At 41.0% G+C, this 117,928-nt stretch overlaps 1 protein-coding gene and 1 pseudogene across 10 annotated transcripts; both read left to right on the top strand.

The window, feature by feature from the left end:
* The first annotated feature begins 17,926 nt into the window (after window positions 1–17,926).
* Window positions 17,927–117,610, top strand: C2CD5 (C2 calcium dependent domain containing 5). 10 transcript variants are annotated; one of them, XM_066633299.1, is made up of 27 exons: window positions 17,927–18,110; window positions 26,216–26,302; window positions 29,374–29,545; window positions 32,478–32,573; window positions 32,696–32,851; window positions 39,474–39,672; window positions 43,397–43,548; window positions 46,434–46,625; window positions 48,694–48,779; window positions 58,105–58,213; window positions 79,208–79,322; window positions 80,093–80,188; window positions 81,805–81,996; window positions 84,015–84,201; window positions 85,022–85,186; window positions 89,651–89,791; window positions 91,454–91,517; window positions 92,460–92,521; window positions 93,460–93,558; window positions 94,474–94,563; window positions 96,008–96,095; window positions 98,193–98,279; window positions 108,976–109,026; window positions 110,661–110,762; window positions 111,674–111,864; window positions 114,484–114,630; window positions 116,183–117,610. In XM_066633299.1, the coding sequence occupies exons 1-27, from the start codon at window positions 18,021–18,023 to the stop codon at window positions 116,312–116,314; spliced, it is 3,348 nt and encodes a 1,115-aa protein (XP_066489396.1). In that variant the 5' UTR covers window positions 17,927–18,020; the 3' UTR covers window positions 116,315–117,610. The 10 variants fall into 10 exon arrangements, with proteins under 10 accessions (XP_066489396.1, XP_066489395.1, XP_066489402.1 ...); XM_066633298.1 differs by having other exon boundaries at window positions 80,093–80,281; XM_066633305.1 differs by lacking the exon at window positions 46,434–46,625.
* Window positions 112,020–112,136, top strand: LOC136657897 (5S ribosomal RNA; annotated as a pseudogene).
* Window positions 117,611–117,928: the final 318 nt, after the last annotated feature.

Here is a 117,928-nt window from a genome sequence, read left to right as displayed (position 1 = left end):
GCAGCTCAGGGCCGAATCCTATACAGCTTTCCAGCATGGTGCAGCTGCAATGCAGGCCGGAGGTAAGGGAATAAATGTTCCCATACTTTGAGGAGGCCTCTGTGCCTGCCTCCCCAACACAGGAAGCAGTACATACCAAATAGGCATAGCAGCACCGGAAAATCGGATAGGATTGGGCCCTCAGGCTCCAATGGATTTTGGAGGGTGCTGCTTCTAACAGTACAAAAAAGCTCTGAAGGCGCTTTCTACGCCACTAGCAACAGCATGAAAGGCTCCACTGGGGCTACCTGACCATTCTGAGGGCTGCCCTCTTTTCCTCCCCTTTCTTTAAAGGGGAGGAGACAAAGGTGACTCTCAGATCAATGGGGAACAGTGTCAACAAAACCAGTGGTGTGGGGAGCAGAACATGGTGCCACCCCCAAAGCCTGGCACCTGGGAATTTGCTCCTATTGCCCCCCTAGGTATGCCACTGCTGTAGCCACTAATGTACATGTTAAACAGTTGATAAATTGCATTTGATTGACAGGTGGCTGTTTGCCTTCTGCGCCTCTGTAATAGTACTGTGGTTTGACTGCTTCCCTAGACTAATTGTTCCCTCCCTCCTGCACATAGTTCGATGATCTGTGTTACAGTTTGCTTTGTGTTAATTTTTTTTAATGTTTTAGGGCCCAGTCCTATCCAACTTTCCAGCACTGGTGCAGCCACAATGCAGCCCTGAGGTAAAGGAACAAATGTTCCCTTAACTTGAGGCCTCTGTGACAGCTTTCCCAACACAGGAAGCAGTGTACCCCATTAGCACAGCAGCACCAGCACTTGAAAATTGGATAGGATTGGGCCCTTAGTGTTTAACTGTTACTGGGAATACCGGGTGCTGTAGGCTTATACCATAGTCTTTCGAGACTGAAGGTTGCCAACCACCGTTTAACTGTTAAAATTAATGTTTTAATGCCTAGTTTTGATGTTCCCCCTTTTTATTATGTCATATTGTACATTTATTATGGAGCTTTGTAAGCTACCTTGGGCATTTGCTTTGGTATGGAAAACATGGAATACAAATTTTTCAGTAAATAAATAGGTGGAAAATAAATAGTGAAGTACAATTTCTGTTTTTTTAGTATATCTAGCCATCACCTTCTTGGTTTTCAAAAAACCAGTGAGGAACAGTTGCAGACTAATTAAGGGTGCAATCCTAACTTGTGCTGGAATAGGCAGGCCAATACGCCTGCACTGTATCCAGCATGATGTAGGTGCAGGCTGGGGCACAATTCGGAGTAAGGGGATTTTATTCTCCTTACCCTGAGAAATGCCCCAGGTTGCCCTATGGCCCCAGCCTGACCAGCAGCCTGTGTAACACCGGTCAGACCTGTGACAGGGGTTAGGAGCCAGCCTGTGCTGCTGCAGCCAGTTTAGTGCAACATTTAGGCTGCAATCCTAACCACACTTTCCTGAGAGTAAGCCCCATTGAACAAAATAGGACTTACTTCTGAGTAGACCTGGTTAGGATTGTGCCCTTAGTGGTGTAGAAGTATGAGTGTTTTCAAGTGAACACTGAACTCTTCATCAAGCAGAACTGCAAAGTTGTTATTTGACCATCATTTGAAGAAAAGTGTCCTGTGCACATTTATTCCGTTTGAAGAGCCATTGCTGCTAATGGATGGGTATAAAATTGCAAGACAAGTGATTGGCTCAGGGATGCCCATGGAAAAGGCTTACTCTCTTTTTCATTCAACTAAGAACTAATTTGATACGTTTATCAAGTACAATCCAATTCACTTAGAATATGTACCCCCATATCTTTTAAATGAACACAAATGAAGGAAAAACAATACTGTTGCAAGAGCTCTGGAGGAATCACCACATTATTCACATAGGCAGGAAGTAATGCATACTACAATGTTTAAAAAAAACTTTGGGAAAGACAAATTCAAGGTGGATGGTACAATACTCAGTGGAATTGCTAGGAGGGTGTGGACCACACTGGTGACACCACTAATAATGGTGACACGGTGTCACAAGGAGGGGTGACACCACTAATAATACAGGTATTTATATACCACCTTTCTTGGTCTTTATTCAAGACTTTATTCAAGGTGGTTTACATAGGCAGGCTTATTTAAATCCCCGTAGGGATTTTTACAAATGAAAGAAGGTTCTTTCTTTCAAGAACCACAACATTCAGGTGTTTCTCTCTGATCTGGTTTCACATTCTGGCCTCCATCCTCCCATGCTCAGAGCAGATGGAATAGCTCGGCTTCAGCTTGTCAGCTGCTTCAAGGTCGCATGGTGCCGGTGGCCTCGAACTGGCGACCTTGTGGATGTTATCTTCAGGCAAATGGAGGTTCTACCCTCTAGACCAAATTCTAGACTACTAGCCAAAATTCTTAAAATCTTGGTATTTTCAAATAATACTCTCGTGTTATGCATAATTTCATGTGGAATGCAAAGAAACAAACCACGTCAAAATATCATATCAAAAGTTATAGTAAAAAAACCAACAGAGTGGGACAATGGTGCATCAGCATGCCCACCGCCTGGGGCGTTGCCCCACCCACTGCATGGGAGGAGGTCCATCATAGGAGTGATGTGCTTGCCTCTCACACTGAGTAATGCAAACCCTAGTGGCGCCACCACATTCCTTTCAAATATGGGGGTGGGAGGGTCTGTTGTTTCTGAAAATGTGTACAACCCATTATAGTTATGAACCAAATGTTTTGGGACCTTTCTTCCTGACTGCACACTCTGTTCTTTCAGAAGTCTGTAAGCGCTTTTCAGTGTCCAGCAAATCTACTTGGAAGTTAGCTCAATTTATTTCAATACAACTTACTTCCACGTAGACAGGCTCAGGAGTGAAAGCTTTGGTTGCCATTGTTTGTATCATATTATGGAAACAATCTGTTACAGTTTGCACACTATAACAGTTTGGGCCTAAGTAAATTCAACAGTATTTACTCCTGAGTAACAATGTGTGAGATTGGGCTGCATGTTCCTTTTTTCGTCAACTCCTACTAATGCCTCCTATCTCAGCATTTTCTACATTGCTATTCTGTTCTTCATCCACTTCATATTATTTTTACTTATAGCTGAGCCCAAGCAAAAAAAAAAAAAAGAGGTTCCTGAAGAAATGATTAATGAAAGCAGATCATTATCTCATGGAAAACTATGCTATTCAAATGCAAAAGAGTAACCCCAAGGCATAACTGAAGTAGACAGGTATCAACTCTGGGTTCAGCTATTACTGGCTTCAAAGTAATTTACTACCTTTGACACACCTTCCTTTTTTGCCCTACTCCATGCATGGCTTAAGTGAGCGGTCATGTAATTTTGGGGCCCTTTTTGTCATTTCTGTGATACATTCTGTGCTGTATGGTTGTCTACTTATGTAATATTTTTCAGTCTGGTACTTTTTATTACGCTTGTGGTATATCTACACCAGCACACTTCTTTTGTAGTTCTTAATGTTTCCTTTTGCTTTCATTGCTATGCTTTTTATTTTGCTTTTCAGCTTAGTGAGCTGTTATTTGCTTTGCAAGAGTCTCCCTACCCTCAGAAGTGTAGTGAGTGAGCATGAGGAACATAACCTTCTCTATTATAAAGTCAAGCTTATAGAATACCCTCCCAAGCATGGTCCATCTGGATCCAGTTCTGCTCACCTTCCAGCTCTGCTCACCTTCCAGCAGCCTTTTTGGGATGGTACCAGCAGCCTTTTTGGGATGCTGCATTTCATAGTACTGTACAGTACTGCACTGATACTATGATCAGTTTTAAATTTGTTATTACTAGTGTTTTTCAATTGCTTGTGGTGTTTATACAATTTTTTTTAACTATTGCAATCTTGATTTATGTTTTGTTAACTCTGAGTATTTCTCTGAAATGGAAAATCAGGACAAAATACTTTAAAACAACTGTTCCCCTAAACCGAGGAGACTCTGGGGGCTGCCCCAGCCCCACTGGATGCAGTGGTGGCCATTTTGGCGCCGCTGTTCTTTCACGTGCTGTGGTCCCATAGGATTGGGCTGCCCAAGGAATCTTCTGTGTGGTGGTCCTCTTATATTAAACATAAGACAGCAACTGTCCCTTCTCAGTCGAGCACAAGATAAGAACATAAGAACAGCCCCACTGGATCAGGCCATAGGCCCATCTAGTCCAGCTTCCTGTATCTCACAGCGCCCCACCAAATGCCCCAGGGAGCACACCAGATAACAAGAGACCTCATCCTGGTGCCCTCCCTTGCATCTGGCATTCTGACATAACCCATTTCTAAAATCAGGAGGTTGCGCATACACATCATGGCTTGTACCCCGTAATGGATTTTTCCTCCAGAAACTTGTCCAATCCCCTTTTAAAGGCGTCTAGGGTAGACGCCAGCACCACATCCTGTGGCAAGGAGTTCCACAGACCAACCACACGCTGAGTAAAGAAATATTTTCTTTTGTCTGTCCTAACCCGCCCAACACTCAATTTTAGTGGATGTCCCCTGGTTCTGGTATTATGTGAGAGTGTAAAGAGCATCTCCCTATCCACTCTGTCCATCCCCTGCATAATTTTGTATGTCTCAATCATGTCCCCCCTCAGGCGTCTCTTTTCTAGGCTGAAGAGGCCCAAACGCCGTAGCCTTTCCTCATAAGGAAGGTGCCCCAGCCCCATAATCATCTTAGTCGCTCTCTTTTGCACCTTTTCCATTTCCACTATGTCTTTTTTGAGATGCGCGACCAGAACTGGACACAAAGAACTTTTCCAATGGCTGTTGGCTTGTGCTGATTTGCTTGTTAGATTAAGGACAGGAACAGGGAATCATCATCTTTTCAGTTCTGTGTTAACAATTTAATGAACTTTTTGTTGAAGAGTTCTATAGACTATTATTATTAATTGATAGCTCTGTGCTTTTATAACATACTGTAAATTACTTTGCAGCAAGGGTGGGCAAGAAAGAGAACACGCTCCTCTTTCTTGGTGTAGCCAAGCCTTGTGCAGTCTCTCTCTCTCTCTCTCTCTCTCTCTCTCTCTCTCACACACACACACACACACACACACACACACACGGAAAACAGAACAGCTCCTTTAAGCCACATTCTCCACTTTGAAGGATGAGGCTTGAAAGAGTATTCAGGGTCTGCATCAAGATGAAAGGGCCTAATGCTCTTCAGTAGACCACCTTCTTAATGCCATGGTATGGCAGAGAACTCTTCTGATTTACAGTACTCTTCCTTTATAACCTGTTCCTGCCTTGCAATCTGCTTTCCAGAAATCCATTACCTACTCCCGAGTTCCAGTTACTGCTTTCACCACCCACTGCCTCCTGCTTTCCTTCTTTGTGTTTCTTCCAGTCTGTTCTCAGAGGCGTTTGGTCAGCATTGATAGGTTCTAAGCAACTACAAGAGAACACATTATGGGGGCGGAGCTAACTCTCAACGAAGTTGCAGTGAACTTTGGGGGCTCCCGAAGAGACTGCGAAATAGATGTGTTTTCATGTGCCTAAACAACTAAGCCACGCTTCGGTGCCAGGAAGACGGTACGAAGAGCTGAGAGCTTGAACGGGGGGGGGGGGGGGTCCTTAGGCAATTTCAAGGATTTCTCTCTGTTTTGCTCTGTGCTGAATCATATCTATCCCGGGCGCCATCTTGGAGAAGCTCGGAAAGTTGAGAACCCGTCCTCCCACGGCCTAGATACAACAACATCGCAGCGAAAAAAGCTATTAAGAGTAAGTGAACTTGGCTCGTTAAAAAGTTTTACCGAGAACTGTAAGTAAGAAGTCTGGAGGAGGAGGAGATAATACAAGATTATTCACGCTGGCCGTTAGCCACCCAGGGGGGGAATAGGTGAGTTGGTATTTCCCCTGCTGGAGTAAGTACAAGATTATTTTTTTCGATGGTATGTACTGAAGGAAATAAATAAGTAATCTTCAACGAAGGAAATAAAGTCTACTTTCATTTTCCCAGCAAAAAGCCTTGATTTAAGTCTGGTTACGGCTACTTTCGGTTTCTCAGCAAGAGGCTTGAATTTTTTTTTGGTCATTTAAAGGCATACTAACCTAATTTGAGTGTGTTGATTTGACTGATTTTTTTTTTGGATATTAAAATTGGAAAGTAACCCTGGATACAAAATTGGAAAGTAGCCCTGCAGGAAGTGGTTCCAGTTGGTGTTGATAAAAATGGCTTTTGAAAATTTAAAAGATGGTTGTGAAAGCCAGGCCTGGTTGATGGACTTTGTGATGGATTTTAGAAGAGAAATGGAGCAACAGGTCAGAGAACTGTCTGAACAAATTGGGCAAATAAGTTCCTCCCTTGTAAACTCGCAGGAACAGATTATAAACAATAGAGAAGAAAAAAGAATGGATCACATGTCCAGCGAAGTTAAAGAAGTGGAGTATTTTGAGATGGGACACGAGGCGGAAGAAGCAATTGTTATAATAACTAAGAACCTTAAGGAAGAAAAAAGAGGAAATGTTCAGAGAGCAAGCTGTCTCAAGAAGAGGAAGAATTTATGGACTGAATTCAAGAATAACAGAATGAAGAAGAAGAAAGAAAAATACAGGGGGGCCAAGAAATTCAATAGACTTAAGATGAAAAAGAAGAAAAAGAAGAAGTGGAAGAACCAGCTGGAAGACTAAGAGGGAACACCAATAAGATAGAGCACAAAGCAAGCAATAAGAAGAAGGTCAAAATGGTTGAATAATAAGTAGAATTTTTTTTTAATTATATTAAAATAGATTTAAATGAAAATTTGAAATATAAATATTGCGGAAATTAAGTGGTATTAAGATAAATATTTTATTAATTATATTAAATTAAAGTGGATGAAAAGGGAATTTGGAATATAAGTATTGTGAAAATTAAAGTGGTAATCATATGAAATAAATTAGATGGAACTGTAAATTTGGAATATAAGTATTGTGTAAACTAAAGTGGTATTAAGATAAATAAAAGAGTTATTTTTTAAAAGAGAAGGTAAATAAAATAAATTATAGATGTTTATTTTGGAAAAATATTAAATTTGTATTTTGGGTTAATAAATATGTGGTGGATAAGCGAAGTATAATATTATTGTAAATGGAGATATTTGTTTTTAGATGTGATATTAGAAATTAAGAATTAGATAGATTTTATTTTAGAGGTTAGTTTAGTGGTAAGAAGAGTCTATAAGCAAAAATTTGAAGTTTTTTTTTTGATTGGATAGTTATGGAAAATGAAATATAATCTGTTAGAAGAGATTGAAGGGGGTAATACCATTGTAATCAGAGACTTCTTTTTTAGATGTGATATTAGAAATTAAGAATTAGATAAGAAAGATTTTATTTTAGAGATTATTTTAGTGGTAAGAAGAGTAAAAGTAAAGTAAAATTTGAATATGATGGGATAGATAAGATTAGAGGAAAAGTATGGAATGTTAAAGTATTAATCAGTTGGGTTAATGAATATGATAATTTTTGTATTGATTAGTAATTTCGTTTGGATTAATGTTTGTTGTAATCGATGGCCACCAGCCTTGTGTGTAACCTATGTAGTCCTAACCCTAAGTCTATCCAATTTTCCTTACCTGTATCTGTAATAAATAAATAAAGCATTCTTAAAAAAAAAAAAAGAGAGAGAGAACACATTACAACACAATCATTTGACTATCTATTACATTTTCTGGTTACATTTTGTTCCTCATGAGACCTGTGTGTTCTGATTTTTGCTGGAGACAGAACTGAATAACAGTTATTTTTAAAAATGTATTTTCAAAACATGGGGGAACAACATTTATTGTTTCTTATTGTCTCAATAGTTCTGGGCGCATCTTGCCTAGCATCATGTGAAGTCTGCATAACTGTGCCTGAACTGTTGCAAACCTCAAATGCCAAGGCTTCGACACTAAGCCCAACTTTCTCTCTCCTGTTTCCCTACCGCTTTTGCTTTACTTCCAGCCTGATGAAGAGTTCCGAAGAACTCAAAACCTTGCTCACTATTTTATATTTTGATTGTTCGAAATAAAGATATTGCCCTTCTTTGGCTTTTTTTCCCCTAACTGATCCACACTGCCAGGGATGGTGTCAGTCAGCCAAGTCAGGCCCTGACCATGTGCCCATGCCCACCAAAGGAATTACCTGGAAGAACTGAGCCCTAAACCCTCAGTGCCAGTGGCACTGGTAATGCCCAATGCACCCTCAGGGAATGAATGGGGGAGGCACTATTAGAGGTCCAATGCAGGGCTTTGTCCCAGGGCCCCCAGCAACCTGGAGTCAGCACCATACATGGCTACCTATGATTTTTGTGTATGTTGGGAGTATCTAATCACACAATCACTACATATTAATTTGAACATTAAAATATTTATATTGTACCTATTTTCCATCATGGAACTCAAAGCACTATAAACAGAGTTCCTAGGCAGTCTCCAGAACTGCTGCTGAGCATCAGCAAAGTATCAACATGTGCCTTTAGCCTACACCCTGGAAGCAAATTTTGGTTATGTGTGACTTGTATTTGCCATAGTGGGAATTAAATGACAGCTGTTCTTTGGTTTTTCTCAGTCATAAAGGCTGCCTTTGAAGAAAATTCAGAAACTATAACTTATCTTAAATGCAGCAGCCAGAATTTCAATGGGAGAAGGTAAATCAGAACAGGCAATGCCCATATTTGACTACATACCCTGAATATTGATTTGTTTCTGGGTTCAGGATTCTGACACCTGCTGTTTGATCCCATTTTCACCTATATTGCTTTAAACTTTGTTTCCCACCTTGAAAACTTTTTGGAATAAAAATACAGGAAAAAATGCAGAGAATGAACAAATGAATGAATGAACAGGTGGCAGACTATAGCAAGGAAAAAAAGCTGCAAGTGTCTGAATGTTTTCTTTTACATCACAAGATGCTCCATTGTGATGTGAAACTCACTGACACTGCAAACAACCACAGCAAACAACAGTCACTTACTTTTGGGTCTTCTAGCACTACCTTTGTATGAAACAACAGCTGAGCGAGTGTAGTTCTTACAATGCTATAACCATGTCTAATAGGAGTTCAGGCAGTTAAAACAATGGTAAATCATTAGAGATAAACACACCTTTATATTCTAAGAATCTTGTCTAGAAGATACATATTAAACATTCACACAGTTCCCAGAGGACTCAAAAACAGGTTAAATGGCTGTAGCTTATTAAGCAGGAACAGGGCCCCTCTACCTAGTTTCTCTCTGCAACATTCCTAAGCGTGCATGTGATTGTATAGACTTAAAGTATGTTCACTGAAGAGTTGCCAGATATCCAGGATCAACCTGGACTCTTCTGGAAATTACCACCGTGTGCAGTGCATAGTTCAACTCAGACGTAAAATACCTGGGGCTAAAACGACATGTAAACGTGTGGTGTACAAAATTCCCATCATCTCCTCCCTAAAACAATTGCTTTCAGCCCACAAGAGCCACCTAAAAGCCTTCCCTTTTCTAGCTGTTCCTTGCCCACTCTGTTGGGATCTCAAGCACCGGAGTGAAGTGTTTGTGGCTAAGTTGTTTGCAGGTCACAACCATTTGTGACACACTTTGCTGTGTTGGAAAAAAATATGCCCCTGAAGTACCTATAGGTGGAAACTGTTATTGTAATTTAAATGAATGAGAATGTTTGTGATTACCATCTGGAACGTCCAGGAAAATTTTCTTCCTGTAGCCTCCTGTGTTTGAAAATTACCTGAGTTTCATATCTGTTTAATTAAGAGCCCACAGAGCTGGCCCTGAACTCAGCATAGGCTTAAACTCTCCCTCCACTGCTTCTTTGGGGGGCTGGTAGTTAGAGAGAATTATGGATTTGGAATTATGTGCACTCACTGAGGGAGGAGCAACATTGCCTGGATGTGATGCCACAAAGTATCTGAGTAGCACATTCCTCTCCCTGCAAGGTCATGTTGTTCATGTCATTTTCATTCCAGCATAATAGTTAATCTGCCTCCCTTTAGTAGCTCTAGTGCATGCAATGCCCAGGAAAAATGGAGTAATGATTGTACAAATGAGCAAGGCACGTAAATTCATTGGGAAAGGGCAAGGCTTTTAGTCATGGAGGTCCCTAACAGTCTGGAGCTAGCAATGTCCTGGCACATAGCCAAGTGTTGCTAAAGGCTCACTTCTATCCTTGAGCAATGCCAGTGCATGTTCACATAGGCTGGTGCAGAAATGTAGAAACTCGCCAACTGTTGGACGCACCATGGATGCCAGTACAACACTGGAAAAATGATGCGCCAATGTAGCTCAGATGTCACTCAGACAGCAGTGCAACTCAGCTGCAAGAGAGGCCAAAACAGGGAGGCAATTGGGAGGGATGTGGGATGGATGAGGAGGACTCAATGTACACTATCTCCTCTTCAGACATGCCCACAGACATGCCCACAACGCCAGAAAAATGCTACACCTACAACAGAGCAGGAATAGGTAGGAGTAATCTTATATGGAATAATGAGAAAGAGAAAAACAATAAAACATTTCACCTCTGCTACCCTCCTATCCTATCCACTTTCCTACAATGGATCATAGGATATGGACTACATTTAGCAGCCAATCACACCCACTCCAGTACTAAAGCTCCTGCCAAGGAGACTACATCTTACATAAGAACATAAGAACAGCCCCACTGGATCAGGCCATAGGCCCATCTAGTCCAGCTTCCTGTATCTCACAGCGGCCCACCAAATGCCCCAGGGAGCACACCAGATAACAAGAGACCTCATCCTGGTGCCCTCCCCTACATCTGGCATTCTGACTTAACCCATTTCTAAAATCAGGAGGTTGCGCATACACATCATGGCTTGTACCCCATAATGGATTTTTCCTCCAGAAACTCGTCCAATCCCCTTTTAAAGGCATCTAGGCTAGACGCCAGCACCACATCCTGTGGCAAGGAGTTCCACAGACCGACCACGCGCTGAGTAAAGAAATATTTTCTTTTGTCTGTCCTAACCCGCCCAACACTCAATTTTAGTGGATGTCCCCTGGTTCTGGTATTATGTGAGAGTGTAAAGAGCATCTCCCTATCCACTCTGTCCATCCCCTGCATAATTTTGTATGTCTCAATCATGTCCCCCCTCAAGCGTCTCTTTTCTAGGCTGAAGAGGCCCAAACGCCGTAGCCTTTCCTCATAAGGAAGGTGCCCCAGCCCCGTAATCATCTTAGTCGCTCTCTTTTGCACCTTTTCCATTTCCACTATGTCTTTCTTGAGATGCGGCGACCAGAACTGGACACAATACTCCAGGTGTGGCCTTACCATAGATTTGTACAACGGCATTATAATACTAACCGTTTTGTTCTCAATACCCTTCCTAATGATCCCAAGCATAGAATTGGCCTTCTTCACTGCCGCTGCACATTGGGTCGACACTTTCATCGACCTGTCCACCACCACCCCAAGATCTCTCTCCTGATCTGTCACAGACAGCTCAGAACCCATCAGCCTATATCTAAAGTTTTGATTTTTTGCCCCAATGTGCATGACTTTACACTTACTGACATTGAAGCGCATCTGCCATTTTGCTGCCCATTCTGCCAGTCTGGAGAGATCCTTCTGGAGCTCCTCACAATCACTTCTGGTCTTTACCACTCGGAAAAGTTTGGTGTCGTCTGCAAACTTAGCCACTTCACTGCTCAACCCTGTCTCCAGGTCATTTATGAAGAGGTTGAAAAGCACCGGTCCCAGGACAGATCCTTGGGGCACACCGCTTTTCACCTCTCTCCATTGTGAAAATTGCCCATTGACACCCACTCTCTGCTTCCTGGCCTCCAACCAGTTCTCAATCCACGAGAGGACCTGTCCTCTAATTCCCTGACTGTGGAGTTTTTTCAGTAGCCTTTGGTGAGGGACCGTGTCAAACGCCTTCTGAAAGTCCAGATATATAATGTCCACGGGTTCTCCCGCATCCACATGCCTGTTGACCTTTTCAAAGAATTCTATAAGGTTTGTGAGGCAAGACTTACCCTTACAGAAGCCATGCTGACTCTCCCTCAGCAAGGCCTGATGAGAAGGCCTACATGAGAAGATGCTACTCTCGAAGAGGAATTAGGCACTGTGCACAACCTTTTGTTCCTCACAACATGTATGGCAAGACATTTTGTTAACTCTTGTCTTCTAAGAATTCTTATTGCAGGTGTTCTAACTGGATGATACAGCACAGAAACACCAAGCTGAATCTGTACCACACCACTCCATAGTACAAAGGAATATGCACCAAACACAGGTAAAGGAGTGGAGGAGGAAGTCCCATGCTGCAATGAATTGATGCTGCATCTCCCTCTCATATCTCTATCTCCACATTCCCACCCTCCAGGATTATCATTATCAAATGTGTCTCTGCTATTTACTGTGTTGCCTAACCCTTTCTTTTGCAACAGCTAAGAGCTGGGAGTGTCTGCTCTCCTTCAGGAAATGCCAGGGACTCCAGCCTTTCGTTTTTCATGACTGCACCATTGCCATAGGGACCTGAACTGTGGTCCTCTGCAGAGTTCCTGGAAAGTGCCCCATCAGATTCCACCTGTGGAACCATTCTTGCTTAGAAGACCTCTCTTCTTCACTATTCTACATATAGACAATTGCCTGTGTAGCAGATTGGTTGGCATTCCTCATTCATAGTTCCTATTGTTTTGAATTTTATTAAGAGGCATTCCAAAGATATTCAGTCCCAACTTTCAGGCTGGTACACAACAATATTGTTACAAGTACAAGTCAGACCTGCAAAACTTGTGGCCAAGCCAAAAGGAGCCCACCAGCCACTATCAAAGAGTTCAAGTTCATAAATTTTCTGTCTGCAGAAGAGGGAGATGTCATGACTGATGAAGATATCACTTTCCATAACTGCCAAACCTTTTAAGGATGCTCATCTTATGTTTCAAAGGCTCCCCATAAATTATTGTTAGAAGGTCATGTGCACCACCAAAGAGATAAATGAATTAAAGTTCAAACAAAACTAAACAAGAAAAAAACAGGATTACTTGGAGGAGAACGCCAGAAAATTGGAAGAAATTGGTGCCAAAAGCGACCACAACATTATCAACTTCATCACATTAATATTTCAGTGAATATAAATAATACTGATAACATGCACCATACACCCTGCTTCATGATGCTGAATTTATTTATTTTCACATTTTTAGACAGCCATTCCTTCAATGAGTTAACAGTGATGTACATAGTTCTTTCCCTCCTTTTGTCCTCACAACTCTGTATTGCAGTTTCTCAAACTGTGGGTCGGGACCTGCTAGGTGGGCTACGAGCCAATTTCAGGTGGGACCCCATTCCTTTAAATATTTTATTTTTAATATATTAGATTTGATGCTACCATGGTATGTGACTGGGGAAATGTCATAGATCTGTACTTTTAACAGGCTACTATGAAGATACTTTTAACTATTATAGCAAATAAGACTTACTCCTGGGCAAGTGTGGGTAGGATTGCAGCCTAGGATTGCTAAAAATTTTCCTGCTTGATAATGTCACTTCCAGTCATGACATCACTTCCTGTGGACCTGACAGATTCTCACTCTAAAAAGTGGGTCCCGGTTTTAAAGGAGTGAGAACCACTGCTGTATTGTTATTGGTGAGATGAGAGATAGTGACTGGCCCAAGATCACCCAGGAAGCTTCATGGCTGAGCAGGGATTTGAACCTGGATCATCCAGCTCTAGTTCCACTTCTGAACCACTACACCAGTGGTTCCTAAAGCGGTGGATTGTGACCCACCACTGGGAACCAAAACAGGACCATTCCCCCTTAAGGGGAGTGGCCCAGTAATGGGTGTCCTTGGGGGGTCTTGCTGGCTTTGTGGAGGGTCTGGGAGGCCCACAGCCTCCTCTGCAGGCCTCTCCAATGCTGAAAATCACTCGGTTTGGGGATCAGAGCACGCTTCTGGTTTTCACGTGAAGACCATGCAGATCGCTCAAACAGAGGTGGCTTGTTAATGAAGTGTGGTGAGGTGGCAGTTTGAGGTGGTAGGTTTGTGGGGCTGTTGCCCTGCAGTGCCAGTCCTGGGGGGCAGTCAGGGGACAAAAGCTCTGAGGCACTACACCTGTGGGGGCGGCACCACTGTGCAGCCGCTGCTGCGTCCACCTGCCCTCTGGAGCTGATCTGCAGACTGGGGAGGACCTGCACTGAATCCACGGGTGCTATGAAAGCCTGAGGCTTCTGGAACACCATTAAATAGTACTTCCGGTTTCTAGAAAACTGGAAGTACTGTTCAATGGCACTCTGGAGACCTCAGAAGGTTTTTGGAGCACGTGCGGACGTCACACAAGGTTCTATATGGCTGGTAAGTCTCCTCTGGGGGTGGGGGTGGAGTGGCAGGTTGTGATCTTGTGCCCCAGAGCAGCACAGGGGCCAGGTCCGCAACTGCTGCCGTGTGCCTACCCATCACCTCTGTTTCACTGTGCCTCTGACAACTCCCTCCTGTTACCTAGCAGCAGCACCCCCCCCACTCCCACTGCCACACTTACTGTGTAAAATATTTAATTATAAAATGTTAATGCATGGAAGATATTAATGCATTATAGATGCGCAGAGAGCTCTCACACATACCTGTCCGTGGGAAGGATGCAGGAGTTACTGCTTTGGTTATTACAGAGAAAGTGCAACAAAAGTGAGAAATATTTAGCTCCTCCTGGATCTGGTTTGCTTTCAGTGTCTCTGAAGCCTCCTTTCGGCTCTAAACAGGAGACAAAATTATTTATTTTAAAATTTTTTTATCCCGCCTTTCTTCTGCCGGAGCCGATTCCCAAGCTAGCTTACAATTTATAGAAAAATAAATAAATACAATTTATAAAGACAATGAATAAACTCAAAAATAAATAAATAAAATAAACCAATTGGTGGAGGGCAAAACTATTAACATTCAAGGAACAGCTATAGAGGCGCAGGAATGCAGACAACCCAAATGCCAAATGAAATAAGGTTTTGAGCCCTCACCAAAACATCATGAGGGGGTAGATCTTAATTCCCCTGGTAGGGAGTTCCATAATTCCATAAATTCATTCAAGAGAAAACATTATGGGACTTCGACAAGGCTGAATGTCATCTAGTAGTAGGTCATTGAAGGATGTGAGCCTCCAGCTAGAACTGCAGAGCATCTTGTCAAATATTTTTTTTAAAAACCCTTGATAATTTTAGCACCTTCTCAGTGAGATGAAAAAGGTTGAAAAGTCATGGGGTACAGTGTCTGTCATATTCACCTTAAAAGGAACCTAAAGGTGCATGGCCTGTGTGCCTTGCCTCTCCTCCCCAATCCCCACATAGTGGGTCATGGTGGCCCCAGCAAATCACTACAGGTACTCATGCTAACTGAATTCCGTTTTTGAATCTGATGGTGCGACACTTGAGGCAGCTATATACTGAGCAGATTCCTGGCCGCTTGCCCTCACTCCCTCCACCTTCCTACTCGCTCTTCCAGGCTTCTCTAGCTGCCTGGCTGCCTGCCCAATCAGCACACAGGGCAGGCACCAGCAGCAGCAGCAGGAGCATCCAAGTCCCTGCAGGGCTGCTCCTTTTTCTCCTGCTGTCATGCACGGCTCCGAGCAACCGCTTCTCCCGCACGGATAGCTGCTGCTGCTGCTGCTGCCTGACTCCTTGGCCCCGCAGCACACCTGAGGCAGCCTCACGGCACACCAGTGTGCCATGTCACAGCGATTGAAAACTGCTGATCTAGATTGTGCCCTGACAGCTCCTGCAAGACAGCTGCAATTCCCAGCTAAACAGCAAGTTGCCAGCCACTCTGGAGTTGCCAGCCACTCTGGGAAAATGTGCTTTCTCTTGAACAAATGTGAAACATCTATACAAAGTTGTGGGAATGTCCTTGACTGACCTCTAAATGGGTGAGCAGTTTTAGGTGGTTAAACACACACACACACAGGCGCACACCCAGCATTTTGGAACCAGCAGCACAAAGTGTCATCCCATATGATTTAAGAGTTTCACTTGCTCTAAGTTTCAGGAATACAGGGGCTTATTGTTCTATTTCTTTGGTAGCCTAATCTCTTTAAAGCACTAAGAAATACCTGGCACAATTTTGCAAAGTGTCACGAAGATTATACTATAAATACATACTATACATCCCATTGCTCCACTGAAAATATCCTCTTTAAAAACTAGGCTGGGGATGTGCAATAGCAACTTTGATCTCTACTGCTTATACTGCACTCTCCGACAACTAGAAACCTGAGTTTTTTTCCAGGTCCTACACAAAATTCAGACACATTAAAACCTAGTGAAAAGAATAGGCTTAGGTATGCTTGACTGTATAGGACTGCAGTCCCTAAATCAATCTTCACTTTATCATGTTTTTAAAGTACTGCATTAACATGACAACACAGTCTGTAGCAAAAACTTAATGCATATACTCTGTGCGAACATATACCCTCTCTTTATCAGGAATGCAGGATACAATCCTAACCAGGTCTGCTCAGAAGTAAGTCCTATTTTGTTCAATGGGGCTTACTCTCAGGAAAGTGTGATCAGGATTGCAGCCTAGGTCTGTTGCCTTTCAGCCTCTTTTCTTTCTCCCCTATTGTGTGCCTCCATCTCTTCCTTTCCACAGTTGCTTTTCAAGAAACCTTCCCCTGGAAAACACCCTGGGGGGGCCCTTACCTTGCTACTGACCCTGAAACTAGCTAAGGCTACTGCCTAGCTCTCACTGAGTTTGCTTATCAAACCCTCCATCATTATTGCACCTTTAAAACTGTTTTTTTTTTCTAACTGGGAAATTGCTGTGCCTTGGTTAACTAGTCCCATGACTCCTGTTTGCACCTAAGTCTCAACAAAATTACTTTGAAAGAATGGAGAAATTGTGAGGTAACCTTGGTTACTGGCCTTACTGGCCATTGGCTTGGCTTTTAGGTGCATCTTCTGTGTTTAGAGCAAGATGTGCACAGGACTCTTTGAGCTGCAAGTGGTGGAGAGTGTGAACTTGCAAGACCTGGAAAGAGGAAAGTGACAGCCAGATGCTTCACACTTTCTGTTCCTTACTTGGTGGCAAGATCTTGATGAGAGGGAGAGAGCCTTGCCTCAGCTCCTCTAGGACCCAGTGCTGGCTGACCCCCCCACCAGGGCCCAGTGCTGGCTAAGGAACTAAGAGGGGAGTTCCAAGAGATGGTGCACGACTGTGAAAGAGAAGTGATTGGCCACATCACTTCCCTCTGGTTCTGCACTCTTCCTCCTGTCAGCTTTTTTTCTTATCAGGGATGTGCAGTAGGTGGGGAGGCAGGTGAGGCAGAGCCTCCCCACCTGAGTCCTTTGAAAAGCACGGCTGCCGTGGGAGGCACCCAAGCATTGCACGTGGGTTGTGGGTGCTTGGGTGCCTTCCACTGCAGCAGCACTTTTTGAAGGACTCCGGTGGGGAGGCTCTGCCTCACGTGCCTCCCAACCTACCGCACATCCCTGTTTCTTATCCAGCCCAGCAACCACCATCAGTATTCATTGAAAGGTTGCCTAGCCTGCCTTTCCCTGGTGGCCTCCAGGGGCTCAGCTCTGAGTGCCTTTTGTGCAGCATATGCTGACCCCCCTCCCTCTTATTCTATATTTATCTCTCCAGTAAACGAGGCCAGGGAGGGCTCCTGACGCAGCGCTCCAGCCCCAGTCTTTCCATGCAGGAGCTGTGCCAACCCACACAGCCCTGTGGGCATGGAAAGGCTCCGATCGAAGACATCGGCGGTCGTTCTACCCTTTAATCGATGAGTCAGCATTCGACTCCCTCGGCCTTGGCCAACGCCCTGCGTTGATGAGCCCTCTTCTTGGCACGAGGCAGAGAATCGAGACGGCTAACAGTCACGTCCGCGCGCATGTGCAGAAGACCGTTGCGCGGGGAAGCACGCGCAGGCGCACTGAGGGAATTGAAGCGGTGCTGCATGTGAGGGACGAAAGGACCGTTGTGGTGCTCTGGCTCCGTTGCGCATGCGCACGATCGGCTCTCTCGCTCACAGCCCCCCCCAGTGCTTGCCTCCCTTCATGGGTCATGCACCTGGGTTGCTCCCTTAGAGGGACGGGAGGGGGGGACGAGGAGGAGGAAGGAGCAGCGGCTGCAGGAAGATGCCTGGCAAGCTAAAGGTCAAGATTGTGGCCGGGCGGCACCTGCCTGTCATGGACCGAGCCAGTGACCTGACTGACGCCTTCGTGGAGGTTGGGTCGGGGAGGGTCGCCCGCGGCCTCAGGCTGGGAGGGAGGCGGGAGTGGGTGGGAGCAGCGGGAGTGGGCACGCTGACTAGGATGCAGGTCCTGTGGTGGTGAGGCAGAGCCTCCCCGCCATAGTCCTTCGAAAAGCTCTGCCACTGCCCTGTGAGGTGTGCAAGCACTCACAACCCATGCACAGGTGGGGAGGCAGAACCTCCCCTGCCTCCCCACTTGTGCATGTGCGGTGAGTGCTTGCAGATCTCACACAGCGGTGGTGCTTTTCAAAGGACTATGGTGGGGAGGCTCTGCCTCACCTGTCTCCTATGTGGGTTGTGAATGCTTACATACCTCACAGGACAGTGGCTGTACTTTTCAAAGGACTGCAGTGGGCAGGCTCTGCCTCACCTGCCTCCTCTCTCACTGCTCATCCTTGGTAGGAAGTGGCCCTGTGAGTCTACGAAATGGGCTTGCAGGCCTTGTGCATCTTCATTTCTTGGGGAGCTTTTCAGGGCATGGGGTTGCTCTGAGCTCTGTGAGTGCGAAGTTGGAACTGAGTGTGTGTGTTTGTGTGTGAATTACTCTGTAGGCATTTTATTTTGTTTTTGTTAATTTGCCCCCAGTCTTTGCAAGTGGGATATAAATTGAAATAAATAACATGAGGCTCAATTGTAAACCAACAGAGGTGCAACTAGAGGAGAGCCTGAGGGGCACCTGCTATGCCTGCTCTGGGTGCTTTGGTGCTGTGCCAAAGGGGCACATGATTTGCTCTTCAGGCTCTGCCCCGTTAGTAAAGAGGCGCTAGTGGCTTCACACCCCTGTTTCTTTCTTCTTTGTAGAGGAGCCTCCAAAGTGGAAGGAACACTGCAGCAGCTTTGTGTCCCCACCACCAAAGAGAACCCAGAAGTGACATCACTATATCACATGATGTCATGACATCACTGCCCCCCTGCCAGGGCAATGCGTTACACCTTGTAAACCAGGCCTGTCCAATTTGTGTGACCTTACAAAGCTGGGCCATTCAGTGTATAGCCTCAGTTGCATGTGGCTATTGATGAGCTCCTGCACTTCAAAATGTGGCACTACACCACTGGTTACACATCTTGTTCTGTGTGCAGATTTTTACTTGTTGTGCAGGTGTAATAGGTACAGAGCCACTTGGCAAGCCTGTTGTAAAAATGACTTTGTATGTACTGTATTGTATATGGCATTTCTGAGAGGAATTTACTTCCTTACTTTACTATGCCCACTTTCTAAAATGAGAGGTGCCAGTGTTGTGTGTAGAATACTGTTTGCCCTTTCTTGGCATACTCTATGTTATTTCTGTATGCTAGACCTCCTTGCTCTGGATGTGCCCTGGTGTTAGATGTGTTTCTTCTGTACCAACAGGCAGGCAATTAGCATGTGCTTGGGGGCCTGTTTCCATTATTTCACTATTCCTGAATTCCCACATGTGATTTCTAGCACTGAAAATGGTTTCTGTGTCACTGATGACCTAAATGTGAACTTTGTGGCTGAACAAGGTTCTGAATCTACATATCTTACATGCAATTATCTCCTATACCAGACTGTCAGCAGACATGCTTTTATTGTGTCTTCCTGACTGAAAGAGCATTTCTTGTGCGTTTTATAAGTACTTGCAAGCTGTGATGTCAAGTATGCTTCTCTTTCTATTGCACACCCTTAAAGACTGTTCTAGAATTATTGCTGCCCCATTCCTCACAGAACCTCAGTGCCTTAAACATCTGTATGCTATGCAGAAATGTTAACATCTGCAGTTTTGCCCATCAAGGTCTTGATAATGGAGAAACACTGTTTGTTGAAATTGGTGCAGCTGCTAAAGACAGAGTGTTAGAATTGTGACAGTTAGACTTTAGTCTCATGGTTTATCCACTGTTTAAGGAGACTTTAAACACAGTAAGTAAAAATGAACAAGGAAAGGATCACATATGTATTAGAGTGGTTGTACAGGTGTAAATAAAACAGAGGAACTAAAAGGTGTAGGTATGACTGCCAAAACAATTTACAGCTGCACTGTAATGAGTTAAGAATCTGGTTGTAGCAGTGATGAAGACTCTGGAACCACTGGCTAAGCTGCTGGAACGTAATGAATTTTTATGAGCATTCTGTCTCCTGTGGGAACAAAGCTGCTAGTATTAGAATGTTTAGAAAGGCGGTGGACATTAAAGGTCAGTTTGGCTCTAGGACCTTTTGTAGAGGCTCTCAAAATAAGACGAGTTGTATAGGCAAGTCAGGAAGACAGACAACTTGAAGTACCATGGTCCAAAAGCATCTTCTTCCCTTCATGGTGGTTTGTGCAGGGAGTTCCAATATGGGAAACCTATTGCTTGTTATCTCAGCCAGACTATACATTTGCTTTGCATTTGTCAGTTCTGGCCAGCTCCATAAACAAGCAGCACTCAAATGTTGTTATAGTGAGTTTCTTGATTTGATAATGATTTGGCCCTTCCAACATTTTCAGATATGTTAAAGTTGAATTCAGGAACTAAATTAAAGAGGTGCAGTACTGTACTTTGTCTTTGAACTTCCTATGAATACACACCCCACCTCCCAGATCAGTTTACCTGTGCATCAGTGGGATTGTGAATAGGATAGAAAATAAGTGTTCTAAACATTCCTGTGCATGTCAGAGGACATCTTCATTTTCTTTCTGCCCTATTTGTCCTTTGTTTCTGTATAATGAAAAACATCTACAAGTAAATATATTCTTCATTTGTTAACATCTTGGTAAGCATGCATTTATTTGACAGTTTTCAAGCATGCACGCCCACAAGTATTACACAGTGAGCATTCTTTTAGCTGTCTATCCCACTTTTGTGCCCCACAAAGACAGTCATTTTTTAACGCATGGTCTTTTCTTTCATTCTTGTTCCTGCCATATACAGCCATGCAGTTCTTCTGTTTGTCATATGCACTCATTTTATGTTTCTCTTTTCCTTCATATGTATGTTCTCCTGTTACCCAGCTGCTTTTGTGCTTGGCCAAGTGTCTTCCTCCTGTGAGGTGGAGGGGGCAAAAGGTCTTTTGTTTGAAGAATTTGTGGCACATTGCTGAGTGCTTCAGGTCTGTTTTATGGAATTGGTCATTGGCAGGTCTTTTGTTGGCAGGTCTTTTGTTCACTCCAGTGCTGGTGGAGTGAAGACATGTAGCAATGTGCTCCAGATTCTTCTTAAACGTTGAGCATTCCTTTCTCTTGTGGGAAGTGACACAGAGTGTTGGAGGACAGAGGAACTAGTTGGTCACTGCTTGGGAATTGTGAGCCACTTTAGATATTAACAGGAGTTAGGGGTATCGGGTTTACACTGGAATATTATCGTCTACCTTTATATTACTTGGAATAGCTCACTGTAAGTTGGTACTACTTCCTTATGAGTGTTATGCTGCACACACCTCTCCCCCCCCCCCCCCCCGTTATGAGCAAGGACAGATAAATCCATAATTTGGTAGTTCTGATGCAATACTGTGTGGAGCTTTAAATGATACAATGGGACATGGTAACCTTGCCATCTGGATGCTGATCCCTGTAGCATGGCCAAGCTAGACTTGTTAGCACATCACTGTACTTTCGAACTGGTGTGTGTGGGGGGGTGGAGCTCTATGAGTAAGAGAGGATTTATATTTCCCCTAGTAATTGCTGAGCTAAGGATACTCAGGCGCATTGCACAGTTTGTAAACAATAGCTGGAGGTAATGATCCTGATATTGTTTTACATGGTCACAGATCTCATCACGAAAGCCAATATGCTGCAAGAGTTCCTGGTTATCAAGGTGCTGTTCTTTGTTCTCCTAGTTTGTTCAGATTCAGTTTAATCTCTTGTTTAAGGAAACAAAGTGAAAATGAGCTAGCGTTACACCAAAATAAGAATGTGTATCTTAGCTCTGCAGGGCCCAGCCAGATTTGTTTCCATGATGAACAATGAAGATCTTAAGATGAGGATCAAGACATATTGGTTTGATAACAGGATTATGCTCTAAAATACTGAAGAGGAAAACATTTTATCTCTCTCTTTTTTTTAAAGCATAGTACAGTGTTATTGTGCATATTTGGAGCAACTGTGTTTCAAGGAGGCAGCTTGAGGTATATGCTTCAGTGTGATGTGATGTGATTTGAATTATTTGAAACAGTGGGTTCCTGGAACAAAAAAGCACACATCCGCCCTTCAAACAAATCTTTGAACAGTGTTGTATTGCACAACTGATGATTATACAAATCTCAGGCACAGAATAATTGTGTTTTTGGCCATTGAGTGAATCAGTGGCAAGGTCACCTTGTCTTGTGAATTGCTGTTGACTAAGGTCAGACTTGAGAGGCTATTATGCAGCATTGTGGAGTTTTTAACCTAAGTGCTACTTTATTTATAAGTTTTATACCCCACTTTTGACCACTTGCTCCTTAAGGCCGCTTGCAGTGCATTACAGTTGTTGCAATAATAACTACCTCTCCCATATCTATAAATCAACAGCTCATGACCCCCTGGCTCATGATAGACATCAGAGACGGCTTACCTTTGGTGCTGCAGTCCCTGGGCAGCTGGAAGTTAAAGCAGTGTGCAAATCCAAATACCTTATGACAATGGTTCTCACACGTTTAGCACCGGGACCCACCAGGACAGAATGAGAATCTGTCGGGATCCACCAGAAGTGATGTCATAACCAGAAGTGACATCAAGCAGGAAAATTTTTAACTATCCTAGGTTGCAATCCTACCCGCACTTACCCAGGAGTAAGTTTCCTTTATTAGAATTGTTAAAAGAATATACATAGTAGTTTGTTAAAAGTACAGGTCTATAACATTTCCCCAAATGCAGTCACATATCACGGTAGCATCAAGTCTAATATATTAAAAATAAAATATTAAAATGAATGGGGACCCACCTGAAATTGTCTCGCGACTCACCTAGTGGATGCCTACCCACAGTTTGAGTAACACTGCCCTATGAGTACTGAGTTTCCCACGTGCCCAGAGCTGCCACTTGAAGTAGCCAACAAGGCTTTCTTAAAACTAGGGGAAGCTTCAGAAAAAGCTCTGAACATAAGGAGATGCTGTGAAGGGTATGAAAAGTTTGACTATGCAAGCCCTTGCACACATCTAAAAGACCTCTCTTAGCTGTAGTCAGACTATATTTATCTGATGCTAGCGTGTAGCCTTTGAGCCTGTACAGTACCTGAAATGAAAAGCAAACAGTTACTCCCAGAGACTTTGTGTCATGCATGTGTTGAGAATGAGACAGAATGGCTTGATTGCTTTGTCTCAAGAGGATACCACAGGAATTGTATATGATATGTTCCTGGTCCAGATGTTTTTCACTATTGTGTTGCTATAGAGAGGCACTATAGCAGATAATGTCAGAATTCTAGCTTAGTTAGAATGTTGTCATTGAATTTTATGGCATAGAAGTCAAATTCCCCTTTTCTTCTTTGGCAGTCCTTTCTCCCTAAATTTCTCAACCACATTAACCTTGAAAACATCACTGCATATTATGGATAAGGGGTGTGGCAGGGAGGTGGGTAAAAAATTAGGTAGTTAGGTCTACTGGGTGTGATTCTGACAATAGTAATGGCAAAATTGTGCTAACCTGCATAGATGAAATGACCTTAAAACAGGAGACGTTTGCATATTCTGAGTTTTACCATCTTATTGGACCAAACTATATGACAGTAGCAGAACTATGTCTTAAAACACTTATCTGCTTCAACCACATGTGAAATCAGGACACAACGGCAGTGGTTTTGAAGTGTAAAAGGGTGCATCGATCAAGGTGTGCATGCTGAATCTTTCCCCTACCCCTGATCCCTTTTTTCCCAGCTGGGTTCAATTATGATATTTGGACCTTGTCTGGGAGAAGGGAGAGTAATCTTGGAATACTGTTTGTGTCTGTTCGGGCTATGTGCCCTTTTTGAAATTTAAGGAACACCATATCTCTTGTTTTACTCATCGTTGGGGCAGACCCATGTTTAAAGATGTGTAGTTATACAGCAGAACAAGGAGTAAGAAACTTACCATATTTTTCGCTCCATAAGACGCACCTGACCATAAGACGCACCTAGTTTTTAGAGGAAAACAAGGAAAAAATATTCTGAACCAAATAGTGTAATAAAATATTTAATAAACTATAACAGAATAACATTTGAACCATGTAAAGTGAACAGCAGTCAACAGTGGCATTAAGAACCATTATCACTGTCATTAACAAATGGAGAGACTTAAAGGTTTGAGTACTCTAGTTTTCTGGAAACTCCAAGAACTCATCATCGCTAGAGTCAGAATTTATGAAGCTCACAAAAGCAGGTGCACACAAATAGGGGATCACATTATCTTTCTGCTACAATGATGTTCTGCCAAATTCCAAACCACTGGGCCTCATGCCCGCTTAAGGCTGATCAGTCCCCCTTGTGCAACTCACCAGTGCAGCAAGCAAAAGTGAGTCCAGTTCCAGTCCACAGATGCCAAGTAAATCAGTCCCATCAATCAGAGTTACCAAATCAGAGTCCAGAGCCAATAAGCCAAATTACAGTCCAAGGTCAGGTTCCAGGTAGGTCAGTCAAATCCATCAGGGTATCCAAGTCCAGTCACAATCCACAGTCAGATTCCAAATTCAATAAACCCAGTCAGTCTCCTCTCCTACCTCCAACCTGCACTCCTTCAAAACCCACAAACCCTTTCTGCCTCTGGAACTCCTTATATCCCTGAGGGCCCTATAGCCTTCCAGTGGCTGCAGCTGTGCAGCACACTCTGCTGGATGCCCAGGCCTTACCCTTAAAGGGGCCACTGCTGACACCACATCTACCTCCTCACCAGATCTTCCTGGATTCCAATACAAGAGGGGGGGGGGGAAGCAGATCTCCATACATACCAGTGCAAAAGCAGGGGAAAGGTGTGGGGAAGGGAAGATCTCTGTATAGACATCACAGCAAGACCAGTGCAAAACCCCTTGCACACAGAACCAACAGATGGAAGTGGGGGGGGCGAAGATCTCCATACATACCAGTGCAAAAGCAGGGGAAAGGTGTGGGGGAGGGAAGATCTCTGTATAGACATCACAGCAAGACCAGTGCAAAACCTATGTTCTTATGTATAGACATCACAGCAAGACCAGTGCAAAACCCCTTGCACACAGAACCGTCAGGTGCTCACTCCCTGGGCTCGCTGGACTCACTCCCTAGGCTCCCTCCCTGGGCTCACAAGCCTGCCAGGGGCTCACTCCTAGGGATGCTTGGACGGGAGAGAAGCCTGCGATTGACTCATTTCGCCTGGAGATCGACTGGTAGCTCTCAAGCAACATAATGAGCACCCCTGCTCTAGGGGCTTGCTCAGCAAGACTGCCACCCCACCCATGCTTTCCTGGGAGTGAGCCCCAGTGACTCTGAGACTTACTTCTGAGTAGACAGGAGGGCTTGCTCAGCAAGACTGCCATCCCACCCACACTTTCCTGGGAAGGCGAGCAGAGTGGGCCGGGGCCGGGGGCGGAGTTTTTTTTTTTTTTTTTGCAGTATTCGCTCCATAAGACGCACACACTTTTCCCCCCACTTTTTTGGGGGGAAAAAGTGCGTCTTATGGAGCGAAAAATACGGTAGTATCTGTTATAGTTAACTTAAAACAAAATGCAACAAATTTATGCTAATGTTGGTGAGTAGGTCATGCCAAAGGCAAACTGCCATGGTCCACCAGCCACTTTTTGAGTGTAGCCTCCTGCCATGACACTGGCCACACCTCCACTGTTCCAAGGGAGAGATGAATGGTGGCACATCATATGTGCCAGACCTCTTTCCCTGCCCCTTTTTCACCTCCTGTTTCAGCATGGACAAGATGGGCAGGATTCACTTCCTAGTTTTCTCTCTGCTGCCCCCTTTCCCCCTTCCTTGGAAGGACACCATAACTAACAAATCAAAGATTTTCCTTACAGGTATTTAATGTTGGTTAACCCCATTCAAGTGAATGGGTAAGTAGCATGCAGAAAATCAAATTACATGTTTGTAATCACACAGAGTTAGTTTGAATAAATATTGGAAAATAACTTTGGCTTTAGTTTGGAACTAACCTTGGCATAAGATGGTGAATAAGATTCTGCTTCAATTTGTAATGTTTGCTACTTTCAGGTCAAGTTTGGAAACACAACATTTAAGACTGACGTGTATCCCAAATCTCTCAATCCTCAGTGGAACTCAGAATGGTTTAAATTTGAGGTAAGTGTTCCAAAAACAGCACCAGATGCATTGTAGTCAAGGACATGATTACTGACTGCCCAAGCCTATGCATGTCTATTCAGAAGTAAGTCCCTTTATACTCAATGGGGGTTACTCCTAGGTAAGTGTGGATAGGATTGTAGCCTAAGCCCAAAGAATTGAGTTGTGCTTTTTTATATGTAATGTTATGTGTTTAAGCATTAATTAAACACGTAGTTTAATTAGGTAGTATTAGGTAGTAATTTCCTAATTGTATGTTCTGTTAAGTAATCAGCGGTACTCAAACTTGTACCTGCTGTGCATCCCGAATGCGGTCCCCAACTGGACTGCATCTGAGCGTTCCACTTGGGCACTGTGCAAAGTCCTCTTTGCAGGGACTCTCTGGGCATCGTGTTGTCTGCCTGGCGTCCCAGAAGGCCATGTGACAGAACGTCTGGACAGATGCGACTGCCCACAGTCTGTCTGTCCTCTGAAAGAGGAGGACTTTGTGTAGTGCCCAAGCTGAACCAAAAGGTGTGCTCACCGGGTGGATGGATCTGTGCAAATGCTGGATTTGGCCCCCGAGGTGTAGTTTGTATGGCTCTGGCTTAGATGAAAATGGTATTTGTAAAAATTTGATTGTTTCGTTTAAAAACCTGTTATGAAAATGGAAGAGTGGTGGGAGCTCTTGAAAATACTGTTTCCTTTTTTCTAACTCTTAACTCTAATGAGAGCCCTGTGAATTCAGTTTCAGAAATAATAAAATATTCTGGAATAACTTTGCTTAAGTGATGTCTCTAATGCAAATTTCCCAATAAAGTGCTATCTGTTTTTTTCTCAAATGACATAGAGGCATTTATAATACGAGGATAACTTAAATTTGATTTTTATCTGCTGTGTATATTATATCATCATGACACTTCATAAGAGATTCATTATTATTATTATTATTATTATTATTATTATTATTATTATTAACAGTATTTATATACCGCTTTTCAACTAAAAGTTCACAAAGTGGTTTACAGAGAAAAATCAAATAACTAAATGGCTCATTTCATTCATGTGGAATGAAATAACTATATGGCGTTCTCTGGACACACAATCTAAATTTTATGATAAAAATTATGAAAAATAGACATCTGCTAAAATATTTCATATTTTATTTTGATTGCAGCATCTTGGGAATGTTGCAGAATTGACGTGGGCAGTGGTCTGTACTTTTGTAATTATCATAGTGGTAAGGGGGTTTTCCACTGCCCTGTGGTGGAAATAAGAGAAGCAACATCCTCTTTCTCCATCTTGGTACTAGAAGTTGGGTGGGATTATCCCTGAAGTTCTGCTGGCCTTTGGAGGACATAGCACACTATAGGGAAGATTTTTGCCTACTTCTTTAACTCCAGGCTGGAGAAGGAGAAGGGATTCATCTTTCTGAAGCTGGACAGCCAAGGTGACTCAGTGCCATAAATATGCTCCCCCTCCCAAATTTGGAGTTGGGGAATGGGACTGGTGGGCAGGAACAGGTGGTAGCTGCAGTTGTGGTGGGCTTCACCCATTCAACCATTGGGGACATCTCTCCCTCCCTCCACAGATCCTAACTTGGAATTGTAGCAGGTAATTGTCCTTGACCCCATGCAGAGACATAGCATGAGATTAGGAACCAAGGCTGCAATCTTATGCATACTTATCTGAGAGTAAACCCTATCAGTCATAGTAAGGCTTGCTTCTGAGTAATTAAGTGTAGAATTGTGCTGAAGAGAATAGACAGCATCCTAATGACCTCACATTTTGGCCAGCTATTTGTGCAGATTTGTGAAATGCATTATTTTATTGTAGGGAATGTATAAATGCATAGGGAAACAAGTTTGTAAAGACTAGGGAAGAAGAGAGATTAGTATCTATTGATGAAGTTGCACTAATTTCATGTATGTGTTCTGGTAATATGGTGTAGATACCACTTAACAACGTGGGACTGGTCACCGCAGACACTTGAGCATGAGTCGAACTCGCAGATAAGTTGAGGGCAGGTTGTGAGGAAAAATCATGCAATTTTCTATACTCTTAGATAAGTCAGGGGGATTTAAAACTTAGGGGGGTGTCTGACTATAGTTTGTCTGGTTTTTATCCGAGGCCAGATCCTGAAAAATAACCTACCAGTAATTGTTACCTATGAGCTGTGCAGTTTCTAATTTATTAAAAAATATAGTAAAAGATCATAAAATACATTTTTATTCATTAACTTTTAAAATTTTAATCTTCACAAGCTTTTTGTAAACACTGTCAGAGTAAGTGCACTGTAAACATAGTGGTAGAACCATTAATCAGCTCCTTCTTTAAGGTGCCTGTCGTATGATATATGTAGAGTATAGGGCTTAACACAACATATAACACATAACTGGGAGTGTGCAATTCAGTTCACAGCAGAGAGACAATCAACAAGAAAGGAGTGTGTGCACAGCTACACAGTTGCAACCTGATTTACTCAGAAGTAGACCCATTGCTTTCCATTGGTGTTATTCTTAAGTAATGGTGTACTGAAGTGTACCCTGGAACTTTTGTCTCAGATGGAAATGCGGATTACATCCTGGTGTATTAAAAACCAGACCAAACATTTGCAAAATAGTGCAAAAGGGTGGGGTGTGATCCTGCCAAAGAGAACAAGGCTTGCTTGATGTAAATGGAAGCCTTGAACCTTGGCTTACCTTTGTCTCAGGAGAACTGAAATGGTTAACTTTGGCTGCAGCTTTCAGCCTTGTTGCCCTGGAAACAAATAGCCCTCTAATTATCTCTTCATTGTTCTCTGCTCTCCCCAACTAACAGGCAGTGTGCCTGAACAGCCCTGACCTGAGTGACCTGTAATTAGGGTGATTTACACTTGATTTATTGGCAGAAATTTCTCATCTTCATCTTCTCATCTCATCTTAATAGAAGAGTATCTATGGTAGTTTTGGGGAAACAACTGATTCCATAGTGATCCTTTGCAATTTTACTATGTAGCGCACAAACTTGAGTTTTGAATGAAAGAAAGTTTTGTTAATGCAAATTCTGCCTTGTTAAATGTTGAGATGTCATACTGTTATTTAATTTTCTAGGTAGATGATGAAGATCTACAAGATGAACCCCTACAGATTACTGTTCTTGATCATGATACCTACAGTGCTAATGATGCTATTGGCAAAGTGTACATTGATATTGATCCTCTTCTTTACAGTGAAGCAGCTCCAGGGATCTCTGGATGGTTTCCAATTTATGACACAATACATGGTGAGATCTTTGGTTTCTTTTAAAACACATGTTTCTTAGACAATTTTTTTAGAGAAATTGAAGTAGATCAGCTTCACTGCTGAAATATACAGTATAAATAATTTTGACATAGCCTGAGACTCAGCTGTTCTTAAGTTTTTTTTGAGTCTGATTTCTAACTACAGCTACCTCTGATTTTACCAAGTTTTTGATTTAGATGTTTTTGGAATAACAGGCTCATTTAACTAATTAACCAAATTTACACTTGAAAATTTTTGAAATAATGTATGCTTCCAACACACTCCTGCATGTTAGACGGGAAGTGTGTCTTAGAGTAGAGCAGTGTTTCTCAAACTGTGGGTTGGAACTCACTAGGTGGGTCGCAAGACAATTTCAGGCGGGTCCCCATTCATTTCAATATTTTATTTTTAATGTATTAGACTTGATGCTACCGTAATATGTGACTGCATTTGGGGAAATGTTATAGACCTGTACTTTTAACAAACTACTATATATATTCTTTTAACAATGCTAGTAAAGGAAACTTACTCCTGGGTAAGTGTGGGTAGGATTGCAGCCTAGGATAGTTAAAAATTTTCCTGCTTGATGATGTCACTTCTGGTCATGACATTACTTCTGGTGGGTCCCGACAGATTCTCAATCTGTCCCGGTGGGTCCTGGTGCCAAATATGTAAGAACCATTGGAGTAGAGGGAAGACTGGGAAAGGGGCCGCTTCTAGGCAGCCGGCCTGCCTTGCTTCCCTTTGTTGAACTCTTGAGACAGTTGTGCATGCTCCATTTGCAACTGTTCAGGCAATGGTGGGAGGGGATAGTGGGGCCAAAAATGAGGATTAAGCCCTGCTTTTGATGCTGTGGGTTGTAGTTTGTTGCCTGACTGAGCCTTGTAGCTCTTTCTTGTTCAAGGCTTTGTGCACAGAGTCTGCATCCTGTGCAAGACTTTTTTGTGGGACTATCTGGCCAGTGCAAGCTTTTGTGTGTATGGATGCCTATAATGCCTTGTCCAAGGCTATGTTCAGTTTGCTGGTCTTGTGCACTGCATTTCTGCACAAATAGGAATGTGCCCCACGTGTGAGGTGCTGTCTGTTGGCTGGTGTGCAGGTGTGCTCCTTTCCCCCTCTATTGATTCAATGCACAAATAGCATTGATGTTCCCTAATCTGTGTACCTTTTACATTTTTATGGTAGAACTATTCTTAGTTTACATGTCTTTGTGTTACATTCAGCTTTTCAAAAGCTTCACCCCCTGCATAAAGCAAAGGTGTCTGTATGTGATTCCAAAATTGGTGTTTTCAGGAAAGTTCTGTTTGTATTTGTGCAGTTAATTTTCTTTCCATAAAATTATGGTCCTGAACTATAACATATTGGGGTGGAAAATATCATAAATGAAACTTCAGGCACAGCCCTAAAGAATTCTACTAAACATGCTTTGTGTGGTCACTCTCAAAAATATTCTTAAAATGATCTGGAAAAAATGTAGTCTTATGTTGGACTTTTCCAAGTACTTGCTTTCAAAAAAATTATTTTTGGAAGTCACTTTTTTCATATCATAAGACAGACCTAAGTTATAGGATGAATGAGTACAGCATGTATTCTTCCAATGAATACAGCAAAGGACTCAGGGTCATTAAGGGTGTTGTCCCACAGCCAGCTTCCTGATGAACCTACTAACATTCTCATGTTTCAAGGGACAGTTCATAGACTCATGATGGATGTACTGGAACAGTAGGTTCTACGTGACACTAGGTCTTAATGCTGCTCTTGCAGATGGGGAATGACTATGGAGGTTGTCTTACAACTAGATAATTTTAGCTATATTCAGGGTATACTTTCCAGCTTCTCTGTTTCAGATTGATGGTGGTTCATCTTTCCAGGATAGTGCTTTCCAAATGATTTAAATTTACTAACTTTTTATCTTGCTAGTAATGCAATATAAACACTATCCATGACACAGGCTTTAATGTGGTGTGCAACATGATGGTGTCCATTAGCACAGATTTTTTTTAAAAAGAGAAGATCAAGCTATCAACATTATGAACTAGGAGACATAAATGTAGCCTCCATGTTCAGAGTCATTACGTTTCTAAATGCCAGATGCTGAGAGGAAAACCAGTGGTTGTAATCTTCTACAATGTCCAGAAATTGGAAAGACATGCAGTTCTTAAGATAAAAAACCTACTTCCTCCTTTTTTCACAGTAGCCCCTGTGCTAGTAGGACCAACTTTTTTCCTGTGCTACAGTCACAAAGCAGTACTGTACTGTACCTCTCTTTAGCTGCTGCCACTACTGCCTCCTGTTTTTCTTTTGCGGTTCCTGATGGAAGATAGAGGCTCTGGAATTTATTTAATTTATTTATTTTATTTAATAACATCTCCTTGGCTCTCAGAACAATAAGTCTCATAGGTCAGTTCTGAGTTTTAAAAAATCCACTTTTTGTTCCATAAGGCAGTTGTTTTCATTTTCTGGTTAATTGGCAATAATGTTTGATAGAATACAGATATTCCAATGCAGTTTGTTTCATTGCATTCTGCATTAAATAACCTTTCCAATGATATATAACATAATGGTATTATTTGTACATACCAAGGTTTTCACAATTTTGACCACTAGTGTTAAGCTCAGCTTGTTGCCTCCCTAAAGCTTGTTGCCCAGTGCAGTTGCTACCCGCTGAACCTCCTTAGCTACGCCACTGCTATGGATCCAGTTATGCAAGGAGCTATTGGCTGTATCATGCTTTTAATATAATCTTTGTTCTGTGCTTGTGTTTGCAGAAATGGATAAAATTAACTTTTTAGTGTATTTTTACTGCTAGAAGCTCAGCAACATTGAATATTAGCGTTCTGGTTGGCAAATTCTAGAAGAGCAAATAATTAAATATTTGGTTTACGTTTCTGTTCTGATGCACATTCTCACCTTCTTACTTTTTTTACACACAGGTATACGTGGAGAGATCAATGTAGTGGTGAAAGTAGACCTCTTCAATGACTTGAATCGTTTTAGACAGTCATCTTGTGGAGTAAAATTTTTTTGCAGTGAGTTTAAAAATATTTTGAGAAGTCCTCTTAAATGTGGAAACTGGTGTTGTACACCTAAATAGTTTAAAATTACTTGCAGCTGTAGAATTCTATTTAACATTGTTCTTGTGTTTTAACAGCTACGTCTATTCCAAAGTGCTATAAGGCTGTAATAATTCATGGGTTTGTTGAAGAGCTGGTGGTTAATGAAGATCCAGAATATCAGTGGATAGACAGAATCCGTACACCAAGGGCATCAAATGAAGCCAGGCAGAGGCTTATTTCATTAATGTCAGGTACTTATAATATCAGTTAACTACTTCTTCTTCTTTATCTTTTTTTTTTTTTTAAAAAGGGCATGTACATACATGGATCTTAATTTTTGGCGTGTCATGGTGAGGTTTCTTTAATAGAGGCATTTTATTTTTAAATATATTATTTCTCTTACTTGACTTTACAGGCTTGCAAAATGTGTATGGCTACTGTAGGCAAATTGAATATATTCTAGGATACCACTACATGAAAACATTTGAAAATATAGTCAGAAAAAAACAGTATTTTGTGGTGTTTGGGTTATGGTAGATGCAGTAGAAGCAGTGTGACCTATGGAATGATAATTTCATGGAGAACTAACAGTTTTCCAAAAGAGAGAAAAAAGGAAACTGGTAAGCATTTCATCTGTTAACTTATAACTTGATCTAACAATAATTTACAAATGGATGTAATTATTATAACTTGGTGTGGCAATTTCTGGTCTGTTCTGAACTGTAGCTTACATAAAAAAAGCATCCACGTATTCTTTGGCAGGTTGGAATTTCAAAGGTCATCTTGAATTGCTGAACTCGCAGAAAGAATTTAGCAGAATGATACATTTAGACACTGAATATATGAAGAACTGATCTCAATTACTTGCTTAGTGATAAACTATATGAAAAAATACATATTCTTATTTTTATGTATAATTGTAATGTCAATAGTGGCAGCAGCTCCAGCACTTAAAAATATACAGTTAATGTACTCTGCATTTTGATTAGACTTGGTAAGTGGAATGGTCTTATTTTCAGGAATTCCTGGCACTCTACTTTGTCTGTGAAAACCTTGCTATGATGCAGTCATGCAAGGGCAATAATATCCAGTCCTCCATAGAAAGTAGCAACAAATATAATTTACAAACCTGCAGGAAAACTCTTGTGATTTCTTGCTCAGTGACTTTATGGTCCCAGTGGCCTTCTATTAACACTGATCCCTAGAGATTTCTTGTTTCGTTTTTTACATACGCTATTTTTATTTCTAAACTATATGTTGAGGTGTTTTTGGCAATGACTATTAGCACAATCTAATGCGTGTTTGTTCAGAAGTCCCAATTTATTTTGGGGGGCATACTCTCAAGTAAATATAGGACTGTAGCTAGTATCATTGTGATATCTATTTTTATAATGTTTTTCATAGCCTAGTACTGTTTTAATCTTAAATGCATGTTCAGTGTCATAAAAGTTGTGTTGTCTGCCATGCATGTGGAGAGAGGTTGCTGGTAACTTAATCATGCTAGTTAACACAGCTTTTACAAGCCCTTCCCCAACAAGGCTCCCTCTGTTTCCTCATTTTCCTGACAGGGGTCCCTTTGTGGTGGCCCTCCACCTTCCTTCCTTCCTGAGGGCTCTCTAGGAATAGAGAGGTCCAGTTCCTATTGAGGCCTATCTATGTACAGTGGGCCTGTGTTGTCAGCGGCGGTTTGGTTCCTGGAACCCCTAAGAATAAGGAAAAACATGGGTATTTAAACCTGTGGTTTGTGACCCCCCCCCCCACCGTCCAAATCTGACTGGCGCTGAGCTTCAGTCTGGTTTGGAGAGTCTTCTGAGGCCTGCAGAGGCAATGTGTGACTACCGGCTGCCTCTGTGTGCTTCAGAATGGCATTTCGGAGGGGGAGAGCTACTTCCAGTTTCTGTCGGAAAACTGGAACTGACGTTTTTATGCCTTATAAGGCATCCTGAGGCCCAAGGAAGCCCTCCAGGGGAATAGAGGAATCTGCGGGTTCCGAATCAGCGCATAATGTAGGTGGACCTGTATTTGCAAACCTGTGCACCGCACAGTATTAGATTTACACACATATACAGTACTTGCTCAGTGGGCCTTTATGAGGAAGGTAGGTGAAGTGATGGAAGGCAGAGGAGATTTGTCATGTTGCCCTCGTTTTGAGCCACATAGCACCACCAGCCCTATGGAGACAAGAGGCTTTAGTGAAAGAATACAGAAAAATCACCAACAACCCACTTTTACCAGTGCATGCCAATCTTCCTCATCTATCAATTGGCAGGCTCAAATTCAGGAAGGCTTCTCTGCCGCTCACACAATATCTGCACAACAGTTTTAACATCAATTCCCAATGGAAAGCTAAATGGGTAGTCGAATGCCCAGAAATGGGTAGATATATTATTATTATTATTAACAACTTTATTTTTACCCCACCTTTCTCCCTGAAGGGACTCAAGGCGGCTTACAACAGGTTAAAACAGATTAAAAACATAATTTAAAAACAAATAAAAGCATATTAACACATATCATAAAAACAGTAAGATAAAAAGTAGTCAGGTAAAAAGAGCATAGAGCAGCAAATCATAAAAGAATCAGGCCTGTAACCAAGTATTTAAAAAATATTAAAAAATGTTGAAAAGATGTTAAAAAGGCCAAAAACTCAGAAGGCTTGTTTAAACAGAAGGGCCTTCAGGCCTCACTGAAAAGTCTGAAGAGAGGGAGCCTGTAATGTCCATGGCGGGTGGAGACCCCGCCCCTTGGTGTGTGACCGAGCGCGGGGAGCTTACCCTGTCGAGGCAAGTTGGTCGTCAGAGGAAAGAAGGACGGGAGGCAGACACAGCTGTTTTACACAGAAGGTTTACTCGCGTCAAACTCTTTACATTCATGGTGCCTTTTATGTTATAGGCCCCATTGCCTTAGACTAGTGGTGTCGATGCACGATAGGCTCGTTCCCTGCTCCTTCCCGACCCCTTGAGGTTTCAGGCAGAGCTCTCTGGCTGGTACCTGTCGGCCAGGGGTATGGGTTCCCGAGGGCTGCAGTGCTATTGTCTGGGGTCAGCTTAGCTGTCCTCAGGAGGGCCCCCGGTACCTCCGGGCTTGCCCCTCGATCAGCTGGTCTCCAATGGAGGTAGTTGGTACCGGGTTCTTGGTTCTGCAACCTTACCTCTCCTGCTGTCACCCCCGGGGCCCAGGCGGGCCTAGGTTCAGGGAGTTCCCAGCCCCCGGCCCCTCTCTCCAGGGCCGAGGTAAGCAAAGTTCCCTTCAGGGCCTGGATCGCCTGCATAAGGCCAGGGTGGCTACCCCCTCTGGCCTTCCCTTCGACCCTGCTCCCAGCTGGAGAGAAGTGACCTCTCTCTAGGCTGTCCAGCCTCCTTATGAAGCCAGCCTTGGGCTGGGCCAGCCCCACCCCTTCTGCCTGCTGGCTGCTCCCAGGAGGCACTAGGTCCTACTCCCAGGGAGGTGTCTTGCCTGGGACCGCAGTCCTGACAGTGCTTAGGTCTTACTCTCGAGGTGGTCCCTACCCCTGAGGAGACCCCTGTTCCTGAGGAATTCCAGGCCACCCGGGCTGGGCCTAGGTGACAGAGCCATTCTTAAGTCAAGGGGAAGGGAATTCCATAGCGTTGGTGCCACTACTGAGAAGGCCCTATTTCTTGCCGCCGCCCCACGTACCTCCCTAGGTGGCGGCACTTGTAAAAAGGCCTTCTCTGATGACCTAAGAGGACAAGCCGGATTGTATGGGAGTAGGCGATCTCTAAGATACCCTGGCCCAGAGCAGTATAGGGCTTTAAAGGTCAAAATCAGCACCTTGAATTGGGCCCAGAAACGAAAGGGCAACCAGTGCAACCACTGGAGAAGCGGACTGACAGAGTCAAACCGCCTACCTCCAGTAAATACACGGGCCGCCGCATTCTGCACTAGTTGCAGTTTCCAAACCGTCTTCAAGGGCTGCCCCACATAGAGCGCGTTACAATAATCTAACCTCGATGTCACTGTGGCATGGATCACCATGGCCAGGTCTGCACGATCCAAGTACGTGCACGATCCAAGTAGATATATAGACGATCCTACACTTAAGGTGCCAGGTTTCGACTTGCCTTGCCAGCGTAGGATCTGTACCCTACATGGTGTTTGTCAGGACACAATGTTTAAATGGGGGCTAGTATCTACCCCTCAGTGTGATTGCAGGTTCTCCCACCAAACCATGTACCACATTGTGTCTGGCTGCAAACTGAGGGCATATACTGGCCCATGGTCTGACTTTTTCTTTGAAGGTTACTCTGTCCTTGAATGGCTGCATAAACTGGACATTAACATTTGATCTAGTCTAACTGATATATAAGTCCATGTCTTATATGCCATACGCTAAATAAATAAATAAATGTGGGGAGAGGGCTGGAGGGCTTGCTTAACCAATGCTTCTGTAAGTAGCACTCATTTAACTGGAATCTCTGTCCACTGTGGTGGCTCTGGCTGGAAGGGTTTTGCCCAGCTTTTGTTTCTGTGCCTATTGCGCCTGTTCCTGCGTTAGTCTGATCAGACCATAGTCATCCGCAAGTTGGTGACACCCTGGTTGGATTACTGCAACACAATCTACATGGGGCTGACCTTGAAGATTGTCTGGAACCTGCAATTAGTGCAGAATCCAACAGTATGTGTGCATTCTACCTATTTTTCTGCTATTTTGTTGTTTAGTGTTTATTATTTTTCTTGCACTATAAAATGGCAGCAAAAATGTTACTTTACAATTTTTATTCTTTTTACTGATAATGCTAGTATTATGATTCTGTGTTATTTATTCCTGCTGTTTTTAACTGTTTAATTTTGTTGCTCTTTTTCTTGTTTATGTATACAAGGTGAGTCATAATAATCTCTGGGATTTTAGTGTACCACTACATTGTAATGGGAAGGGATAGGGTAAAATAGTTAATGATAATAGAAAGAGAAATGTTCATAGTTTTTTACAGACCTTACAAATGCTGGATCTGTCCTGTCCTTCATGATACAACACATCTCTATCCTGTAATCCAACTTGGCCCATATTCACTCCAGCGTTGCTTGGTCCACCTGAGTGAAAGCTGTGGTAATCCATTTTTTCAGTTCCATTAAATCTCGGGGCAGGGGTAGCACAAACACCTTGTCCTTAACGTAGTCCCCATTGGCAAACCTGAGGAGGTGTCGTCAGCAGGTGCAAGTGCTTCCAGGTGGCATGACTGAGAGGTGCCGCTGCCATTCACTGCCCCCCATGATGTGGCAGTTTCTCCATTTCCCCTTTGCAGTTAAGCAATGGCTCAGAATGAAACTGCTTTTCTGCTGTTTTTACTTCCATTTTGGCTTGCGCCCACCCCTGCCCAATGGTTTTTTTTAAAAAAGGGTGAGAAAAGTGGGTGGCTCTGAGTGTGCTACTTGTTTGTTTGTTTTTTGCTTTTTCTTTTAAAGAAATGAAATAAACGTGTGGCCACTCGGAGTGACTGCTGGTTTCCTTTGCTTTATTTTTAAAAAAGCAAAAAAAAAAAAAAAAGTGGGCAGTGCAGTACCACTGGCATTCCTGGCCCTTCTGCCACCCTGGGGCCAGAAACACTTCTTAGAGCAGTGCAGACCACTCTGAGCATGCTGGAAGTAATTGGGGTGATGTAATCAAATCACCACAGTTACTTCCAGGTCTGGGTGGGCATTTGTGTTTCTGGCCCCAGGGTGGCAGAAGGGCCAGGAATGCCAGTGGTATCCCAGGAGGACGTGGAGCATGAAAGTGCCATTGAACTGCAGTAATACTCAGTTTTCACTTACTCCAAAATGCAGCAAGCCTACTCTGCACCTGAACTCTCCCTACCAGCCAAGGATGCACCGATTCTCTGGTGTGCGCACACACAGAACTTGGAGATTTTCTCTTTCTGTCACCATATGCTGTGTCTCTGTATTCCTTACTGTTACGGTGATATGGCTTGGCAAAATCCCAGAGACCATTATGACTCATTCTGTGTTTTGTGTGAGCTGCCTTGGGCGCCCACTGAGAAAGGTGGGGTATAAATGTTCCATTAAATCTCGGGGCAGGGGTGGCACAAACACCTTGTCCTTAACGTAGTCCCCATTGGCGAACCTGAGGAGGTGTTGTTGTAAAATAGGTTTTACTGTACGTGATAGTTTAAAACAGTTATTTTCAACCTTTTCATCTCATGGCACCCTGACAAGGTGCTCAAATTGTCAAGATATACCATCGGTTTTTTGACAATTGACAAGGAACACCATGCTGAATATCATAGGGGGTTCACATTTTCCCATGGCCCTACTAATAAGTGATCCTCATTCAAACTCCCATGGCACACCTGCGAACCATTAATAGGACACAAATGTGCCGCAGCACAGCAGTTGAAAACTGCTGGTTTGAAAAGAAAGTATACATTTGGTAGAGTTAAAAACATATTGTATTTTAAAGCATTGCTTTTGTTTTCTGTACTGTTTCAAGTATGTCACAAATGGAAAAATAGCTGCTATTTAGTCATCTTTATAATGTATTAGAAAAGAGCATGTAGAGGAATGTGGTTTCTCATTTTGTGGGTGTAAAAGCAGCATAGGTGCTGAGGCAACATGGCATTGTAGATTCATTGACAAGAAGTGTATATGAGTAACTGTGTAGTGCACAGGTTTGCAAATACACATATCTTGAACTTCCTGAAAAATTTTATATATGTCTATAAAATTCTAAGGGATGAAGCAGACCTGAAGGTTGCAATTCTGCAAGGTAGAGGAACAAGTTAAAAAACGAATGAATACTTGCTAAATATATTTTGACAGATAAATGTTTTCAAGCCCTGAAATCTGACACACTAGCAGCTTTGAAAGCAGTTTAAGACTGATCTGTATGTATCCCCTTCTCCTCGTTGTTTGTAGGGGAACTGCAAAGGAAGATTGGCTTGAAGGTACTTGAAATGAGAGGGAATGCAGTTGTTGGATACCTGCAGTGTTTTGATCTGGAAGGAGAATCGGGACTAGTAGTCCGAGCCATAGGAACAGCCTGTACCTTGGATAAATTAAGTAACACACCGGCATTCTTACCCACATGCAATTCCCCGTCCAAAGAAATGAAGGAGTAAGTATGAGCCAAATGTTCATTGGAACGAGTTTTTCATATTTTCTTATTCTTTCTGTTTTACATTGTTTCCTTTGTATGCCCCCTTGTTGGAAATTTGAAGTATATTCTACAGAAATAAACGGTGGTAGGATGCATGCTTTTGAAGTAATAACCCATGTAAATTCTTGCAGTGCTGCGCAGCATGCTGATGATGGGATCTGCCTCTTCTAGCTTGCAGATTGTAGTAACATTTTTTTACTGATAGATTGCTTCAATGCAATGTTTGTTTGGGGGGCTCTTTTGCAATATTATGCTTTCCCATTTTGAGTAGCTTTACTTTGCATTAACAGGGAAAAGTGATGTAAACAGTATTGTGGCTATGATATTCTGTAATGTAAGCAAGGTATTATATGTCACAAGTGTTCTTAAATCTGCCTTTCTCTCTTACATAGATCAAATTTAGGTTTTCCTGCCTTGTGGTTTGAAATAGTAGGCTACTCATGAGATCTCAGTTCAGTAGTAGATCACCGAGTTCAACTTTAGCATGATCAAGTGGAAATAAAAATAGTAACAGTCTAAAGGCACCTTGGTAGGAAAAGGTGCAAATGAAATGGATCAACTTGGATTTTACAAACAAAATGATAAAAGAGAATTGATCAACTTACATTTTATAGCATCTTTTAATCTTTTTCATGCTACCTTTAATAGACAGAAGGGTCTGCAGATTTTTTTGGTTATAGATTATTTGCTTTAGTCATACCAGCTGGAATCTTCAAAAGGTCCAAATCCACCCCCAAAGTTTAGGGCCTCCCATAGAAAAGAATGGTTTTCATCCATAGGTGTCAAAAATATTAACAACTGCCTCACTCCATCTCATAAAAACTGTATGTTTTCTTTCTCTCAGTGTATTTTGCACACTGCAATTGCCAGAATTGCTGAATTTTGGGTTTCACACATTACTAAGTTGTTTGGTAAAATTTCTCATCTTCTGCTGACATACCACAACAGGGATGGCATGATTTTTTTATGGACTCGTGCACGAAGCACCTGACTGATTTGGGTCACTTGATAGTCAGATGCACGGTATAGGACACAGCTAGCCCATCTGATTACTAGTTGAGTTACTTTATAGATAAAATTTAGTACTTCCCAATCTCTTTCTGAATTAGCTCCATTCAGTGTTCAAAGCTGATGCTAATTTGCCATATTTAAACAGATAATTAAAGCAAAAAACTGTGACTGTGCATTTCCAAAGAGGACATAGCTATTTTTATTTGTTTCTGTTTTCCACTAGTTCAAGAGCACAAGTCTGGGTACAGTTATATTAGTAATTTCATAACAACCTGTGAAGGCCATCTGGGTTGAGTCTGACCTGCAAATACTGGTTTACTAACTAACTGACTTCTATTTGCACTTGCCATTAACAACCACAACAAAGCCCTCTGGAAGGTGCCAAGGGCTTGGAGGGTTTCTTTTTGTTATATTGGGATATGGAGAAGCAGAATTTTCTCCTGCCTCTTTTATTTTTCTGCCTTCCCCATGCTCCCACTATAAGTGAGAGTTTGGGTGGTGGGGATGTGTGTATCCTTTTTGCCAGAGGACAAGGGGCATTTATTAATTTGTGGCAAGTAAGTTTGTGAATGGTTGTAGTAGGGTTGAGTCATCTCCCCTACTCCTCCTCCCTCTCCCAAGAAAGAGATGGAAAATTAAAGAATTCTTCTGACTGAGATCTAGTCTTGTGTTTAAAAAATCATGCAGTTACCACATTGGTTTTACAATCTTACTTGCAGTTTGTATGTTCTTTCCATATTCCATCTGGAAAAGAAAATGAAACCATCCCTACTTGGTTGTATTTGGCATACTAAGACTTTTGTATTTATAAAAAACAAAATCAGCCAGCTAAATTTGTTTTCAAACCAGGATTCATAACTCGCAGGACTTGTGGCACCTACTGATGTTTCTTTTCCCCATCAGCTAACCCATTGCCACAGATACAATTACATTTTAACAAGGTAATGCTTAGCTGCTAATATTTCATCTTAGTCTTGACAGCAGGGGTGTAAAACTCAAATGAGTCAGAGGGGCAACTTCCCTACTCAGTAGCTCCCTGGGAACAGCATCCATAATTTTTTTTCACCCAAAAATGTCAATTTCACTACAATTTGATGATCATCATTTTCCTGAAACTCTTCTTCCTGATGTCCACCACCCATTACAAGTTCCACATCCTGGAGTACAAGTTGGGCATAGAAAAAAGAAAGCTATGAAAGAGGATCTGCTATCACAGTTCACTTGATTATTTCCTCCTTTACCCCCCCCCATTAAGAGGGTCATTGGCTTGCTGCAGCCTTGCTTTAAGCATGAGGTGTTATAAGTAGCAAGGTAGGACCCTTACAGCAGTGGATCTACTTCTTGTTAAGCATGTCAGCTTGTTATTTCTGGCATCTTGACTCTGTAAATGATTGCAGAGGCTGCATTGGGGACCCCAAAGGGCCTGATACTCCCTATGTTTGACAGCCTTATGTTTGACACCCCTGCTTTAGAGCCTGCTTTTAAAAATCTCCAGTAATTAGAACACCCTGAAATAATCTTTACATGTAACTTTGCAATCTCTTGTATGTATTTTTTTCTTTCCTTCCGCCTTGGCTGCAAATTCTCTCAGGTCTCCGCTGGCTCATCCACCAAGCCATGGATGTCGTTCGACTCACAACAGCCCAATTCACACTGCTACTGGCTCACGGCTTACTCAGAACTTCTCTGTATCTGTTCCCACTCTCATCTACACTGGTACGAGACTGCTCAGACTCAGAAGCTGGGGAGAGGCAGGCCACAGGCACAGTGACTGCAAAGGGCAGGCAGGCAGTGTAGGCAGGTACCACTAAGCTTCTTTCACTGGGAGTGTTCTCCTGGGAATAGCTGCCCAAGTGTTTGTATGATAAAACCGAAACAACATGAGGCGGAAAGATGTGTCTTTAGAGTCTCTCTTGTATATTTTACTTTGGTGTGTGCAAGTTTTTTTTTTCTTTCCAGCAACAAGATGCGAAGCTGAAGATGCAAATTCTTTTGTTATATTTGGGGGGGGGGGAATGCTTGATTGGGCTTCAGGTTAAATCATGATCTCAAAAATTGTTATGTGGAAGAAACACTAAGCTGGACAAACAGGTAAGGTAATGCTGAACATAACTTGGATGGTTTGTCAACACAGTGATACCAGTACAATGTTACTTTGCTTTGTGTTTTAGCTGTGGCACACTGCAGATGCTAAAGGATAAGGAAACATATTTTTCTTGGAAGTGTGTGTTGTGTATATGTGAATAAACCCACAAATATATAGTCTGCAATCATCACTTGTTTTTCCTTTTGGTTACCTGGTCCCCAAAACATTTTGCATTTCTACAGATGTGCTCCCTTGCTCCTAGTCGTATATCTTGATGGACTTTACTTTCTTTGGTTTTCCTTGGTTTTTGGTGCTTTTACACCTTAGCACTGTATGTGTGTGTGTTTTGTTTTGCTAATGAATAATTGCCACCTATCTGCACAATGTTGAGTTGGTAAATAGCTTTTTTCTTTTTCCTTTTTTTTTTGCCTTTGGTCTCATATACAGCTTCACACTTCAGGACAAGTATTGGCCCTATTGCCCGTGCCCCCACCCCTCCCCAAATCCTGGTGTTGGGATCATGCTGCTATCAGCCCGGTCCTTTGGCACAGGGTCACTTAATATGTTTCCACCTTCTTCTGGCAGGATTCCTTTCAATGAAGATCCCAATCCCAATCCTCACTCATCAGGACCCTCCACCCCTCTGAAAAACCAAATCTATTCCTTTTCACCTTCCAAGTCCTACAGTCGACAGTCCTCCTCTTCTGACACAGATTTGAGTTTGACACCCAAAACTGGTAAGGTGCTTCCACCCACTTTATTTTGATTTTGTTTGGTTTTGTTTAATTTTAGCTTTTCACTCACTCCTTTTCTCTGCTTTTCTTTTCTTTTTTGCATGTAAGTTATCACAGCAACATGGAAACAGGGGACTTCTCTAGTATAAAAAATTTGAAAATCTATTTACATAAGCCTATGATTTACTTCATTGTTTTTAAAGTTGTGTATATTGCATTGTATAGCACACAGACAGCCCCTGCCAGTTGACACAAAGTACATAAAAATATAAGACAGTCATAAAGAACTTTTAATTTCCTCCACGTCATATTGCAAATTATGGAGATAGTCACCATAATATGTTGGGGAATAGTTGAGCATGTCTAATGTGCAAGCCTGTAAGACTAACCTTTTCCTAATTGAAAAATGTTTCTCTACACCTACATTTCTTTGTAATTAACCATCTGTTTGCAAACCTGAGGCGTTTAGAAATGTGGCTGTTTGACTGCTTGCTAAGCTCTTTCCAAACTATGCATCATAAGTATAGTTACCTTTTGATTTAAAATAGTATTGAATCCCTTTTAGCAACATATGATTTTGATTTGGAAAATGTCTTTAATTTTCATAAGTCCAGTTATGTGTTTATCTTTGTTGCCAATACGTATCTGATGACAAATCCAGTAGTTTTATATATGGATTGTATGCATGCCATATTGGAAACACAGAATGGAGCCAAATGCTGCTGTTCCTTAATGTTGCCATTTCACTCTATGTCCTGATTCAGTAACTCTCAAATTGTGGGCTGGGCCTCCCTTGATTTTTATGATGAGTTCCCTGTGCAAGTTTTAGTATATATTAGACTTGTAGTTTTAGAAGAGGGCAGAGATCCTATTGTATTTTTTGAATGCCTGTACGTGAACATCACTTACTAGTATTCACACACAGCAGCTGGCAACGTGCACATGACTGGGTGCAAAGATCTCTGCAGGCTCTTTTGTGACATATGATTGGTACTGGAGTAGGGGAGCGCAGATTGAAGCATAAATTTGAAAAAAAGACCCGCATTCCAAATGTTTGAGTTACACTGTACTAATTGCATGGTTGTGCCCATAAATCTTCATACAATGTACACTTGCTATTCTATCTTTTATTTTTATTCAATACAAGAATCTTGCACTTTGGTTCTTGTTTGGGTTTAAAAAAAATTAAAAGCTTAAAATATAATGAATGCATGATGCTACAGAAATTCAGCTGTGACCAACGGAATGTTTTTTAGTTTTTGTTGTATTTGTAGTTACCTAGGTACAATTAGAAGTTAGGGAATGTGTCTTAACTGTCTTTATTTCCTAAGGGTGCATATGTATCTTGTGCTAATTTTGCCAGGTAAACAAGGTTTACTGTTAACATCTGTCCATATTAATTGACATAAAAGGAGATATTTTAATATATGCTTTATATCATCTAGTATGCTAGCATTGTTACAGAAAAAAGCAAATGGAAAGTGTGGTACATGTTTTAATGGGGGGAGGAACATAAGAATCTGAGCATTGGCTGCAATCCTGTATGCGCTAATGCTTAAATACTATTTCACAGATTTCAGTGGTTATTTAAACAGTTCAGCTACGTACAGGACTGCTGTCCATGGGTGCAATTCAAAGAATTATGGAGTATTTTCAAAGGAACTCCAGTGCAAGCCAAATGCACTTTCACTCGCACAAGGAAACTGTGCCACTTCCACTGCCCCCTTACCCACAGCTCCCTGCTACACATACCATGCCGTTTCATAGAGGAAAGGTCAAAAATTCCACTGAACTAGTGCAAGCCTAGTAAGCTTCATGGATCCTAGCCCTTACTTTTATATAATAGGATATAGCAATGGTGACGCAGTGTCATTCTAAATCTACCTCTGGTGTGTATGAGCTAAAAAATAAAAATCAAGATTTGCTGTCAGTGAAAATCGAGTTGTGGGATTAGAGGTTTAGCATTAGATGTTCTACTTGTGATCCTTAAAGTGTTCCGCTAATGCAAGCTCAGAGTCTTTTGTTGTGAATTGCACTATTTTTGGTTAGCTAACAGAATAAACTAATACAACATGTGGCTACCCATATTTTTAAGTGAATGCTTTGATAATTACCCTAATGTAGTGATGGCGAACCTTTTGGGCTTGGTGTGTCAAAAATTCTGAAAATGCCTAACTTGATTTTGCTGGCATGCCAACCCCCCCTCCAAACAAAAGAGAAACAGTGCTTTATGTATTCATTTAAAAATACATTCCAATCATGTGTGGTGCTTTGTACTATATAAATAAATTAAATATTTACAAAAATGAAATACAAGTAAAATGAACTCAGTTGTTCTCAGGTGTTGGTAAATTCTGGTGCGTCACCCAAAATTTTGTGGTATATCACCTTTGACACATGTGTCATAGGTTTGCCATCACTGCCCTAATATATATGTGGAGGAAATTGAGAAAATGGAAACTCATTTTTAAAAAGCTGAATATGAACTTTGATCTTTCAAACTCTTAAAAAAGCTTTGATTCACCCCCAAATTCAAAATCCTTCTGGAAAAGGGAATGTGTTTCTTAGTCATATACAGTAACTGTTAATCACCTGCATTTGGAATTTAAAATAAAAATCAAGTTTAAATCAAGTTAAACTTTCATTTCTTTAAACAAAAAGGAGCAATGTATTAAAAAACCATTTTAATGTGCTCCTCATTCATTTAATAGTGCTATATTGTCATCTCATTTACTGTATGTCAGTAATAGTGCAGTCGTATGCTGCTAGATTGTCTGTTCATTTTTGCAAAAATTGATTTTGCTTGATTCATTTTGCTGTTCTTTTGATTTTTTTTTTTTGTCACCTTCTGAAATCTACCATCTCTTCTCTACTGCTTCCCTCCACAGCACTTTCCCCACAGGGACCTAGGATTTTCCTGTTTCCCAGCTCCCCTACACTCTCTTGTGGTTCCCCACAGCTTAAACCACCCTGTCTCCTCCTCTCTGGGTCTAGCCCTAACCCTCTTCACTCTAGCCATGTCAGCCCAATTCTGAGGAAAAGCCTTTCTTTCTCTGAAGAGCTGCTTTCGGCTGCTTCTGGTAGGATCAATCTTAAAATCACCTTACTTTTTTTTGTAGTCTCTTCAGTGGCACTCAGCACAGCTTAAAGCCTCTCGTGGTTTCTCTCTGTTCGTTTTTCAGATTCTGAAAACTGCTGGCTAAATGATGATTACAAAATACAACCCCCTAAAATTGATACTTCAACCTATCTTTACTTGAGGTTGCAATCCTGTGCACACTTACCTTGCAGTAAGCCCCATTAAATACAATAGTTTATACTGATAGGATTGCGCTGTGAATACATATTTTTTTAGTTTGGTCACTATATGAAGCAGGTTCACCATTTTTATAGTACAGTTTTCTCACCCCTTGATAAAAACGTGACCAAGTATTAGTAATTGACCTGGTTTTTCTTTCTGATAGTTCATTGCTTCCATTTGTACATGTTCCTGTTTCCCTAGGAACAAATATGTGTTCTTTCCCAAGTCATTTGTTGAACTCTGCTGAACTCTTACCATCATGTGGCCATCAGCCATATTCGTTAGTTGTAGTGTATCTGCAGTTTTAAATGTCATTCTGGATGTTCCCAAAATGTACATTTGTTTTGCCTGCTCTTGCACTAGATTGTCTTATATATGCATTTTGTTAGTGTGTGTGATCTACAAATGATGCTTTTTTGTTTTATTTTAGGAATAGGTTTCATTTCTACAAACAACTTTCATTCCATTTCTGTCTCTGTTCTTAGTATTGTATAGTCCCTTGTAAGAGAAAACTGATTGCAGAAAGTTAAATTAGATTGATTTTAATAATGATGGGACTATACAGATGCTAATATTTGTTTCCTTATCCAAAAACAGCTAAACATATTTCCTTAAATAAGAGTTTTAATCCTTATGTTACAATTTGGCAGTTTTAATACATGTGGGAACAACTAGTGATTTGTGGATTATTAACATAGGTGGAACTACTTGTAAGTCCATCGGAAGGATCTACGTTTTCCTTGCTCCTAGTGGTTCCACTTTTGCAGCTGGGATTTATGGTCTTGAGAGTGCAGTTTCCATTTATTTCAGTGAAGCTTGCCCAAAAGCAGTTTCTGCAGATTGCATTTTATGAGAGAGAACACAGTTTCATCTCTGGTTCATTGGAATCGTGGTAACTTTTAGGCGAGAGTTTTCCATGTTGGAGTAAGGAAGTCTAAGTATCATGAAAATGGTTTCTTTGAGCATCCTATAAAAATACAGTACTGGGTTGAAAAGTAGTTTGAGGGGATTGGATTACTAGATGAATGAATATATTGCCATGTAAACAGTAATATGGAATGCCACTAAATTTTTGGTACTTTAAACACTCTGTCCACAGTTACAGGTCTGCCTTTCTGTTTGGGTTCATGTAATTATCCTATAGTGTAAAATTTTGCTGGCCTGCTATTTATGTATAGATTATATTGGACATAATCTATGAAGTTTAGATTGTTATGGAGCAAATACATTTTCAGTACTCCAAAACATCTACTGACTTTTGGAAATGAAGGTTTTGGATGTGAATATTGATGAGAGTCCTATTGGACACAGTAGAATAAACTAATGATACGATAGCACATTCTAATACAATAGGTTTTAATTAATTATGCCACCCGCAATACGTAGGTACATTGACATCTTTACTGTAGTTGTTGACATGGTTGAACAAGTTGGAGCCAGACTCTTGTCTGTTGACCTCTGAGAAAAGTTCTGTATATTACCACTGAGAAAAGATAAAATGACATTTAATGATTTCTAATCTTAGTGCTTTATTCCTGTCTACACTGAGCCCTGGGTGTCTGTACATGAACATAGTTTTGTCTGGTTAAAGGTCTTTGTACAGGGCTCAATAAAAAAGACATCTTAGGGCTGTTGTAAAACTTCGAAATTATGCTTTGACTTTTTTTTTTCCTCCTAGCATATGTGTCTCTTGTATCAGTGTAAAAGATTTTTGTGTACTGACTCTTGTAAGTTAAAGCATTCATAACTACATTGACCAGAAATTAAGTATGTGTTATGTATATTAAAAAGTCAATATCATTTTAATTTTCTTGTTTGGCTGTTACTTATATACCGATATCCTTTAGGAATGGGCAGTGGGAGTGCTGGAAAAGAAGGGGGGCCATTAAAAGCTCTGTTAAGACAACAAACCCAGTCAGCTCTGGAGCAAAGGGTAAGAAAAGCATGATAATCCTATTTTGTACTTGGGTGTCTAAGTTATGCACTGTGGAAACTTCCTTCTATCAATTGCTTAAGTCTTGCTTAGTTAAAAAAGAAACATTATCTCCTCGTTTTATCCTGATCTGCATGGGGGTGTAATATTTGTTTACTTGGGGAAAATAAATGCATATCCAGAATAAGATCAGCTCTAAATCATGGAGAAAACTGTAAGAAATGTGTAGAATTGTATGTATGTTATTCCTAGTTTGTTTTGATAAACATAGTTTGATATCCCCTTTTTTGACTAAACATATTTTTCTGAGCTTAAATGCAGAATTGTCAAAACAATTTGGGGAGCCCTGACAAAGCAATGATAATCTCCCTTCCCCCTCTTTTAATCTCCTACCTGGATATACCTGAACTATATAGAACTTGAACTATAATTTCATTCTGCCTAATGGATCTGAATGTGATTGTTGTACTCTGAATTTCAAGTTTCTTTACTATGCTAGTTTTTACTTGGATTTAGAGTACTGTGCCTGATATTATATACTTGAAGCTATATATACACACATAATTAAAATAGACTAATTCTGAAATGAATAGCAGCATTAAGTTTGTATAAGTGGATGATTCTCTTTTCATTTCTTGTTACCCATTGCTAAGGGAGGATCGCCTCATAGGTTCTGTAGAAGGCGGGTATGTTGCAAATAATTGTGTGACATTTTCTTTAAGCCCTCTTTTTATGTTAATTTTATTTTGAGAACACTTTCTAGCTTGGAATTTTTTATTTTAGGAATTTGGGGTTTGTTTTGGTGACCTGTTTTCTCCAGATACCTTTTAGAATCCTTCATATGCAAAATTAAAAATATTTCTCCTAAAGATCACTTAGCAAACCGTCCTGCTTAACCGCTAGTCCGCATGACTGTACATTTCACTTAATTTTTCATTTCATTTTTAAATAGCAGTATGTAGCTTTATTTTATAATGTTTAATTTGAAAATAAACTAACACCACAATTGTCTACCATGTACCTTTGTCATAGTAATTTGAACATTTTTGTAGGTATTTTATTTATAATCACAATAAATGAGATCTATCTTAAGATACTAGCTTTAAAAATGTAGCTTTAAAACTTCACTTTTTCACACATAATAAGCTTATAAAATGTGTGATGTTATGTTGGCGGGTCTGATTTTACTGTGTCAGAAATGTGGTTTAGCGATACAGGTTGTGCCTCATTATCCACTGATTTGACTCACCACTGATACTGGGATCTACCATTAAATGCGTTGTAACGAGGGGAAAAAGCACCAAAATATCATTTCCTGCCTTCGTGCTGTTAAACTGCACTGGTTGCAAGCTTCTCAGGGTGAAAGATGGCTTTAAAGAACTACTTCCGGGTTTCTTGCTTCTCCATTGTTACCCCCAAACGCATCAGTATAGATGTATACCATATTAGCCATAATTTCATTCTGTTATTCACCCCATTTAGTGGTTGAATGCAGTATAGCATTCTGCAGTATAGAATGGGACTCACTATAGAATTTGACTCACTGGTAGATCCCAGTATCAGTGGTGAGTCAAATGCAGTATAGCATCTATACCAATGCATTCTGGGGCAGCAATGAAGGGGTGAGGAACCTTTAAAGCCATTTTTCCACTGATTTTTTTTTTTAATCCACTGAGGGTTATGGAATGGAACGCCAGTGGATAACGAGGCATGACCTGTATCTGCTTCTGTCTTCCCATGTCAAGTCAAACCTTTGTTGCAATGCTCTATTCATTGCTGTAATGTGCCCTGCATTGATTTCCTTGGGTTATGCAATAGAAGGGTGTGTTTGAACATCTAGGCAGTACCGGTTTTGGTGGCTTTATGATGTAGGGAAACCATGTGGCTAGTAGTTTTTAATAAGTATCTCTGTGCAGTGGTTTAAGTGTTGTCTTGCATATTTGCATTTGTAAAATAAGCGTAGTAACGTGTCTGAAGATATCAAAAATGGCAATTATGGATCTGCCCAAGGGTCCATGTAGTCCAACACTCATATCTCTAAAGTGGCCTCTAGTTGTCTGCAGGGAACTCTCAAATAGGGCATATAGGTCTGGTTGCACCAATGTATTTGACGTGCTACATTATGGCTGCACAACTCGCTTTCACTTCAAAATTTTTACTTGTTGGTGTATGTAGTGGGTTAGGAAGCTAGAAGGAATAAGCTGACTTGAGACATTAGAACAGTCCTGAACAGTCCTCTAATAATAATAATAATAATAATAATAATAATAAAACTTTATTTTTATCCCGCCCTTCTCCCAAAAAGGGACCCAGTACTTTGTTAGAGATGTCTCTCCTGTGTCAATGCAACTGCATTTTATCATTTTTATTCTGCAGATTTAGTCAAAATTAACTAGATGCTCAGTATCTATTAGGCATTAATCATCCTAATGAGAGAGACAGTAGAACGCTACGTTCAGATTCAAAATAAGATTGAAATCCAGAGTATCGTAGGACATGGGCTTGTACTATATTTGACATGTGGATCATGCTGGAAATGCATCATGCATTGAAAGAAGGCAGATGCCAAATTACAGCTTGTAGATATGTTGCATTTATCAATTTGTGAAAAATTTTGAGTAGATGTAAAAAAATTCACAGTGGAATAGTCTTACAATGATGCTCCATCCTCACTGGCAATCTTTCCAATGTGGCCCACACTCGCTCCATGTTTTTTAGTCTAGTGCGACTGTTGTCCAGTGCAGCAGTCCCTGTTGTTTAAATGACCTGGAAAAGTTATCTGACCAGCGAGTAGCTGGTTGGCTGCGGGTTCTTTTGCTATGGTATGGGATCCAGTGCGTGATTCTGGTGTTCCATCGGTTGTCTGTTCGGCGGATGACATGTCCTGCCCATCTGTGCTTTGCAGAAGCCAGTAGTCTTAAGGGGGTAGTCTTGGGGGGGGGGGGGAAATGTTACAGAAGGTATTTTAATTTGTATCATGGTCCTGGGTCTCTCTGACCTATCCCACACACTCCTGGCTTATTGCCTTAACGCTACCCAGCAAGTCAGCAATGCATGTTCCCAATTTGTTCTTATGCACCCTACCATCTCAAGGGTTTTAACATTCCATGAGAGAGCAAGCTACAGTTCCCAGGCAAAAAACCAATGCTGAGTACAAGTTTTTGCGCATGTTCACTTGACTGGCCAAACACGGGTGGTCATACATATCCTCAGGGCAACTGCCCTCCATTAGTTGCCACCACCTCTTCTTAAACAGCCAGTCCTATAGACAAGGAGAAGCTGAATTCCTATGGGCTAACTTCCCAGCTCTTGCAAGCTCTTGACTCCCAAACTCCTGGAGCTCAAGACTCTGGTGTAGTCCATTAGCAGACTGACAGCCCAATCCGTAGCTGCCTGGGCATGGGGCTGCAGTGGCACCAAAAATGGCTGCCACAGCATCCTGCCCATCCAGAGCAGCACCTCTGGAGAAGGGGACTTACATCCCTTTCCCCTGGGTAGCCCCGCAATGGGGCTACTCGATTCACCGCTCACCAAAAGGTCGGTGTTGAGGTAAAAGCCTCCATGTTGGGCAGTGAGCCTGATGTGGAGGTTTTGGATTTGGTGGGGCAAAGCCTCCTTCCCTCTTCGCTCTTCCCCCAGCACGCCTTCTCCCACCACCCTGTCATGCCTCCTCCCCACCCTCTCCCTGCCTACGACCTGCTTCCCCCCTCCCTGGAATGCAGCCTCCCCCCACTCCCCCGCTTTCCTCTCTGCTGCTTGGCGATCTGTGCACTGGCCGAGCGGCAGAGGCTAGCCAGTGCTGGGCTAGCACGGGCACTCGCCCAGCATTAGGGTTCGCAAACCTACGCTTGGAGCTCAGGATTGGGCTCTGAGTGGGCTGCACCAGACTTAGATGAATCCCAGTTCCTTTGTACATACACAGACATAAGCCTGTAATAATAGAATGACTTGCTTAAAGAACAGAATTAAAGTTACTTGTTACTTTGAAATGCATTTAGGTATTACAGAGGATAAATACAATACACACAACTATGCTAAAACAATAAAGCTAAGCTTGCTTATCCCTAATGCTCAACTGGATCTTTCCAACTTCTGAGCATAAGCAAAGGATAGCATTTCTACCTGTCATGCCATGACTGATATGAACAGAAGTAAGATGGAATTGCAAAGACCGGCTCTGAGCACTCACCCCTTCCCAATTACAGGATGCTTTATACCTTAAATTTGGCTGTTAGCCAACTAGAGATTTGGACCAGCCAAAACTTCTGGAAAAATGATTTCATTGCCTGAGGCTATTGTCAGTCACTCATTCTGACCCCTCCCAATGTGAGAATTAGAGCTGCAGTCAATTTCCAATTAGTGAGATCTTGAGATCCAAACCAGTTGTCTCTCACCCAGCTAAAGTGAGATTCAAGATGTTGCTTCTTATCAACCTTCCAGCTACCTTGGTTCGCATAGCTGCTGCAAAATGGCTGCAGACTGACAAAATGGAGTCAGACCTAAGTCAGTGATTTTAACATGTTCTTCACAATTTGGCTTCCTGTTTCAGATCTCTTGTGTGATGATCCTCATCATGTTTTGAAATTGTGAAACCAGGACCTGGTTAGAGATGTAAACGTTACTGAGCCATTGGGGAACAGTGATCATGCTGCGATCCGTTTTGACGTGCACGTTGGGGGAGGAATACCAGGCAAATCTCTAACAAAAACCCTTGACTTCCGACGGGCGGACTTCCCTCAAATGAGGAGGCTGGTTAGAAGGAGGCTGAAAGGGAGGGTAGAAAGAGTCCAGTCTCTCCAGAGTGCATGGAGGCTGCTTAAAACAACAGTAATAGAGGCCCAGCAGAGGTGTATACCGCAAAGAAAGAAGGGTTCCACTAAATCCAGGAGAGTGCCCGCATGGCTAACCAGCCAAGTTAGAGAGGCTGTGAAGGGCAAGGAAGCTTCCTTCCGTAAATGGAAGTCTTGCCCTAATGAAGAGAATAAAAAGGAACATAAACTGTGGCAAAAGAAATGTAAGAAGGTGATAGGGGAGGCCAAGCGAGACTATGAGGAACGCATGGCCAGCAACATTAAGGGGAATAATAAAAGCTTCTTCAAATATGTTAGAAGCAGGAAACCCGCCAGAGAAGCGGTTGGCCCTCTGGATGGTGAGGGAGGGAAAGGGGAGATAAAAGGAGACTTAGAGATGGCAGAGAAATTAAATGAGTTCTTTGCATCTGTCTTCACGGCAGAAGACCTTGGGCAGATACCGCTGTCCGAACGGCCCCTTCTGACCGAGGAGTTAAGTCAGATAGAGGTTAAAAGAGAAGATGTTTCAGACCTCATTGATAAATTAAAGATCAATAAGTCACCGGGCCCTGATGGCATACACCCAAGGGTTATTAAGGAATTGAAGAATGAAGTTGCAGATCTCTTGACTAAGGTATGCAACTTGTCCCTCAAAATGGCCACAGTGCCAGAAGATTGGAGGATAGCAAATGTCACGCCTATTTTTAAAAAGGGAAAGAGGGGGGACCCGGGAAACTATAGGCCGGTCAGCCTAACATCTATACCGGGTAAGATGGTGGAATGCCTCATCAAAGATAGGATCTCAAAACACATAGACGAACAGGCCTTGCTGAGGGAGAGTCAGCATGGCTTCTGTAAGGGTAAGTCTTGCCTCACAAACCTTATAGAATTCTTTGAAAAGGTCAACAGGCATGTGGATGCGGGAGAACCCGTGGACATTATATATCTGGACTTTCAGAAGGCGTTTGACACGGTCCCTCACCAAAGGTTACTGAAAAAACTCCACAGTCAGGGAATTAGAGGACAGGTCCTCTCCTGGATTGAGAACTGGTTGGAGGCCAGGAAGCAGAGAGTGGGTGTCAATGGGCAATTTTCACAATGGAGAGAGGTGAAAAGCGGTGTGCCCCAAGGATCTGTCCTGGGACCGGTGCTTTTCAACCTCTTCATAAATGACCTGGAGACAGGGTTGAGCAGTGAAGTGGCTAAGTTTGCAGATGACACCAAACTTTTCCGAGTGGTAAAGACCAGAAGTGATTGTGAGGAGCTCCAGAAGGATCTCTCCAGACTGGCAGAATGGGCAGCAAAATGGCAGATGCGCTTCAATGTCAGTAAGTGTAAAGTCATGCACATTGGGGCAAAAAATCAAAACTTTAGATATAGGCTGATGGGTTCTGAGCTGTCTGTGACAGATCAGGAGAGAGATCTTGGGGTGGTGGTGGACAGGTCGATGAAAGTGTCGACCCAATGTGCGGCAGCAGTGAAGAAGGCCAATTCTATGCTTGGGATCATTAGGAAGGGTATTGAGAACAAAACGGTTAGTATTATAATGCCGTTGTACAAATCTATGGTAAGGCCACACCTGGAGTATTGTGTCCAGTTCTGGTCGCCGCATCTCAAAAAAGACATAGTGGAAATGGAAAAGGTGCAAAAGAGAGCGACTAAGATGATTACGGGGCTGGGGCACCTTCCTTATGAGGAAAGGCTACGGCGTTTGGGCCTCTTCAGCCTAGAAAAGAGACGCTTGAGGGGGGACATGATTGAGACATACAAAATTATGCAGGGGATGGACAGAGTGGATAGGGAGATGCTCTTTACACTCTCACATAATACCAGAACCAGGGGACATCCACTAAAATTGAGTGTTGGGCGGGTTAGGACAGACAAAAGAAAATATTTCTTTACTCAGCGCGTGGTCGGTCTGTGGAACTCCTTGCCACAGGATGTGGTGCTGGCGTCTAGCCTAGACGCCTTTAAAAGGGGATTGGACGAGTTTCTGGAGGAAAAATCCATTATGGGGTACAAGCCATGATGTGTATGCGCAACCTCCTGATTTTAGGAATGGGTTAAGTCAGAATGCCAGATGTAGGGGAGAGCACCAGGATGAGGTCTCTTGTTATCTGGTGTGCTCCCTGGGGCATTTGGTGGGCCGCTGTGAGATACAGGAAGCTGGACTAGATGGGCCTATGGCCTGATCCAGTGGGGCTGTTCTTATGTTCTTATGTAACTTGGATATTTAGCTTATGTTCAATTTTTTAAAAAATGCTCTTCAAAATAACCTTTCTTGCTGATAATTACATATATTTGCTCTTGAGGAACTATCTGGTGTTCCTAAAGACCATACTTGGGTTATTGGTGGAGGGAAGCAAGAAAATGAGTCTTTATTTTCTGAGGAAGAATTTTACATTATCTATCTGGATCAATAAAAATACAGGGTGTGAGTTTTATGGTGTGTGATATCACTTGTCATGTGTCAGGAAAATATGATAGTGGCCATTTTTCTCCTCCCCTCTGCTCTTAGCAATCGTAAGAAAATTATGAAATCACTGTTGCATGACTTCCCTTTTTGTTTTGCTTTGATGCTATAGAACTGGCAAATGTAAACCCATCTTCTTTCCCCTCATAAATATGCTATATTTTGCTGTATGTAGACTTGCATTATTGTAAAAAAATATAATCTACTTGAGCCCATTGGGGTGGTCCTCCTTTGAAGACAAACAAAAATCTTGCGAAACAGGTATAATGGAGTTCCTGCCATAGTCACTGTCCTGCCCTGTGTCTCAAAAATAGATATTGGTGATGGGAGACAGCCTGTCAAAGAATGCTGTGCTAAGTTCCAGCAACACATCCTAAAAAGATACGGCCAAATTAATTTACTTTGGCAGGTCATTTTATTATTATTTGTATATTTTAAAAGATGTAAGTTGCCTTGGAGGACTCTCCAAAGGCAAATTGGCTTTCCCAGATAAACTATTTTACCAGTGTTTATGGATTTGCCTAAAGAAATAAACATTCTTATAAGCCTAATCCTAAAACATTCTAAAGAAACATAACCACCAGCGGTAATACTGCAAGATGCATCATTACATTGGTACTGCAAATAGACGTCCCTTGTGTTTGTGGGGAGGATTGTGGCACCCATGTGATATGACCTGACTGAAGTCAAAGGAAGTGTTGGCATTAACCGCTGGATCCAAGATACAGTATTTTTTTTTACATTTTTTCCCTACAGAGCTAGCGCCTATTAAAACATCTGCTAGCATTTTAATTGTTGTAGTATAGTGACTCTTGGGGATGTGTGTCTGCAGAATATTTCCAAAGTGACTGCATGGCACATCTGTTTTTTTTCCTGAGATTAAAAATATTGGGCTAATGAAAGACTCTATATACCTAAGTGCTGCAAGTTAAGATTGTACAAATTTAACCACCTAGTCTTATGAATGCTTGCTTAGAATAAGTCCTATTCAATGGGGTTTACTCCCAAGTAAGTGTTCATAGGAATACAGACAACATAATAAGAGTGCATTGATTTTCCTGGCGGCAAGGTGGGATAAATATTTAATAAATATTGCTTGCTTTCAAATAAACATGGATAGGATCCGGCCATAATTCTGCAGTCCTGTGCACATTTGCCTGGAAATAAGTTTCATTGAACACAGTGCAACTTAACTTTCTGAATAAATGGGCATAAGATTGCATTGTAAGTCTCCCAATAATGTTTTTTTCCCTTCTAGCGAGTGCATTAATACAGTGGTTCCCAAACTGTGGGTTGGGACTGACCAGTGGGTCGCAACTTGATTTTTTGGTGGGTTGCAAAACTGACAAGCTGATAACTGACAAGGAAACTGAGCTGCACATTTACTTGGAAGTAGATGAACATACCTCAATCCATTTGAATGCAGCACCACTAAAATAGTTCTAATTCATTGAATGCAGGCCCCAAAATTCTCGGGAGAATGACACTCTCCCCTCCAAGTTAACAAGGAAAATATATTGAGCCCAGTGGAAAGCAAAACTGAGCCACACATGTTTTGTCATGAGTAGGCAACCATGCCTCAGTTCTTATCAAAGTTCAGGCAAAGAGGTACATAAAGCCACCAGAATGTTCCCAGTCCAATGAATGTGGAGCTCAGCAAATGCTCCAGAAGTCTTATAACGCGAGGTGAGTCCCAACAGATTTTAAAAAGTGTTGCTAAAAATTTGGGAACCACTGCATTAATGTAAATAAAAATAAATATTGAGTTGAATGGGATCTTTCTGTGCTGGGTTTTAGGATGCTTTTATCTGAACATACAGCTGTTGGATCAGCATTATGAGGGGGAAAGTAATCTCAGCTGCTTTTTTGAGATGTCTGCTAATCCATCAGTATATTGGGCCTATGGATGGCATACTTTTTCCTTGCTTAGTGTAAACCTTAATGAAGCATTTTGCCAATGGTTCTGGCTTTGGTTGTTTTAAGGAATTCTTGCATGTTGATTGGTGAGCAGTAGATCAAGCACACATGGTCACCTGCAATTGTTTTTTTCTAATTTGAACAGGAATTTCCATTTTTCACTTTGACGGCCTTTCCTCCAGGCTTCCTTCTCCATGTCGGCGGTGTTGTCAGTGCCCGCTCAGTGAAGCTCTTGGATCGCATCCACAATCCTGGTATGTCAGAAAAATAATATATCTTAGTAAATCTTTGATGTGACATTGGGTTTCTGTATTCATATCTTATAGGAGGTAAGTTTTTATCAGAACTTTTTAAAAAGTGTCTCCTAGTAATAGTTTCAGTGTTAAGACATTTAAATGTTCTTCATTTCAGTAAATAGTACCAAAGTTGATTACAATATTGTAGGTTTTATTTTTTTAACCAAGGTACTGACATTCTTGAGAGGAATTTATCAAGTGCAAACTTTCTTTTGTTGCTCCTTTTCAATCTTTAAAGTTGGCTGTTGCAGACAAATTAATGTGAACAGTGTGACTTTTTAAAAATTCAGTTTGAATTAAGTAAAGTTCCTTAACATTTTGCTAAGAAGAAATTATTTGGACTTGAGCAGAGGGACACCCAGAAGTGAGGTGTCCCCTCCCTTGGGGAGTCAGCAGCAGGAAGTCAGAAATGACCAAGAGGATTCCAACCACAGTTTGTTCCTGTTGGTTCTAGGAAGCAGATGTATGCTAGGCAGTGCTTTCCATTTAGCACTGATCATTTTCTAAATTCTCCATTCTAATCACTTTCCCTCTCTGTTTTAGGATGGAAAAGGAGTAGTTGGGTTTCAGTGGTGCTGCCCCCTGCCCCAGACCCTAGGCAAAGAGCAAGGGGTGTGTAGTTCCAGGAGGTTTTGTTCAGGCACAGCTCCAACACTTTTCAACATTGGGGCAGTGCCAGATCCTCCCTGCCCTAATAAAAGGGGTGGTAGTGGATAGTGTCTGTTTGAACAGGGATTCTAATCCTATGTTCATCTCACTGTGCTATCTAAAGGAAATGACGGGTAGTCTCTCTAAAATTGACACTACTGAATGTGGGGGTTTAAATATAAGAAAACAAGAGGGTTTTCTTCCAGAGTATTTTGAGAGACTTCTCAATAAAGCAGTGGTAATTCAAATTACTTCTACTTCTTAGCCTCTGGGAGTGACCAGAGCCTCTTCTCATTCTACCCCATCACTTCCTCTGATCTGTTTTCTAGCTCCCTTTTGGTTCAGGTTTTGCAGTGTGTATGGAAGTCTCCATCAGGAAGTTAATAGTTAGGATGGAACACCATTCCTAAAATAATTTCTGTTCTCCTAATAGCCCTTAAGCCGACTGTACATGTGTTCTGTGCCAGTTCAGTGGATTGTGGTGAGCTTCTTAATGAAGTGAATGACAGAAGGGAAGAATCAACTCTTAAAAGGAACTGTGATGTCTTGGCATCCACTATCAAGCCCTTGCTTTTGCAAGAGCAGTTTATTTGTGGATAAATCAGTTCACCAAATCATAGCCAATAAATGTCGTCTTAATGGTCTCACAAAATGATCCTGGCATCAACCTTTGCAGCAGTTACTGCACTGAATGTTGAGATCTTTGTGAGTTCCTCAGTGGTCGTAGATGAATGGAATGTCCCTCTGCTTGTATGGGGGGGGGGGGAAAGAGCAGTCTTGCTTTATCTGCTAAATGTCTGTTTTGAGAGAGAGCAGTGAGACATTTCATTCTAGCCATTCTAGTTATAATTGGATTGTGATTTTAAAGATACCTATTGTCTTTTTCATTATCTTGTGGTTTTTGAGATTTTGCCTATCTAGACTGAGGATTGGGGGCTGTAACTTGATGATGGAGCACCTTCTTTGCACACAGAAGGCTCCAGGTTCAATCTTTGGCATCTCCAGGTAGGGCCAATGAAAATTCCTGTCTGAAACCTTGTACTGCTACCAATCTGTGTCAACAATACTGAGCTATATTTATCAAAGGTCTGACTTGGTATAAGGCAGCTTTCTCATTTGAGTAAGGTCATCTGTAAGTTCCTGCTTCCAAACTCCCAAGGAAGAGGACTCCTACTTCCCAAGTCTCCCTCTTCTCCTGCCAGAAGAGAGATTTGCCAGAAAATACAAAGTGTCCCCTTTATGTCATTAAGCAAGGACATGTTTCTATTGAAGCACAATAACAGGGTTTTGGGGGGGAGTAGGGTGAAGTGTGTGGATCATATCCATGCAAAAGGTTGCTAGAGGAGACACAGGGGCAGTCCCCCCTACCTCTACCAGCCCATGTGCAATATGGTACTGACTCTGGTGCAGAGATTGAGCTTTGTGCCTAATCCCATGGTCCTGGAATGCTCCTCTTCCCATTCTAGGCTCTGTTTTTCTCTGAAACATTTATAGTGCTATTCATTTGTCTTATATTCTGTCTTGAATTTAAAGACTTTATACCCAGCCACAGAAGTGGCAATGCTGTATGGCAGTCAAAAGTATTACCTTTATATGGGTTTATAAATCCTACATAATGTGGACAAAAACACTGCATAGGATGAAAGAGATATACCTTATGGCATGCATTTATTCCTTTTTACTGAAAAGTATTTGATAAGAAAGGTGAGGGGGGGAACTGATGAGATACTTCTGCTGATAACATGTTCGTATTTTTCAAAAATATTTTTATGTCATTTTGTTCAAAAAAATTGAAGCAGCACAGCAGTTCTGAAACTCTCCTGCTACTTTCTGCCACTCTTTATAAAGAAATATATAGCATTTCCACCAAATAATGTTAGAATATTGTTTCAGCATGAGGGGGAAATGCTTATACTGCCAGGTGAATAAGTAGGGAAATATCGAAAAGAACTTGTTAAGCATGGTATTGGTAATTGCTTTGATTTATTTATTTTGTCTGAATATATAGTGCTAGATTAATATAGCATGCTTCTTTCCTTTCCTTCTTTTCTATTTCAGTCTCTTATTAACTTTGCTGTCTGTGTCTTTCCAGTTCCTGTGGAGTGGTGTTATCAGTTGTGTTCTTGATGTTGGTGTTTTGTTTCTTTCTTTCATTACTCTGCTGCTATAACTGATCTACTAATTTGCTGTTTTGAACTCAGCCTTTGTCGGAATTATGGGTAACACAAGATCATACAAACTGCTAGACTGGAATAGTTTCAATTCAGGTATTTTGCTAGTCATTCAGTACTACATACGCTGACAGAAATTATGGCAGCTCAGTGAAGCCTTTTTGAAATGCCGTAGCCCATTACCAACCTAAACATAATTAAATTTGAAATACTCATTTTGAAAACATTTTCACAGCATTTAAATCCAACTATTAAATTAAATCCTATTAAGTTTCTTGCGCGCCCCACTGCATGTAGAGCATTGAAATGACCTGCACAATCATTTATGGAAGCTAGATTATCCTCTGCTATAGGAGCAGAGCCTTTTTGTTGTGGCCCAAAAGTTGCAGAATGCCTTCCCTGAAAAACCTTCTTAACCCATCTGTGCCCATGGCTGTACACACACAACCTATAGGTGCTGCCTGTAGGACGTGTGGACAGATATGTGTTAAGTCTTGTTGGCATCCTTCAGTCTCGGAAGACTATGGTGTCACGCTCTGAATAGTGGTTCTAGAACAGAGTGTCCTCTCCAGTGTGTGAAGCCTGGGTAAAGTAGGTATGGAGGATAGGCTGTTACCCATGCAGCAAATCCCCCCTCTCCACGTCCCTGAAATCGTCCAATGGAAAGGCAGAGGCCAATACGGTTGGTTCCAGCGGCGTCGCAGGAGTTGCCAGAACGTGATTGTGTTCAGCCACGAACTGCCTCAGGGACTCCGGCTCCAGATTTTGCCTCGAGGTTGACTCCTGAAGCCTTTTCCATAACTGGATGTAGCCACAAGGCAGTGGAGGTTTGGGATCAGAGTTTTCCTTCTCTCAGATGAGCTGCCTTCCCAGGCTGACGAGTCCCATCTACCCGGTGGCTGTTTAGTCGCCTCTTATGACAAGTACAGCCAAACTGAGGGCCTATTCTTATCCCCAGCCCCCAGGGGAATTAAAGAATTAATTAAATTCTTTAATTAATTAATTCTTTAATTCTTTAATTAAATTAAATTAATTCTTTAATTAATTAAATTAATTAAATTAGAATTAAAGTAGATGTGTTAAGTACATCTACTTTAACATTTTAAAAGCAACCTAATATCTCTCTGATCCTTGAGGGCCTGAGGGATGCTGTCTGGTTTTTCCTACTGTTATTTTTTAGGATTTTTTGGTAATATTAATGTATTATTATTGCTTTAATGTACTGGTCAGCTGAAGAATTATGTGGGAGTATGACAAACGTCAAATGGCATATTAATTAGGTGTCCCTGACTTTTCTCCTTTTCCCCCTTCCCCATGTTTCAAAGTCGCATAGTTCACAAAATGGACACACACAGGGTGTGGGAGCAAGTAGTTGTGAGTCTGGAAAGGGAGAATATGTTACTACAGTTTAAATGTTACAGCAATTTATAGAGTATATCTGCTTATGCAGCTGAACTTTGAAGTTGTCAGTTCCTATCAAGAAGAAAAGTATGGCTGCAAAAATTTAGTTCTACAACCATATTACTTCTGAAATATGCAAAATACAAAGGGTATTGTGCATGTATTCGGGAATCAAATACTTTTTTAATAGAATACTGAAATTTAGAGAGAGTGAAAAGACAGTCAAGTGCAATCTTCAGTCACAGGGAGTAACTGTCTGTACATCTGCCCCTGCTCCCCCTTTCCTCCAAGATTAATTCAACCATTGTAGGCCTCAGCGTTCCACAAGTTGCTAGTATGGATGAACCTATGAACTGAATTTCCTGATGCCACCTGATAATTTTAGATGGGTTAATGCAAGGGCATTAAACTCAATTCATACAGAGGGCCAAATAGCATTCATGATGCTGGCTGAGGGCAGGAAGTGATGTCATTATGCAGGAAATGATGTCATTAAACAGGTCATAACCAAAAATAAGTACTTTTTCTCACTTAGCAACTCATTAGCTGCAAATGACAGAAGATAAAATACACAAATCTTTATCATATTCCAAGATATGGGACTGCCCAGTTTTCATGTGGGCTGCCCTTTCAGCAGTGACACTGCAGTACTGCTCAGCAACTGAGACCCTGAGGGCCGGATAAAAAGTTTCCAGGGACTGCATCCAGCCCCCGGGCCTTATGTTTGATACCCCTGGGTTGATGTTTCCCTTTCCTGTCAAAGAGAAATGCCAGACTGAATTTCAGTGTAGCATCTGCACACAAGTTGGAGTTGTTTATATTTGTTGTACTTCCATTTTTCTATTAAATATTGTTATGGTAAGTTGGTTATGTTACGGAAAGATGGTGTATATTTTCAGATCTGCTAAAGACATTTAGTGGGTGCATTTGCTGCTTTTAGTCAACTGTTATTTCAGTGTTCGTCACTCTTCATGTGACACTGGGCTCATGTGATGTACCAGTTGATCTGCTTACTTATTCATTCATGTCTTTATTGCATTTCTATACCATCTAAAGATGTCTTGCAATTTAAAATGCTAAAACAAAAGATACAAAAGAGAACAATAAAACAGCAAAATTCTCTCAGTCTCTGTGGTCTCTTCAAGGACCATGATGGCATAAGCTTCTCTTCTGTTGAGGCTTATTTCTAGAATATGGGTCAACTCCCTAATAGTAATGATTTGACAGTTAAAGAATCTTACTGTAGCCTTCTTTTTCATTCAGATTAATAAGTCAACAGAGTGACTGCTACTGTTTATTTATTTACCTACCCCATATGAGCTCTGCAAACTGCCTTAAAGCACAATCTTATCCATGTTCACCCAGAAGTAAGTCCCACTATATTCAATGTTGCTTGCTCCCAAGTAAGTAAGCAATGGATTGTGGCCTTAAGCTATCAACAAGTCCCACAGAAAGGAACTGGAGTGGGTGAGTTAGGTTTTGAAAGCAAACTTAGAAAGCTTGCTTAAAACTGCAGTTTAGATGGTAGATAGCCCAAGGTCTAGTTGACCTTGGCAGCATTACAGGACTAGCATGGTATAAACATTAAAGGTCCTTGAAGAATTTTTCTGATATATTAGACACCACAGATTTTCTTTCATTGCAGCTTTAGCTTTCTCTTTTGTCTGCATTTTTTTCCTGTAACTGCGATTTTGAGGAATAGCTTTATTTCAAACTTACATTGGCCTTTTAATATGTCAGGACTTGGCATTTTTGTCATAATCTGCAGTTACAAATAGTTATAAAGTCTTTGCTTCATGGGACTACAATGTACTTTTCTGTAAATTAAGTAACTTTGGCCTTCATTTTCATATAGTTAATAAATTATTTTTTTCCCTCATTGATCCCTATTTAGGGTGTAGTCGTGCAGAATGTTTGGTGAGTTATTGTTTTATTTAATGAGCTTAAGCATCTGCCACTAGCCACACAATCCCAACCTGGAGTAAGGCCACACCTGAAGTATTGTGTCCAGTTCTGGTCACCACATCTCAAAAAGGACATAGTGGAAATGGAAAAGGGGCAAAAGAGAGCAACTAAAATGATTACTGGGCTGTGGCACCTTCCTTTATGAGGAAAGGCTATAGCGCAGGGGTGTCAAACTGGTTTCATACCAAGGGCCAAATGGCATTCATGATGCCTGCTGAGGGCCGGAAGTGATATCATTAGGCAGGAAGTGATGTCATTAAACAACTCATAACCAAAAATCAGCACTTTTTCTCACTTAGGAATTCATTAACTTCATCTTAGAATTTCATAATCTTGTGCATCTTAGAATTTCATAATCTTGAACTGGTTTGGAGGTCATGAGTGTAACAATACAAGACAAGGCATAGCCATGGGGGAGAAGGGCTAGTTTTGAATGTTGAAATATGCCACGTGATGTGAAGACTCCTTTTGGATAAAACCCATATTCTTAAAGCAGAAGTTAGTCTCAGAGGATGCATCTTTTTATTTTCAAAATCTAACTAGTGTGGTACAGAAATCTGTGTGATACAGCTTATGTTGTCTATCTAATGAGCTCTTGTATGGTTGGTAAAGTGCTTTGGCTATAGTCAAAGAGCCTATTGTGCTTCTGCTCACTTACAGCCCAATCCTGAGCTGCCCGGGGCGCAGGGCTGCAGTGGCACCGAAAATGGCTGCCGTCGAATCCAGCACACTGCAGGAAGCCACCACTGGCTCCTCGGAAAAAGGGAACTTTTGTCCCCTTCCCCTCCCCCGGTAAAGTGAGTAGCCCCACAGTGGGGCTACTCGATTCTCCAATTGACCTTAAGGTCGGCAGAGAATCAAGAGCCTCCGTGTTGGGCTCACTGCCCAACACGGAGGCCCTGGATCTGGTGGAGCAAAGCTCTACTGGTCCCACCCCCCTCCTGCCATTTTTAGAAATGGGTTATGTCAGAATGCCAGATGCAAGGGAGGGCACCAGGATGAGGTCTCTTGTTATCTGGTGTGCTCCCTGGGGCATTTGGTGGGCCGCTGTGAGATACAGGAAGCTGGACTAGCTGGGCCTATGGCCTGATCCAGTGGGGCTGTTCTTATGTTCTTATGCCCCTTCCCCTGGAACGCCTTCACCCCACCCTCCCTCTGCCTCCCCCGCCCTGCCCTGCCTCCTCCCTGCCTCCCCCCACACTTCCACCTACCTCACTGCTGCTTGGCAGTCTGTGTGACTGCCAAGTGGCAGAGCTCTGGTGCTTGCCCAGCGGTAGCCCAGCGCCAGCTGGTCCTGAGCTACCACTGGCAGAGTACCGGCACTAGGACTCACAAATTTGCCTTATGCCATGTTTGCCACAGTGCGTGCCGGTAGTGAGTCGGCATGCCTAGCTCAGGATTGGGCTCTTACATAATTGCTGATTTTTCTTTTCTTTTCTGCTATACTTAGTCATATTTCATTGACTGCTGTTTTGGATGACCTTTCCTCCTGATTTCCAGGAGCAACTTTTGGAACACAAAATGGGCTGCAGTTAGATGGATTCCCTGGAAGAATCTTGGTGTGTGTGTGTGTGTATGTTCATGTGTTTAGAACACTGTGCAAGGGCCTTTGGATACTGACTATTATCTTTTAATTATCCAAAGAGTTCCCATTCTCTATCCAGGCCAATTGATCTATCCCATTATCCCAATATCCCATTCTCTATCTAGGACTGACTATGAATTTAGATAAACAACTGTCCCTAAATCTCAGATCCCCAAATCTGAGATGAGAAGAATAATTTGCCTCATAGGATTGTTGTGAGGCCAAATGAGAGATAATTTTAAAAATGCAGGAATAAAAAAAAGAGGTGTCTGCTGTTTGACTGAAATTTGACTCTTATATATTTGTGTGTGTGTGTTCAGACAAATACATGGCTGGCATTGTCTGATTCTTGGGGGAAAAGTGAAAGACGTAACCAACAAACACTGTGCACTTGCAAACTGAAAACAGCTGGTAGGGTTAGAAAATAAGGCAGCTCACCTTTAGGTTTTGTTTGAACCTTGAATGTTGAACCTTCTCTGAAGGTATTACCCTTAGAAGGATTGTTTCCAATCAAAACACATTTTGAGTGAAAATACAGCACAATCCTATGCATGTTTACTCAGAACTAAGTCCCAGTGAGTTCAGTGGAACTTAATCCCAAGTAAGTGTTTATCGAATTGTAGCCTTATTCTCCAATCCTATCAGCTATTTCTGTTGCTTTTAGTTTGTTTTCTGATACAGAGCTGTGTGGAATAAATTATGTTAGATTGTTTCAGTTGTAGTCAAAGCTTTTAGAAACGGTTACTTAATTGTTCCCTTTTTTAAAACTAGTACAGTCAGCCTGCATGTCACACACACGATAGACTTGTGCAAATTCAAGCATACACTCTCAGCCCCTCCCCCCCAAACAGAGAAAAACAACAGTTTAAATAGTGCCATTCCATCTGCCATTTGACTTACTATGTTTATACTCTGTGTCGTAAACAAAGGGAGGGTTTGGGTGCTCAAGGTTCTTGGTTTTCGAACCCTAAAGCCCTCCAGGCCCCTTGCCCAGTAGTACTGCCACCACTCTGTAAGTGCCAGTGCCTCAGTCCAGGGACACTGAGACCCTCTAGGCTTAATTCTATCCCTTGCAGGCACTGAGCTCTTTCTCCAGTTAAAGTGTCGGTCCTCAAGTTACTAGACCTCAATGAGCACTTGGTAGCTTGCTGAATGGCTAGGCAGGATTCTGAACCTTTGTCCCCAACAGACAATGAAACAACTTAGTAAAAGATATTTTAGTTTATTAAGTACATAAGGTTACACACTCTATAATAAGGCAGCAAATGCTAGAGGCATAAACATCTAGGAAACATATCAGCAATAAAATAATAAAGCTAGCTAGCTATCTCTGTTAATACCGGTCTCTCACCTGGGTCAGTTACTCTTGTAGATCTCTTAGCTCCAGGGCTACCTATGGGGCCAGGTATCCATGATGGACAATGGAGCTCACACACGTGCAGGATGTTGCACCCAAAACTCTGTTCAAGAAGGACCCCACACACCCCCTGGGCACTCATTATTATACTTCTTATGCTAATAGTACTGAGGTGACTTCATACTTATTAGACTGTCCAATCAGAACCCTTGAGGAACAGAACCTTCTTGAAGTTGGCCCGGTTGCTAACCCCTCACAGTTCTTACCCCTCCCAACTGGAGATCCACAGCTGCACTCAATCACTCTTGATAAGGCGCCTCTCTGTCTGCTAAGGTGCTAAACATTCCAATTGTAATTCTTGTTATCTGTCCTTCCTGGCCAGCAAAGGAGAGACAACAAATCCTTTTGTTTATTTACTCACATTCTTGCAGCTGGGAACTGCTAGCAACTTCTCAGTTACACTGTCTTAGTTTGGTTCAGGCTTCACATGCCAACCTCGGCCTAACATATATTCATTCATGACACCCTGGAGTTAGTCTGAAATGGAAGAATGAAGCTGCTGTTCCCTTAGTTGTCTCAGATCCCATGTGTCTCTCATACTATGATTTATTTCTTTAACAGACAGTACATTTTTGTTGGGTTTAAGGGAGTTTTGACTACACATGATTTTGGCTTTATACACTGACCTCCAAATGTGATTGTTGTTTGAGATGCAGGCCCAGTATATAACAAAAGTATTGATAGTATCCTTGTAGAGAAGCTTCATATGTACTTTATTAAAAGTTTGTGTCATATAGTAGCTCACTGCATCAGCTTTTCTGAATGCAAAATTAGCCAAATGCAATATTTCTGTTTGTCTTGGCATTGTTGGCAGTAGTAGGAGTTGATTGTTTTAAGATTGCTTCCAGTTAGCCTGCTTATTCTAGTGAATGCTGGTGATTGCAAGCTGGTAATATCTGGTATCATGTTGTAGAACGTGCTTGTGGCAGACTACTTAACTGTTAGTGGGATTAATAACTTCATAATAGAGCACTTTATATTTGGTTTTCATCCAGATGAACACCTGCTTAGTCTGGTTTATCATGCATCTCATTTAACCTGGAGCACAAGGCTGATGAGTATCAGTTAGTAACCACCATTTTATTATTTAGGTGTGTGTATTGTGCTCATTTTTGTGGGTTGCATGTACAGAATAGTAGTTTAAAATGAGAAAAGCGTAGGTAACAATGGCAAAGATACCACAATAATTCCAAATTACAGTGGCCAGGAGGGGCTTTCCTTGCATGTTGAATCCTCATATTTCTAGAAATTGTGAGGTGTTTTTTTAGCAAATTTGCTACAACTGCTATTGTAGGGAACAGCTCACTTTCCCTTTTAAGTTAAAGGGTGTGTGTGTGTATGTATTAGAGCAGGGGTGCTCACACTTTTTTGGCTCGAGAGCTACTTTGAAACCCAGCAAGGCCTAGAGATCTACCAGAGTTTTTTTTACAATGTTCGTGCCATCATAACATATAATATTTATGTGTACAGTGTATGTTGGTGTACCTTGAGCCCCACTGAGTATAACAGGACTTACTCCTGAGTAGACATGCCTAGGATTAGGCTGTGAGGCTGCAATCCTAGCCACACTTACCTGAGAGTAAGCCCCATTAAGTACAATGGGCCTTACTCCCGGCGTTTCCTCCCAGAGGCACCTGAAGGGGGGGGGGGTCGGCACTCCGCCATCTACTCATTTTGCCTTGCGATCTACCGGTAGATCGCGATCCACCTATTGAGCACCCCTGTATTAGAGAGTGGTAACCAACATAAACAGCAGAATGGTATAGATTTCCTTAGTTTTCAATCTGTTTTCATAGAGAAAGTTCAATTCTGGTTCTTATAACCAAAATTAGCCTTCTTACAGCCCAGTCTTGACAAGGGCCTGCACAACATGCATTCCGCTGCTGTGCACTGTCACAAAAAGTGCCATAAGCATTTTGAAGCAGTGCAAGGTCCAGGCACGCCAGCAGAAAGACCAGAGCCTTCCTGCTGATGCTGGCAATTGTGGGAAGGCCCACCAGAGCAGAAAAGTTCAGCACAAGGGTGGAAGAGGGTGGAATGGGGGAGGGAGGGAGGTGGATCATGCCCAGGAGTGGGATGGGATCAGCAGTGCTGGCATGCACAGTATTCAACCCCCCCCCCCGGCCTGATCTGCCTGCATGGATCAGTGCAGACTTGTGCCAGTGATATCGTTGGTGCAGATCCAAGTTGACTTGTTGCAGCTCATGGGGTAATTCCAGGGCAAGGGGCTGAATGTCCCTTTATTCCAAGGAGACCTCCAACAACCAAATCCCTCCCTCCAGGAGTCAACCTGCACCAGTGCGACTGCATAGCCATGCAGAGTTTTACATTGGACTGGGCTGTAAGTGACCCTTAATTGAGAGAGTAAGCTTGATTTGCATTAATTATGATATTGGATCTTATCACCTTGGGTCTTCCATCCTCTCCAGTGCTCAGAGTGTCAATAGCTCCTTCTTGACCTGAAGGAAGTGACAAATGGGGTGTCTCAGGGCTCTGTCTTTGTCCCATTGTTGTTCAGTATCTTTGTAAATGACTTGGGTGAAAGATTAGAGGGAACGCTCTTCACATTTTCAGGTGACACTGAACTGGAAGGAGTAGCTAATACCCTCGAGCAGTAGTTCTCAAACTTTTTGATCTCTAGAGCACTTTATTCTCCTAAAAGGCATCTTGGGGAACCCTGCCAATGTATGTGCAGAGTCTCAAGGAGCCCCTGAGCATCAGTGTATGTGCAGAGTAGTGCAGTGCAGGACAGATTGTGGCCACTTACAGTATGCTCGTGGAGCCCCTGAAGGGGTCTTAGGGAACCCCAGAACTCCTAGGAGCACACTTTGAGAAACGCTGCCCTAGAGGATAGGAACATGATCCAAGGCTATCTTGACAGGCTGGAAAACAGCAAAATGCAAACAAAATAAACTTCAACAGGTATAAATATAAAATTCTTGAAGCACTCCTAAGAATTCTCTTTGTGAAGTTCCTCCACTTGCAACATTTTAACTTGTCCTCACAGTGCCAGTGGCTTCAACATGTTCTCCAATACATTTCTGCTATTTCCAGGAAAATAAAAATACAGCACCTGTGACATAGCCAAAGTCAAAAGATATGCTGGGAGATGTAAACAGTCTGATGAAAGTAGAAATCATTTTTGAGAACTTGGTTAAGCATGGTTGGCCTAAGTGGTACTTGACTTTACACCCATTCCATTCACTTGCCTCTAGTAACAGAATCTTGTTGAAGAAGACTTTTTCTGAGGAATTATTTCAGTGTTTGCCTAATGATCCAGAGATCAGATTCCGAATGCATTTTCTTATTCTCTAAGACTGCAGTCCTTCACTTTGCGTGCAGGGGCAGTAGAGTCCACCATTGAAGAGTCTGTTGTAACTGTTCAGTAGTCTAAGCTACTTCCAAATGCATGCACTTATCCTGAAACATCAAGATGCTCACATTTAACACAGACACAGTTCTTTGATGCTACTAATAAGAGTAGCCTTCATGCTAGGGACTTGAGGAAAGAATGAACTGCTGAAAACTTTAGGCAAAAACAGGAGTATGCCTGCCTGAAGTGGTGGTTTGAAAAGAGAGATAAGCATTAGAATAGACCTCTGCAAGAGGTTCTCTTTTTTTCTCTTTATTTATTATAATAAAAGAAAAAGAAAACACACACAGTAAAATGAGAGGAAAAACAACAACGTTAAGGAATACGAAAAAAAAATACAAAGAAACCCCTAATAGTGTAGCACGGGCGAAATAGAATATTCTAATTGCTTACAGTTTACAAATCCTAAAAATTTAAATTTCCACCCATATATACATTGTATCTCCAACAGCCTGTCTTACCTTCTCATTATAAATGTTCCATTTCAAATTCTTATTTTGGATTAATGTTCGCTATCCCTTATAATCTAATCTTCAAATCCACAACATTATTCTCCCTCTCATGCAGAAAGTCGATAATTGGTTTCAAGTTCTTCATAAAATTTTCTCTTGATTTCTCTTTAAGTAAGGTCGTAAGTTAATCCATTTCTGACAAGTCCATAACTTTTGTCCACCATTCCTCTAACGACAGAATGTCTAGTTCTCCAATATTGTGCATGCAGTATTCTAACCACACTTATCATATATAAAAATAAAATTTCAAATCTTTTTTCTGCATATTCATCTAACATACCTAGCAAAAAACTTCAGGTTTCATTTGCACATTTGTTCTTAACTGCATCTGTGCATGAATCTGTTTCCAATACTTTTTTGCTTTAGTACATGTCCACCACATATAATGAAAAGATCCCTCCTGTTTTTTACATTTCCAAATCTTATTTGACACATTTTTGAACATCTTCATTAACTGACTTGGCATCATTTTCCATCTATAAATCATGTTATATACATTTTCCTTTATATTAACATTTATAGTAAATTTTTTATGCTTTGTCCATAATTTCTCCCATTTTTCCATTGAAAGTTCATGACCCACATTTTTAGCCCACTGAATCATACATTCTTTAATCTGTTCATCTTCGGTTTCAACAATTTATAAATCTATAAAATTATGTAGTCTTCTGATTCTAGCTGTTTTTTCCAATATTGACTCTTCCTCTTCAAAGCCATAACATTTTTGTAGAAATAAAAACCATTGACAATTAAAACATTCTTCTGTTAATTTGTCTCTATTGTTCAACTTCTATTGCCACAGTGTAAAACTCAATATTCTATATAGTAACCATTTGCAAAAGGTTCTCAACATATTCTGAATACACACAGAGTACACGATTGCAATCCAGAGCTCCATTTTTCTTGAATTAGCAAATGGTATTTTGTATTAGGTATATACAGACTTTTTTGGAGGGGAAAAAATTGTCATTTAGGTATCATTATTGAATCTCTGTTTTAAGACTACGTTGATTTGCACTGACAAAATCCAGTCCTTCATAAAGTTATTGTTTCATCAATATAACGAGAGTGTACTCGTATTTGACAGATTCTCTTTGCAGCTTAAATGTTACAAGTTACAATTTTACTTTCAAACAGTAACTTTCATTCAAACTGAAGCAAACAAAGGACCAGTTTGGATGGTATTTTACCCCTTGAACTACTCCCCACAATGAATAACAACTTGTGTATACATCCTGTCTTTCTTGGATTTTTTCTAATGGTTTGTTTGAACTGCCCTTCTATACCTACTTCAAACCTACTTAGCAGCATGTGTAGAGGGATGGCTAGAATGAAACTTCCCGGTCTTGTGTAATTAAAAAAAGAACTAACTGGGAAGGTACTGCCTTTGATTATGTAAGCCTAATGAACTGGATATCTGGTGGGACAATTCTGTCTAATGAGCAAGTTGTGGAAACTTTGAATGGGAGGCAGCCTCAGATATTAAACTACTTCCTGATAAGGTATATAATTTGAACTTTTATGCAGAAGTGTGGTCAAATGTGAAATGCTGAATGTTGAAGCCAAACCTCTAGTGGGAAAAGTATTGATGGAATGGGGCTTTTACTTCTATAGATACTTAGGAATCAGGGTATATACAAAAATGGGAAAGAAATGGAGAAGTTCTTATATCTGAAAAGTAGAAATAGCTATAGAACAGTGGTTCCCAAACTTTTTTCGTCAACGGCTTCCTTGACCTATTGGGCCATTGACCGTGATTCCCCATTAGGGCTACAATCCTATACATTGTATATGGCAGTAGGGTTTTTATGAGGATTCTACGGTTCCCTTGGCTGGTTTCTGTGGCTCCCAAGGGAACCATGACTCACAGTTTGGAAACCAGTGCTATAGAAAAATATTCTTAAAATCTGTTAAATGTATCAGCATGTTAAGGCTTTCACAAGTTTCAGTTTCTGTGATACCTGACTCTCATATGGTTAAAACATATATACAGCCTTCAAACTGTTGTAGTTGGAAATGTCAGACACTCAGAACACATGTCTCGCATTTATCTTCTGGGATTTCATGGTGGTAATAGACTTCTGGAAAGAGGATATTATTAAAGTAGTGGATTTCATGGGACATACTTGCCCATGTGCACCAAAAAATATTGAGTTTGGGTTTATTAAGGATTTATTCCTGACAGATGATATAAAATTCAGTACTGTGGTGAGCAGCAAGGATTTCTGTTGCAAAAAAATGTACAGCCTTCTACTGTAACTAAATATACTAGAAATGAAAAAAATGTGGTCTATCACATTCATGATGACGTTGACTTATATAAACAGTGGCAAGCAACCAAATGACAGTTTATAGAAAAATTGAGTTTATTTATGGTTTTTGGTATGAAATATCAGCATGGAAAATAGTCATTTGGAAACTTATCTCTTTCTCATCAGGCTGATAATTTAATTACATTAACTTAGGAAGAATGAGCTGGTATCATAGGTACATGAATTTGTAGTTATCTGTGGATTCTAGTTATTTTGTATAATTGTTTCTTTTTATACAATTCTATTTGCTAATTAAGAAATTGCTATTTTTAAAAAACTAACTGGGAAGGGAGAAGAGGCATTAGGACATTCGCACAGCATGAGTGCACACACCAGTTATTGTGTGGGGCTGATTCATGTGGTAGAATATCATCTGAAGTAGTCCCCAATCTGCTGAGTTTTCATGGTTCTTAGAATCTGTACATTGACTTCTCAAAATAAAATTTCTGAAAATAAAGGAATAAAGAAAGCAGTAAAGAAAGGGTCTCTATTGCAAATGAAGAACTTAAGTAAAAATGACGTCTGAGCACAGCTGACTTTGAAGTACTATTTTAGTAATGTGATTTTTTTTTTCTCTCTGCATTCTTAAGTTTGGGGGTGAACAGAGATGAATTTACCTTTTATCATTAGTACGGTGTTATGAAATAATTAAACTTTAATCCTAAACTCAGTGGCATAGCTAAGAGGTTGCAAGGGGTAGCAGTTGTACCAGGCATCAAGTTTTAGGGGGCAACAAGCTGAACTTGACACTGGTGAGCAAAGTTGTGAAAATCTTAGTATGTATGAATAATACCATCATGTTATATATCATTGCAAAGGTAATTTAATGCAGAATGCAACAAACTGCACTGGAATATCTGTATTCTATCAAAAGTTATGGCCAATTAACCAGAAAATGAAAACACAACTGCCATATAGAATAAAAAGTAGATTTTCTTAACTCAAAACTGACCTATGAGAGTGATTGTTCTGATTGCCAATGAGATGTTGTTATGATACAGCATGGAACCAATAACTTTTTATTTATTTACTCAATTAAATTTGATTTTGTCATGGAGGGCGAGCTACAAAATCTTCTTTGACCCCGGGTAGCAGATATATGCCTTAGCTATGCCACCGATTGCGAGGAGACAGCGGAGCAAGTGGGTGGTGAGCTGCTGGGGCGAGGAGGTGGGTTCCTCCCAATTTTCACTTTCTTAAAATCTCGACTGTGATGCCACTTCCTTTTGTGACATCACTTCCGGGGCAACACTTTAAACTTGGCACCGGACTACAAGATCATTAGCTACACCACTGCCTAAACTTATTTCCTAGAAGGTCCCAGTAAACATTTAAACTTATTCCTTTGAGAATTTCCTTAGGCTCAGGGGGCCAATTTGTACTCTTAAAACCACTTCAGAGAAGTCCCATGTATGTATGCTTGAAAAAGCCTGCTGAAGTCTGTCTTGACTACAGCTGACTTGTAATTGTTCAATAACTTATTAATTGCAGAGTCCCTTTACAGCTCTTGAAACTAGTACAAATTATCCTCTAATATCATATCAATTTTAAAGAACTAATTGAAAGTCTTGCTCAATTTTTTGTAATCACAGTGAGATTTAAATGCAACAGAATTCTTTGCAAACCATTTGCTTCCAGTTTTAGGTAACCCTTGCTAAACTTACTTGATTAGATTTTCGCTAGAAAAGCTTGTGATTGAGTGCTCTGTATGCTTGCCTTTTTGCTTTCACCTAGACTCCAGGGCCATTACTTTCTGTAACCATTTCAGTGAGCTGCCATAGTTTTCAGTCTGTACTGTCACCTGATCCAAGCATGCGCCAAAATACCCACCGTTTCTGGCTCCTGTCTGCTGAATCTGCTTTGCAAACCCTTAGTTCTTAAGCTTTTGCTTTAGTCTGGAACAAAACAGGCGGCACCCTTTTGGAGTGTGCTGGACACATGACATCCTGCTTCTCCCCCCAATTCCTCTATATGTAAATCCTTAGCTTTACTTAAATGTGTAAATGCTCTGATGGCATTCCCATGTGAAATTGTGTGGCTCATGTGTCAAAAAAGGCTGCTTGTGAATATATACATATGTCAGAAAAAAATAGAATGCTCCACTTTGCACTGCATTCCAGTGTTTTATATTGATTACTCTTGCCATGTTGTGGTGTCTTAATTTAAGTCATTTTTATTACCATGCCAAGGTAAGTTTGTATATATATTGTGTTTATATGCATTGTATACTATATATCTCTATATAAAGCCAATCTTCAGGAATAAAAAAGTTTAAAGTACACTATTGTAGAAGAGGACATTTATTCACTTCAGAGAAATATCTCAAAACCCTATAGGAAATAGGTTTCTTTACTTCCTACATTGGCATGTGTGTGGTTTTTCTGAGCATACTGGACCTGGTCTTGCTCCCAAAGAAGACAAAATGCTTTGGATTTCAGAGAAATAATATCCTTGTGTCTTCATTATCATATTATTGTTGCATGCTGCCTTGAGGGGTGTTTAATCAGAGGGATGGATGGTATATGAATGTTTAAAATAAATAGAATGTGGACTCAGCCATTTATTGCTGGCTTCAACATGGCATCTGATCATAATATTGCAGTCCTTTCTGATTTTGAGGTCTGGTTCCTGTTTGATGAAGGGCCTTTTAGTATGTGATACACTCAGCATAATTTTTACTTTGAAATATTGTGAGTATTGAATGTAACAGGAAAATGGCACATGACATTTGAATGATTAACCAGGAAAATCTAACTGCTAAGCAGTATCTAACCACTGTTGGAGGTAGCAGGAGTAGAAGGGCTCTTCCAGACTTTATGAGCTGTGGAACAACTGGTGTTCAAGCAAACTGGTGTGTGTTGTAGTAGTAGTGGTAGTACTTACTAAGTCATCCTTTTACATGTTGCTTTGCATAGAGTGAGAAGATGTGTCCCTGTTCTGAAGGCTCACAGTCTGAAAGCTCACAATTTATGTGTGAAGATCTTTCAGCAATATTTCTGTCTCTTATTTCAACACTTCCTTTTTACTGTTATTTTCTGCTGCTTGTTTGTGATTTTTCATTTTCTTGCTTGTATTTTCTTTGCTCTGCAGCCTTTTACCTGTTTTTCCCTCCATCTCCCATCCTCCCCAGTCTCCTTGTTCATATACTGTCCCATCTTCTCTGAACTTTTATTGCCCCTTCTTGTCACTGAAAGTTACGTGCTACTTTCAGTATGTCCAAGTTTTGTCTGTTTTGAGAAATTCTCTACCCCAGCTACTAAATGGCCAATGCTCATATTTTGGAAGTAGTGATCTTAGAAATTTAATAGGGTGGCATGTTGTGTAACTGATTATTAAAGCTGGAAGAATATCTGTGGTTGGTTCTTTATAAAACCAACTATGAGCCATGTCTTTGCTTTTCACTTTGGTAATGAAGATACTTCTCTCTTTCTATGCTGCAGCCATACTTTTTTCATTTGCAGCCAAGATTCTTAGATCTCTACCCTTACAACCCTCCAATCCTTATAACTCTTTGTGTCTGAAAGCTTCTTGAAAAACCACTTGTGAGAGAGTTGTTACCTCCCCCCCCCCAGCTCTTGTTCAGAACCATCCCACCCAGACATCAAGCCTTGCCTTCTCATTTTTGTCAGGCTGTGATTGTACCACTCCAGAATCATTAAATTAGGGGAAGTAATGTTAAATTCTGTCTAGCCTCCCATGGTTTTTGCCCTGCAAGGGCCTATGGTGTCAGTACAACACTTGGATCAGGTTTCTGGCCCTTATATTGCTAGCCCCCAGTTGGGGAATATGACATTTTCTTTTCTTTTTTGACCAGGCAAGTTTTGCATTATCTTTCTCTTCCCCATTTTTTGTGATTGGAGAAAGATAACCTGTCTAGAAAGTATGTACAGCTTGCAAACCTGATGGAACAGACTGGATGCTTGGTGCTCTAGTTATAAATTTTATTCGCAAGGTAAAAATAAAAGTTACAGATTTACAGTTACAAAGACACTACACAATTTAGTAGTGAATGACAAACTCCAAGACTTTTTGTATCAGCAAGTGTGGGTTTGCTTTGCCAGCTCAGCACTGCAGAATATGAGTGATGTAATACTAGCATTGCAGGGATATTGCCAGAAATGTAGGCAAGAACACTAACTTGGTTGTCTGAGATGCAGATTATATAGGTGAATTTTTAAACAGTTTGACAAGAATTGGGCCAAAAAATTCCCTAAAACTTCCATCATTAACTTTTTTAAATACATTTTTTCTTGTTGAGAATTATAAAAAAAAACTCTACAATGCCATAATGACTAGGTCTTGCAAGTCATTTCCTCCCATAATCTATTATCTGCCTCTATAAATCTGTTCAAAAGAAAATGTGTAAAACCCCTTAGACTCATGAAACTGGCTCCACAGTTGTTTGTATCATGGCCATAGAATTCTTAAATGAGATTCTCATTTATGAGTTTCTCATTTATGAGATTCTCATTTATGAGTGTGAGCATAAGAAGAGTGCCCTTTATCCTGTTGAAATTTGGTGATTGCAGATGTGCTTGCAGTAGGTGGAGTGGGGGGTAGAGCTGCAGAAGTTGCAGCTTAGAGTTGAAGATAAAAGATGCATACAATTGTATATAAGAAAGGGCAGGGAATATTGCAGCATTGCTGTTCTTTGAACAAAATTTGTAATGCTAGACTACTATCCTGTTGGTGTTCCTTGGGAGTAAGTTCCATTGAATTCAATGGGGCTTAATTCTAAGAAGACATGCGTGTGATGGTACTGTTGCGTGTGATGGTACTGTTAAAAAAAATGAATAAATCATCCAAATCCTGTGTTCTCTAAGAAGAAAAATGAGTCAATAGTTTTATTTCATTAATTTAAGGCCCAGTCCTGAATAAAGGAAGCACCGGTGGAATGCATGTTCCGCTGGCGCTGACTGCTGCAAAAATGCCATAAAGTGCTTTGCTGCAGCTCGGGGAGTTAGCATGCCGGCGTGAAGGCCGGAGCCTCCCTGCACACACTGGCGGAGTGACGAGGGCCCACTGGAGCAGTTAAGCCTTGCGCAGAGGGCGGAATCGTGCGAGGGGAGGGTAGGGAGGGGTGAATAGATTGGGTTCAGCGGCAGTGCACACCAAATCCAAACCCCCTTCCTGGGCTTGATCCACTGTACGGATCAACACAGACTTGTGGCAACAATATTGCTGGTACAGGTCTGGATTGACCCATTGTGGCTGCTGGGGATTACCTCGGGGCAAAGGGACAAGTGTCCCCTTACCCCAAGGAGACCTCCAGGAGCCAAAAATCACCTGCAGGATGCAGCATAGCCTGCATTGGCACAGCTTCCTGGGAAGGATTGGTCTGCTCGTAGCACAAGGGTAGCAAAGCGGCATTAACTAATTGATTTTTTTTTAAAGCAAGGTTAGGTTATTGACAAAGATAGGTAGGAAGAAGAAAGAGTTTTTGGGGATTCATAACAGCTTAAAAAACCAAACCACCTGAGTTCTTAACTGATGTCTTCTCTTTAGCCACAAATGTTTAAATGTTTGCTTAGTTCAGAATAGTGAACTGATTTACGCTTTGTCTTTCAGATGACCCAGAGACACGAGATGCATGGTGGGCAGAAATCAGACAAGAGATAAAATCCCATGCCAAGGCATTGGGTTGTCATGCTGTAGTGGGCTATAGTGAATCAACTAGCATTTGGTAAATTACTATAACTTGATTTTTCTATTGCATTAGAAATGAATGTTGTGTCATGGAAAAAACATGTCATGTGTCATTTTAAAAATTTTTTAAGCCTATGAAATGATGGAGGCCTTGCTACAGGGAGAAGTTGGTTTGTTATTGTGGTTCTACTTACAATTTTGTTTTAAGTTAGTAACAGCTGCACATTGCTGCAGGTATTCTTTCAGCAATTTTGTAAAGAACTGAAGTAGGGAGCTTCTTGTAGCCTTATGAATCTTTTTGTAACCTTCAGAAACCTTTTTGTAATCTTTTCTAACAACACCCTGCCTCTGTTTTGACAAGAGAGAAGTATGTAGCTTGTGTTCGTAAAGGACATCGCAGGGAATCGTTTGGAACTTGATCAGTGCTGATATGCAACTTGGTTAGAGCAGCGTGCTTAATTATGGTGCTGAATGCTGTGGGAATTAAATGTTGGCTTGTTCTGGACAGCTGCCTCTTATCTACACAGCAGCAAAACAGTCTGCTTATTCAGCTTCTTTCAGAAAACATGCTGGTTACAGTTCTGGTATGTACTTGTAGCAACGTGCATGCTGTAACCGGATTCTTCACCTTGGGATGGCCTTTGTAAGTTTAAACATAGCTCCTTGGGTCCACTCTGAATTAGAGTGAGTGTGTGAGTGTGTGTGTGTGTGTGTGAGATTAACATCTGCTAACTTCGTTACGTGAAAATGCAAACTTCCAACGGCAGGACTTCACCTCTTGTAATGCTTGTTTTTTTCTTTCAATAGCGAAGAGGTCTGTATTCTGTCCGCATCAGGCACGGCAGCTGTACTGAACCCTAGGTTTCTCCAGGATGGCACCATGGAAGTCTGTTTGGAACAAAGGTTGTCATGGCAGCCTGGCTACTTTTCCATAGGGTCAGAGAAGGGAGAGGTTGATTTTTTTCCTCAGAACCAGGATAGTTCTTCTCTATTAGGGTAGGTTACCAGTGTTACAGTAGAGGATGCGGGGCCAACCACTTTACTGATTTTTTTCACTAACAACAACAGAAGTTGTGGAGCTCTGCACCAAATCACTAGTCTTACTGTTTTTAAATTTCTAATACTCTGAATAAGGTAATGCATTTGACTACTAACCTCATAATACAAATCTTTTTTCCCCCATTTGCCACTGTTGTGTGTTCTACATAGCACACTGTACATTAGTGACTTCTTGGCTGTCTCAAGTCATTCTTGAAGTCCTGACTTGATAAAAAACTGCAGCAGGTGTCAATTGTCAGCTGACCAGTACTTGTATTGGCTTTGTTGTGGTTGAGTTATAATTTATTCTTCTTACATCTTGATTTCTTTCTTTTTCAAATTTTGATAGCAAGGTACTTGCTATAATCTTACCTTGTAAATGTTCATTGTATGAACTTAGTTTCAGCAAAGTACGCTGTCCTAATCAAATGAGATCAGCAGCATTAAGTCTGCATGTGGTCAATGATCGTTTTTTTCTTGTTCCCTCATAAAAGAGTGTCTATTTTAAGGCTTCCTATCTTCAGGAATAGCATAATCATATAAAGCTTTCTCATTCAGATTTTCATCAGAACATGTGTATATGCTACTCTCTTGAATGGGCCTTTCTTTTCTCAGGAGATATTTCTAATGAATTATTTATGCAGCCCTTCTCTTGCTCTGGGCCCAAATGAGTTTGTACCAATGCCTCCTAATGTAAGAGCATTTTATACTGTAGTATATATAAATTTTGCTAGTGGTTGCATGACCAAGATGTCATTTCTGACATGAAACATTCACATGTGAACTGTGTATTTGGATTCTACATTTTTTTATGCCCAAATCTGTAAATTGGTCTACCTGCTGAGTTGAAAAATGTTTGAATTGGAAGTGTACATGGAGGATTTGACTGCTGACGAAAGCTACCATGTGAGAATTTTAAAGAACAAATGGGAGGGATATTATATGATAGCAACAATATAATCTGTTTGTTGTGGTAGTATTTTGGAAATATTTGAACAGTAATTCTATAGTACTGTGTGACATCTGCAGAATATGTGCAAGTGTTAAAACTAGAGCAGACTGTATACCATTAGATGCTTCTTGAATGGAGAAAAGTCCAGGAACAATGCTGTGGGGTTTTGCTTCCTTTAGAGTGAGATGCCCAAAGCTGAAGTTCACCTTTCGATGAGAAAGCACTGGAGGAGAGAGATATTTGCATTATGAGTTTTTAGAAAATATTTAAGAGAATAGCAGAGGCAAAATAGACTCTCTACGACAGGTAGTATGATTACTAATTCTGCATCAGATTTTTTTTAAGAGAGCAAGAGCATCTCAAGGTGCTTCACATTTAGCTAACTCTCTCTGTTTTTACCCAAACTTCCAAAAATCCTCATAGCTTGGATACAACCGGTTTTTTTTTTAATGTACCGTGTAGCGCAGGTTTTTTTTAACATAATGACTCATGAATGGTAATACTAGACTTCTCACTATTTTTCTTTTAGGTTAGAAGAGACATCCCCACCAGGTTGTGGCTTTTGCCACATACCATATGATGAGCTCAACATGCCATTCCCTGCTCACCTCACTTACTGTTGCAACTGTAGAAAGCAAAAAGTTCCAGATGTTCTTTTCACAACAATTGATCTGCCTGCGGATGCAGTGGTGATTGGGAAAGGATGTCTCATTCAAGCCAGGTGTGTCTGCCATGTTTGCTTTACTGTTTCTGCTCTGTTGGACAGCTGTGCCCTGCTCTTTAGTGGAGTGTTACTGACCAGAGGCTCTTTTCAGCAACATCTGAAAATATTATTTCAAGAAGAGAGTCTCCTCTGAAGAAGGGATGAATGAGAAGTGAATTGTAGTCTGAGCACTTCTGTCAAGACAAAGCACCTTGTAACAGCTCCATTGAACTTAATTATGCTTTTAATTTTGGCTAGACATAGTAAGACCTGAACTCTGTCTTGGCCTGAAACTTGCTACTAAACTTGATTGATTTCTTTCATTTATTCTTGCTTATATATATTTAAAATTCCTAACAGGATAAACAGAAGAAGTTATTACTGATTAATCACATACAGAAAATTTTCAAAAATCAGCCAAATTCTAGCCCATTAACACATAAGTAACTTTAATGATTCTTTCTTCCAAGCAGGTATGTTTGTTGTTTGGAGGAGCGGTGTTGAAAGGTTGTGTTTCTTAAAACTTAAAAACCCATAATATATTATATTGTATCTCATATATTCAGTATTTTAGTGCGAATTGTGTAAGTCACCTAAGGCATTTCCTTTGGGATAGGAAAGGTGGAGTATAAATCTTTCAAATAAATAAATAAAATAACAATTTATGACTGTTCCCTCTTTTGTAGATCTGAATATACAGGTGCAGCCATTTTATACGCAGATTTTTGATCCGCTGATTTATCTGAACGATGATGGGGGGAATTCAAAGTCACACACATCTTTGCATATTGTCAGAGGCCGCCTTTGCCCTGCACAGCAGTCTCACTCTGTTTCTAGGCAGCCTAAAACACTGAAGAATGTTTGTGTCTCACACAGGTGCAAAATAGTCCTTGGAGCCATTGAAGAGGCTCTGTAAGATCTCACACCTTGCACAGGAACAGTAAAACTCCTTGTAGCCTGCGAGCCATCAAAGAGACTCTGTTGCACGCAAGGACAGAAGTTTCCATTAAAATCCTAAAAGCCCCCATCAGTCAATGAGGCTCTTTTCCATGCAAAGTGGAGTCCCTTGCTGGGAGTTGAAGAAGGGAGGACAAGAGAAAAATCTATAGCTGGATCAGGTGTACCAAAGAGGGGCTGGAGCTGCTTTGGGAAGGTTCCAATGCAGATGTTTTCCATTGTGCAATCTCTCACACATGCACGCAGGCAGAAAAGCTGTATTAAACAGAGGGGGATTGCTTTAAACAACTAATGGAGTATTTTTCTCCAACTTGTTTTGTTTGCCTTTCTCTGAGCCAAAAACAAGAAGGAAAACCAGGCACCCTCTCTGTCGAATTCCTCCCTCCTTCAGTACTTCCCTTCAAACTGAGATGGTACAGGCTTTCTGTGCTCCAACTTCCTAGCACTTGCAAGCAAAACAGCCCAGCAAGCAAGTCTTCTGAGCAATCCTAAGCATTATATTTAGAAGCTCAGCATCCTGCCTGTGAAACAAGGGGGAACAGCGGGTAACGGGAGAGCTGAGCGTGGGAGTAGAGAGGTGGTGAAGAGGGAGGAGAGATTGAGAAACACTGCCTTAGTTCTCTTCTATTCCCAAGTGTCAGGCTGTAGCGCTGTTTGCTTAACTGTAAGCAATTTGCTTAAGTTGACACAAACTGCCAATATTTACGTAGTGTGCGTAAAAATACGTCATTTTTGGTTTCGATTTGGCAACCCACAAATTTTTGCAACTGTGGAACCAAACCCCCTTGTATAAAAAGGTTGCACCTTTATACTAAATGTAAGCTTCTCACACTTCTATCATGGGGGAGGAATGGTGGTGGAAGTGGTGTTCAAAGAGACCTGGTATATATCATTGCTGTCTTCAAAACTGTTTGCATCATTTTACCACCCAAAAAAAAATTGTAGAAGTAGTCACTCTTTGTGGTGAAGCCATGTCCTAAGTTACCATTGTTGCTGTCTCTTAGCTGCTCCTAACTGTGTAACAGACATTTTGATTAAGGCCAGCTGACCATTTTGTATTGATTTGTTCACCTAAACAGGCTGTGTCGACTGAAAAAGAAAGCTCAGGCTGAAGCAAATGCAACATCCATCAGTAATCTGTTGCCATTTATGGAATATGAAGTACACACACAGCTAATGAATAAATTAAAACTGAAGGGAATGAATGCATTTTTTGGACTAAGGATTCAGATCACAGTGGGAGAAACAATGTTGATGGGTTTGGCAGTAAGTTTTTTACATATACTTTGGGATTATTTTGTTTTATAGGTTAATGTTCTTCCAGTTTCCCAAACTGTATATGTCATTTTAGGATGATGCTAGAACATCGGAATGTTTAAAAAAAGGCAAGACTTCTATAACTTTGGTGCAGAACTGATGGCAAAAATTAGGCCTCAGGCAGAATAGGTTGGACTCCACCAGGAATAAACCAAGGATGGCCAAACTTTCAGTATTAGAACCTTGAATAAGTCTGTAAATGGGGAAATTTTAGAGGGTATACTTGCTAAAAACCCTGCACATATTTCAAGAATACATGCTTCACTTCATTTTCTTATTGCTTTCTTTTTTTAACGTCTGCCACAGTCGTGTGTTGCTGTATGTGCTCAAATTCCCTCTTCTGTTAAAAATTCAAGAGTCGTAGCACTGAATACTTGGCCATTATGGACAATTACTTTATTTATTTATTTTTTCTGTCATGTATACTCCATTCCTTTTACAGGCTTGGTGTAGGTAAGCTACACAATTAAAGGCAAAATACCCAATGCATTTGTTGTTCTATACTTGATGCTACATTTTGTGAAACACGAAGATGCTCCATGAACTAGACTGTTCTGGTTTCCTGTTGCATTCACCTAATAGCATTATCCTTGAACAAGTTGAATAGATAAAATATAAGTATGTACAAGTAAGATTGTATTTGTATTTTTTGTTTAAGCTGAATAAATGTCATTCACATTCTGTAGCAGTGAGTTCAGGTTAAAACATGGTATACAACTTCCAAGAATACATTTTGTGCTTAATTTTCTTGTTACTTTATTCTTTCAAGTCTGCCACAGGGGTGTATCTGGCTGCTTTACCAACTCCTGGTGGTATTCAGATTGCTGGAAAGACGCCAAATGATGCCACTTATGAACAACACATATCTCATATGCAGAAGAAAATTAATGATACAATAACCAGAAATAAGGAGCTTTATGAGATTAACCCACCTGTAAGTACAGTTCTGACACTGTTTGAAACAATTCTTAGTCTAATGTATCTCAAGTCTAATCTAATTTACCTAATAAACAGTGGACTATGCTATTGAGCAATGGGTATATGTGAAAGGAAGGTAGCTAAGTGCCTGAAACTCTGTTTTAAAGGGAGCAGTCTGTAGGTTGCAGAAAAAAATTCCTTTTAGGGGGAACCAGCGTACAACAGATTATAGAACGTGTTCATGTAAAGAGTGGTTCTAAGCTTTACTCTCTGATAAACCACTTAAAGAATGTCAGAAAATATGACAAAATTTATATGGCAAGGGAAAAACCAAGACTAAAGTTTAAGATTTTGCAGGATGCGAAAGAAAGAGGAGGACTAGGGCTGCCAGATTTGAAAATTTATTATGTGTCATTTTGTTTTCTGTGGATGAAAGAATGGTTGTTGTTGCAAAATAGAAAATTGCTGAATTTGGAAGGATATGATTTAAGATTTGGTTGGCATGGATACTTACGGTATGATAAAGTAAATGTTGACTAAGAATAATTATGTCAGACGTGCATTGTGGAGGATAAGGAACCGGTATAAAAATAAGTTTTAGAGTAAAATTCCACTCTTGACTTCACCCCAAGAAGCATATTTTGGTTTGAGCACAGCACAGGGAGATAAAAGGTTATTATATAGAAATCTGGTGAGTTTTACACAGAGGCAATGTAAGTTGAAGTCCAGAGAAGAAATAATAGAAGATTTTAATTGTCAATGGTTTTTATTTGTATAAATATTAGAAAGATTTAAAATTGATAAATTATATGGCTTTGAAGAAGAGTCAGTTTTGGAAAAACACTATCGGAAGAGCAGACAATCTCTAAGATCTATAAGTTGTTGAAATTTGAAACCTAAGATTTGAAATTTGAAACACCAGGTTAAAGAATGTATGAATCACTGGGCTAAAAATGTGGGTCATGAACTTTCAATGGAAAAAATTATGGATAAAGCATATGAAATTTTCTCTAAATGTTATTTTCCTTGATATTATATAAAAGATGTTTTACAGATGGCACATGACACCAAGTAAGTTAGTGAAGATGTAAAAAAGTGTCAGAAATGTAAAAAAACAGGACGGATCTCTTTATCATATGTGGTAGACATGTAGTAAAGCATGCACAGATACATTTGATTCTAACAACAAATGTGCGAATGAAACCTGAAGTCTTTTTGCTGGGCATGATAGATGATTATGTGGAAATAAGACACAAAATTTTAATTCTGTATATGATATGCAGCTAGAATACTTTATGCACAGTATTGGAAAACTGCAGGCATTCCATTGATAGAAGAATGGTGGACAAAAGTTACGGACTTTGCAGAAATTGATAAACTAACGACCTTACTTAGAAAGCAATAGAAAATTTTATGAAGAACTGGTAACCAATTATTGACTTTCAGCATGAAAGAGAAAGAAAAATGAGTTAATGAGTTGTGGATTTGAAGATTAGATTGTAAGGGATGGAGAACATTAGTCCGAAATAATTTGAAATGGAACACTTACAATGAGAAGATAAGAGGGGCTGTTGGAGATATATTGTATATATAGGCGAAAATTTAGATAATATACCATAGATACTCGCCTATAAGGCCCAAAAATCACTGGTGAATCACCCCCTCACCTTATCTGCACAGACACCCAGGCAGACAGAGGGGGTGAGGAGGCCATCTACATCGGTTCAGGTTGGAGGAGGATGAGCAGCGGCACCTCCTCCTTGTGTGAGGTTCCTGGCAGCTGTGCCTCTTGCCCGCCTGTGCCCAGCTGCTCCTCCCATTGCACTCACCGCAGTCCTGCCATCTGTGGAGGCAGGGAGCAGAGCAGGGGTGCGCGGCCAGCTCCAAGAGGATGTGGGGAAGCACTGGGCCAGCAGGCTGCCCCCCCCACCACACTGCCTCTTCCAAGGTTCCTCTGGCTCCTCCACAGGTGGCAGGACTGCAGTGAGTGTGTGTGGCGGGCTCAGAGAGGGTGCGGGGGAGTGCCAGGCCAGCAGGCTGCCCCCCATTGCCCTGCCTTCTCCAGAGCTTCTCTGGCTCCTGGTGCAATGGGGGGACCAGCTGGACACAGGCAGGCAAAAGGGGCACCTGCCAGGAACCCCACACAAGGCCCGGAGGAGGTGCTGCTGCCCGTCCTGCAGAGGGTCTACTTCTGGGTAAATCAGGTCAACTTTGCACAGCTGCACTTGCTCAGTGATTCCTTGTTGCTTTTCTCTCTGCTGTGAATTGGATTGCACACTCCCAGCTGTGTGTTATAAGCTGTATAATGCACAGCTTATCTAGAGCCTCTGGCTTAAAACACCAGGCATCTTAAAGGAGGATTGGATTAATAGTTCTACTAGTATGCTGTTACAGTGCACTTAGAGCCTAATCCTATGCTTGTCTACTCAGATGTAAGTTCATTAAAGTCAATGGCGCTTACTCCCAGGAAAGTGTGGATGGTATTGTGGCCTGATAGTGTTTCAAAAAGGTTGTGAAGAGTACAATTTTAAGTTTTTGAATAAAAATGTATCATGATCTGAGAGAGATCATAGTTTTCAATAAATTAGGGACTGTTTTTAAAATTGTTTTTACTATGCTATGTATACATACTAAGTATATATATTGTGTTTTTAATACTCACTTACTTGTTTTTAATAAATTAGAGACCGTACAGTTCTTAGGTAAGAATTACTGGTAGGTTATTTTTCAGGATATGGCCTCAGGAAAAAATCAGAAAAAAAATCAGACTCAGACACACACACACACACACACCCCTAAATTTATCCCCCAACTTTTCTGAGGGTCATGGAAAATTCCATGATTTTTGGCTCAAACCCTACCCTTGACTTATTTGTGAGCGACTTATAGGCTAGTGTCTGTGGTAAGCTGTAACCACTTAGAGTATTTGACTTTGCCCATGCTGCACTATTAGATATTTTTTCTGTATTTTTTAGATGTTGTTGTTTGGTTTTTCTTTCATTTTATTTTTTTTTTATTTTTTTATTTTTTACTATAATAAATAGACTACAAAAAGTTAAAGAGTGGTTCTAGGCTGGTGGGACAGCTTGCCCCCAAGGAACAGAAGAGAGGAATCAAAGAACCCATCCACCCCGCCTGGGTCTAATATTAGGTCTTCCATTGATAGATGAGACAGTGAAGGAACTCTGTGCCCTGTGTTAACCGGGGGGAGGGGGGGGAAGGTCTGGGATTCCCAAAGGTAATACCCATATTTCCAGGAGGTTACATTTTAAAACATAGAATCCAAATGTTTTTTCTTCCTTTCACAGGGAGAGGAATAAAGAGTAGCTGCATTATGTAGCATAAGAATATGCTGAAACAGCATCCACTAGAATTTTGTGCTGGGCAATGAGGATGGGAACAGTTCGGGAGCCAAACACTTTGTGCTCCCTCGGCTTTTGAACTGCAAAACCACAGCCATAGGGATTTTGTTTCAGTGCTTCTCTTAAACTGCTGAGTCCATGTACTCCTTCACCATCTCACATAAAAGGAGGGGAGGGTGAAGGAGCATTTGAAATTTGCAGTCTAAGGAAATCCTAGCGTTTCATAGACTAAGTGCCCTGTTGAATATTGAGAAACAAGGACAGCTGAGAGAACCCGTAGTCCCATTTTTTCCTCTGTCCTCCCTGACCCTCCTCCCCAGCAAGTATATGAACTAATGGCAGTGACAACTGATGCCTTATTACTGTAGAAACTACACGTTTGTCTCTTTTTGGGGGGAAGACCTGCATTTGACAATCTAGAAGGTGCTTGAGTAGCATACAGCAGATGCTGAGGGTGGCACAAAGGGGGGAAAAAACAGATCCCAGATTGTGTTCATGGTCTAGTTTCTCATTGGCAGACCTCCTGGATGAACTGAAAGGGAATTGGGTGTGAATGAGCAGTCTTTTGCATGAGGATGTCAGGGATACTTTGTTGGAAGAAATAGTGTGTGCAGAAAGAATTAGAATATTTAGGATAAAACTGTTCGTGCATAACCTATGAGCTAAAGGAAAGCGTGCTAATAATGTGAAGGATAGTGAAGAGACAAGCAGAACTGAATTTTCGGTGTGCTCTCAACTTTTTCATTTCCTCATGCTGACACTCTAAACATTATTTAACTTTCCAATAGTAAATCATCAACATGAATTTGTGCTTCATGTATCCAATATAGTGGACTGTAGTCCATGAATACTTATGCTGAACTAAATTGCTTAGTCTTTAAGGTAGTGCAAGACTCAGCTACCCCTTTGGAATGAGTTTGTGCTGTAAATTGAAGAAGTTGTGGGTTGGGGATATGACTTTAGCATATTCAAGTGAAAGCATTTTTATTTCACATTTCTGCAGTTAGAATGATTACTGGACCGTAATGGAAGTTCCTTTGTTGTTGGGATGATGTTGGCTGGACATTTAAAATATTTGCATGAGACTTTACATGATTTTATGCCATTGTTCTGTTTAGGAAATATCTGAAGAAATTATAGGTTCTCCCATTCCAGAACCAAGGCAGCGTACCAGGCTCCTAAGATCTCAGTCTGAAAGTTCTGATGAAATTGCAGAATTAGATCTCTCACATGGAAAGAAAGATGCTTTTGTCTTGGAGGTATGTTCTGCTTACACTCCTTTGTTCTTGCTTAAAGGAAATAGAAAATTGTGTCTGTCACTGTATATAAGTGTGTATAAGTCAAAATTTATGCCTTAAAATCGGCCCTGAAACCATGGGTTGACTTATACACAGGTCAATAAATAAATAAAGCTTCTATGAGCAACTGCTTGGTGATGTTGGAGGGGGAACTGGGCTAAGAATTGGGCAGGACACTGGAGGATGGGGGGGGGGGAAAGGAACCATTTGACTTAGCAGTAATTGTTCTGAGGCAGCAACAGAAAGCAAGTGAAAAATGGTAGCCATTTTAGCTTCTTCTCCAAAGATGGGAGAAAGAGTAGGAGAAGTGAAGGCACTTACAGAAATTGTGGTCTGTATGAGGGCTGCTGCTATGGTAATGCAGCTCTGTACTCCTCACAAAGCCTACAACTCCCCTAACCCTGCTAATTGGGTAAGAGGCACTTTTTGAAGTGGGTGCCCCTCTTGTATTTAGCAGGAGGAGAGTAACTGGCTCTCCTCACCCCAGCAGTGTTTCTAGTGGCTGTCTGCTGGTGTTCTTTTGCATCTTTTGAGATTTTGGGATAGGAAGCCATTAGTTACTTGATTATCTCTGTAAACTGCTTTGTGAACTTTTTGTTGAAAAGTGGTATATAAATACTGTTAATCATAAGCACCTTCCTGTTTGGAGAAGAAGATAAAATGGCTCCTTTTTTTTTTTTTGGCCTTTTGCTGCTGCCTCAGAACAGTTCCTGGTGTTTTCAAAGTTTCACACTCCCCTAAATTTTACTTACTGACTTATCTGAGGGTCATAGAAAATTCCATGATTTTTGGCTTAAAGTCTGCCCTCAGTTTATCTGTGAGATTGACTTATACTCGAGTGTCTATGGTATTATATTACATACTTTTTACACTATTATCTTGTGTGGCCCTTTTGTCCATACATATCTATGTCAGCTGTTTAGGCACACTGATTACCTGAAAGTGGGTGTGGGCAGGAGAGAATCTATCCTTCAGTGTGCAGAGCTTCCCTTGCTAATCACTTGGTGGCAACTCCTACTTGGCCCAACTAATATGGCTCTACAAGAATATCTTGAACTCCAAGCTGTGAATATCAGTAGATTCCGCCCCTTCACCAAATGTTAATCAAACAGATTATAGCACGTTCAGGCAGGCTGTAGGCAGCCAAAATGCTTGAAAAGACTAGAACGCTAACAGGAAGCAGGAAGTTAACTAGAATGGATCCCCCACAGATACAGGGTGGATGCCTATATCTTAAAATATTATTGTAACCTTGCCATTGGGAACAATCATCTTGCACATTCCTTGTGTGATGTGCAAGCTATTCAGACAGTACCATCCAAAGCAAAACACTTGGGAGTCGGAAATACTTGCACTTTTACTGCAAGTCCATCAGAGGATTACTAGTAGATCCCAATCTATCATCTATCTATTAAATACCTTTGAGTAAATCCATTTGTAATCAGGTTTCTTAACTGAGATGGTATTTTAAATGGACTGAAGTCACAAAATGTAATTGAATCATTCTTCCAAAATTCATAGATTTATGTGTATTACAGTCACTGTCATACGGTATTTTCCTTATTAACTTTGATAATATGAATGTCAGAGAGCAAAAAGTTTTATGTAGTTGACTTCTTTCAGATTGATGATACAGATGCAATGGAGGATGTTCATTCTTTATTGATAGATGTCCCTCCACCTTCAGGTACAGTAGAAAATTGATTTTGGATTCTCTTATCTCTGTATGGTCAGCCTGATTCAATGTTTTTTAGGCTGACAGTTCTCTTCATGGTATGAAAAATCATTTTCTATTTATTTATAATAGCAAACACATTGGTTAAGCATTTTAAACATTTGGAATGGGTGAATTGCGCTCTGTGATTCTTATGGTGCTAAATGTGAACTACTTCTCTTTCCTAAATTTGGAATGCTCCCACGTTTTGTAGTAATAGTCATTTACATGGCATGTTTTGACTGTGTACAGAGTTCATTTATATTTGTCATCTTTACAACAACTCTTTAAGATAGGATCAGAATTAATGTGTAAAACTGCCTTATGCTGTGTCTGACCATGAACCCATGTGAGTCAGTACTGCTTACTCTGTTTTTCCTGTATTTTATAGTATGCTTTTTAGAGGAAGGTGCACATGTGGCTCCATGAGTGCCCTCTGGTGGCAGTTTGTTGTAATGTTTGGGTAATCATAATCAAGAACACTCATTAAAACATATTTTACTTGACTTCCTTTGAAGTCATGGGGACCAGACATTTTAAATGGAGATAAGAATCTTATTATTTGGGTAGTGCTTTCAGTTACTTAGCTTGAACAAATGACTGGGATTTGCAGGTCTGTCTTTAAGTCTCCAACTTCAGAAAGTTGGAGGTTGATGGGTCATGTACTTTGCTGCTTTGAACCATGTCTTAAAACATGCAGTCTTGGTCATTGTTGGTGGTAGAATCTCAAGCACAAAGATCCCTTGTTCTGTTTATACTTTTGCCAAATATTTGTATAGTATTTTGTGAACTTTATTTTCTCAGATACTGTGCTGATGGGCAATATATCTAGCTGTGAGAACTTGAGTGTAGAGCACATTACAGAGCATCATTGTATATCTTCTAATAGTCAACCCAACTTTTGTTCCTTGGCAGGCTTTTATAGCTGCAACACAGAAATTATGCCTGGTATAAATAACTGGACTTCTGATATACAGGTATGAGGGTTTTAATATATGTAAATAGTGTTTCAAACTAAGAAATAAAACGTATAGAACAACAAAGTGTGTTTTCTTATTGAAATATGAAGTGTTAGCAACCTCATTAATATTTTGAGCTTCCTCAAATGCAGTGTTCGTCATTCATAGAAATACTTGTCCATATAATGTTTCTGGGACAAGTATGTAAGTGGGATCCTCTCTTCCCATCAGGTTTTTACTGATCACAGTGGTTTAGTGCAGGCATAATGGGTCGATCCATAGGAGTCCCGCTTCTTGTATAAGGAAAGTGAAATGACACAGGTTGTTTTACTTGTACCTGTGCAACCTCTTACTCAAGCAGAAGCATAAAAATGCTGTAGAACCAACCTTTCGTACTACTGCATGAATTCTTGCATAACCAAATACAGAATAGTGTTTACAGCCAGGACCAGATTGCAGTGGGCCCTGGAACAAAGCCCTGCACAGGGGTCTGCATGGAGTCCCCTGACCCACCCTATGATGGTACCTGGGGTGCTACAACTGTTACTGGTACTGAAAGTGCAGGAGTCAACCTAATGGATATGAACCCTTGACCAGTGCCTAACGTGAACAACCCTTAGTACACCCTTGCTAGTAACTGTTTTCCTTCCACTCACAGTTTGAATCCAGTTTGGATCCCATCTCTTTCTGTGCACAAATCCTTGATTACTTTCTCTCAACTGGACACATGCCATACATTGCCATTTGGTTTGCGGTCTTTGTGGTGAAATGTTCTAGTACACAAATACATAAGATCACAATCCTTAGTTGTATAATATGGTACTCAAATTTTACTCTTTATTAAGCTATTCTAAAGCAGGTGTTTGTTGTTGTTTCTGCCTGTCTTTTGGTCTCTAATGTTTTCACTAAAATTCTGTGTGAAATTTAGACAACTAAAGTTCTTATTCCTGTTTCAGATGTTCACATCAGTGAGGGTCTCCAGACTTAATAACATTAACCTTACAAACCAAATGTTGAATAAGACATTTAATGATCTCTGTGAGAATCTGCTAAAGGTACGAAGACCATTGTTTTATCTGTGTATTAATTTGAACTCATTTGCTTGGTGTACTTGGAGCTATTTGCTCTTCTAGTACCTTTCTGCACTGCGCTCGCTCTTTTTCCATTACTCAAACAGTGGTCTGAATTGCATAGATTGAAGTAGGAAGAGTATTAGTGGGTGGTTGGATCCAACCTTGCTACAGGAAATTGGAATTGGTAACCCTCTAATTTTTAGGCCTTGGTAAATCAATATGTTGAATGTGACATCCCGGAAAAAGAAAATCAGAATCAATCCTTCTAATAGGCAATTCAGTTGCAGACTACAAATCATGTTCTTATTGGAACACTCAAGAGATTTTAGTATACATGGTCTGTTAATTATCCCTGAAAGCTCTGCTGGCTATAGAGCTGGTAAAATAGTATGTGGCTCTACTTCTTATTCAAACAAGAATGCTTTTCCAAAATTATATTCTTCAAAGCAACTGACAATTTACAAATCCAATATTGGCTTGAATTCCTTGAGCAGAGATCGAGAATGTGTACAAAATAAATGCCTTCTTAAGGAAGTCTTACTGCTTCCTTTTGAGGATGCCTGTTTTCCACCCTCTTCCCCCCCCCTTTGCGTATTTATAGTGCATAGAACCCCAAAGGCCCCAAACTTTGATAAGCTATAATGGACATGAGTCCATGGGTACATGTGGTTGTACTAAGCTTTCTGAGCATCATGTTAGCTGTATCAAAAAATAGCAAAAGGAAGGTGAGCCATGCAAACTTGACAGAAGGATTCCAACATCTCCATCTACTTATGCAGCTGAAACTGAGGGATAAGATCAGACTGTAAAAAAAAAAGGGGGGGGAGCCCAAGCTTCCCCTAGTTCAGAGCATATGAGAAGGATAATTAATAAATATTAACGTCTTACGTTCCACAGAGCCTGTATTTTAAACTTCGATCTATGATACCTTGTTGCCTGTGCCATGTGAATTTTACAGTTGCTCTTCCAGAGGATGAATTAATTCAGGTAACCTGTTTCATTTATCTCTTTTGAATTCTGTAGTTCTTCACATTAGTCTCTTGATGTGACAAGACTCTTGAAAAGTAAAACTGAGCAAGTTGGATGCTTGTTAGGGGACCTTCCAGAACAATCTAGGTTTGCGATTCTGACAACGATTTTAAAAAGTCCACTTAGTAAATAGGGGTGGTAGAGGTACTAAATATTTATTTTGTTGCTAACATGAGCCATCTTGGATATTACTCATGACAGAAAAATGAAATAAATTTAATACTGAGAATTCCAATTGGAATGCCTTAAAAATAACAACCAGCATCTTGACTTTTACCTCTTAAATTTTACCTTTAAATTGACTTTTACCATTGTATGGTGAGCAAGGTCACTTTTTAAAAGTGTCACCACTGTGGGGCAAAGTTCCCTTTTACTGATGGGCATTTGGGAGAGTGCCATGTTGTGGACACCTTCAGCTTCTAAAAATATTTCCAGACAAAGAACAACAGGAAGCTTACGCTCACGTCCGTGGTCTGGGAGTTGGCCTTGAATCCTGCAACAGTGATTTTGGCATCTCCTGGAAACCTCTCTCTCCATCAGTGGTGGTGGCTTTCTTGAAACAGGATAGTTGGATGACACTTGCACACCCTTCAGAAAGCTGTTGAGGTGCATGGCAAACACCATGAATCTCACTCTAGGCGGGTAGGTGAGTGGTATCGGGAATCTTCCTATAAAGAGGGCAAAATGTCATTCAGAAGCTGAGCCTGTTGGTATTCAGGCCTCAAGTGCATTGTCAAACAAACTGTTAGTAACTTTGGATCTCTGTGTTCCCTGCAATGGTGGGCTCTTCCAACCAATCCCTTTGAAGATTTACAGTTGGATTCTGACACATTTAAGTACTCGTATATGACCCATACGATTGTTCCCTCTATAGGTTTGGCTTCAATTGTTGGATCTCTGTTCAGTTAATTCAATTTGAACCTTGAACAATTTGAATAATAATTCAGTTTGAACTTTGGAGGGGGGCAGTACTCAAAGGAACTGAGGGTCTGGACATTCTTCATGCCCTCGAGGCACCTAGAGCACTGGGTTTCCCCCACTTGAGATCAGGGGCACAAAGCTCAAGAAACTTCTGGGAACTTCCAAAATGGAATCTGCACATGCAGAAGTCACTGCCACATGTGCATGCATAAATGATTGCTTGAAAGATAGTCAAAGATAATCTGTCCCTTCCACTGTCTGATTATGGTGAGTAGGTTATGATATTTCACAGCAGTCTATTCATCACAAAAAACTCCAGAGCCAAATTTTAAAAAAATCAGAAAAATATTTACTAAATATGGACAACTTAGGTGAGGTTTTTCTGCTCCTCACCCAAAATTAAGCTAATGTAGATTAGCTTAATTTTAGACTTTACAAGAAGGCAATGGGTAAAAACTGATAATTCTGTTTAAAATTGCAGGTCACTGTCACAGCAGTTGCAATAACGTTTGACAAATACCAAGCTTTGCAAACAACTAAAACTCCAGCTGAAAAAACATCACAAAGAGGTAAAGATGTTGAGCAGGTTTTGCTCTTTATAGATGCCAATAGTGATTCATTATAGCTGTCTTTCCAAGATGTCAATTCATTTGTGTCAGCCTAAGTGCATGTCACTGGGCTCAGCTTTGCAGTCCAGACATACTTTTATAATTTGACTTCTACACACATTTCATCTTTAACACTATAGGTTCAGTCTCATTATTCATAAGGATTCCATTCTGAGAACTCATGTGGTTGGCAAAAATCTCATTAAAGTAAATCCATTTAAAAAACAATGTCCCTTTTCTAGGCAATTTAAAAACAGCCTTGCTGACCTTTGTGATATAAGACATAGAAAGGTTTCATTCTGAGGCAGCAACCCCTCCCTTCACCCAGAGCACAGCACTGGGAAGGAATGACTATCTTTCCTTCACATGCTGAGGAGGAGGGGAGGGGTCTTTTATCTTGGAGTGAATCTGTTCTAAGTGCCTGGAGAGAGTATGATTGATGGATTGTCAGCGGCTGCCCTCTCGCATTAACGAGGGTATTGTTAAACTACTTTTTCCCTTTAAATTAAAGGACCCTTCTCATTGTGTTGAGATAAAACAGGCAAAAAAATCCATGGCTAATTAGGCTATACCTGTATTCCAGCCAAATAGCTTTACTTCATGGTCAGGTTTATTTTTAGCATATGCCTTGGCAGCAATGCTGCAAATTTGTTTCACAAATATCTATACAGAACCCTCACTTATTTCTTTAGTGAGGTGAGCAGACACAAGGAATGGACTAGAACTCAAACAATTATAAATACATGTCTTATTTTTTTAAAAATGGGGAAATCCAATACCCCAGTATTGTCTGTCTTGGCTTGCAATGGCTTCTTAAGGTTTACTACCATTTGAATTTGCAACTGTGAACACCAGTCAGATGCTTCTGGAAGCCTACAAAGGGGCATGAAAGTCTCCTCCCCTCCCTAGGTGTAGCTGATACTCAGAGAAATACCACTTCTGAGCTTAGAAACTCCATATAACTGTGATGGCTAATAGACGTTGATGAACCTACATTTGCCTACATGTAAATTTGCCTACATATTTTGGCAATAAATTGCGTAAATTAACTATGTTCTTCCAAAAACATCAGGAACTGTAAGAATCAGAAAATATTACAGAGGAATTCTTTTTGGAGGAATAGTTGTGACAAACACTTATCCAGCATTTGGTCAAACTGTCCACAATAAGTGGTTCTCCAACTTTATCTCATTACTGAAGATACCTACTTTTTCTGTGAAGAACTCCAAAGAGATCCCTCTGAATTGGGTGATTCTTCTTCATCTCATAGCCTTTTGAGCCAGAATTTGGTCTTAAATGAGCTACTGCAGTGTTTCTCAAACTGTGGGTCAAGACCCACTCGTTGGGTTGCAAGCCAATTTCAGGTTGGTTCTCATTCATTTCAATATTTTATTTTTAATATATTAGACTTGATGCTACCATGGTATGTGACTGCATTTGGGGAAATGTTACAGACCTGTACTTAGAACAAGCTACTATGTATATTCTTTTAACAATGATACTTAATGGAACTTATTCCTGAGTAAATGTGGGTAGGATTGCAGCCTAGGATTGTTAAAAATGTTCCTGCTGGATCATGTCACTTCCGGTCATGACATCACTTCTGGTGAGTCCTGACAGATTCTCATTCTAAAAACTGGGTCCCAGTGCTAAATGTGTGAGAACCACTGAGCTACTGTATCTGTCATCATATGTTCAGGGTGGGCAGAATCTTCAGTGCTCCAATCATGGAATTTTGAGTCTTTGAAACCCATACAACTTCCAAGTAAACAGATTTGGGTCTTCATTTTGCAGAACTTATCCAGAACACATGGCAATAGGACTTTTAAAAAAATATGTGACAATTGTAGGAGTCCTAGAAAATCACAGAGTTCAGTTTCTGGCTTTGTCAGTCACCATTTTCATAAACTGGTTTTTTAATAGCACACATGTCCTTGTTTCCCGATACTATATTTATATTGAGTTTTTGTATATCAAAAATTAATCTGTATTGCTTTTCTGTATTTTTTTTTAAGAAAGTAGTGTTCATGCATCTGTTCTTTTGTTTTCTGTTTTAAGCTTCCACAGAAAATGAAGAACAGCTACAATTTCCACTGGAGCTTTTTTCTGATTCTCTTGCTGCTCAGTCCCTCTCCCCAACTAAAGGTTGGTTAAAGAAAAAGCATATTCCTAGACTTCTGCATTCCATTCACATCTTCCCTTATTGTTGGATAACTATCTCTAACCTGCTCAGCAGCCCTGCTACCTGGTGTGAGTGCATGTTGGCAAAGAGGGCTTTGACCTTGGTGAGACATTTATTTGAAGAGGGCCAAACAAAGTCATTACTACCCCCCCCCCCCACACACACACAGTTTCTTTATAGATACAGGATGACTGCTGTTTAAGAGGGAGCAAATGGAAGGGGACAACTTTTGTTTATATTATCATTAATTGCAGTGCTGCCAAATAGGCTTATGTTCTAGGCTAGAGACAGCTGTGTTTCCAGAAATGATTAGGTGGCTCTTCTAAATTCAGTTTTTGCTGAAGAGACTGGCATAACTCAGCATGAGCTCTCCTGAGATTGAACCAAAGCCTCTGGAATTGTAAGAACTAGAATTATTGAATATTCTTCCATTTGGGGAAGGAGTTATGCCTAAAGGTGTTTATCCAGCAACGGAGCCATGCTAGGTAAGTAAAGTCCCTTCCAGGGAAGTAAATGTCCCTTCCTAATAAGAGGTTACTTTCTCTATGAAATGCTCCAGAAGGATTCCTTCAGACTGGACCACTGGGAAAAACAAGAACAGAAGATGAGATCTGATGTAAATGCACAGAGTGCATTTTGTTCAGTGTTGTGGAATGGATAAAGGTACAAAATGACAAGTGAATTGTTCAAGGGATTAGAATTTTTTTTTTTCTCTGAGGCAATGCTAAAGAAGCAGAAACTTTTCAGTTTATTTTTAAAAAGGTGATAGGGAGGTATGGAATGACAGAGGTTAGAAAAGTATGAATGATACAGAGATACTGTTTTCTTCCTCTCAAAAATGGAGTCATCCAGCACAGAGCTAAGTCTCTGTAGTACTGCAGCCAAGTAGCACAATTATGTGTATGTTTCCACAGAGGTAATAGCAGTGTATTCGGTAAACCCATTGTACTATGGCTAATGTACAGAGGCAGTTTACTCCTGTTTTCCTTATATTAGGACATCAGTAGGAAAGAATATTCCTCATGCCTAGTTTGTAAGTTCCTTGAGACATCTGTCTGCATGTGCAGACAGAATCCACAGTCCTTCATAGAAATGGGTGTGCTTAAACCTGTTGAAAGCAATCCTGTGTTGGTGGATTTCCAGGTTGATTTAGCAGGGCAATTGTAATGTTCTCATCTCCATCACTCACCTGTTTATTTCAGTTATATCTTTCTTAGTTTCAGTTGAACTGTTGGAGAAGAGAAGTTTTCTGGCTGAAAATGTCTGTGTAAAAGTGTTCCTTTTTTCATTAGGAATACCTTAAACTAAAGCCAAAATCATCTGTACATGTATGACTCTTCTTTATTAAGAGGTCCATTGTGTTTTACTTAGCTACTTAATGCAAAATAAGGAAAGCCGGGTGGAAATTAAATATAACCAAGGCTCTAATCCTGTACACACTTACCTGGAAGTAATCCCCACTAGTTACAGTTAGACTTTTAAGTAAACTGGCAAAGGATTGCACTACAGATACTTTTTGCCATTCACACCTCAATTAACTTAAAATTTGAAATAATTTTTGTGTGCTTAGAGTTTAGCCCCTTAGCCCATCATAGTACAACTATATGGAGATTGTCTTACCATACAATATTAACAAAGTATTCTGGCCTGTTCCCAAGTATGTAAAATCAATGACAATGGAAGTGCATGTGCTGACAGGGCATTTGCAGCACCTTTGATTGTGATTCCACACAACAGAGTTGGAATACTGTACCTCTTATCATGCTCACAGATTTTACTGATCAAAAATCATTGTGTTAAGTATACCACTTAATTCTCCAGTATAATAGCACCTTTATTAAGTATTTTGCCAAGCAGACATAATCTTAAATTCCATTTGTTGCAAAGTAACCTCCTTCAGGAAGGGCTTCTGCATTGTTTAGAAGATCTCTAGGCAAATGGAAAAACCCTGTTCGCTAAATAGCTTCTGGCCAGTAGAGGGTAGTCTACTCACATGTTAGTAAATGTTTAGCATCATCTCTGGTTCTGTTGTGCTGTTCAAAAAGCTTTTTACTCAGTTGATCTCTCCATGTCTGGACATTAGGTCTTTCAGATTTTTTTAAAAAACCAATTCTTGCTTTTGTAATCTGTGGTTGGTTTATGATTCATTTACTGCGATAAATCTAAATTAACTACAGCACTCATTGTAACTGAACTCAAGCCACAATAATTGATGAAAACACCAAGTATTATACTTTTCTAAACATCCTCAGAACCTATTGTTAACAGCTTGCAAGTGTTTGTTTTAAGCCATCCAAAATGGCCTGATGAAACAGATTAATTTTTTTAATGGTTTCTTTTGAAAACTTACTAGCATTACTGCCACATAGCTCCAAAAGGCATGTATACCTTGCAAAAAAAACTCCTGCCTGATTGCACTTTTGTTTGTTGGATTGCTATCACAGCTTGGACCTTTGCTTGCCTGCTGGCCTTTTGTCAAGCCTTGCAAGGTTATTTAGCATAACCATAGCAGTCAGATGTGCTATACTGCCTAAAGTTTGGCCATAGCCTGCCCTCCCAGCAACTTCTCCCAGCAACTCCCAGTTCTCCCAGCAACTTCTGCACTGAGAATACTTTGAAGCCCTACAAAAGGGTCAGGGAGATCCTGCTCACACATACAGAGAAATGTCATATAGCCTAGCTCAAGCATATTTTGTTTTGCATGTCATAACGTGTGCAGAGGCGGAAAAGGGTGCGTGCAAAATGGCCTATTTATTTCTGCCATATTCTCAGAAAAAGTAGTACATAAATAGGCCCTATATCTTAAAGACTGAAAGATCTTAACCGAAGTACAGCAGTGCTTTTAATAGCATGAAGGATATGTTCCCTGAAAGCAGAGCACTGCAAAGAACATAACCATTGGAGACGTGTCTATCTACCAGGCAGGAAATGGGTGTTGTGTGGCCCAGAATGTACTTCTCCCTTTGGTTAGACTGGCTGTCAATCACACTTGGACAAAGTGTGCTGTAACAAAGCTTTATCATCAAAGATATGACTGTAATGCTGCTGAAGCAGGTGCTCTGTGCACAGCGAACTCAGCCTCATTGGTTTCGCTGCTCATTACAGCATTCTAAGGAGTTTGCCAATGGTCTTGTCCCATGAATACATGCAAATAGCCTTCCATATCTTGCATATGTATCTTCCATTTACTGTGCCCTTCACAAAAGTAGAGGCTTTCTTTCTTATTCTTGCACTTTGATCAAAGTATTCCATCTGCTGGTAGCAAAGAACTAGGACAGCAGAAAAGCCTTCCTTGGTCTTAAACTTACTGCTGCGCTATATGTGTATAGTTATCTGTAGAGCAGGTTGGTTGGGAAAGCATTCATCAGCAGTTGATATGGGCTTTTAGGTCTAGTGACTCCAATTCAGCAGGGTGCCTGCCTACAAGTTTTTTGGTCTAACAGCTAATGTAGCGCAATCTGATTTCCTTCCAGGAAATTCCCTGAAGCAATTTCTGCCCATGTTTCTTCGAAATGCCAAGTTTGGGGCTGGTTGCACAGTATATATTTAGGTGTGACCTTAAAAGACACAGTTTACTATGAAAAATGAGTGTACACTTAGTGGCAAACCTGAGCCCTAGTTGATGTGGCTCACATTGTTGTGGATGGAACATAGTTAGGATGTGGCCATGTTGACTTACCGTCTCCTCCAGATTTGTGTTGGAACTTGTCTGTTGCTGGTTGTCAGAAGACAACTAGATTGTCATCCTAGTTTTAAATAAAACTATATGTTTCTTAGTAGAGAAGCACATAGTTATGCAAATAGTTATGCACATAGTTATGCAAATGAAAGTGTAGCTTATTGTTAGTTTGTTACCCGTATGAAATCCATATTCTGCAAGAATCACTGCTTAAATAAAATGGGCCTACTTTTATGCTTACAAATTTGCTCCTGCAGTTGTGTTACAGGATCAGGACCTTGGAGGGCAGAACACAGAAAGTAGTCTGGGGCTGGAGACGATAGTTTGTATTAAGGATGGTAAAACAGATAATTCATTGGCTATGGTGTAGGTGTATTCATCCCTCAATCGGCCTTGGTTAAATAGATATTGCAATGGTTGTTTTTTTTTTACTATGCTTCGTAAGTGTGCAAAGATCAGTTAACACATTCAGCATTGGAAAAAATTGTCATCTCTCTGGCCTGGATTTTGTTTAATGAACATCTTTATAATTTTCCAGAAGTTTTGATAGACACATGATGATTATTTTTATTATTGTTGCCCTTGAACCCACAAAAGGCAGCATGAGGTTCGTTACCTGGCTTTCTCTGATTTGAGGGAAGATCTAGCAGAAAGCAACTTGTTTATTGTTTATTGCTGGTACCAAAGCAAGGCTGCAAGGAGGCCAGATCATGCGCATGTGTAGCTAGACACAGCTAGCTTTTTATATTCATTTCAAACGCAGACAAGCTTATCAGCAAGGGTCCAGAAAAATTCCACTCTCCTCTGCTCAGTCCCTCCACCCTCCAGCCTTGACTCCACCCTTTGCCACACTGAGCTGGGACTGCATTTGCAAGATAACACAGACCGGCTCTATCTGGTCTTCAAGACCAGGGTACTGGGTGCGGGATGGCACACAGCTTTTTGCTAACAAGTATTTTAGGACCAGAGGCAGAGTCAGTGAACTGATGTTAAAGTGGCATTACTTTGGCCAGAGTTTGCTAGACCTCTTGGCTCATGGCATCATTATTAATTATATTGCATATCACAGCTGCCTATTCTTTAGCTGGATTTGGTGTTAATTATTAGTTGGACTCCACCCAGGGGCCTAGGATGCTGTAATGTATTTACAAATAATGTGTGCTGAACCAAGCAGGGTAGCTTTTTGAATCTGACCGATAGTGATTTTGTCAATATTCAGATGTTTTAAATGCAGTTCAAGCATTTAAAGCTGCCGTGGGTCCCTTCAGGGTACAAAAATAAATAAATAAATTTTTGGGACTGTACCCAGTGTACCAGTCACAACTGGGATAACACTGATGGTTTGCACCATAATCTTTGGATTTCAGTTTTAAAATCCTGACATTTACTCATTTTTTCATGCTCTTTTTCATCAATTCTACTGTCGCCAGGTATTGTTATGTCGAATTGATGAAAAGGAGCATTATTATTATTATCCAATTTTCACACAGACGTATTGTTTTTGACTGGATTTTGTATATATCCACCTATTGAGTCCTTCCCAAGGGCCTAGGAGAGGCAGCTAATTTTTGTTTTTATGCTGTTGCTATATTCATACTATTCATACTATTATTAAGAATATAGGTGTGCCCTGATATTCACAGGCATTCTGTTCTGGAATCCTCTGCTGTTAAGTGAAACTGCAGATAAGTGGGGACATCCCCCATCCTCTGTAGGCAAGAGGAGTTTACAGAAGCCCTCAGAGGCTGCCCGCAACCTCTGCAGGCCTCAGAATAATGGAAAATAGTGAAAAAATGCTACATCCAGTTTTTGATCAAAAACCAGTTTTGTTTTGTTTTTTGCTATTTTCCATCGTTCTAAGGCCTGCAGCGGTCACAGGCAGCTTCTGCGGGCCTCGGAAGACTCTCTGTGGGTGAGGGGAGATCAGCTCCCCTTGCTTCCAGAGGGGCTGTGCAGGGGGGTCCTGCAGACCCGATCCGCAGGTACCTAAAATGTTGATTTTTTAGTTGCACCCTTATGCGTATGCATGCACAAGGAATACTAAAGACTGCCCTAAGAATTCTTTCTAATACTAATTCTTTCTAATACTATTTCAACTTTTTCCTTAGCAACATACATTTCATTCACTCTTGTGATCTTATTGTGACAGACTGTAGTCCATTATATTGTTAGCTTATAGGGAATGAATGTGTGAAGGCTCCTGGCAGAGGGCAGGTGGTTCCAGTTTAATCACAATTTCGATTGAATGGTAGATTCCTATCAGCTCTGTGAACTTTGCATGGAACAGCCTGTAGATATCAGTAATATAGATTAAGGGTGCCCAAACCTTGGCCTGAGGGCCATTTGCAGCCTCAGGGACCCCCAATCTGACCCACGGGGAGTCCCAGTCTCCAATGACCCTCTTGGCGCTCCAGAGATTTGCTGGAGCCTGCACTGGCCCAGCATGACTACTCTCAGCATGAGGGCCGACTGTTTGACCTCTTGCACAAGCTGTGGGCTGAAGGCTCCCTCCACTGCTTGCTGTTTCACACCTGTGAGGCAGGAGCAGCAGCAAAGGAAAAGCCGGCCTTGCTTTGCACAAGGTCTTTTATAGGCCTTGAGCTATTGTGAGACCTTCATTCATTCATATAAGTTCCATCTCTAATATATTCATTTTTGTAAATTTATTCACATTTTAAACGTAATTCATTTTTCCCCAAACCCTGATGTAGATGGAAGGATCTGAAAAATGGTTGAGGGAAGAGAGAGACTGAGCTTTCTAAAGCCTAAAAAAGTGAGCCCATCCTAGAGAGTTTTCTTAAACTAAGTTTTACTTCATTTGAGCAAAACACACAGCATATGTAGTTTAGTGGGCATAGAAGAAGAAAGGACATGACAGGAGTATTAACATTACAGAAAGTATTGGATGCATGTCAGTTACTCACTTTAGTGTGAGGGATTCGTTGCATGTGTCACCAGCACCGCAGACTGTTGAACTGGTTTTTTTTTTTTATGTTCTGTTGTTAACCTGTGATTTTTCACAAGTGGTTGAGTATTAAATTATCTGGCTAGAAATGAGTAAACCTCATGCTAGGCTTCTAAAAATAATTCTTAATTGTAGAGGAAACAGAACTTGACTGTGAGGACAAAAGAAAACATGGAAGGTCCTGTTTGAAAGAGGAGAGAAAATGTATGGGGTTGGGGGAAATAGTTCAACAACCGTGAACCAGGTAATGAAAGTATAGGGCATGGCACTGGTGATAATGATGAGCTCTTAATAATGTGCTTTCAATGCGAATTAGCATGGGCAGAAACGTGTGATACCATCCTAGCTTCAGTGTTTAGGTGAGGGGATGGTATATTTGAAATCTGGAAGAACATTATAATAAACCTCCATCTTCATAGAAAGTTAATCCTTCATGGAACAAGACTGGTCTTAAAATCCTTTTCCCCAATATACTATATTTTGAACATATAGTTCAAACATTTTCAACATATAGTGAACATATAGTTCAAACATAGAACATTTTCTATGTTCAGTGAGTGTTGTTTTTTTTTTTTTAATTTGGAGAGCATTCATCTATGTCTTACCACATCTGCAGTATGAAGTGGTACAATTTTACAGTAGGGATAATGGCTGAGTAAGGATATTGTGGAAATTAGCCTGGTGAGAAGAACATGAATAGCTGTGAAGGGGAAGGATGGGAAGACATACAAGATGCACCAGTCCCTTTTGTTCTTCAAAAGGTTTTTGAGACATCCCAAATTTTGAACTCATCATTTCATGGAAGATCAACAGTCCTGCTTTAGTGTTTCTTCATTCACAACTTCATTGGAACAGAAAAATGGGCTAAGATTTTCCAGAATTCACTGAATTTACAGTGAACTGTACTGATGTAATTTACCTTCACATTCCACCAGTATACTTAAGAGTTAAGTTGTACATACTTGATTTCTTTAATCAAGAAGAAGTTGCCTTGCAGTCTTCTTTTACAAACCCAGAGGGTTTGTAAAAAATGTATCACTAATTTAACCTTTGGAGTATATGATTTGTAGTAACTTTAAATAAGCAATTTATGCAATGAAATGATTAAAAACTATTTTTGTGCACTTAAAATTTCTTCACTGATTAATTGGTGGGACAATTTTGCTTCCTTGCAAAGATCTTCTTCAGTCTTTATTTCCATGGATAGGAGGGGTGATTCAGGGAGGCTGACTGGTTAGCCAGGAAGAGTGGCAGTGCTGCACTGAATGTATTTACTAGGTTGGGAAAGGAACAAGGACCCAAATGAAACTTACTACTGTGCAATAGCAGTCACCACTGCCACTCGGAAACCGTCAGGGCTTTAGTAAAGTACAGCATCATGTCATGAGGCTGCTTTCATCTGCATCCACAAGAAAAGACAAAGGTATCCCTCATTTCCTTTCTACCTTCCTAGAGAAGCTGTAGCTAGAATGGATTCCATATTGCCTACCTGTCTCCCTTTTTTTCTTGCAGTTTTCTGCTTCATCTGAGAGCCTATACAGAGTATGAAAATATATTGTAAAACTCATATATTGTAAAACTTATTTAAAGATTTCTGTTCAAGCAAGCCAGGATTTGCACTGAGCAGTAATATGATTTTTCATACCTCAATAAAGCTGTGTATTTGAGCTTGGGCTGAAGAGCTATAGGCTTTCTTTAGGATAAACAGTAACTTCCAGAATTTTTATTGCCTGTGGTCTTCTTTTTTTAATTTAAAATTCTGATTTGTAAGTAGAATGATGCAACCCCAAACCTTTTGGTAATGGATTCTAAAAATAGTGGACTCTCACTTTCACCAAATTCAAGCTTTGGGTATCAGCCAGTATGTTTCCCATGGTTAAGAACTAACATCTTGCACTTAAAGAGTCAGTTGGGAGCAAGGCATTTGAAAGCTTATCAAATCCCTATGCAAATATTAATTTCTGTGTGTTGTGGGGAATTTGCATGATGCTGGCTTGTCCTGTTCCACAAGTTATCCAGCACCGGGATGTCAGAGATCATATTTACCTAGATCTTAGGTACAAAGAGCTGAAAGCATGTAGACCCATGCCATGCCACCCGTGTTCTAATTTAGTTCTGTACAAATTGCATACAGACCTATGTATCTTGGGCTTTTGATTCTTATGCAAGTGTGGTATCCTGCAGGGGGAAGAAAGACTGATGTGACCCCTTTACCCCATCACACATAGAAAAGGATATTTGGCTGGGGCTATATAATAGACATTTTGGGCTTCTCTTTGTGTTTCCATGATCTTTTTTGTAACATCTACAAGATGAAATCATGATGCAACTGCTTTCCATATTGTAAATAATATTATTAAGAATATTTAATTCTCACTTCCCCCAATAATAGAGCATCCAAGTCACTTATAAAATTCATAAATCACAAACACAATACTACAAAAAATGCATCAGTGTAAATCGCATATAGCTTTTTGAGAGTTTCAAAACAGTGGCTTGTCACCTTGAACTATGAAGTAGAGCAACAGAATTACTAGTGAACATCTTTGCTAAACTAAACAGGCAGCATCTACTTTTAGTACTGGCAGGTTTCTATTTCAGAAATTGCACCCATGACTTGAAATAGGAATAGACACTTCACAGCACAGAAGCTCAGTCTGGACCCTAATCTCAAGGAGCCCCATTTTTGCACTTTGGTTGCTCACTTTTGGCAGGGTTTGAGTTACATAATAAGAGCCTGCTTGATACAATAGTTAGAGTGTTGAACCAAGAGGGAGGCAACCTAGGTTCAGATCCTTCCCTTGGTGATTCTGGGTCAGTTGCTCACAGTCTAACTTATATGGGGTAGGAGGGAGTTAAAGAGCTCTCTATTGCTGACTTTTCAACCCTTGCTCAGTTCAATATATGACCAGTCTGAAAAATGACCAACCAGGGATATAGCTCCATTATCTTGACCAAAGAGATTTTTACATGTCTTGCAAGATCTTTAATTGGAATTTGGTATCTGTTTTTATAGTATACATGCACTTGAATGAAGTACTTTCTATTCTGTATTTAATTATTATTCTCTCCTCTTTAATTCCATTGGTCTCCCAGCAAAACTGTCTGTTCTGCCAGCACTAGATTAACTGTTAGTAAGAAGGGTTGAAGAGTTGCCCTGTACACTTATGTGCTGTCCTGCTGTTGAGTGGAGGCAGCAAAGGTAATTGCTTCATAGACAACATGCTGCTTTATCATCGGATTTGTAAACTTACTCATTTTTTTTAAAGAGAGGTACCAGAAACTAAGGTATAATTAATGTCTTTATATCATCAAGATGGAAGGGCATAAACCTACAGGTGACATTTGAAATGTAATAAAAACTTTTTGATCAATGGGTCTTGAATGTACGAGGGCTATTTGGAAGGTAACCTCCATTTGGCTTTTAAAGAAACAATAAAGGTAAACAAATTTTATAGTGCACAAAAGTTACTAACATGCCAACACTACTTTTCCACCTAAACTTCACCTGAATTGAGGCACTTGTATCATGGGAGAAGCTCCTGTATTCTCCGTCAAAGAATATTGTTGCCTGGGAGCTCAGCCACCTTTTCATTCATGTAAACAAAAAGCATGATTCTTCTCCATGACAATGCATGCACACACACAGCAGCAACATTTTTTGACAAGCAGATACAGAAACTTGTCCCACAATATGATAAGTACCTTAGTTCAGATGGAGATTATGTGGAAAAGTATTGTTGGCATGCTATGTAACTTCTGTGCACTATAGAATTGTTTTCCTTCATTCTTGTTTCTTTCAAAGCCAAATGGAGGTTACTTTCTGAATAGCCTGTATAGTGCATTATGTTGTTAGCGTGGTGCGTAAAGTGGGTATTGTATAATGAAGCTTAGTGGACACAAGGATTTCTGTAGCAGCTTGCTCACTAAAAATGTGAGACGTGAAGTACAAACCTATATTAATATAGTTAACTTTACTTATGTCATATCAGTGGAATTCATTTTGTTTTATTAGAGGACCCGGAGAGTACAAGTTCCCACACAGGTATACCAGCTGCCCAAAGAGGTGAGTTGACTTGATTTAGCTATAAGCCAGAACAGGGAATGCGTTCCTGGGTCTGTTAGGGGTACATTTGGGATGTGCCTTGAAGCACTCAGGAAGTATGTGCCAGTTGCCTTTGAAAGCAAGCTCTGATGTGGCTTATTGATATATTTGTCAGATAAATTTCATATACTAAGGACAGTCAGAACTGAAAACCATACAGAGTCTTGCATTGTTGCTCCATTTTCCAGGAATGTTTCTGTAAATGGAACTGGTTGTTCAATTCTTCATCTTGCTTTTTCATTCTGAATTCCCCCCCTTTGGGGGGGGGGGCAGAGGCAAGAGCTAAAGGTCATTCAATACAAAAACATTGCATAGTGTTAATACTAATTTTATACCTGCTGGAGAATGCTCAGTAAACCTGGGCAGAAACCATCTTTCAGTATTCACTGTGAGGATAAACTTGTATATTGGGAAAAGGAGAGTTGCTTCAGCATCAGACAAGAGGCTAGCATACAATGTGTTTAATCTTAGCTCCTCCTTTTCAGGATAAATCCTAGGAGCTTATACCAAATCTTGCCATAACTGAAAACATTTACTGAACCTGTGATCTGGTGAGCTGGCCTAGTAGCTAATAAGTAAGGGCACACCTACAACTCAACCTAATGGTAGGCTCCTGCCATCAGTGGCCAGACATACAAGAGAGTGGGGCCAGGGATGGACAGCTTTGCAGCATTCTAAGGCCTTTAAAAAAAATGTGGCAGTTTTCTTCATTGAAGCACCCTGTGCCGGTTTGAGTGGTTTTTCCCCTCAATTGGGGATTTTCACTGTATGTGGGACAGGACTCTATCATTCTGTTCCATGATCTTTCAAATGCTGTGTCACTGTTGTACCTGATTTTACAAGATTCTCCAGATATTTCAGATTAGATTTCCTGGATATTTCACAGCTCCACCCAAATGGTCTTGTGTCATGCTGGGACAGGTAATCTCATGGTGTATTCATTACCTAACTATATGGCTTGTTAAGCTAATATGGGGACACTTGACACAGTGAACTGGTTTAGATAGTTGATGAAGTTCACACAATCATCTGTGTCAGCATACGAGGCTGCCAGGGACATTGATTTGTCATCACAAGAGGCCTAAGTTGTATTTCCTTGTACAAGCCTCTGCATTTCTTCCAGCTCCAGTGATCCCAGACACTGTGACCTGCAGAAATGCTGGCTGGAATTCACAGAATCACCAGAGTCCATTAAAGGCTTCTCTGAAGACAGTGCCAGTTGCCCTATAGTTCATGAAAATTTGCAGGGGCGGTCCCATGCTGACAGGGCACTTCCACTGGGGTGTGAGCTTTCATGAATTCATTTAATTCATTCATTGTAGGAAGCCACTAGAATAGGATGAGCGTGGTTTTTCCAGTGATGAGTTTCCAGACCTGCATGCCACCTAGCTGATCTTCAGCTGTGATTCCACCAGTAGTGTCTACCCAACCAGGGAGAACACGGTTGGATCTGAATTCCAGTTTTCTCTGAAAACTGGGAGAGTCATTCACTTTTGGATGCAGGTAATTGGTACATCAGAAAGAACGCTGCAATGGGCAAAGGGCATCGATCCATATTTTTTCTTTTTCTTTTGTTTTTCTGTCTGTGTTTCCAGCAACGTCAGTTGATTACAGTTCCTTTGCAGACAGATGCAACAACTGGATAGAATTCATTAAACTGAAAGCTCAGACCATAAGGCGTGGATCAATTAAGACAAGTAGGCGGCTGTTTCTACCACATTCTGATCATTGGAGACATAGTTCTGATCTCTCAGTGGCAAAGAGTGGAGCTTCCTACCTAGTAGTGGCGTTGCAAAATCAGTGTCCGAGTGTGAAAGCTGCAGGCACAGCAGCGTCTGTTTTCAAAACTTTAAGGCCAGGCTAATTTGGGGGCACTTTGCACTGTGCTTCGAAAGAAAATTGTCATTAAATATATAGATAATAAATAGGCTTGTGAATTGTACAGCTGAAAGGTATACATACATGGTGTGGTGGAAAGTGTATGTATCCATCTGTTAAATTATTGTCTGCAAGACATTTGTGGCAGGAACCACCAAGTTAGAAAGTGTTGAGTTTTTGTAATTCTTTACAAAGTAGTGCAGTGAGTGCAGTTGTGATGATTTTGTTTTCGTTTACTCATGATGAAGATTCAGCTGGTAGCTGACAACAATGAAGGATTTATCCAAAATTTGAACAATGCTGGGCTGGAGAAACATGTCAACTTTCACACTCTTTCCTGTAGACTTTTGTTCCCTCTAGCAGAAATTGATACCCAACTGTGACACCTTCCCCACCACTTCCTCCCTTCCTCACCTTCTCTGTGTCACTTTATAACTGATCATTGTCTGTGTGGCTGCCAGCCTCAATATTTCTTTTGCAGGAATGCTACTCTTCCAAAATAAATCCCATTCAAGCTTTTTGTCCTGTTTGCATGTGCTGCATGATGATCTCCTTTCTTTGGCTAAGCATCACAGGCAACTGAATGTAGTCACCAAGCTATATGGAAACCATGCAGAAAGGCTACTCTGTTGGAGCAACTGACGCAGATTAAACATGTTGGATTGAACAGTTTTTTTTCTTCTCTTTTTTTCCTGCTTTCTTCTGCCTTTCTTTGTTCCACCATTTGTAGCTATTTCATTCGACAAGCCAAGTCCATTGACGGAAGGACAATCGTGTAACCGTCCTGGTTCATCTGGCATTAATTCCACTGTGCCAGTTGTTAAGATGACACCTCTTTCTTTTATCCCTGGGGCAAAAATAAGCAAATATCTCGGAATAATCAACATGTTTTTTATACGAGAAACCACTTCTTTGCGGGAGGTAAGCTTTGTACTTTTGAGTTTGTATTTCTCTCATTAGCATAGGTGATCCTGGGCTTGGGGTCTTCTGTGTGCAACACATAAGGACATTCAGACCCAACAGGGAAAATCAGGAATTTAAATCTTATTTCATTAGTTTAAACCTTATCTAGATATGACAGCAACTGTTACCCTGCACATGCCCAATCTCGTCTGATCTTGGAAGCTAAGCAGGGTCAGGCCTGGTTAGTACTTGGATGGGAGACCGCCTGGGAATACTGGGTGCTGTAGGCTTATACCATAGTCTCTCGAGACTGAAGGTTGCCAACCATCTCTATCTAGATATGCTTTCACCATGAATGCAATGCAATCAAATGCATTAAGTTTTGTGTTCAGTATCTTAACTTGTTCTGTGTCTATGTTCTATCCCCTGGGGGCTGGGGATAAGAATAGGCCCTGAGTTTGGCTGTACTTGTCGTAAGAGGCGACTAAACAGCCACTGGGTAGATGGAACTCGTTAGCCTGGGAAGACAGCTCATCTAAGAGAAGGAAAATTCTGATCCCAAACCTCCACTGCCTACATAACTGTGGGCATAACTGGCTACATCCAGTTATGGAAAAGGCTTCAGGAGTCAACCTCGGAGCTGGAGTCCCTGAGGCAGTTCATGGCTGAACACATTCACGTTCTGGTAACTCCTGCGACACCGCTGGAACCAGCCGTATTGGCCTCTGCCTTTCCACTGGACCATTTCAGCAACATGGAGAGGGGGGATTTGCTGCATGGGTAACAGCCTATCCTCCATAACTACTTTACCCAGGCTTCATGCACTGGTGAGGACACTCTGTTCCAGAACCACCATTCAGAGGGCAATACCATAGTCTTCCGAGACTGAAGGATGCCAACAGCTCTATGTCTAACTCCAAAGCAGCAGTTCCCAAACTGTGTGCTGTGACGTCTTGGGGCATCATGAGGGACTCTTTGGGCAGTTGTGGGCTGCCGGCTGGCCAGTAGCGAGACAATGCAGGACGCTTCAAAGACTGGTAAGAGGCTTGGCTCAGCCAGCCAAGCTCCTCTGTGTGGCTTTTGCGTGTTGGGAAAGACCCCCTTGCCCATCTTGAGCCTCTTACTGGTCTTTGCAGCATCTGTCAAGGTCTCCAAACCAGGAAATGACTGGTATTATCCCTTAAGGGGTGGGGGCAGCCTGGAGGCAGGGAGGAGGCAGTTGCGCGATCCCCAGGATTGCACCGCTCAAGGGGCTGCAGGGGCTTGGGTGCACTTACTCAAGCTTCCTGCAGCATCCCCGGGGTGCGGGGAGCCCAGTGCGACCTTTGGCAGGGCTCCCCCCAGCAGTGAAAGTAAAAGCAGAACGATCGCGCTCCACTTCCACTTTAGCAGAGGCAGGGCACGATCACTCTGCTTTTACTTTCACTGCTGGGGGGAACTCTGCCAAAGGTCGCACTGGGCTCCCCACACCCCGGGGAGATTGCAGGAGGCTTGGGTAAATGCACCCAAGCCCCTGCAGCCCTCTGAGTGGCACAATCCTGAGGATCACACTGCTGCCTTCCACCCACCCCCGCTGCCTCCCCCCGCCCCTGCATGCACTTACAGTGGCTCAAACTCTCCAGGAGAGTTTGAAAACCACTGGCGTATAGGGAAGGGATTCAATATCCAGAGAGCTGCAACTGCACATCCTTGCTTGCTTGCTCAGACCATTGTATCTATCCAGTATAAGATTGGACAGGAAAGCATTACACTGCACCAAGGAGAAGCTCTCCATTCCTGCTGATTAGTCAAAAAATATAAGTAGGTGGGCTGTTTGTCCAAGATTGGAGAGGAGAGCAGGTCATTTATGCAGCTGCATAGAGCTCTTGCTGCTCTGTATCTTCCAAATGAGTCTTCAAGGTTTTAAACGCCAGCTCTGGACAAAGGGCTTCCAGCATATCTGCTGATAGACCTATTGCCTGGCCCTTTTTTAGAAACAACAGGCCCAGGGAGAAGGTTGAATCAGCTAGTATGCCTGTAAGCAGAACATCTTGCTCAGAGGCAATACAAACCCTCAGCAGAAATTTACAAAAGCTCACCCAAGCCATAGTTTCTAGTTTATGCTGGCCTGCTTTCAAACATGTTACCGTGTATGGGACACAGCATGGCAAAGCAAATACCTTATATAGAAACCATGTCTGAATCCTCTCTAAGCAAGCATGAAATGTGGACATCTAAATAGGAATTCCATATAGGATTTGGAATGCCTTAACCTTAGCATTGAAAATTTGCAGAGCAGATGGGATATTCGAATTGCCCCATGCATAAAAAAGCATACAATGGTCTGTGATGACAATTTTGCAGCTTGAATCCTCACCTGAAGGTGGAAACTCCACAAAAGCCAATAATGAAACAGAATCCCCAAATGATTAAATTCCTTAGCTTGCCTGCTTACTTTATCATTAGTCTGAATTAATAGCATTCATGTATGTACAATATTTCAAACAACGTCTAAAGGCCTGTGTGTAAGAGAAATTTGGCTTCTTTTGAAATTGCGGCTATCTACTTTCTTAAAATGAGCATCAATTTAGAGAACAATAAATAGGCTGTTATTTTTCTGGGGCATTTTCACTAAATCACTTCTGTGTGCATTTCTAGGAGGGCGGTGTGAGTGGCTTCCTGCATGCGTTCATTGCTGAAGTGTTTGCAATGGTGAGGGCTCATGTGGCTGCTCTTGGAGGAAATGCCGTGGTATCCTACATCATGAAGCAGTGTGTATTTATGGAGAATCCAAACAAAAATCAGGTAAATGATGCTTCAAAGAACATAATCTCTTAACACGTAGACAGTTGGGGATGGATAAGCCTACTGCCACATAACTTGGCATCTAGACAAGGTTCTCCTAGTTGAGGCAAAAAATGTGTTAAGAAAAGCATTACTGAATCAAAACCATTCTTATCACTTCTATTTGTCATGGGCATATGTTTTGCCAGATTCCCAGTCCAAGCTTCACTTAGAGAATTATGCCCATTTTCAGCTAATTAGCTCCCCTTCTTTCCTCAAAAATGACCCTAGCCCTGCAGCTCTACTGGACCCCACCACCAGGGTAGCTCGCCTGTTCCACCTGCAGAGGTCCTCCTTCCTCCACTCTCCTGCCAGCAGCTGCTCCTGCCACTACAGCAGCACATTGGTCCTCCACGGGCATGGCAGCCAAACAGCCTCCAAAGTCCATTCACATATTAGTCAATCAGCAGTTCCAGTAGTCCATTAGCCATTAGTTCCTTAGTCCAGTCTCCAGTTCCTCAAGCTTTCCTCCTTCTGCTACCCACACCAAACTCTCCCTTCACCAGGTGCTTTTATACCTGAGGGCCCTATTGCTTCAAGTGGCTGCGGCTGTGCAGCACACTCTCTGCTGAATGCCCAGGCCTGAACCCTTAAAAGGTTACTGCTGACACCACATCCTACCCCCTCGACAGATCTTCCGCGATTCCAATACAGCAGATATAGCGCTTGATCATTTCACAAGCAGAAGAGACGGGTCCCTGTTTCCAAGAAGTTTACAATGTGTAGACTAGTTATGGAGTAATGCACTCTTAATGCAGATGTCAGACGTGAATGGATCAGTATCCCCCACCCCCAGCCAGCAAGTGGCGGTGGGCTGCACCCGTACTGTTTCATAAAGATAACATCAGTTCTGTTAGAATTTGACACTGCACCTTCAATTTCATGTCCATTAGACATGAAAATTAGAAAAAAATAGACTGTTTCTGCAGCTTTGGAAGATTGATCTAGTCCTAAGCATTTCCAACATGGAAAATAAAACTTGAAAACCATGGATGAACACATTTGTCTGCCTGGGCTCTACTGATGCCAAAAACCATAGTTTCTACTTGCGGAAACTGATTGCAACTCTGAAGCTCAGGAGAAAGGGTGAACAATCTGGGCATCTTTGGGGAGAAAAACTGAAAAGGGAAAAAGAAAGGTAGGGTGACATGAATTCCAACAGTTCACAAATATGTAAGATTTATTAGGAAGATGGCAAATCTTAATTCATTCTGGAGCCCTAAACAGAACCTCTGTATAGTCAGAAGCCTCAGCTGACTAGTGGCTATTAGTTTTGACTATTGGTATAGCCTTCTGTGGAGAGCTCCTACCCAATCACCTTGGCAACTCCAGTGTTGCTGCTCCTGCTCTGGTTCTGCCAACAGCTTTTGATAACACAGAGGAACTTCTTGGAGTTGCAGTGGCTTCGTTGCACATTCTGCAGAATTCTTTATAAGTGATTAAAATGAATGAATATCTGTCAACTGAAAATCTATCAGTGGTATAACTGGGTGTTGCATCTCTGTCCTTGCAGGCACAGTGCCTAATAAATGTAAGTGGAGATGCTGTCATCTTTGTACGTGAATCTGAATTAGAAGCCACCCCAGTCCAGCTCTCCACAGCAGGCTCTCAACTCATGAATGCCAGAGGAGATGTTACAACATGAAGAAACAAAGTGAGTTTTAATCAGACTTGGAGATCTCTTCAAACCATCAGATGGTGTGACTTTGATTTGTTTCTTCTTGGTCAGCAACAAATGCTAATGACGACGACATTTTGAGAAAATCAGTAACTATTATCCATCAAAATTCACAAGAGAAAAGGAACTCTGAGTCCCTGTGTACATGAAAGAACATCTCCCTAAAGGAAGAACTTAGTATAACAGATGTTCTTCAGAACTGAAGTCATGAGGACCTTGCCCTGTGTTTTGTAGGTCAAGGACAACATTGAACTTGAAAACACTATTGGAACACATGTGGAAAATTGTCCGATAGGTGGAAGAGGTTTTAATGCAACTGGAATGTAATTAAGAAATCTAAATTTCTCACATCTTTTGTCACAAGAAGAGATTTATGAGCTGGTTTCAGAAATTTTGCCAAATATGTAAATGCAAAGTAAACTTACTTTTGGTGACTCTTGAGAATAAAACGCAGCATGAATTGAACAATTGATGGCTTAGCTGCACGTTGAGACATGTTTCATGTTTGTGACCTATTGAATATTTTTCTATTGTGTGCTGTTTTTAATTGCTGTGTATGATAAAGTGACTGTCTGGTTCAAATATAGTAACATTTAATGTTTCTGGAACAATAGCGATAGAACAAAATTTGCTATCTAGTCAGTGACATCCCTGCTGCATATGAGGATCAAGGCTTTGAATTTGGCAGGTTACCAATTCCAGAAAACTGGAGAATCAGTCTTATCGAAAAACAACCATTCATGAGGTCATTGTAAATATGGTACCTGGAAAGCTGGAAGTTACTGTGGTAGAACGGAATTAAGTCATTGTTACAACCGTCAGATAGAAGACTAGAATGAGAGTGCAGATTGGAGAAATTGGTGGTAATGGGTGCAGTCTTACACTGTCTGTATGGGCAAAGAAGAAGCATGCACACAGACAGAAGTGTTGAGAAACAGCCGATCACTGGCAGGACAGTCAAGCTACTCTTCCATTTAATACTGGTTCATCTACAGCCAGCTATCCGCTGCAGGAAACGTTTTCTGAAGATCTCCTGCTGCATGTGGACTTCTCTCCATACTTGCGCACACACGAACACAACACATGGCTATAAAAGAGCATGCTCTGACCACCTCTGATACGGAACTTGAAGAAACAGGCAAACTTGAATGTAAATAGATGTCATGTTCCTGTATATAGGTACAAAAATTATATATTGTCTGTCCTGTCAGATATTCCATTTTAACTTAGCATGATCAAAATCACATTCCTATTTGCATAATAAAGTTGTGTTTTTTTAAAAAATGAAAATTAAAAAGTCTGTTTTCTGGCTTTGGAGAGATGATGAGAAAGAAAGCATGCACAAACTTTTTTTGGTCTTTTTTGCTTCCTTTGTTTTTGAACTGCCATGACTTTTAACAATGACATGGCTCAAGGGTTGTCTGACTTCCTGTCTTGAGGAATGCAAAACACAACTCGCATCTTCCTGTTTGTTACTATAGAACTTTTGTGGGCACTCTGTTCTCTTTTGGGGGCCTGCCACTAAAGGGTCACCAGAGCCCAGATGGTGATTATATCTGGGTAATATTTTATTCGGGATTT

Source organism: Tiliqua scincoides, chromosome 7, assembly GCF_035046505.1.
Source record: "Tiliqua scincoides isolate rTilSci1 chromosome 7, rTilSci1.hap2, whole genome shotgun sequence".
In the NCBI taxonomy this organism is placed as follows: Eukaryota; Metazoa; Chordata; class Lepidosauria; order Squamata; family Scincidae; genus Tiliqua; species Tiliqua scincoides.
The sequence above is the reverse complement of the archived record's forward strand: the minus strand, read 5'-3'. Positions and strand labels throughout refer to the sequence as shown.

What these genes read in the sequence shown, in the direction of transcription:
- C2CD5 (XM_066633298.1), top strand. Translation starts at nt 18,021, where the DNA reads ATGCCTGGCAAGCTAAAGGTCAAGATTGTGGCCGGGCGGCACCTGCCT. An exon ending in CAGAATGGTTTAAATTTGAG is followed by an intron (nt 26,303 to 29,373) that starts GTAAGTGTTCCA and finishes TTAATTTTCTAG; the next exon opens with GTAGATGATGAAGATCTACA. An exon ending in GAGTTTGACACCCAAAACTG is followed by an intron (nt 43,549 to 46,433) that starts GTAAGGTGCTTC and finishes TTCCCTCCACAG; the next exon opens with CACTTTCCCCACAGGGACCT.